Genomic DNA, 144,179 nt, shown 5'->3' with positions numbered 1-144,179 from the left:
CTAATTTAAGGTACATTATGAGATGTCAATATTCTACAAGTAGATTCTTTGACAACACTGTTTACTAGTTTGGTTTATTTTACCAAATATTAAATGAAGGAGTTTGAAGCATCACATGTATTTTCCATCAAAGCAAAAGTCTTCAGCTTCCAACCTTCTGTACTATCTCCTTTTGCAATGTTCAACCCTGCTCCACACCCGTGGCAACAGGAGAGATCCTGCAGCTGAAGGCTGTAGAACTTTAATATGCAGGCCTTTAATATTTTTTAATAGATTTGTGAGTTTTTTGATGTTTGAAAATATTCCTGTAGTTCTTGAGCTGCTAAGTTTTATTTCCACAACAAACTTGGATTTTTTAAATCAAATACTCAACATGTAGGACTTTGATAACTTCTAGTAGAGCCTGGCCTTTTCCTTTCAAACTCTTCAGGAGGAATTCCTGGTCTCTGGGACATCATGACACAGTTACTTTATCTTGCACCAGTTTGTTTTGTCATTCTCTGCCTTGTTTGAGCAACAGCATCAGTCCAAAGCAGATCTGCCAGCTGGTCCAGCTGAACCCCACCTGTTTTCCCATGTCCTGGTCACCTCCTTTGGCTAATACAGAAGAGCTGTTTTCAGCCAAAGGTCACCTGTAAACACAATGGAGGGAGCAGCTGTAAGAAGTGTCGCTCTGGCTCACGTGGGACAATCTCACGTGGTAAGCCCTGCTTTCCCACAGCAGAGCAGCCAGGAGCAGGGCCTCAGCCCTGCTAGCTTCCCAGTCCTGTTCTGCTGTCACATCACCTGGGTTTCATTACTCTGTCACAGGTCCTTGCATGTTCCTTACTGAATCTCTTAATTCTCCGCCCTCCTGCAACTACAGCTTTCCCATTTTCCCCTTTTTCCCACTTCTTTACACTGTTCCCTCTTGTATCTATAAACTGCCACTCTACCAGAGGCTGCATTTTCGAATGTTTCATGTTGCTAAGTGATATTTTTCCTCTCTTCTCAACAGCCTGGTTTGCTTAGAAGTGTTTAGCACCTGCAGTTCCCACTTAGTTGCCCTAAATTCAGATGCATTTTTGTCTTTATCTCCTATAGCTAAACAATTCACCTTGCCACATTCACCCTTGTGAAAGCTTGTAGTCATTACTAAAACTGTTTTCTTGGGCAATACTGTTTCAGAATTGGTTATATTTCATAAAGTATTTGTTGACTGTGTTGTGTGTTGTTACAAGAGACTTGCAACCTGCTCATAAAGGCTTATCCAACCTGGACCAGGCTCTGGAGCCTGTGTCTTGATGCCCATCATGCTGCTGCCATCACCAATGCCCCAAAGTATTGTGAAGCAAAGGACAGGCTGATTATTTGGCCAATTTGCTCATTGTGCTCCACTGATTAAAGGTCTGGAAACACTAAATTACTTATGGATTTTCAGCTACTAATGGTACAGCAAGTAATCAAGATGAAAAGACACTGTTTTCACCGGCTATTGGAGTCAAACTATCCATAAAAATTCCACTTACCCCTTGTGAAACTGTGGGTCAGAGGTACCTATGTCAGTGCTCTTTCAACTTAATTCAAAGTTAAATAGGTGTGAGAAAAAACCCAAGAAAACAAGCATCATGAGCTTAGATGAATGCAATAGGAAATACACAGCAGATGCAGCCAGAGTTCATCCCCAGGTGATGTACAGGCCTGTACTGCTGCTGGGACTGTGTGGGAGAGGTGTCAGTGCCACCATGGCACCACGGAGGCTTTTCTAGCCTGGCACTGATACACTGGGCATTCAGATGGCTTAGAAGTGCCCAGCACCTTTAGAGACACTGTAAGGACAAATTTAAATGTACTTTTTCAGACCACGATGAGTAATCTGTGCACAGAGAATCCCAGCCTGTAGGAATTTCTTACTGTCATTTTCTCTGAACTAAGAAGTATTTTTAGCTTCTTTCTTCCCCAGCAGATAATTTTCCATTTGAAATAATGTTAAACCAGTGGGATGCTGTTCCTCTGCCCCTGCTGTGACCTGCACACAGCCTGGTGTGAAGTGGCAGGGTCTGCCTTAACATGTCATTGTAGCACTTGCTGGGTGTATTTCCCCACCTGAAAAGGATCAGTTCTGGCACCACTGATTGCTGTGCTGATGGATCCTGGCTCTACACCAGTGAACTATTGTGTCAGCAGAGTGTTGTAAGGCTCCCTGTGTCTGCACTTACAGAGAAACTGTAAAACAGCAGGTTTTAATTCCTGGTGGCAACAAAATCTGAAATTAATAATGATGAACAATTTTGTGCTAAATAGTAAATCAATGATATTTTAAACTGGGGTACATAACTTTGAAGAATAAAGCTTCTATCAATTTTAATTCCTCAGAATAAAATAGAAATAACAAGTTTCTTCCCAAATACCAAACTGGTGAAATAAGAATTCTTCACTTAAATTGTCCAAAATGTTAGTTTCTAAAAATGTGTGGCACACCTGTAGTGACTAAATTTTCATAAGAATTTAGAAAAATGCTTGTAAGTACATACCTGTGAGCATCTTTGTTACCAGCTAGAGGTGCTTTTAATCCAGTTTCCCTCTGGTCTTCACCTGGGATCATCACCTCATGGAAATGTGTGGGTTAGAAAAACATTTTTGCCCAGCTTTGGCAGAGGGAGCTTAGGCTGACTCTTTTGCAAAGATTTGAGGTGTTCCAATGGCGCTCTAGATGAATGAAGATGGATGAAAAAACCAAACCTTTTGGAATTGTGTCTCTGAGGGGACAGCCCTAAAGCCATCTTGAAACACCAACCCACCTCATGGGCCTGGGTGTATTTTTTGTAGATGCTAAGTAGGCATTTTCTGCCCCCCTATTCAACACTGTGACTGCTGTGGCAGTCATTAGTACTACAAATAACAGTTTCAAACCTAATACTCAGTGTTTTTCAGTGGGAACAAACTCAGTGGAAAATTGATAATTAAACTATTTAGGAAGAATTAGCCCAGCTGATACCAGGATGGGTCTTGGTATTTTTTCTAAAAATTATTATGGTTAGTGTTGTAAAGTAGTGGCTTCAAATTATTTTAGTATATTTTCTAATGGAAAACATATTAATATAATAATTAGGTAAAAATAACTTTACATTCTTTAAAAAAACCCCACTTCTAATTCTTAAAAATTCAGGTTTAGATTTATTAAATATTTCAGCTGGCCTTATTGAAAGGTGTTACTTAAGACAGAGGGAGATTCTCTTTTGTTTCTGTGAAAAAAAAGCTGTTGAAATAAAAAAGTACACTTTTCATTCAAGCACTTCAAACTTCAAAGCTTCAAAACTTGGAGCTAAAATGAGCAGGTTACATGCCATCCTCATTTCAGTTAATGATCTCTTGCCACTTGTTTCTGTCAGACTTGAATTGCACTCAAAATGCTAAATCAAACCTATAATTTTCCTGTTGTTCTGCTTTGCTGGAGGACAGTTCAGACTTCTAATTCAGGTCTTTGTATCTCTCATTGGCTCTCATACAGCTGACCCCGAGAAATGTAATAGTCAAACAAGAATTATAATACAAAATCCATTTTTGTTTAAAATAACTATGTGGATACATTGTTCCTCTTGAACAATTTCCTAATTAAAATTTAAAAAAAAAACCAACAAAAACAACAACAACAAAAAAATCAAACCCACAAAAACTCTCTCCACAAAAAACCACAAAACCCACAAACAAGCTAAGAAGCAAAAAAACCCAAAACTAACAAACCCACAAGTGGTCCTCCACAACAATGAAATTCAAGTTTCAGAAGATAGTTATGAATTTTTCACAACAACCTAAGTGGATCAGCTGCTTTACAGAGCTATTTTTTGATGTAATTCCTAACACCTTGTCTTATCTTAAGCAAATATTGGCAAAGGACAGTATCTAAAAGCAATACATTTTGAAGTAGCCAACTTTTTGCATAACATGGCAAGGGAACCAGGATGTGAAACATTTCCTGCAAAAGAATGGGAGGAGCAGGGTTGGCAAACAGAAGGCAGCTTAACCAAAGTGTGAAATTCAGCCCTAAACAGTAAAAAGGGTGATGTCTGCATGTAAGCTGGCTGGCTCAGCTCTCTCCATACACAGCCTGGGGAGCAGTTTGTCAGTGCTGTGTGAGCAGGGGGGGGCAGCGCTGTTTCAAACACCTGAGATCTGCTGGTAGAATCACTGAATTGTTTAGGTTAGAAAAGACCTTTAAGGTCATCAAAAGTAGGATGATAGGTAAGACGTGGGGCCAGTGGGAGGCCCACACCCACCTGGATCCTACCTGGATCATGAAATGCTTTGCTTGTCTGCCTGAATCCCCTCTGGCTGAGCAGCTGAGCTCTGTTCCTTAGATCCCCATGGACTGTAGTGGGCCATAGACAGGGTTACATGTCTTCATCTCATGCTGAATCCCAAGGGCTTCATTTCCACACTCTGATGTCTCCAACCTCCTCAAGCTGCAGTTCTTCCTGAAACAAAGGGGCTGCCAAGTGTGAAGCCAGCCAAGCATTGAGTGCACTGGGATTGTATCAGTGATCCAGCTGTGGTCAGACACAGCAGCTTCAGGCTGTGGCTCAGTCTCAGCCATCAGGTGTGCAAAGAACAAACACTTGGTGCCCTCCCAGCAGCTGCTCCCCTCTGGGGCCAGCTGACTCAGGCTGCTCTGCTTGCACAAGTGCAGCACAATGCAGCCACAGCACACAGCAGGGGCAGAGTGAAGCAGAATGAACACCTGGGCACTGAAAGGATGTCATGGATAGACTGAATGGGCAAAGAGATGATACCCTCCAGCAGTGTTTTGGTCCACAGAACAGCTCCTCCTGAAAAGAGCAGCTGGATGAATCAAACATTCAGATAAATGTTCTGAGCCTAAATGAGCCCATGTCTCCTCAAAAGCAGCTGGGATACTCCTCAAATCTTCCTGAGGGACCTCTGCTTTTATACATATGTCCTAGTTAGTGTACTGGCATGGTATCCCGTACAATGTGTTCACTTATTTTGCCAGCAAACAAGGCCTGGGATATTCTCTTTTTGCAGGTTTGTAAGTGAAGGAGAGAGCTAAACTTCTAAATCTCCACATTTGTTCAGGTTTGCAAATCCATCCAATCTCAATTAAATTTAAGCCCAAATATTCAATGACACTTAAAAGTTATCTAGTCATGTTGAGACACAAAACATGCCAGACAGAGAACCATGAAATTCAAAATTTAGTAGAATTCCTCAAATAAATAGAAATGCATTTAGTTATTTACTGTCATCACCAGGTGCTTCCACAAGACTGAGGTAGTATCTTACCACAGGAGAATAACTAACTTTTTAATAGAAGACTATCTTAGTTTTCTTTTCCTGAATCAATGGACTTCCCACTGCAGTTTGTTTGACTATGGAGTCAAAAAGTGTAACAATTTTAGACTGAGGCAAATGAATCTGTGTAAGTCAAGCAGCCCTTGAGTTGTCACCATTTTCAGACACCGTTTACAGACTGTCACATCACAGCAAGCTGAGATCAGTGCTACCTTACAGTAATTCACAGATGAATCAACTCTTTAAGATAGAAGTTAATGGAACTGATCTTCAGAGAGCAAGAAAAGTCTTAGCTGAAGAGGGAAACCTCCATCATAGGAAAAAGGCTTGGTCATTCATTGGAGAGGCAGCCCTTGCCAGCATTTCTTCTCCATCTGTATGTGACACCTTCTGGCAAACTGAGCTCAACAGGCAGGAGCAGCCTCCAGCCCTGCTCTGCTTCCGAGAGGAAAACGCAGCCGCGCTGTCGTCATTCAGAGAAGGAGTGGAAGGAAGAAATAAGTAATCTGCTGAGACGGGAATGGTAATGGAGATATATTTTGAAACTGATGTAAATCCTGTTTGGTGACGTGCTGGTGAGTCACCAGGGTGGGTGGAAGTGATTTTGCATAATAACAGTATCATCTGCTTTCTGCAACAGCAAACACAGGCTCTGTGCAGCAGCCAGTGAGTCATACGCTGTGTACCGACCTAAAAGGGGGGAAACCTCAAAATATTTACAGTTGCATTTTACATCTCAGTGCTAAAAGGTATTGGGAGTGGGCACGGGTGGTGCACAGCTATTCTGGTTTCCCCTGGACTGATCACATCCAACCCAGGAGTCAAAACTTAGGAGGAATCTTAGGGAGATGCTGCTCTAGGTTCCACAGTGTTTAGACAGAATACAAGAGGACAGACAGCGGGACAGGATCTTTCAGAATTAACATTTATAAAGAGTGAGGCTGAATTCAGAATAATTGCACTGAGGCAAATTGCACTTTCAGTGCACTTTCAAATAAGCTCAGCAGAAGCAGTGGAGCTCAAAGGAAGACACATGTACAAAAGGTCGTGCTGAAGCTTAGAAATACTCATGAGTACTTATTGAATGGAGATGATTTTTTTCTCCTTTTTTTGGAACATTTTATTTTTTAGATGACAAAATATGGTTTAAAATTCAGCATGATTGCTCTTAATTGGACTCTTACACACTTATAACACAAATGTAATTAAGTCCTGCCAGTTTCCATCTCCTTTTTCCTGTCCTCCTGTAGGGAACAGAAAAAAAGCCTAGGAAAGGAAGACAGCAAAAAATTGTATTTGTCAGGTTTATAGTTGACTGAGTAGGCCCTGTATATGTAGAACTAGAAACTTCTCAGATTACACAGCTTTTCTAATGTAGAACACAACTAATGGCGTGTCTGACTACTTCCTTTTTAATTGCATTTAGATTTTCCTGCACTGTTGCGTTAGGCTGATAGTCAATTTCAAAACAAATGAATTACCTGTAAATAATTCAAATGTGTCAGTACATGCTTAATTTTGTAATACCCACAGAGAGAAGAATGCATCCAAAGGAAAAAGTCAAAAATATTTTAATTAAGGCTCGGGTATTAGGGCCATAAAATTTCAGGCTTGCTCTGCCAGGAACAACTGAAGTGCTAAATGTTTACCCAGTATGATACTTAGTTACATAAAATACTGCTTTCATAACTAGGTTTTATGATTTACCTTCTTAATTAGGAACAAAGTGTAGTCTTGGAACAGAGTACAAGGTAAACAGATTTTATGTGGAGGAGCTCAGCAGAGACTTGGGTAAATGAGAATAAATCCATCACTGCTCTGTGCTACAGCTCTGTCGGCAGTCTGAGTTTTCCAGGGACATCACGGTTGGTGCCCATGTCGGCTTCTGCAAGGCAGCAGTGACTGATTTGCACCCTTTTAGGGACAAACTCAATGGCTCTTTCTGCTGGGGAGCACCACCCGGGTGCTTTGAGCTTCTCTCTGCATTATCCTTTCCTACTTACACTTAATGTCCTTGCTGGATATTACACTCGATGTCCTTCATTCAGGAGCCTTAATCAGTAGATATTTAAAGACTCTCAAATGAGGCCTGGTGCACAGCTGACAATTGGTTTTTCCCAGAAAATAATTTTATTTCACTGGCTACCTGTTTATCTGAACAAGTCTGGGACACCCAAAGGGACTGGTGGGAGACCTTAGACCTTCTTTAAGAAAGAGATCTCAGCTGGGCTGTCACAGGCTGGCAATACTTTGTAGGATGTGTTTCCATAGGTGCTCATTGCACCCTCCAAACAGCCCGCTGAAGGCAATGGCTGTTTAGAACGACCAGCAGCTCTTGATGTGACAAAGTAATACAGCCAAAACTTCTCTATTATGACCTTTTTTCTACCTCCTTTTCTTTTGATCCCTTTGAACTATTTGAACTCACAGGAAAGTAGGAGATATTTTCCATGAGGACAAATACAGCTAGCCATCAGCAAGCATGCTATCCCCCAAGCATCCCACTTTTCCATCACCATCACCCAGTCTCTGCTTCTGTGCAGTTGTTGCAATCTACTTTCTATCCTAGACTGCAAATGGGGTAACTCTGCATTCCAAGAGCAGCAAAGGGCACTGCTGCTCAATTCACAAATGGAGCAAATATCCTCATGCAGCCTTGGAATGTTTGAACTTCCAATGGGTCAGAAGTTAGATGAGGCAAACCTAGAGGTTTTGTCTTTCCCCATGCTGATTTTGAAGATTTCTGTTCACACAGCACACAGGAAAGGCATGATGCACATTGTACAAACACACACATCTGCCCCAATTTTCATAAGGTATCAGTGAGATGCCATGCAGTGAGGACACTTTGATGCTTCTTATGTGTTGGTTTTTCTTTGACTATTTGCTGGGAAAGTGAATATGATTATACTGATCCTAAACTTCCCACTTATGCAAAGCTTCTCGTTTGTTCACTGGGAAACATTCACTATTCACAAGGGAAGGAGACTGGACTCTGGCAAGTTCAGGTCAGCATTAGGGTCCAGCTCTGGTTCAAAGGCTGAGAAAGCTGAAAAGAAATGACCACAAAATTTCCTTGGTAGTACTCCATCACAGGAAACTTCTGTGCTGCCAGGCTACAGTTATTCACAGCTGAGAATCTAGTAAATTATTATTTTGAAACGAAATTGAAAGTTTCAAATGGGGGAATTCAAGGCCTTCCTCTCTGACTCTGTGAAATTGGAATTTGAAGTTCTGTTTCAGAGTCATTTTCAAACATGAAAAAGAGGCAGTGGACGAGTGAGTTAATTCACTTCTCTCCATTTATGAGCTGTTTGGAGATATCTTACCAAACCTTAGCTACAAATATTAGCTACGTGTAGCTAATATTGAGTATCACCAACACATGTTCAGGAAGCTGTGAATACTAAACTGAAAACTTTCCTTGTTTGAATGGCTGAATCAGATAAACTAAGGCTACTATTTCCTTGTTGAAAGAAATGCATAATTAATACAGAGCTATGTGGAAATTATATGGTATAAATTTAAAAACTTTTAAAGACAATTATTTGAGAAATCAAGGCAAGCAAATTATATCTTTCAAGTGTTCACAGCAGTAAAGAGGAATGTTTAATCATTTACTCATATAAACTGTGTGAAAGCTGCAGAGGCAATCTTACTTCCAATCCTGTTGCAAGCTTGGAGTGATGATGTCAAATGGGTATAACACAGCTAAATAATTCTATTTCTCCTCAGATTCACAGAATGCATTATTGGAAGAAAAAGTTTTAAATTCAAATTCTTCTCCCTCCTCTAATAATGTTTTTAAAGGATCCTGGGCAGGTCAGTAAATTGATCTGCTGTCTACTTACTAGACTCAAGAGAACAGATTTGTGAGAAAAACTGGGGTCTGAAACCAGATTTAACACCATCTAATAAAATAAGCAGAGGGGCTACACAAAAAACTGAAGAGAGGCAGGACACCTCCTAAATGTCCTGTTGCATCTTCAGCACCTAATACTGAAATGGTCATTGGGATGCAAAAGAATTGACTGACCCAGTAGCACCAAAAGGGAAAATTAATAATGGGTCCTACAACAATTACACAGGGATTTCATGAGTTAGAGTTTGTTTTCATTATTTTAAACCTATTTTAGAAGTAAATGTAAATTCCCTGAAATCCCCTTCCCTTGTTCATCCCCTGCCCACCCTGTCCTTTTACTTCCTACTCCCATTATTTCAAGCAGCATATTTTGAAACCAGCATACACAGAGCAGACATCAGTGACAGCACGAGGAGGAAAATCATCACTGCAGTGTGCACCAGGCAGCACAAAACCAGAGCACTAAAACACAGTCCAAGCTCCACTAACAGGTTCTGTGGGAGACCACCCTTTTTTAGCAGTTAATGAAGAGAGGTCAGATTTTAATGCCTTAATCATCTCCCAGCGTGAGGATAGCAGCATGACAAATTAAACTTGATCCAAAAAATTGCATTTTTAATCCCTCTCCTGCCAGGCTGCACCACCTCAGGTGCTGAAGTAACGGAAGAAAAACAAATTGTAAAGTTTTTTCTCTTAAGTTCTGTAGATTTCAATTCTTCACTTGCACATTGCCATCAACCTCTTCCTGCCCTGCATCAATTGATCTCCCCCCAGCTTCACAGGGGTAGTGAGCAGTTGAGTAGTTCCCATATTTCCCTACTGGAAGAGATGGAATCAGGCTAAGGATTCAACTGATCCTGGCTATTTTTTGTTTCTGGAGGCAGGTTTCCTCGTCTGCCCCCTTTCTTTCCCAATACAATTCTGAGTACAAAACTGACATTATTGAACTCATACCCTTGTACAGTTACCTTTCTGTATTAAAGATGCCATCACTGTTTCATGCCAGCCAACATGCACTTCCCTGCCATAGCTGTGGTATTTTACAGCTACAGCACACACCCTCTGCCAGTGGCTGTGTGCCTCTGTGCCTCACAGTTTGCTCTTTAGCTCAGGAGGGAGTCAGAATGGGGCAGATCCATCAATATTGTGCCCTGCACACCTGGCAGTGAGGAGTAATTTTCAATAATTCAGAATGAATTATGATAAAAGGGCACCCACAATTGTATTTGGCATTTTAATAAAACAATGCAAACATTTTTTTTTCTCCTGGTCTCTTAAATTTATTTTAAACACACGAAAGAATAAAACATCCTTTAGCTATGGGAAGAAAATTGCAGTTTCAAAAAGTAGTTCTCAGTTCCACTAGGAGCTTATGAAAATAAAAAAAATCATTTACTTACTAGAGTTAACAAACATTTTATTCTAGTCATACAAAAAAAATGTTATTCGAAAGTATGTTTTTAAATTCAAAATCAAAATGACACCAGAAATTTAAACGTGAAATCTGTAATAGTTACATTATTATTTTTCTGCAGTAATTTTCTCAATGTTCCACCAAAAGTGGAATTTTGAAAGGTGATGTGAAATACTAGTGCAAGGAAAATGAACATGGTTCAATATAATGCTTTAAGACCCCACTTCACATTTGTGGTCTAATTCCTCTCTAGTGGTGGTAGTAATAACAGGAAAGAAAGAGAAGCCTTTTTTTGCTCTCTTGCCATTGGTTTTTCAAGGGTTTGAAAACTGCTGGGGAAAATAAATGTCAGAAGATAGAGTTCCTGCAAATAGAGCTAGAACTGAAATCAAAGTGATGTGAAAGCGCACATGCCAGCAGGGAGCAGCCTGCCAGAGCCCCTTAAATTTTCAAGTTAAAATGAAACAAAATACAAAGGTTCCCCCAAGGTTCTGCTCCAGTGTGTTCTTCATTTAGAGCTCTTGGTCTAGGAAGTTTTGCACAATTGCAGTGTGAGACACTGATGTGTTGGTCATGTTTTCATTTGAAGACCCAGGGATGTCTGGCAGTTTTTCCTGGGCCATGCCCTGTGCTCACCCAGGGCACACACAGCCCCTGGGAAGGGGTTAGGAGCTGTGTTAGGCTTCTTTATTGGCTTCAGACACCACTATATCCCATTGCTGGGGGGCAGCCTGATTGAAATGCAATCTCTTTCAAAACTCTCTTTTGATAAAAGTGAAGTATTTTTAATCTACCTAAACATTGCCACAGCAATGAAAAAGTAGCTCAGAGCACTGCCCCAGACACCCTGGGACCTTGGTAGCACAACTATGGGGACAAGAGCTGCTGGCAGCACCCACGTGGGTAAGGGATCTCAGCAGATCTCAGTCAGAAAGTGAGATTGCTGGGAGTCAGTATTTGGCTGGGAAGCTGCTTAGAAGTACCTCAGTGGTCATCTGTTTTGGGAAGCACAGGGGGTGGTTTGGCAGCTTGTTCAGCAGTGTCTGACCCGAGTCCTTTCAGAACAAGAACACAGGACCTACTGCCTGGGATGCAAAGCTAAGGCCTGTGGGATCCTCATAAAGATCTTGAGCCAGCCTTAGGGACAAGAGCTTTCACTGCAGAGACTTTGTGTTCCTACTTGCAGCTCCCATAACACTGGACAGCTTGATTTTGGATTTCAGAGGATGAATTCTTTATAGCTGGCAGCCATGCTGGGTGATGGCATCAAGTGCAGAACATGACTTCTATATTGCTCTGTAAGTTCTCATAGGGGAAAGAGTCATTCCTGCTGCTCTACTGCAAAATTATTCCAGGAGAGAAACCTTTACCTGGGATAAAGTCTCCCCCTCAGGATATGATCCCACAGTACCTAGTGTTCATGGGTCTGGCTCCAACCCTGCAGGGACCTTGTGAAGCAGCTCTTGCAATACAAACTGCAACCACCATCAATACGACTCAGCGCAGAATCTCTGCCTGTCACTTAGATTACCCGAGCATCAGTTTAAATTATAGTCTGTTTCGCAGCAGTCTCCTGTTCTTGGTTTTTTCCCAGAGTGAGTATGAGTGCTCCGGAGTTGAGCACTCAGTATTGCACCTTCAGTTCCCAATAATACAGCAGCAAACTGCAACACCAAAGTGGGAGCAAGGCTCTCCCAGCTAAAACCGGGAAGGGACGGATGGTTTAGTGGAACGGAGCACAGGACCCAGTCAGGGCACAGGAGCTGGGTGCAGTACCAGGCCTGGGTGCTGCTGTGCGGCGCTAGCTGTGGCACGCTGGCATGTCCGTGTAAATCCTTTCTATCCAGACCCTAACCCGGGGAGGAGAGAGCCGCTGCCCGCCCGCGGCGTGTCTGCCCCGGCCGCGGGCAGCCGGAGGGGCTCGGCAGGGCAGAGGCAGCGCCGCCGCTTCTGCGAGAACCCGCGGATGGGGAAAGATCGGGGACGAGCCGGGAGGCGGTGGGATGGGAGAGCGGAGAGAAGCGGGAGGGGAGGGTTGCGGGAGGAGAAGGGGAGGGGACAGCCAGGAGTCGGGGTGGGGTGCGGGGGGGGAGACAGCGGAGATAATAAAGCCGGGGAGAAGGGGTAGAAGGGCGAGCGGAGCCGGGGAGAGCTGGACGAGCGGGGATGGGGCTGAGGGCGTGAGCGGGGCCGGCGGGGCGGCCGCGCCCGGCGGGGCGATGGTGCCCGGGCGGCGACGGCGGCTGTGAGCGGGGCGTCGCCATGGGCTGCGGGGGCAGCCGGGCCGACGCGATCGAGCCCCGCTACTACGAGAGCTGGACGCGGGAGACCGAGTCCACCTGGCTGACCAACACGGACTCCGAGAGCCCGCCGCAGGAGGGCGGCAGCGCCGAGGGCCCCGGCCGGGAGCAGGGCGGCCCGCGCCCCGGTGAGTGCGGGAGACGAGCGGGCGCCGCGGGGAGGGGAACGGCGGCGACACCCTGTGCGTGCACCTACACCTACACCTACACACCCTGTGCGTGCACCTATACATCGTGTGTGTGCACCTATTCACCCTGTGAGTGCACCTACACACCGTGTGTGTGCACCTATACACCCTGTGCGTGCACCTACACACCCTGTGCGTGCACGTATGCATCCTGTGTGTGCACCTACACACTCTGTGAGTGCACCTATACATCCTGTGTGTGCACCTACACACCCTGTGAGTGCACCTATACATCCTGTGTGTGCACCTACACACCCTGTGCGTGCACCTACACACCGTGTGCGTACACCTATACATCCTGTGCGTGCACTTACACACCGTGTGTGTGTACCGATACCGGCTGTGTGTGCACCGACACCCGCTGTATATACACGTACACACACACGGTGTGTGTGCATAGAGCGGGGTGTACCCGTGTTCCTGCTGTGAGAAGAGCGTACCCCGCCACTCCAGCCCCCCCCGCTAAGAAATGCAGGCTCCCGAGTCTGCTCGGAAGCCGCGGCCGCCCGGAGCGCCCAGAGCATCTGCCCTGCCCGGCCAGCCCCGCCGAGAGCGGCCCCGGGACCGGGCAGCGCCAGGAGCTGCCCCCGGGACCGGGCAGAGTTGGGACCGGGCAGCGCCAGGGGCGGCCCCGCCGCGCTCCGGGCTCTGGGCTACCGGAGCCGGCTCGGGCTCTAGAGACCCTCTCACGGCGGTGCTCGGCTGCGAGCGAGAGCGTACAGACGCCGTCAACTGTGGAACAATGTTATCAGGAGGGAAGAGAACTCGGTCCTTGAGGCTCTTGCTGTGGAATATATGGCTTTTGCTTTTACAAGACAAGTCACTTAGGAAATAAATTGAAATTAGGGAAGAGACAGCTTTCTTCCGCACTACCTCTGATGTCTTCTGATACACAGAAAGTTGACCAGAGGGTGGGTGGGACAAAAGCAGACCTGCAAGTTTGAATTTCCCAGTTCCTGACAGTTTGCTACATCCCCAGTTGTGCACCTGTGGTGTTACGGATATGGGAAAGGGAGTGAGGAATTCTGATCTGATGTGCAGTTTAAATTGATTTAAGAATCATTGTGTACTGCAGCAGTATCTAGAAATCTCAGCTTAAGTCCAAAAATTCATTATGCTAGATAATGTACAAATGGTTGCTGCCCAGAATAATTACAAATTCCATGTAAAGCAGTAAATGCCTATAGGCAGGTTTAGATGTAAATAAGTAGCTTTACAGATTTTGTATAAAGTAACAAAGCACCAAGAAGAAATAATGAAAATGCAGGAGTGAAAATTCACAAAGGTGGGCATCACAGGCCAGCTGGAATAGGGAGACCAAAGCTCTCTGCTGACCAAAATATGATAGGGAGGGAGAAGTCACAAAGGGTCTATGTTGTACTCCTAAAGGCTCAAGAAAGACTCTGCAGTAGTCACATGGGAAACAATGAGAATTTGAAGGTGAATGGGTCTATGAAATACCATATTAAAGAAGATTAGATAAGGAATTTAAAGAGGCTCAAGTTGATGCTGACCAGTAAGTTCAAATTGTAGGTAACAGTGTTGTCTCCAGCAGTGGAAGCTTAACAGAGATGTTAGCTCCTTGCCCACACTTACCATTATCTTAGCTGTGTTTACTTTGAATTGATGCCTAATCATAAACAGAAGCTAGACAGTCCAAGATCTGACTCTGGAGGAGGTAATAAAGAGGTAGATTAGTAAGTATTCTTATAGAAACATGGGGTAATTGACTTTGTGTTTGGAGATGAGAATACCAGAGATAAGGAGAACAACACTCCAGACCAATAGTGACTGATGAGGACATGAAAAGCTTTACAAGACAACCTTGCAGAAGAAATTAGAGGCAAGGTGATGAGGAAAGGACAGAGTAGAAGCAAAAATGATGAGTAGGACTTCAGTTAGGGCAAGACTCTCTCTTCAATAGAGCTGTGGTGGCAGCAGTTTAAGGAGCCTGAGGAACACACCCTGCTCCCAATTAGTGCCTCAAAAGTCATAAAGTACTTCAGGGAGAGCTGTTGTAGGGTAAGGTATGAGGTAGGGAAGGAATAGGGATAAGGAGAGGTACTCCAGGGACAATAACAGTACTTTAAGTGAATTTACAGATGAAAGGGAGAGGAAGGAGAAATTGGAGGGGCAAATGAGGTCAAACACGGGTTTAAAACATGAAGAGGAATACATGACTTTATTGTGAGAACTGAAAACTGCCTTAGAGACAAAAAGGAAGGGTAAGGGAGGGGACAAGAGCAGGATGGGAGAGATGGGGAAATGGGAGATGGCATTGGCACAAGGCAAGGTGGGAAGGAGCTGTAGCTGGGACACAGAAAGGGAGGAGGCAGCCAGGGAAGCGGGCACCAGCCAAACGAGGTTGGGGAAAGAGGAGGATGAAGTTCTTCCCTGTCATTTTTCATTTGGAATAAACTGGTGAAATTCTGTGAAGAGAGAGACATAGAAATATCTAGGATTTCTTTCATCTTAGGATGAAAGAAATATTTTGGGGAAAAATATTTTTTTGGGAAAAGACAAAAGCAGTAAGAGGTGGTTGTGATTGCCGACATGTCTCAGTTGTAGAAAAAACAGCAGAATTGGCTGAAAATCACTCAGGGACGAAAGAATGTCGTGTATACAGAATCAGAGTGTGTCTCAGTCAGGAAAGGGTTAGTAACTCCCATACATTAATCTTAGTAATTTCATACCACCACAAATTTCATCATATGCTTCTCATTTTTCATCCAGTACATTCAGCTTTCTGTGCCTGCTCTCATTGGAATTATGTGTATTTCTGTAGCCAAATGTTTGTACCTTTACCAAAGCATTTTGAAAGCTTAAATATTATTAAATTAATAGGAAAGTATTGAGGTTTTTAATATGCTAATTTGCTTTTCTATTTTCCCAATTTCAATTCATCCCTTCTTGACTATTTGTTAATTTCCCTACTGGTTTTTTACATCCATTTTTATAAAGTGTATTGTAATCTCCCTGTTTTTTACAGGAAGACACAGAGGCCAGTATTAGTTGCTTTAACATACCTAAAATAAGAGAGATGGTCTTAGGTTCATGAGAAGTCTTAGGTGATGAGAAGTCACCAACAGACACAAATAGAGGTGGTTGTAACTTCTGTAGTAATGTACATTATGTAACTTGATAGCGTTGCAGCACACTGCTGAGGCTTTGGCAATGAGGAACAGGGCAAACAGGTGTGGATGAAGAGGGATAGAGAAGTAATAACTTCATGAAGCACTGCAGGTGCTGGAATTGAAAGGCGTTTTCTGGAAAATAAGTGTACGTACTGTTCATAGGATGAATGGCTTCTGTGAGGGAGAAAAAAGGGAAAGAATCACAATGAGCCCTTGCAATAAAGCCATTTCTTGGAAGAACATCCATTGCTATGTGAGCAAAGAACTTTTCACAGGACTGAGCTACTGCGTAGGCTATAGCTGGGGGAAATAATAGACTGCATTTCTGCTTAGTAACCGTTCCTTGATCCTTGCAACTCTTTGCACAAATTGCTTTCTCTTTAGAGGGTCTGATTCAGCTAAGTGGAGCTGTTAGCAAAGTAATGACTTTCAGAGGAAGCAATAATCTCTGGGTACAGAGTCCCCAGGGCAGCCACCATGGGTTGCACGCAAACCACGGCAAAAAGGTTGATTTCACAAAAAGCACAAAAAAACTCTCAAGTATTTTGGAACATGCTTGCAAAACCTGTTATGTTATATTGGGAGTACTTGCTGAAGTCTATATGTATATGTATATGTATATGTATATACATATGTATATCCTAGAGATTTAAGATGTACAATTTACTGCCAGAAACCAGAAACATACACGTACTCTATAAACACATTCAATATAAACAAAACAAAACAAAATTTTGTTTGTTTTAAAGCAGGTTTAAAGCCATCTGATTTCTACTTCTTTTTATTTTCATTGACGAGGTTAGCTGCTGTATTCAATTATTTTTTCTTTATTATACCTGAAAGCACCTCAGAGTGTTTATGGCTTGTTGTCTTGTGATGAGAGACTTTACCCCATAGGCTGCAAGTGCCTTAAGACGGGATCTCTCCTTACACCACAGCAACCAGCACAGTAAGACCCCAGTCCTTAATAGGGATTGTTATTGAAATGCAAATAAAAGTAATTAATTTTTAAATGATGTAGCAACCAAGTAAAAAATAATTCTCTTGTCTCAGAATGGGAAAGTTGAATACGGATTGCCTCAGGGCTGACTTGTTTCTCAGCTATTAAATTATTTGTTGGTTTTTAATCATGATGTCACTCACAGTAGCAGCTAAAAAAAAGTGCTTTTTATTCTTTGAACTTTACACTTTTTCCTTGGTGAAGTAGATTTTGGGGTTTTTTCCCCCTGAAGCATATTAAAGAAAAAATTATCCATATTTCACACAGACTCATCTGATGTATTCAGAAGGAAAACTTGCCCATGGCATCAGCAAACAGAACTGCAGTAAGTGGTCTGCCAGGAATGAAACCTGCACTTTAGGATCAGTGAAGACATTTGCAAAATAGCTATGAAACGGGAAGGCAATGGAGTCCTTCATGAAATGAATAGAGAGAATCAGAGGAATGCAGGAGAAATGTTATCACTGTCGAGCAATCTGGCTGGCTAACAGTTTATCTTGCATAATTGTCCTAATATGCTTGTGTGATCGTGAGCGATTCTTGCCCTGCTCTCCGGGGCTGAATGCCCGGCTCACGCTCCTGCTCCGCTGCTCCCTGGTCGCTGACAGCTCCGGGGCGTTTTACGGACCAGGCTCATCATTTGCAGCTAGGCTTTGGTCCGGCCTCAGGATGCCAAATGCGGCGTTTCAGAGGTAACCTGTGGCGGGGAAGGGGAAGTTCTGGCCAGCCCGTGTCGCAGGGTGTGCGGCAGGGCTGCGAGCGGGGCCGGGCTGCGCGGGCTCCGGTTGCCGAGACAACGGGGCTGCGCTGGCTCGGACCGCGCTGCCGTCATCCGCTCCCTCCCTCGCCAGGTGTACGCAAAGTCAAGGGCTCAGCGGACATAAATAAGCAAACATCAGGTTGTAAATTAAGAAGCCGGTGCAGCAGAGTGTTTTTCGTGAATTGGGCTGCAGAGAAATATTTAATAAGCCATCTGTTTTAGGTCAAGAGGGAAAGATGGATCAGTGCATTACATGGGTATATCAGGATCTCTTTGTGCTCTTGTGCCCTTTTGTTCTTTTATTAATGGGCTGTTTCAAAATCTGGTATGTTTAATAAATAACTATAGCAGTGATTCAGATGTGATATTTTCAGGAGATAGCCTTATTACAGTTCAGAATTACAGTAAAAGTGAATAAATGCAGCTCTTCTGGACTGGAGACATATTGCAGCAATTCCCTTTCCATGTTAGCCCAGACCTTGGGTATAATAATGTATTGTGTTTGTGTGGCAATGTTTTGTAGTGGGGAGCAGGGAACAGGCTTGGTTTCTAGCTTCTGCTAGAAGCTTTCCCCATGACTCGAGGAGCCAGGCAGCTCCAAGATGGGCCCACCATTGGCCAAGGCTTAGCTCATCAGCAATAGTGGTGTCACCTTTGGGATAACATATTTCAGAAGTAAGGGAGGGGAAGAACCTGCAGAAGAGCAGCTGGAGAGAGGAGTGAGAATACGTGAGAGCAGTGCCTTTGCCATTTCCCGTTCAACACACTGCCGTGGGTTGACCTGGGTCAGATGTCAGGCACCTACCAAAGCACTCACTCCCTCCTCTCACAGCTGGACAGAGGAGAGAAAATTGAATAAAGGGTTCATGGGTTGAAATAAGGACTGGGAGAGAGATACTGGCAAAACAGGCTCAACTTAGCGATATGAAATTAATTTACTGCACTAACAAAATCAGAGCAGGATAATGAGAAGTAAAATAAGCCCTCCTTCCCAGCTCTACCTCCTCCCCCCGTGTCTCAAGGAGGCAGGGAATGGGGGTTATGGTCAGTTCATCACCCAAGGCTTCTCCTGCTGCACAGGGAGAGGAATCCTTCCTTCCCCTGCTGCACTGTGGGGTCCCTCCCACAGGAGACTGTTCTCCATGACCTTCTCCGATGTGAGTCCATCTCACGAGCAGCAGCTCTCTGTGAACAGCTGCAACATGAGCCCATCCCATGGGCAGTTGTCCTCCCACAGCTGCTGCAGTGTGGGTCACTCTTCCACGGGTGCAGTGCTTCAAGGACAGGCTGCTCCAGCCTGGGGGCAGGGCCCTCTCTCCTCTGGCTCTTCCACAGGGGCACAGCCTCCTCCAGGCACCCACAGCTCCAGTGTGGGTCTCATCTACAGGTGTGGGTGAATCTCTGCATCCCTTTGGACCTCAACAGGCTGCAGGGCACAGCTGCTGCACCACGGGCTGCACCAAGGGCTGCAGAGGAATCTCAGCTCTGGTGCCCAGAGCACCTCCTTCCCCTCCTTCTCTGCTGACCTTGGTGTCTGCAGGGTTGTTCCTCACACAAATTCTCACTCTGCTCTTCTCTGGCAGGAAAATTACCGCTACACTACAACCTTGGTTTGGGTTTTCTTGTACAGTATATCATATACTTGGGGTTTGCTCGGTGCAGAAGCCGATCAAGGATTACAGTATTGGCCTAAACCACTATTTGTTGCTCCACAAGAGTGCACTGAAATTATTGGAAAAAAATCAGACTCAGATGATAAATACAACTTTTTGCAATGACCATATTTTTCAGCCCAACTCTAGCTGTTAATGCTTCCATTCCATACATTTTCACCTTTGCTGTCATTTGATAGTGCATTAATAGTTTAATTTTACATTTCAGTTAAAAAATGGCACAAATACTTATTTGGCCCATCAGATCATGCTAAGCAATCTACCCCACCACCTGGAGAAGTATTTTTAAATTAATTGGTTTTCAATAAATATCCACTGCCATAAAAAAAAGGAAGCATCCATAGACAGCAGAACTTAAGTAAAAGTGTCAAAGGTAATTGAGAGATGAGAAATTTTTTTCTATTATGACCCTTCAGCTTGCTATTCTGTGAGATGTATAGACTCAATTGCTGGGAAAACTTCAATCTGGTTTGAGAGTAGGTGTTTCTGAAACTGCATGAAGCCTCCTGACTGGTCCTTGTGTCTCAGGTGGGAGCAGCCACCTCCCAGCCCTGTGACAGGAAGGGAGGGAAGGGGCTGGGCAGGGGTCTCCAGATGCTTCCTCCTTCCCAGCAGCCTCTTCACTGCACTGTCTGCCTCTGTGATTTTCTCAAAATACTGCAGAAGTTGTAATGCCAGCCAACCCAAACTGTGATAATTTTTCCACAAAACCCCTCAGGCTTTGATTAGTATCCATTTAGTTGGTGGCCAGCAGCCTTGATAAACCCTCCCTAGAGTTTAAAGCAGACCTGCTAGGACTGATCACCCACAGTTTACCCCACAATAATTTATCCACTGATAAAGTAAATTTACTAAAATCATCACATACAGGAGCACTTGAATTATATGAAAGGCTTTCCCAGCTGTCACAGTACCAGAAAGCAGAAAGGTTGCTGAGCACCAATAGAGATGATTTGCAGGAAGATGAACTGGAACCATCTCTCCAAATGACTTCCCTGTGAAAAAAACCCTGTTTTTTGCAGCACTGAAATCTTTAAAGGCAAAAAAATTCCTATAGTTATTGAGAGCCAAAGGTCTGTCATTAACTAAAGGAAGAGGTTTTTCACTATCTCTGCAGCAGGTGGTGGGGAGGAGGGATGGTGAGAGAGGGAGAGTGCCTGAAAGGGTTTGAGCAGGAAACCTGAGTCGTGGTTTTGTCAATGGCAGATCCTGCCTGCAAAATGCTGAGAAGGAAATTGCTCTGCAAAATTACTCTTTTTGTGGAGATAGCACTTTTTGCCCCGTCCCAGCCTTTATATCCTGATTCAGGACATTTTAAAATTGTTTTTTCTTTTCCTTCAGAATGTATTTACACTTTCTAGACAGTTCTAATTCTGCATTTTCCAGTTTAGGAATGTAGAATTCACAGCAAAAAATTAAAAATTTAATTACATTTAAGCGAAGATTCCTGCCAATCTCAAAGCAGAAGAGCAATGTTTTGCATACAGGAAACACAGTTCAGAGTGCAGTTTGCCTTGTAGTTCATTGATTAAAATTTCCAAAATTTCCACATAAAGCACAAATTTCAGCAATTCAGCATTGAAGTGGCCAAAATCTCTCTTTTGTTTAACTGTAATCAGTTCTAGAAATATATCTTATCATAAAAATTATATTGTTAGTTCCATCTTTTTTCCCCTCAGATGTCCCTGCAGTTTAAAACAGATTGCAGTTAAAAGAAATCTGGGATTGAAAGTTGGGTTTTACCTTCAATTGAATCTGTAATATTTAAGACCCAGGAACAGAATGATCAAAGCCAGCAGTTTATTGCGAGGCTTTCTCTCTGACCTGCACCCAGCATCCCTCTTTTCTGGAGTACAGGACCAGATCTCTCTGTGTGGTGAGTGGGTACATTTTTCAGCAGCTGTCTCACATGAAACAAGTGCCTTGGTCCTTTGCTGTGCACAAAGAAATAATTCAATAAGGCAATTTTATCTTCTGATGAAAACGTTAGAAAACAAAACACCAGTCTGCTTCCCTAGACTGCCACAATGCCTTTTCTGTTCTGTTTAGGAAAAAAACCAGGTTAAAAGTAAGTTAAAGACGTAGATGAAGGAGTGGTGTTTTGCCAATTAACATGGGCAACTGGAGGCTGTGAGCCAGGACTTTACATTTTAAGTTTTTCCTGAGTTCACTGAGCCCCTCTGCATTGCTGTTTGCCTAACGGAGCCTCACATTTTCAGCAGCTGATTAAATCAAAGCAATGTTGAGCCTCCTCCTGGCTCCATCTCCTCTTGAGAGATGGAAGATTAAGGCTAGCTGGTCCAGATGCAAGCTAGCTACTGAAGAGAAAAATAACCAGCCCATTCTTTATAGGCTGAAATATTTTGATTGTGGGTTTTTTTGCCAGTTTCCAAACACTGCATATAGTTGTGTTTCTGTCTCCGTACATTTTGTCTGGATATTGTCCTCATGTTGCATTTTTCATTTTTGTAGACTGCTAGCATTTCCCACGTGGGGCATCAGAATTGTTTCAAGCACTTGCAGTACTAAAAGCATGAATATCTGACATTTGCACAATGGTGATGCCTGAGTGCTTTCTGAATGTTTATGCTGTGTGTGGAAAAGATGGAAAATGCAATGGATTTATCTAGAAGATGGTTGATGGTTGATGGCTGATGGCATAAAGTTTTATTGTAGTTACTGCCTTCATTTTAGAGTGAACATGAATATGAGTGATGACTTTTTGACATGCTTTAAAGCCAAAGCACCTCATGTCATAGTTACACTGGTTAAATCAACCAGTTAAATCAGTATCCTTCTGAATGTTCATACTGTTGGGCTGGGAATGCCACCAGGCCATACAGTCCACTGGACTTTCCTGAATTCATTCCCACAAGGAACATACCTTTGGGACATTGAGACTGAATTTACAGCTTTCCAGGGGTTGACATTTTGCCTAAGCCTTTGTAAATTATCCCAGTAGTCAATCACTATTTTTTAAAATAAATGTGCAATGTACTACTTGGAATGGTTAACTTCAATTCCAGCTACTGAACCTTTGTAAGCAAAAGTGAGGAGTTATTTCAGCTCACGTTTCATGTGCCTTTAAATGCTTTTCATGAGAATTTATATTTAGTCTGCCCAAATATTTTTGCTGCTCCTCAGTGTGATTAAGTGAAATGATGCATTTTGCTCATCATAAAACTCCACCTGTGGTTAGCTAGGTAATGAGACTGATAATGTTTTCCATGTCTATGTTGGAAATTAGTCTAGATCATAATGAAAGATGTTTTATCACCACATCCCAAAGGAGAAGGAAAGCCCAGGTAAAGGAGAGGGAGGAAGGAGCATGTGAACACCTCCAGCTGTAAGGCACTGCTCAGAACAGGGTGGGTACTGCTGTGCAGAGGGGGACTGAGAGAGGGCCAGCAGCCCGCTGCTTGTTTTCCATCTCACACAGTGCTCTCCTGTAAGGAAAACTTCTTTCTTGGCATTTTAAGGACAGGTTTAGACAGGAACTGAGCCAAAAGCCAGCACTTTGGGAAAACAGGCTGATTTGTCATAATTTGGACCCATGATATAAGGTAGTGTGCATGGAGTGCTTAATTTTTAACATGCACTTTTCTCAGGCTTTACTGAAACACAGCCAGTGTATTTGCATGTGGAAAAACAAATGCCCCCACTCTCTATCCTTCTAAAATACAATACCAAGAAAAGCACTTCAGAGCTTTGCTATTTTGTGTTAGTTTTTTAGGTTGGAGGAAGGAGTGATCTGTTTCTGGCACATCATGTGGCACTAGTTAGTTGCTTAATCCATTCTATGTTATTTTCCCAGGCAAAAGATGTACTCAGCTGTCAAGGTCTTCTAAAATGTTGCTGATGCTTATTCCAAAATATAGTGAAAATTTGGTTCTTCTATTTTGTTCCAGTTATCAAAATTTGTGCCTTCATGCATTAAACTCTGTTGTCTTTCTGACGTTAAGTCCTTGCCTAGCACCATGATTACAATTCTCTCAAGTTTACCTTTTGTATCTTCCCTTGATGGTCAGGCCATTTCCCTTTAATTCATCTTCTGGACTCTATTTGCCATGAAGAACCCTTTGTCTGGAGCTTTGAAATGATCACACATTTGTTAAAGAGTGTTTCCTACTTGGGATAAACATAAATTTTATATTCGCCTTTATTTCACAGATGTGGTTGCAACACTGTTAAATTTGTTTGCAAGATAGTTATTCTGTGATTCTGTATCCCCATTTGAAATTGAAATATACCAATATGCAAAGATTTAGCATGTACTTGTGAGTTTAGGCCATGCAAGAGATATCAGTGTTTGCAGCCTGAGTGTTTGTGCTGTAGGATGAGCTCACTCGAAATGAGCATCCCCCTGTGAGTATGGAGGAAGGCACAGAGCTCCTGGCTGCCTCCCCACAGCAGTGGTGTGCCTGGGCATGGCTCAGCCCTGCCTGCCTGGAGACAGCTGTGGAGAGACCTCCAAAGCATGTGGAAAGTGAAAATGTGTTTGTTGTATTTTGCTTTGCTGTCTAAAATTCATATCACATTAGAGTTCAGAGAAATCGTTCTGGATTTTCTGGATGTCTGGGAAGCAGATTTATTGCATTATTGTATTTACTGATACAAAACATTGTTTCTGATAATAGTTTCCTGCTTCAGTAGGTCATCTTTCTGTAAATCTGGATCCTTCATCCTAGCTCACAAACCCATTCTCTGCTATGCCTCAACGTTTCTAAATTGTTTGTTGTTAGGTAAAAGAGCTATTGCATATTTCCTGAGCATCTGGCCTTATCCCTGAGGCTACTGCTTTGGAGGAAATGACTTAAACCTGACTTTTGTCACAGCCTCCACTCCATTTTTTATTGGATCCTTGCTATGTCTTGTTTTTGCAGTCAAAGCATGCACCAGCTCTCAGGCCTGCAGTTGTGTGGCTTTCCCAAAAATATATAGTTTCAAATCAGGAAAATAGGTAGAGAAAACAGATGTTTCAGTGCTTTCTGTGCTTATTATCACTCTAGCATTAAATGCAAGAAACTTGGTGATGATTGCAAACACATATTTCCTCTGGAAGCACCTGTACGTGGTGATAACACTTTCCACTTGTCTTCCCTGTGAGCTTTCTCAGAGTCCATCTTTATAGAGTAGCATCTTTTTAGGCAGGCACTTTCTAAAGCAGCATCTTATGCATTGTACATGAGATAATAGTCAAATAAAAAAGGGCTCTGATGAACCAGAAAATGGAACCCTACTGGTTTGTTCATAGTCAGTTCCAAAGGTATAAATTTAGCTAATCAACAGCTCCCTGCTTTAAACAAATGCATGCTTGTTATTCCATAAGAGAACACCTGGCAGCACAGGGTCCCGTGGGTGCTGGGTCAGACCTAGAGCACGTTTGGGTCAGAATTCATGTCCTGTTTTGGTCACTACCTGTTGCTTTAAAATGAAGTGGGAGAATACCGTGGCAAACACACATGGAATAATTTCCTCCACAAATAGTTGATTCTTTTGGCTAAGATTAACTTTGTCTCCTTTCTACAAGGCTTCGTACCCTGCCCAAACTCCTGGACAGTATTTGCTACTGCAGCATTGCTGATTTTCTTAGTCACAGAAATTTTCAGGTCACCCTGAACCTTGCTAAGATTTACTCTTTGGATTGAGCCAGTGCAGGAGATCCAGGCAGACCTACCTATGTGTTATTTGTGGTTTGAGAAGTTTCCTGTGATATTTAAGGGCTGCAAAATTGTCCTCCCTGGATCTCTTTTCTGTCTCTCTGTGCCAGATGTCAATCCATGACACTACTTTGCTTTTCAGACCAGTTTTACATTCAAAACCTGAATAAATTAGGTGATTTCCCCCTTTTCACATCATCTTTATACAAAGGTGATACAAAAATCTTCATACAAAACTGGTTAGAAAGAGTTAAGAGTAAAAATTTCCTCTCATCCTTATGAAATACTGTTATTAAGAATAATTTGAATTCTTAGGTGTAACTAGGCTGTATGAAGAACTAGAGCAGATGTTTCTCTTTGGTTTTTACTTGTGTTGTCATTATAATAAAAGAAACCAGAAAAAAATAAGAAATATAGGTCTAATGTCCTAAATTTTCATTCTGTATTTTACATTTTCACTGACTTCTCTGTGATGAGCACCCTATTTACTAAAATAATTATTTTCAAAGCTTTCTTAGACAGCTCCTCCCCAGCTAAATGTGGGGGGAGAAGTTTAGAGCTGTGTGATTTAAGCGTTTTGAATGGACATAAGCTCGCAAATCTGTGAGCAATTTTTTAGACTGCAATTTTAAATATCTATCACCTAAACCACAAAATTGGGATGATGCTGTCTGACAATTTATGAAAACTCATCCAAAATTCTAAAATTATCATGTTTGTTTCATTTTATTGGAGAGCACACCAAGCTAAGCTGCTTTCAGCTGCCTGTTCTGATTCCTGTGCTACCTCCCAAGTTGTGCCAGTCTGACTGCTTGCGTCATTGGGGGAAGAATAAAGTCTAGGATTGATTTCAGTTTAAAATAACCCTTTTTTCCCCTGATGCTGCTGAAAAAAGCATTTGTCAAGCTCCAGCCTAAGGGATTTCTATTGGCATGGTAAGAAAGGCAAGACTTAGTGTGCCTGTGCAGGCCAGCAAGCAAAGAGGAAGGTGGTAAACGTTGCCATGGGAGGACAAGTTCTTTTAGGCACACTTTGTGCTGGAAAGATAGACTTGGATTTATGAATTTATGAGCAATGGGGCTGCTGCAGAGCTGTTCTCCCTGCGGCCATTGACACAGAACTCGTGTGTGTTCCTTACAAATAAACCTGACTACTTGCAGTGAAATCCCTGCCACTTGTCATCCGTTCCTCCCCACAGAGGGAGCAGCCTGGCAGTGCCAAACCCCCCCCCCCCCAGCCACTCCTGAGAAGGGTCCCCATCACATTGGTGGGCATTTATTAATCACCCAGAAACTCAGGTTTTGGGAACGAAGCCTTGAGAATATTGCAGCCTTGCCAGTTCATTTGACAGTAAAACATGTATTTGACAGAGCATTGAGGTGGGATCTGCTGTTTCCCCTGGCCTAAAGAGGCCCACAGAGTTTTGGCAGGGGTGCCATGAATGAGAAGATGACAATGAAAACAGCATCACTGAACCCGTTCATTTAAATGCTTACAGTGATTTAACAACAGTGATGTAAACTGAAGATCTACCATGAAAGACCAAGAAGATTATTTACCAAACCCCTGCTGTGAGGATGGCATAAACATCTCAACAGTTTGCTTGCTTTAAACCACAATGAGGCAAGACCCTTACTATTGCCACCCTGCTGGCTTTTAAATTCCAATAGTACATAAGAGAGTTAACTCTTCATTTTTGTGTACTGCGGCAAATCCTAAATAGCAATGCAAAACTATTTGCTATTTTAAAAGCAACTGTGTGTTCCTAACCCTTTTTAAACATCATCTACGTTTTGCAATCATAATTTTGTGTTATCTATCTAGTCTATAAAATAGGTATTGCTTTATGGATTGCCAACAAATCTTGTGCTCTTAACAGCACTGCTTATGTATTCTCACTGTAATTTCTTCTTGGTGTTCATACATAATGAGCAAGTCACTGAAGCCTCTAAGCTGTTGCCCATTATCTAAATCATCTATTTGCTAATGAAAATGAATTCTAAAATAGTTTCTTAACTTCAGAGTAGCAAACATATTACAGGATAAAATAATAAATCTTTTTGCCTAGTATTGGTGACCACTAGGTCATCCATATAAAAGTATAGTAGTGATAGTGGAAAGCTCAATACTGACACTTGGTTTATATTTTGACAAGTACTGCAAAAAAAGTCACACCCCTGCAATGCAGGATGCAGCAAGTATGCTCAGGCTGCAAACTAACAGAGACCAAAAATGATCCAGATATACTGTGGGAACTCAGCACATCGCTCCTGATGTCCAGAGCGACTGAGAGAACCCTTGGGGGGCTCAGAGGTCTTGGAATGTTGCCAAAAGTGCCTGGTGGCTTGACTTTGATCCTTCTAGAGATGTGCCACCTGTATATGGGGATATGAGAATCACTGGGGTTTAAAGGATATAGAAATAGCACAATTACAGGTCAAAACACAGGTTTTAAGATTTTGGTACAGGGGGGTTATGGAGACAAGATGGAGGAATTTGGGCCTGCCTCGGGGTTCTTCTTCCTTCTTCATGTCTTCCATTTTCTGTGTGACGCAGATATTTTTGATAGGTTCTTGGTGAAGGTACACTTGCTAATAAGAATGATAAGTATTGGGGACAAAAGGTAAATAAGATTTACGTAGTTTTTGTTATAAAAAGACACGACTGCCCTGTGGGCAGTCAGAGTGCCTTTGGCTGCCTTGCTGGTCAGATCCCGGCTGGGCAGAGAGAAAACTTTGTAGATCAGAAATAATAAACAACCTTGAAGACCAAAAACCTGAGAGTCCAGCCTCGTCCTTTGAAGCCCGATAGGAGCGAACCCATCTCACCCTTGTCTGGGCAGAGACAGACAACAGCCAACCCGGACCATATACCATTTTCAGGACTGAGATTTTCCATCTGCCTCTGGAAATGGATTCATGTAAGAAAAATTTTACTGTGCAAGACCAAAAGATGCAACACAGTCTGACAAATGAACAATTGGACTTAATAACGAAATGGCTTTTTGGCTGACAGATGTTTCACCAGACAATTTAGTCAGAGGCCAGATGGCCAAAGAGATACATGGTGGAAAGTAATTTCATAGGATGACTCCAAAGAAGGAAAAACTCATCCTTTGGAAATTTGAAATGTCAAAGACTCAATTAATGGAATTAGTGTGCAATTCCTAGTGCAGTTTGCCTGTTGAACACTGTGCTCAAGCTTGTTCTCAGAGCTCCACTGCAAGGTGAAGCTGTGGACTCCTGGCTGGAGCTCTGACTCACACGTGGCTCATTGCCTCTCCATCTCCCTTCCTGAGAGCTGCTTTTGTCTATAGCCTCAGCCTGTGCCACTTACTGCTCTGCACCAAGGCATCATTTGCCTCTCCTCTGCTCCTATGGAGTGATAGGGAAAGGTAAGACCTAAAACAAAACTAAGAGGGGAATTTTGGGAGAGGTGAAGTTTCCTATTGCCTTACTGAAGTTGCATCTAAACTTAAACACAAGAAAAACACCAGTTATTCTTTTACATCTAGCAGAAAAGGCAGTTTCCAAAGACAGAAGTTTTTTTTTAAATAAATTATAATATAATATTTTCAAGTTTCAGCTCAATTTTTTTCTATCAAAAACTGCATGACAGCATTATTAGTTACCGTCACTACAAGTTAAAGTGCCTTTGGAATACTCTGCCTCCATCTTCTGACTGCTCAGGGAAATGCAGAGACTAGTTTGGATTCAGACTTCTTAACTCCCAGAATCATAGAATGGCTTGAGTCAGAAGAGATCTTAAAGACCTTTCAATTTCACAAAACTTTATATGTTTTCAAGACCAAGGTTTTGAATATTTGGGTGAAATTTTACTGAATTCAGTCATTGCCTTTGCTAGTTAATGCTGACAAATGTTGCTTTCTACTGATAAATCATCTTTTCTTACAGATTTCTGAAAAAGAATTCAGGACTTTGCTTCATTTTTAATGTCTTTAACACAGCACTTGAATTCCTACCTGATTAATGTAGAAGGTTTTGATGACACAATGTCACTTCATACAGCCATGGCTTGTCACTGTTTTTCCACATACTTTTTTCTCATTTAGTGTCTGTGACTCCTTAATTTTTCTAGGTTTGATACCTGCATTGCCGGTTAGTAAATTTGCCTTTTTTGTTTCTCTTTTAACAAAAAGATCTTAATAAAGAAACTTTGACAAAAACTAAATTGAGAGCAACAGTCTTCCCACTTACTCCTTGTATTTGGATTTCAGACCCATTGTTGCAACCAGATGTTGAGTGCCCTGCACCCACCATAAATCACAACTGATTTTTGTTAATGCAGTAAGATGGGAAAATTTATCTATGCTGTCCTATATCATATTGTACCATTCATGTGTATCCACACAGCTAGGGCAGAAAGCAAATTACTCATTTATTTGATTGCTGATTGGCAAAACAACAGAAAATAAATTTTTTCTAAATTTCTCAACTTCAAATCAAAAAAATCATTGAAGGCAAGGCCATGCATAGAGCAGCCTTTCATCCATATTGGTCTCATCTGTCATGCTCACATCTAACCCCTTCATTTCCCAGAGCTGGAACAGATTTAAGGGGGCCTCCTCTAGGTCTTAAGTTCAACTCTTGGTCATGCAAGGAGGTGTGTGTAGAGAAGTCAGGGGAGACCTGCAGGTGACAAAAATCCACTGACACACTGCACTCATTGACTGTTTCCCCAAGATTTCCTGAGCCAATGTTTCTCAGAGCAGTGGACCGTAGGAAAAAGGCTGAATGATGTCAAATGTGAGGATGAAGATGCCACAGGGAGGTGGACTGCTCTCACTGTGCTACTGCAGCACACCTTGCATCACTGACACCATCACAAAATGAGGCAGAATAGAGGCACGCCAGAGCCAGCTGCAAATTGCTCCTCAGTATTAACTGCCCAATTAATTCCATGTGTCCCTACTAGGTCCTCTGGAGGATGGGAAATTGGCTCACACAGGTGTATCTACAGCATCAGGCGCAGCTGGAATGCTGAACGCTGAGAAGAGGAGCAACTGTGGCTCTCAGTGTGCAAACCCCACAGTCCATGGCATGGGAACTACAACACAGAGGCAGAATGGCTTCAGGACCACAGAGGTATGAGTAGAATTATGTTCCCTATTGCCCAGCACTAGCTTCAACCAGATCTAAGTTACTTTTGTGACAGCCTTTCCCTTTGTATTGAAACTGAGTTCAGTGTCTTGAGATATGAGAAAATGGTGCCAGGCTGCACTACAGGCATGGCATGATTGAGCTGAGCACCTCTGGCAATGCTTCATGCCTGAACAGCCACAGAATTGGTGTTTTATTTGTCAATCAGAGTAACACACACTTGCTACAGTAAAAAAAAGCCTAATTTCTTTCCAACTCAGTCCAGCTGTGGCATGTATCTTGCAAACTACCTAGATTAATTATCTGAAAAACAATGTGTTTTCCCTTAATTGCCGTTCTGCTTAAAATATGCACACTGCATGAACCCTGGTTCATTCAGAGCTGGACATGAAGCTTGAAAAAGTCAATGAGTGTCTTTTCAATACCTTCAGTAGGCTTTGGATCAGATCCTCCCCCCTTTTCCCCCTCACTTACGTGTTGTGTATATTGTGTACATTGTAAGAACAAGGCTTCGGGGCTATGCCAAAGACCAGCCTTCTCCTGCCACAGCTGCCTACCCACCCCTCTGCCTCCTACAGCCTTCCACTTGCTGCCCTGTTTGCATAGCAGCTGCTGAGCTGCTGCAGATTAAAGAAAGCCAAAATCCATGGCTGGTTTACTGCTTCTTTGGTTTCTCATATGGGAAGGTGTTACCTAAAAATTTGGGGAAGGAAGACTTCCCTGTCTTCTGGGTTATTTGCAGATGTAGCAGATAAAGTCCTTTACATGGTCCTTGGCATTTCTGGGGGAATCTCAATTTCTACTTTGAGAAGTGTTTGCCAGGCTATTATTGCTGCTTCCCCTACTTTCTCAGGGGGGTCTCCTCTTGCTACAATATCATCTAATTTCACATCTGGGGAGAGTGAGGCTGTAAAAATTTGGCAGTCTCAGAATGGGCAGTCATGGGTGAATGTTTACATGGCTGTGGGAATCTGTCAAAGGTACACTGCACTTCCTTCTGGGTGAGCATGAATTGAGCCTTGAGGTATTTCCAGAGTGGAATCATAAATAACATCTTTTATGTCTAGTTTTGCCCACTGGGAAGAGGATGCTGCCTGAATTTGCACTATAGTTCCACAAAATTTGGCACAGCAGTAGTTAAAGGTGTAATTTTGGCATTCAGTCTGCTGCAGACAATGGTGAGTGGCCACTGTCCCCTCAGCTTTTTCACCATTCTCCAAGGGATAGAATAGTTTTTCTTATCTGTACAATGCTGGCTGGATTGGCAGCCCTCTTAAGCATAATTTTTACCTTTTCTTCCAGTTTTTTCTTTATCTCCTTTTCTTTCTGCAACTGTTTGTGCAGCTGCTCAGTTTCCAAAGATAGTAACAATTCAGTTGTTTTCCTGCTCTCTATTTCCTCTCTCAGATTTAGTTTCACACTGCTGTGGTTTTTTCCTACCTAATTTCTACAATAATTGTCTTTCCCTATGCTCTGTTGAAGCGAGTAGAACCTTAAAATTATCTTTCTCAGTTATAAGCTTGTTATTGGGCTTCCAATCTTTCTTTTATTTCCGTCTCAAAAGCCAGTGATGACTTTAATACTCCATTTTCTGATTTCAAAGCAGCATGTTCTATATATAATACATTTGAGGGAAGGACTCTTTGATTCCCTTTTGCATATAAGATAAATGAGCCTCCAATACTGCACAAATAATTTCTTTGTCTTTCCAGAATTTTTGGGCCCATTCCTTGACTGCTTGGGAAGGAGCATATTCATACTCATTCTGCTGACTACACCAATTCTTCTGTCACATAAAAAATTAGGGAAGGGAGACCCCCCCACACTTGCTTTCTGTGTTGTTTGCAGATGTTGTGGGCCTGGGGGCCTTCCCTTTGTCACTCAGTATTATCTGCCTGTCTGAGATCCTGGGAGACCTTCACAGCCAGTATTTCAGAGTAAGCACTCTGGCACTCTGAGTCTGGGGAGGTGCCAGAGGCACAGGGTGGTGGCACAGTAATTCTGGTCAGGACTGCAATCCCTGATGCAGAACTGACTTGCATTGCACTGTAAGTCTGGGCAAACTCAGTAAGACTCCACATTCACAAATAGGGCAATTTCTTGCCTCTTGGACAGAGTAAGGCCCACAAACTGCTGTTGATAAATGCACTGATATCAGAATGCATAAGCAATAGTGTTACTGTGGAATAAAGCTTACCTGACATGAGTCCCCATGGGGGAGGAGAGAGAGCCTGTTGAGCATCCCAGGACACAAAGGAAGAGTCTCCTCTGACCTCCCTCCTCTATTAAGTCATATTTATATTGTTCTCTTCGAGGATGGGGAAAAAGTTTCAGTTGACATAATTTCACACTTAAATGGAATTTGAGTGGCTTTATATACATGTAAAGATTGTACAGGTTTTACTTTGTTTGCATACTACATGGAGCATGGAAAGGAATATGTGTTTTCAAGTTCAAGAAAATTTCAGCTTTTGGTCACCATTTGGGTAATTCCTTTGGCTTAATTCCTGTAAGGTGCATTGTTTTAAACAGAGAATGACTGCACCACCTCTGAGCAATTCCATCCTTTGTTTCTTGCTTCTCTCAGATGTGAAACAAGCTCCCCTGGTGTCCCTGCTCCTCAGGCATGCACAGTTTGTTGAATTACTGCCAGCGTGGGCACTCCTGCTTGCTGAGCTTTGTCTTTTGACATTTTTGCACAGAAAGTGCCTCAGCACAGCATGTGGCAGAACAGCTACACCCACCCCATCAGAAGTTGTTTCATCTTGAGAGTCACATCCTTAAACCGAGGGGTCTGGGCAAATGAAAAAGGGAATTTGGATTGAATTCACCTTGCATTCGCCAGCACACAACACATCAGTACATGTCTATTAATTTTATACCTCCCCTGTATCATTATCTTTTGTATTGCTATAGTACAAAGATATTCCCAGGTGACATTAAAGATGCTGCTGTATCTTTCCATGAGACTGCACCTCCAGATGGACAGGGACACATTCCACAGCAGTATGACATCTAGAGCCATGGGATTTCTGTAAATGAAAAGCCCAAATGCCTGTCATAGCCACTAGCTCACAGAGAAATTTTAATTGGTGAGGTTGGATATGGTCAAACAGAACTACATAATTATTAATCCCATTTGAAAAAGACTTGGTCACAATTTATAATTACAGTATGTACCTGTCCTACTGTTAGAGAAAATTGTCTAATTTTGTAATTGAATGGAAAATTACTTCTGTATTGCACTTAGTAGGAAGTATGGGCAAATTCCCACAACATTAATCATGTGAGTGTTGACTGTATGCTACTACTCAGTGAAGTGTGGGTTCCTGCCCTGAGGCCCCACGACCTTGAAAATACCCTCCTGCATTTTCTAGCTGAGATACATTCAGTAACATGTATCTGTGCTGTTGCAGCTCAGTGCAAAAAAATGTCTGATGATAGTTAAAGCATTTACATTATTCTCCACATGCAGGTACATAAGAAATTGTCTAGACTTCTTATAGTCAAAAAAGAAATATATATGCCTAGAGAGAAAGTGTAGTATCTATTTTAGGCTCCAGATGTGGTCTGCCATTCTGCATCTATATTTTTCCACTGCTTAGGAAACCAAAAGGTGAGCATATAATGTGAACACCTTAAGTTTAGATGCCTAGAGTTGAAAAGGAGATTATCCCCAGCAGCTCAAAATGTACCCATTTTATCTACTGAGCATTCACATTGACTAGAGCTTTTCTTTTTCTTGACATGCTGTGGAATACAGTGCAGTGCAGCACATGGTGCCCTTGGAAGGCTTGGGTTGGGCCATTGTCCTGTGGGCTAGCAGGGGACAAATCATGTCACCTCTCTGCTTCTCACTTTCTCCTGCATCAGGCTCTAAAGCAGCCATCTGCCTTGTCTCTTGATACCTGGTTATGACAAGGTACAGCTTGTGCTGCTCAAAAAGAAAAGGTTTGACACTGACTGCGTCTGGGAAATGTTATTATCCTCTCATGACCATAATGTCAGAACAATTTAGAAGTAAAAGATGATGATGATGATGACGGTGGTGATGAAGATGGTAGTAAAGAAAGGAGTGCTAATTCCAGTGAAGGTAACAGGTTGGTCAGATACCCCTCCAAAGAAAAGGTGGTATCCAGATTATGTCCCTGACTGACAATAATCTGGTTTGATTCTCATTGTAGTCTTTGGCAAGGACTTGCATGAGCCGTAGCACTGGGGGAGCAAATAGCAAAGGAGCTGGTGTATTCAGGCTGCAGAAATGTGAAATAACACACAGCAACAAATTAACTCCAGGTGTTTCTCTGTGATATATATGAACCTTCCACTTATGTCAGTGTCTGAACTTCAGAATTATTTTACCTGGCACTCTTACCATGTAAATAATGCCTAATTTACCTGGCATTCCTCACACTGACAAATAGTCTCATGGAACACTGGCAATGCGATAATCAAACCCACCTAACCCAGCTGTGTGTCTCTGTCACCCAGATCTGGGTACACTTTATTAGACCTATCCAGTTTCCTGTGCATTATGGTGCGTTGCTTATGGCAACAAGCAGACAGTCTGGGAGATGGAAAAGTATAAATTTAGATTAGGGATGCACTTGCATGCCTCAGACAGACTGACTTTTTTGAATATTGAAAATAAACAGATGAATCTCTGAAAGTTATATATGGTGCTTGTATCTTGCATGCAGGCAGAAGTAAGTGTTACTTTAAAACTATATTTTCACATCAGAAACATAAAATCAAGTACAGAATATTGCAGCTCAGGCTAGAGGTGCTCTATTCACAGTGACATGAAAACCTCTAATTTTCACTTCTGGACTGAAACCAGATTTATTTGCGCTGCCTTTACAGTACAGACATGCAGAGATGATAATTATAGGCAAGAAGGCTGATCCAAAGCCTACTGAGATCCTCTGCCTTTGCAGCAGATACAAGCTTGTGTCCACGCTGAATGAGACAGCTGCTCTGCATCACAGTGCTGTGGGAAGGATGCTGGAGACATTCTGTTTATTACATAGAACTGTTTTTGTAAATTAGGGGTTAATCATCAGTGATTCTTTCTGTTGTCATTGTGGAACTCACTGTACTGTTTAAAACTCTCACAGAGTAAATGGGACACACAGAAAACGTCCACACAAGAAGTCGCCATTAATGTTACAAAAAGCATCAGACAAAGTGACAGAAGAAAAACAAAGAATTGTGCCAATTAATGAAGAAAATTGCAGATGAAGATGGACTTAACAAAGCTTCACTGCACTTTAAATGCCACTCACTGAAGACATGAAGATCTCTAGGTGTTCCAGGTTGAACACAGCAGGCAGCTGCTACTGAGTGCCTCCAGAAGCAGGTCTTGTGGAAACCAGCTGCAAGCACTGTAGATGTTATAGTGTTTGTCTAAAGACAGACACAGTCGTTTGTCTAAAGCAGTGGCACTGCACAGACATACACAGAAATTCATGGTACTTGTTTTTTACTGACTACCATGTTATCCCTTGTGTATGTCCTGTTCCACAATGCTATTAAGATGAGGCTGGATAATAAGGGGTACGGCTCATCACAATTAAAACTAGGAAATGAACAAATGAATCTGCATTTTTAGTCATAAAGTGGTTTTGGGTGTGGATATTCAAACCCAGAGTTCATTTAAAGCACTCATATATTTTAAAACATAAACCCAGACATCTCAAGAAAGTGAGACTAAAGTCTAGTCTTCCACTAAATCTCTCTTCAACTATATATATAGGTTATATATAGTTAAGTCATACAGTAATGTTTTCATACATTAAATATTCAATTACTTCATTTTAATTTATTGTTCGTATTGACATAATTTCAGTCTTAAAAATAGTAACTTTCATATTGATCAGCCTTACTTGAAGGTCCTAGTCTCAACTAGTAAGAAGAGCTGTGGCTGCTTGGTTGTTTTATAAATGCCCCTTCGATTGGGTTGAAGCCCAGTCTGACTAGGAAAAAAGTTACCATTAACATTACAAGAAAATAACCAATTTTAAAAGTAATATTCTAACATCAGTTCAAAAGCTAACTTTCTTTGATAAGATATAATTAATTCACTGTGCTGAACCTATTTAATGCATTGTGAGCATCCTGTACCACAGTACTCCATGATTATAATAAATATATATCTAAAAGGAATATAAATGTTCAGTATAGTGAAGCTTAGGTATTAATTCAACATATTACTTCTTAATATGGAAGTAATAATATATATTCTCTGTGAGTTTGCATGTTTATGAAGATAAAAGAGGTAAATTTATTTGCCTCCCCTATCAGACAAATATCCATAATATACATCCATATATATATATATATATATATATATATATATATATATGGATGTATATTAGTATCCTTAAAGGGCCATTTAAAAGAACTACTCAAAACAAGCATACAAGAATAGGATTGTGAACTGAGCCCTAGTTTATTCTGTATTAGGATCATTTCAATAACTTGCTGCTTAGGTGTGTGAGCAACTTTCCTTGTTGTACAACAAGCCTATGCAATAGGAATTGTTTATTAATTACTCCAACAAAAAGGCAAACTGGAATCTAGAGTTAGAGCCAGAATTTTGCATACCCTAGCATATTCTAAAAGGATTTACTGGCAGAGAGAGTGCAGTATAAACTTGTATGATACAAGAAAGCTACAGAAAGTGAATAATGACCCTGATGTGTTTAAGGATAAACAGGATTTTGAAGGAAGGCAAAAGGGAAGGTTTGTTGTGTAAGAAGCTGTTCCAGAGATTGTGGCCTTGGGTGGATACCACATTAGAGCGAGTAGATGCAAGAACAAAGGAGTCCTGAACAAAGGAGTCCTGGCAGTGAGAGTATTTATTAGCTAAGAAATTATTTAGTGATGATGTGCTGACCAGATGTGTCAGATGATGTGGTCACACCACAGAAGGAAGCCCATGAGCTGCATGGCACATGAAGCAGCCCTGGCTCATGCCAGCAGCCATCAGGAAGACAGCTCTTGAGTCTTGTATTCCCAGCATGAGCTGTGACAGGATGGTTTGCAGGAGATGGCCTTGGTACACAATTATCTGGGCAACAGCACAGACTTTGCTCATGCTGACCACCTCCCCCATCAGGGTGGCAGCTGCAGAGTGCTGGTTGCTGCCTGCCCTGACTGCTCATGATAATGTTCCTGAGCTACTCCAAGATCCCCTAAACCTGTTTATATCCTGAAACTTAACTTTAAGACATTCAAAGATTGGATCCAACTTCTGTGGTAAAAGCCATGTTTGGTAACAAGCAATTTTATACACACTCCTCATGTAATACATTACTGCTCTTATTCATTAGGCATCAGTAACTGAAAAGAAATTACATTCTGTCCTAGGTTGCTTCTTAGTGTTTGATGTGCAAACTTCCAAAGACCTTAATAAAACTAAGAACATGTTGTGGATATGTAGATCTTGCTTCTGTACACAGATCAGGATGTACTTATGTCTACTTTCCTTCTACCAGAGATAATCACAAGTAGAAACAACCAATTTATAAAATAATACCCCACTCTGTATAATTAGGGTGTCAGAATCTAGTCTATACCACTTTAGATGATTTAAAGTCCTCATAATAGATTCCCATGTTAGTTTTAGTGGAAGAAACAAGCCCAAGGAATCATCTGGACATTTTCCACTCCAGGTGGCCTTCCTAGAAATGAGGAGTCTTATTTACAGGGTCTGTTCTTTGAGCATCATCTTTCAAATATAAATGGCTCAAAGACATCAAATAAAATAACCATGTTAAAAGACATGGACTTGACCTGTGGGCATCTCTGTCTTATATGTCATGATTTTAAAAAAAATTTAAATTTTTTCATTTTCCCCAAAATGACATTATTGCCAAATGTCTAACTGACAGATGCCACATAATTTGTTTGATGTCCCTTGGCTGCATGTGAAGATTTCTACAGGTACACTGAAACAACACCCTTTCTGCTGGAGTGATTTGCCAACAGATGGTGAGTTCTAATGATTTATCTAAGTTCAGATTTTAAACAGAAAGGAACATTGTCACATTTCCACAATTCCAACACCATATACACATAGGATTTTCCTATATATCTTGAAATATCTTCTTCCACTATGTGAGAAATGGAATCATTCAAAAGAAAGAGGATATTGTCTAAAGAGGAGAGAGGATTTACAGTTACCAGTTCATCATGAGGCAAATTAATCTTCTCAAAGACTCAGTGCAGCTTTATCTTGCACTATTCCTTCATCTTCTCCCTTATGATTCCTTAATGTATTTCTTCATTTCAGCATTACTGTAGGACATTGGCTGGAAGACGCACAATTTTAATGTGTGACTGAAATTATTTTGTACTGACATAAACAGAAAACTATAATTATTGTGTAAGCAATATATAAGTACTGCATTAAACATGCATTCCTGTCAGCTGAATTACTGAAATTTCATAAAAACCAGGGCACAGGTAGTTTTGATCATCCTAGTATGCTCATATACATATTTATTTGTGCATGTCTCTGCATGTGTATATTGTAATGTCTTTAGTGTGTACTTCTATAGTTCAGGCACTTTTTTTTTTGAGAACCTTTAATTTCTGTTTGTAATTCTGATACCCAAGTGTAAAATATTTTAATGTTTGAACTGAAATTTGTTTTACATGCTTTATGAAAAGAATGAAATATATAATTTGTGCACAGAAATGGTATTTGAAAAAGCAGGCTTAGTTTTATTTACAAATACATCTAAGTTCAAACTAGACTAACGGGAACATTTTTGTACTTTCTGCAAATTAATGAAAATTGACCTTAAATTTGAAAATAAAAATAGAGAACATTTTTAAAGTGTCTGTTTATTACTCCACTTATTTCACATTTCTGTGTTTGTGGTTGGGTTAGCTTTTAAAGCTGAGATCAAAGAGGGCAAAGGTGTAATGAATAGTTCCCACATCTGCTATTCATGGAATCAGAATATTTCTGTATCTGATGTCCTCAGGTTGTGGCTCCTGGACTGTTTGGTCATGTGAAAGAATATATATATTCCCATAAAAAATCAGTGTATTTGCCAAAGAGGGATTATGAGGTCAAAATACACTTGCAACTCTGTAATTATAAATGGGAGAGCTTGTGGTTGCTATCATGGCTAAAGTGGAAGACAGTGAGAATCTGAGACATCTTCTCTGCTAAGATGCCATGATGCAACTATGAGGCAACTAGAATGCATAGCTAAAAAAAGCTCTTATTCCTGCCTGAACTGGAGAGCACAGGATGGAAAAGTAGTTGTGGTGTTGTTTGACCTCTGCCATAGAAATAAACTCATAACTTTTACAGATGATGCTTCTTTTTTTTTTTCCAAAATTGCATGAAATTTTCATTATATTTTTCCTTAATACCAGAAAGGCTATTGCTGAAATATCATCCCCATCCTAATTGTCTGTGCCCTGGGTGTTGCCTGACAAGTTGCTTGTTCTCTTTGATTCCTGGCCAGGATGCTGACATAACAACTGGTTTGTTTCCTGTGGAAAAGGAAGAATAATATCAAAGGAATGGCTTTCAGATGTGCCAAAAAAGGATTTTGGAACACAAGGAAGCCATAGTCCAGCAGTCAGCCCAAGGGAACCCAACAAATAGGATGCTGCAAAATCTGGGATCAGATGGTACCCTGCAAGTGGAGCCTTTGAACTCAATACACTGTTTAGTTTTGAAACACTAAACCTTCATTGACCTCAGGCCAAGCATCCCTCATTGCACCAGTGCCTTCTCAGGTGCCTCTTTTCCAGATTGGCTCAGTGAAGCATGTGGAAAAGGTCCTAGCAAGAAATAAGATGTACTCTAAGATGCAGGGATGCAAGATCTCATTCTGTCCTCTTACCACCCTCCAGTTTTCAAATCTTTCCTTCTGATTTTCTTTTCTTTTTTTTTCCGGTAGCCTGTGCATACTATCCACAGTTAAAAGCCATTCTTCTCTCCTTTGGCAAACTAATGGCAAAGCTTATCTTTAATATAAGATAAAAGGTGAGCTGGTCCACCAGAAATTACATTTGTTGACCTATGTCACTTAATCAAAATAAAATTCAAGTTTATTTGCAACAGCTCCTTGCACAGAAAAACTCAGCAACCACTAAAATCTAGAAAATACTGTAATCCTAATGGTAGAGCTAGGATGTTGAGAATCAAGAAGGAAGAAGGGAGAACATAATAGCTTTTCATTTCTTTCTGGAGGATTGAATATCATTTAAGTCTTGAGTGCAAAAAGTGGGATGCTGCTGTATATCTGTCTATTCAAGACTGTATAAAACAAGTAGCTTTAGGTTGCTGTGGGTCCCTGCTTAGAAAAAAAATGGGATTGAGGGAGAAAGAGAGAGAGAGACAGGAGTCACAGCGCAAGACTGAGCCATGCTGCCAGTTGTATTAATTAGCTTTGCTTGCACACTTTTGCATTATAATTAGTATTATTCAGCTTTGATTTAATTTCCATTAACCTCTGCAAAACACCCACATGTTTGGATACAGGGAAACGTGTCTGGGGTACTACTGCGTGGATAGAAAAAACAGTTTGCTCGCAGTCAAAAAGCAGCTTAAGAAAAGGCATCATAGCTAAGCAGAAGCCTATTCTTTATCAGCTATGAAGAGCTGTCAAATACAAAAGGCATGAAATTATTCATGTTCATCTGTATCTGGTTTTACCAGGAAATGAATTATTGGGGTTGTTCGTGTAAGGGAGGGAGAACTTTCTAGGTCACACTTGTAAGTGGCTTAATGTTCAGTTTGCCTGACTCAAGGACTGATTTCATAAAAGTCCAAATCCCTAAACCAGCACTTCTGCAGTGCAGTAGCATTTCCTTTGCCCTCAAATTAATTCCCTCATAGAAAATTTTTTCCACCTTATTATTTTCCTCTTTACTATTAATATGACATACTTTTTGCAGCACATTATTAGACACATTATTATATTACTGAGAGCATAAATTTACCAATACACACATGGGTCTGAAAACTAAAGCTCATGATCACAACTGCCAAGCACAGGGGCAAAATTAATTCTCATTAACTCACTGAACAGCCACAACCCTACCCAAGCAGTATCATCACCTCTGGGAACTGTTGGAATGTAGGGAGCTCAATATTAATGTACATGTATAAGGTCCTATGCAAAGGATATTCATTATTCATATTTCTGACTCAAAACTATCTTTCAGATGAACTAACAAGTTTAAAATCATTGAGGAAGCCAACACTTTATACCCATTCCTGCTCTAGCTTGGATTTCATATCTGATGAGGATTTTCTGTCCCTGGTCTGAGCCTGATATCTTTTGACAATTAAGAGGAATAATTAGCAAGTATAACAGAATAACTTCCAGAATATATACTGGTATATATATATTTTTTTTCCAGCACAAAATTGCTGTCATCATCACTTCTCATCTGCCTGCATGCTGTTCTTTTCTTACAATGTATTGATTACTTGCATCCATGGTGAGAAACAATTTCTTATGCCTTCACCATCTAGGTATTTTTAATTTCTGTCTAATAAGCTCTTGCTGGTATTTCATATTATGTGGAGAGATGAATATAAGAAAATAGTGCAGAGGGTAGTCTCACATCTGAGGAGTTGCAGCTGTACTAATCACCAAAGATTAGGAACAGGCCTGCCCTTAATAGGCCACAGCTGTATCCAATAAGAAGAGTGCCACAGAAGAGTGGTTTAGCTAGCTGAGAAGAGAGTTGGGGTTTGTCGGCTGTGCTGTGAAGAGAGATGGATTTGTTGGCTGTGAAGAAGAAGGAGTCAGTGCTGTAAGGATCTGCCCGTGAGAAATCACCGAGAAAACATGAACCATGCAATAAGATGACAACAATATTAGAGATGCATTTTTATTACAGGGTGAATTTATGCTACCAAACTTCTTAGCTCCAATACCTGCTCCTGGATCCTAGTCCCAGACCATCTGCACTGCACATGTGGCACATGTACAAGTCCACCTCTGGTGAACACGCAGGAACAAAGCAACCAGTTCCCTCTGCAATAAAACTGAGCTAGGCCAGGATATCTTCAGTTGCAAATTTATGATCCTATTAGCTCAGGATATCCTCACTTAGGTCTGCTCAGTTCTTTGGACTGTTTCTCTTCAAATTCATGTGGGGTTTATCCCACATACTTGAAGAGTCAGTGCCACTCAGATATATTTCTGTGCTCTCAAGAACCTGTTGGAGATTTGCTTGAGCAAGTCCAGGTGACCACTTTTTTGACATGCGTATTATAATAAAATATATCTTGACAATGCTCTCACACTGCCTGCTGTACTCTTAGAAAAGTAATAGCACCTTCCACCTCTGCTGGGTATTTGTGATGTCTTTGACATGAAAAGAAATAATGATTTCTGTCTTCACATGACAGACAAGTTTAAGCTTTGTGTACACCAGAGCAATTTAGTATAAATTTTTCTACTCTATGGTTTTCTTCCATATATCTAAAGCTCTGTGGCAATAGGTCTATGTGATGTCTTTCTCCTTCCAGTAACTGACCATTTGGGTGGCATTTAGCAAAGGTAAGTTCTGATTCAAGAGACCCTGATTTTCACTACTACTAAGGCCATTGCATACCCCATTGTCTACTTTGTTAGCATAAAAACTTCAAAGTGAGTATGGCTTGCACAGTCCATACAGTTTGTATTGGCATTGTGATAGAAAGTGACCTAACTGTGGGCTGAAATCAGTGCATTTGGAGTTTTTCCTATATAGTTTTGCTTATATAATTTTATACAACATAAAAATAACTTTTCTATAATTGCAGACAATATTTTAGAAACATTTTTTGTACCAAAAAAATACTTTGTGTGTTCATTAGCGAGCCTCTGGCTTCATTCATTCAACATGGATTATGCTGCTGCTGTTCTCCTACAGTAGTCCACAATCTAGAAGAAAGCATGTTACTTTACTACAAATTAGTATGAAAGTAGAAAGCTCTAGTAATGCAGGTTTGATTTTCTTCCCTTTTTATACAGGTTAAAACCAGCACTTCATCTGACACAGCTAGACCTCCTGAATATAAAGCAACTTTAGATTCTTCCAAATTGGTAGAGATTTGAGCACTTGTTCCTGGCATTCAACAGTTTCACTCACACAGTTCTTGTAGAGCTCAAACAAAAGCTTAGCTAAATTATTCACTTTACTCACAGGAGTGTAGAAACCTTGTATTTGCTAGTGGCTGAGGAAAAGACACAATGCAATTGGCAGAGATGCAGAAACATGTACATCTTGCCAGAAAAGGCACAGAGAGAACAGAGCAAGGGAAACATAAAAATTATAAAATAAAGGGAATGTCAGTCTATTGGATAAAATTGTTGTTTTAGTTATACCTGTGTAAATTAATAAATACCTTAAAATTTTTGATATGATAACAGAACTTAAAACTGTTAATTTCTATTTTTAGAATAAATTACTCCACAACACTTGCTTAAACAGCTTCATCTGAGTTTTTCTATGGAAGTTCAATCTATTTGGTGCAAAATATAATGAGGCATTTGTTCATATAATGCAAGTGCAAAGAGGAGAATAGAAAAAAATGCTGTCTTAGTCTGTTATTTAATTTCAGTCCCGTTGTTCAAGAGCAAATAACTGCTTGAGTGGTGATGCAGAAAGAAGAGACAGGACAATTGAATTTATGAAGGATTTATGACTCCAAGGGCCAGACTGACAGATTCTAGTAACATTAGTCCAATTGCATCTCCATCAGAAATTGAATTGGGTGAGTTCAACTGATTTTTTACTTGTCTATTGATTTTGCTCTACTGACATTTTGAAAGGGTCCCAGGAGGTGTATTACACTACTTTTGGTATGGAATGGCTTTCTCTTTCTGACCTCTGTAAACAGGGTTGCCACCTCTAGAGATCCATGCTCCTCTTTACATGGATTGGCCTGTATCCTTAAGTGTTGTCAGTATCCTCAGGTCTGGAGTGGCTCCCAGCCATGATCAACTTTTTTATCTTGCTGTTCAGCAGACCTATGGCCGCTGCTACTACACTGGGATTGTTCTGCCTTTCTTTACTTTCCACCATGAAAGTATCAGCTCTACAGAATGATACCACTCTGAAATTAGACCAGACATAGAACATAGTTCCAAACTTACCCCTAAATGCAACCATAAAAAACAATGCTCCAGAAGAATGTGTACTTCCAACATATTGTGATCAAATTGAACCTTTTGGATGGTTCTTAAACTGCGTAAAAGTTTGAGCAAAGGATCATCAGTGCATGAGGTGACAACTGGCTGCACAGGGTGACTCACTGTGGTCTTTTGTGCCCATATGGCCCAGCACAGGTAGAAATGCAACTTATTGCAGTGCAGGGCGAAAATTAAAGCCCTGAGTCAGACTTGGAAAACAGTTAAATGCAACAATGAGCAGTTATCCATTGCTAAGTCATTGTCCTCTGCTACTGGAAGGCTCTGAATTGTGTTCTGTTGCAGGACAAGGGCATCACCTCATGCTCCATGGAAGAGGATATAGACATCTCTCTCATTCAGGGGCAGTTTGGGTCCTCAGAGGAGAAAGATAACAATGATGATTAGGCTGCCATTGGCAAGGAAGGCCTGAGAAATTTCCCATGAATCCAAAGTGTCTCTTCTTCTCAGTAGGTCTCTAGGATCCAGGAGCTGATGGCATGATCACTTTCTGTTCGTAATAGTGAATGCTTTATGGATATATACCCTGCTTGAAAACAAGACCATAGGCCTTTATGACCCAGTGCTCTGAGGAGGGTGGATTAGGATTCCTGTGTCACAAAGAGGCATAAATCCCAGCTGGTACCTCAGGCTTCCCTTTTTTTCTTGCTTATATGCCAGATTTCTGCTTTGCTTTGCCACTTTGGATGCTTTGTAAGATCCTTGGCAATTGGCCTCAGCTGAGCTTTACAATTTCCATCCCCATCCAGCATGTAAACTCTCACCCAGCATCCGGTATACTCTTCTCAGAGAAGCAAAGAACCTCTTGGCCTTCTTCCCCTGCTTCTGATATTTATACTTTGGAGAATCCTGCCCCTCTGTTCCTGTTGACTCCTGGCCTTCCTTCTCTATCTGATGCTTTAATTTCTGACTTTTGGCCTCTTCTTTCACCTTCAAGTTGAACACACTCAGTTATATGCCAGAAAATCCAAGAAGGGAAATAAAGGCATAAACATGAAATCAGTACACTTTGTACAAAAGTCATGTAAAAATACAGGAGAGTAGTGGTTAGCCCCCTGTCTGCCTCCTTGTGTCCCAAATTGTCAGCTGTCATAGTTGATGATATCTGTGAATTACTGAAACTCTGGCATACCAGGTGAGAAGACAAATTTGAATGTTAACTAGATGTAGTCACAAAAAAACATTTTTATGGTTAGACTCAATCCCTTGCTAAGGAAGTTTTTTTTTTCTGTTTATGACCTACTGTGATTAAAACCAATGCATACTAATATCTTTCCTATCTCATTCACTATTGGCTTTGTCTATTAATTTTTTTGCCTGACAATATTCCATGTTCCACTTGCCCCACCCCTGCAGGTGTTCAAGGCCAGGTGGGATGAGTCTCTAAGCAACCTGATCTTTATGTAGATGTCCCTGCCCACAGCAGGGAAATTGAAATGAGATGATCTTTAAGATCCACTTACAACCCAAACCATTCTATATTTCCATGATTTTATTTTCTGCTACAATTTGTATTCGATATACTTTCACACTCACACAGTTGTCTCCATCGTCTTGACTACAAATGCCTGGATGGAAAGGCTTAGTTTCCAGACATTGACTGGTTATACGACGGTTGATCTTAAACATCAAGGATGAAAAAATGTGGAAGGAAGGTAAGAAAATTAGGTTTATATAATTTGGAAGCATTAAAAGTGGTCAGCACTATCTCCCAGGACATGGTATAACTGGTTTCAGAACCCTGTTTTGCAAATCCTTATTTAAAACAGTTATGCTGACACAAGTCCTGGGGTGTAGCAGGTTTTATTAACCTGAGAAATTAGTTCTTACATGCTTATACTTACTATAAGAACTAAAGTGTGACTCATTTTTTTATTGTGCATTGATCTCTGGCAAAACTGTATGTCTCAGCTGAAAACATACTTAGTATTCTGCATGATGCTTCTATTTATAATAGCTTAGGAGCACCTGCCAACAAGCTTAGGAAAAGCATTATTTTGGAGCATTAAAACCATTATTAAAATAAGTTTTTGTCATCATAAAGAGTGACCAAAACAAGACAGAAAATTACTTGCTGTTCTGTTCATAAGGGTAATGCATACAATGATCATGACACTTTCTAATAAATTTTCCACACATTAACACTAACTTTATTCTGCAGGATTTAAAAGAAATTCTATTAAAGAAATTGAGAAGCAATAGTAATGAAAGATTTGTACTTCTTATCTGAACTTCTTCCTTCATGTTTTAGCAAATAGTGAATCTGCTACTCCAGAATTCCCACTGGGAGGAGGTGTTGAGAGGATATATTTACAGGCAGATCTGGTTTTTTTTTACAAGGTACTCTGTTATGTAGTTCACCAGAACCTGGTAAATCCCTGCAGCACAGGATTGGTATGATGAGGAGAGATGATACAGTAGCTGGTTAAGGGATGGATATAATTATCCTTGTCCTAAAACTCTGCGGGGAATGCTCATTAGTCTGCCCTTAACAGGCTGACATGAATCACCTTGTAGTAGGTGCCTCTGAACTTCCAAAGCTATTGTTTTCTTGTATCTCTAGCATGCTCACATTTCAATAAATATCTTGAACTACCAACTTAAAGAACAGCATTTGAAATATGTGTAAAGTCACTCCTGTGTCGCTGTGAGGATAAAGACGGACATGACACTTTCAAAGTCAAAGAGCAAAAGCTGCACTTTAATGTTCACAGCCTATTTTTATACAGTTTTCAAAAGCCTTGTGTTTAATTGGTTAGTAACTTTCTTGCCACTCAATTCATTGGTTCATAGGTGCTCGTGTGTGTATGTGCTAAGGCCCTCTTCTTCAACAGATGTTCATGTTTATTCTTCACAGATTCTCACAGGATAGACTTCTTATTTTCACAGATGTCAGACGGCTTTCGTGAGCAATGGCTGATGTGCTTGCAGGTTCTCATGGGACAGGCTAGCTGTTAGCTATACTTAGCTGAAGTAACAAGGCCTGAACCATGGTTTTACAAGGCCTTTTTTTGTAAGGTTTTACCTATGTGTGACACTCCTGCTTTGATAATTGCACATTGTATTGAAATGGACAGTTCACCTCAAATTAATGGGTCAGTGCTTTGGAGGGAGTAAAACCCAAAGCTACCATACACCTCATTAAGCCAGGATTTTCTGCTTTGCTGTCAGAATCACCTATACCTTGCATGTCTGCTCTATCTAACAGATCGCTTGGTTTGTATCAGTCTTTTCCATAGAAAATGACTCATGCTCTGAAACACAGATTTCTTTTTCCCCAGCCTGTGTGACATTGCTAAGGTGAGTTCCACTCCAGCCACAGAAACAATGGGACAAGAGGAGCTCTGCCAAGAAAAACGCTCACTGCTGCTGCTACCGTTACTGTAACCCACCCAGACAGGCTGCAGATTTATCAGGAGTGAAGGCAGCTGCTAAAGGTGCACAAGGAATGAAGTGTCCTTGGCCTTAAACTGTTAGGACAGCTTACTCTTTACAAGCATACTTCCTGTTTAGTTTGCATTGTGCTTAATATCCGAGGCTAGGTGAGGTAACCTGTTTGGAAAGAAATACTATTAGCATAATCACTGTTTTATTAAAGCAATGCTGTGAAGGCATGGTGTTGTCATTTACAGACAAATGAAAGATGAGATCTTTCTTGAGATCCTTCTTACATCAAAGAAATCTACATTTTCTTGTGTGTAGGTGCCACAACCCACACAGCTGTAATATTTTGAAGGACTAAAGTCTAAATAACATACTTCGTTCAGGGAGGAACTTGACATGGTTTCCAAGTACCCAGTAATGAGGTTAATACACAGCAATGCATCAACATTCTGGCTTTCTCTATATGATTCCTTCTCTAGTCCTCATTGCTGTAGTGGGTTGAAGGGGGTGACTTACAGTTTAAAGGCTTTATGGAAGAAAATGTTATAAACAAGGTTTAAGATGACACAGCTGCATGAGACTGCAGAAGTACTCAGAAGGCACTAACTCATCAATGACTGGATTTTCTAAATAAGAGGGAAATTACTGTAAGACATTTTTGCATTCTTCCTCACAAGTTTACGTGTTCAATAACACGGCAGAGTTTTGACTTCAGACAAACATTCTGTTCAAAAACTATTACTGTAAACTAAAAGGTAAAATTTTTTCAGTAATGCTGTCTTGTCTAGTTTTTTTCATTTCCAAAATGCATTTGAGGAAAAGACGGAACTACACCTTGCCATTCTAAGTCTCACAACAGGATTTATTGGTGCCATCTACTGGCTATGTAGTCCTTTTAAATTCCAACAAATTATGAATAATGTGTTTTAAATGCAGAATAATAAGAACATTATGAGCCTTATAACTGAATCAGCCAACATCAAGCTATGTAATTGGCAAATCTGTAACATTTAAATTATATTAGGTCAAACTTTGATACAATGTTCCTTCAGTGCAATTCAATTATGAAGCTTTTAGATGTGTCAAGAGGAGAAAGTTCATGTACAAGTACTCCTGTGCAGACTCCAAGCATTACCACCACACACATCCTCCTGGTGTGTGAGAGCAAGGCTTCTTCCTGACAACTGCCACCACTTGAGATCCCTCCTCCACAAAGCATGAGCACGTATTCATGCAGCAGGTAAACATGGTCCCCTTGCTGTTTGCCTTTGCTGGAGGGATGTCACCACAAAAAATTGGATGGAGAAAATGGTGCTTTAGCTCATAGCCCAGGCAAGTTGTGAATGTTTCTGCTGAGGGTGGGTTTAAGCAAGATGGAGGGAACATGGGCATGGAGGGGATGGCACAAAACCTGTTCCAGAACATCCGTTGCAAAGATGGTGGGAGCAAGCAGAGCTTGGAAGGGACCTGCTGTGCGTGACTGCTGAATTCCCTTCTGCTAAATTTGTTGAAAGACATCTGAAGATGACCTAGGATTCAAATAAGGCTTTAAATAACTTATACTCTTTGCAGTAAAAATTGCTAAACTATAATTATTTGAGGCAGTGCCAGGGAAGATCAGCAAATCAATATTAACTGGAATGTTAACAATATCTCTAGTGCCAGGTAAGAAAAGTATTTACACATCTGAGTAGCTGCATCCCTAATCAGCAATACAGCTGAGCACATGCTTAAAATACTTAATCATACTTAAAGGTGCTTTGCTAGATACCAAAGAGAGTGCTCACATTCCCCCCTCTGGTTAGTCAAGACTTTAATAGAACCAGAAACAAATATATTTAGATCACACTCTGAGAACCAACCTCTGGAATAACTTGCTTAACAACTAGGTTATGAGCAAAGAAAGTATATTAATAGAGTGACTGAAGAAAGGGTTCATGCTTCCTCTTCTCTGCCTTTTCCTGTCATCTAATGAAAACATGAAAGTCTTTAGGGAAGGAAAAGAATGTTACTTTACCATATCTGTTTTTGAGAGATTTATGTTAAAAAATGCATTCTGATGGAACAAACTAAGCCACAACTTTTAAATATAATGCCTTAGTCAATGGAACTAGAAAGGAAAGAGAGTTCATTAGAAATCTGGTGGAGTGTGAATCTGCACTGAACATGCTTTGTCTCTTCAAGGTTTCAGTGTGTCTGATGGTGTTCCCCGAGCTGAGAGCAACTTTGCAACTTCAGCAAGGGCTGATCAAGAACTTCCCAAGAAGAACTTCTGCAGAAATGGAGTGGGGAAACTGTTCCTTGCATGGTCCTGAGGCTCTCACTTCCAGACCCCTAGAGTATGTGGCCTCTCAGAGCTCATGGAAAGAAAAATGTAGTCTTTCTAGGATATGAAGAGCTACTGAGAGAGACTAGGACAGAAGACAGCTGGAAGATGAGAAATGGAGCAATGACAAAGGATAATGTAGAGGGGGGGGGTTATCATATAGTAAAGTACATTAACTTCCACAACCTGCAAATAACATTTAATTTAGCATCATTTGCTTGTTTGTACAGCAAATTTAATTCCAGCTATCAAGTTACTCCATGTGCTCAAGTGCTAGGACTATGTGGATATGCAGCAGGTAGGTATAATCCTCCTCATGATTCATAGAGGTGCTAAAATGGTTTGGTGTAAGGGAATCTGAAGGAGTTTTATGTTTCCTTAGGGTGACACAGGCAATGACACAAAAAATATTCGCATGAATGAGAGCTTCTAGAGAGCTTCTAGCTTCTTCTACTTATTGTCTTCTGAATAACCACATTCAGGTTTCATGCTCTCCACACACAGTCCATGGAAGGATTCTCTGGATGAATTTGCCAGACTGCACAGACTATCTAGAGGCTCATTAGAAGAGAGGCAGTGCTGCCTGAACATCATCAAACCATTCCTAAATCTGGTTTGCATGTCTCGGCATCTGGTGTTTCCTGTTCCAGTCCTGGAGCATGGAGCAACTTGCATGGCTGAACAACAGCCTGATGAGACCTTGGATGGCTCCATGCTGAGAAATTTGGTCACCTCTGCTTAGTAACATTCCGAATTTCTGTAGTTAGGTCTCATTAGCTCAGGCCTGTATTTGTGAACACAGTTGAGCACTACTGGCCAGTACTTGTCTGGTATGTGTGGTCTCAGCCAGCAGCAGGTGAGGGAGCAGTGGGAGGACAGTTCACACATCCTCGAGCTGCATTTCTGGAAGACAGCAGTAGTCTGAGCACCAAAGCCACCACAATGCTCCTCCTTCACTTGAACAGTCATTTCCCTTTGTTCTCACCACAGCGTCCCCTTCCTCAGCAATATTTCTGATTACTTCCCTTTCCTTCATTAAATTCAATTGCCGAACATCGACTTCTAATATCAATCTTTTCCTCAGCTGTGCTTCATCTACTGAGTGTCTGCACCCATCATCTCCTGAGCATTCGGGCCTTTTGAAGGATGGGGCAGCTTGAGCGCCAGCAAAAGTGGCAGTGAAGGTCGCAGCACGGGGGGCAGCGAGAGTGACAGTGAAGGTGACAGCAAGGGTCGCAGTGAAGGTGGCAGTGAAGGTGGCAGCGCGGGCCCCGCCGCCCTCTGCCGCGGAGCCCTCCCGCCTGGCAGAGGCCGAGGCGCGTTTGGAAACAATTCTCGAGATCGCTTCCAAAGGCGGGACAGGTTCTGGCCCGACACTCGAATGTCTGTAAATTGTCTTCAGAATTTATACAGTGCATTACAGAGATGTTTAGGAAAACCCCAGTGCTGAGTTAGTTTGAAGGGATTTTCACGCCGTTTTCGTCTGTGCTGCAGTCCCGGAGCCCTTCTCAGCCGGGGCTCCCCCGGCACGCGAGGCGCGCTGGGACAACACGGACGAGTTCGGGGCCGTGACTGCACGGCCGGGCCACTGCTCCTCACTGCTCCTCACAGCCCCGGCCGGGGCCCCGCCCGCCGCCACCGGCCCGCAGCCCCGCCGGGGCGGGAAGGTGCAGCCGCCCCGCCCCGCCCGCCAGACGCCACATCCTGCAGGTGCCGCGGGGCGGCCATCGCGGAGGGGCCGGCACCGGTGAGTGCGGCGGGCAGCGGGTCAGGGCCCCGTCTCGTCTCGTCCCGGGGAGCAGCGACTCCAACTCGGAGCGTTGCCGCGGGGTGACCGCCGGGAGGCGGGTCCCGGTGCGGGGGCGGCGGGGGCGCGGCCCGGGCGTGGCGGGGATGCGGCGCCGGGGCCGCGCCCGGCGAGCCCCGGGTCCTGGGCCGACTGCACTGCCGAGCCCGCGGGCGCCGCTTCCCAGGGCGGGGCTGGGAACGGGGCGTTGGGAGCGGCGGCGGCTCCGGGGCCCGGGCGGGAGCGGGGGACGGACGCGCCGCTCCCGGAGCGCGGCTACGCCGAGCCGCGGCCCCGCGGGGTGTGTGGGGTCGGGGAGGCGCCGCGGGGGCACCCGGCCCGGCCGGAGCCGCCCTCTCGCCTCAGACCGGCCGGGAGCTGAGCTCGGCCTTGGGACGGGTGGTCGCGGTCGGGTTGTTTCTGCTGTTCACTTCTCTGTCCCGTCTTTGCACGTACAGGCTCGAAGAAGAAGGGATTTAGTAAAGTAGCGCTCAGCTAAAATGGGGCAATAGCTAAAGCAGCTCTGAGGAGTCTGATTGTGTGCCGTACTGCCTTGCGCTGGAGCTAGCAGAGGAAGATGCATATTTTTATCCTTGTGCAACGCCGGTCTGTCTAACTACTGAGCAGAGCGATGTGCTGAAGTTGGAGATCCTGACAAAATGGGAGCACTTGTGTTGTCTGCGACCTGCAGTTTACTTCTAGCTCTGGTGCAAGGGCACAGCTTATTCACATGTGAGCCAATTACTATTTCCAGATGTTCAGGAATGCCTTACAATATGACTTTTTTCCCAAACCTCATGGGACACTATGATCAGGACACGGCTGCTCGCAAAATGGACGTAAGTTTCTCACCCCCGTCTCCCCCCCCTAAATTGTATGTAACAAATTTGTCATTAAGAAGTTATTTGGGATACCTGTTGCACTGAATGACAAGACTGGTAATGTTTAGTGCATACATGTGTCTTCAAACAGTGTTCTAGTTGTAAAGCCCTATATAAGGGAGCTACCGACTTCCTCCCTCCACCCTGCCTTGGATCCTGTATTAGAGTGGAAGAGGAATGGGTGTAGCACAGCAATGTGGCTATTCAGAGCATTTTGGCAGAGCTGATTACATGTAGCTCAGGCACGTTACTGTTATACAGAACAATTGTTTAAATTCTCAGGAGAAATAGTTTATGATATCCTGGCCTGCCTGAACTCAGTGCAAAAATCATATTTAGAAGATGCTCTTTGCTCCTCTGTCGCCTTACATCTACAAAGGAGGATCACCTGGAGCTATTCTTAGCCCTGTTCTCCATAGTGGCTTTTGCATTCTGTTGTCTTCTGACTGGATGCTGAAACTTCTGACTGAAAGAGCAACTTTACTCTTTTAAACTGAAAATAAGCACTTTTCTTACCTGAACTGACTGTAAGTGTGGCTCCCCTGAGAATATGCCACGCTGTGGAAAGGCTTTGCCCGTAGCCATACCTGTGGAGGGCGAGAGCCTCTCTGGGTGAGAGGCTTGTAAAACAAGTTTTAAACCTGTTTTAATAATGGCTTTTCGGTGGTAAGAGGAGGGGGGAAATCTTAGCACAGGTCTTGTAAAGCTCAGTGTCTTGTACTATGCAGAGAGTGCAACAGAAGTGAGGTGAATATTAAGTTGCTGTTTTAAAAAAAAATTATATGTGGTGTTGGAGGTACTGCTACTAAAATTGTATTTGCATAATGTTTACTGTGCTTGGAGGAGGAGCTTGGTTCAGTTGCCTAAACATGTTTTTATTGTTGCTTGGGTTAATCACGATTCCCTGCCAGTTGCCAGCCTGGAATACACAGGCTTTGGTCTCACATTGGTTTTGTCAGCCCAGTGTAGATGTGTGGGAAATTCTGGTATCAAATGTTAAGCCATCTGTATGCAGGCAACTGAATTTGCTGCAGATCTCTGACAAATTGAGGGCTTTTTAGTTGGAAGGCAGGCTGTAGCCTTCAGCTGTGAGCTGTGCAGTGCTTCTCTGGCCATCACTTCTCAGGAATGCTTCCTGCAGTGTCTGCCACTTTATCTCCTCAGGTACGCTGCTGCTTCTGACTTGGTGTGTGTTAACTGCAGCCGTTGAGCCAGCACTTGTCAGTATTTGTGCCTTCCAGTCATGCTGCTGTTAGGGCAGAGAGACCACAGAGCCATTTTTATTAGGTTGCTATGACTGACTTTTCTCAACTGTCAGTAACTTGTGCCTAGTGCATGTGTGGAGGGAGTTCCTCCTGGAAAGTATTCACGGTTTGCCTTACATGTAGCTACCTACCTTCTTGTATAGCTGTTTCATTAAAAATTGTGTAGTATTGAGAAATTTTCTTGTTTTCTCTCTTTTTCCATTCTGTCACCCTTATAACCTGACTACTAGTGTTGGATTACTACTCAGCCAACTGGCTGGGTGGCTGCAGGGAACAACAGTGTCTATTAGGATTTAATTTGCCTACCCTCTTTGACTTGCTTCCTAGCCTCCCGTCATTCCCACTGCCTGGCCTCTAATTTGGTATTCCTAGCTACTGTGGTGCTGTGCAGACATTTCTGAACTGCCTCTTGTGTGGTGGTCTGCCTGCCTTTACTGTGGTCCAGCAGTGATGATGGATTGTTTGGTCAAAGTGAATTTTTAAGACAGCTGCTTTACAGGTGAAAGGGTCTTTGCTCCCATTCTGTATGAAGTTCATGTTGAATTCACTGCTAGTGGTTAGATTTGGAATTAATATGGTAAAAGCTTACCATGGTTCATTGCTGGGCCTTCTTTCTGAGAGGGACCAGTGTGTACCAGTGTCACATATTTTGATGTCACTCTTCATGTCATTCAGTAACGGCACCAGTTTGTCCATAGTTGATTGCAACAGAGAACCTTCTCAGGATTGTCAAAGGGTTCTGCTTTTCAGGGGATTTTCAGTGTTGCAGCAGGGGAGGAGGAGTCACTCACTTCTGGAATAGTGTTTAATTTCAGTTTGCAGCCATCACAAGGCAGTGTGTTAGGAGGTGGAGGAGACTTCTGTTGTTTTAAGAGCTTAATTTTTTTGTAATTTTCAGTCCAAACTTCATTCATACCAAAGAAAGAATTTTAATGGCATGTTTTCACTCTATAGAAGTGCTTTCCTTTGATCCTCAGTAGGAATGCTTAAAGGCTTTCTTTTTTAATTCTGTCTTGCTCTTCCCCCTCCCTTCCCCCTGCCTGTTCTTAAAACTGGGCATGAGATTTACATATTTGCGTGTAAGGGCTCACAGGGTTTTGAGGTTGAGGCCTGCAGTATTTTGCTCCCTACATTATAACTGACTTTTAGCAGGATCATGGAATCCTATGGAACAAGGTAGGGTCTTCTTCCAGAAGTCAAAAATATTTTGTGCAGAGAGCCCTAGTGTTAATGCAGGTTTATGTTTCTATTCCCTCTAAGAATTTTTGGGAAGTGTTTACTCCCCAAAAGGACCAAGATTTGTCAAGGGGGCAAGTCTCACCTCAGGGTAAAGTTCACTTTCCAAACCAGTGGTAACTCACAATGCCCTGCTCTGAAGGCTCTACAGGTGTGTTCTTCTGCAAGGGAGTGTTCTATAGCAAGAAGGGCTGTGCTGGGAATGTGTTAAATTGATATTTCTTGATGGTGTCTTCACAGTAATCCTCCAGAGAGGATGATGTGGAGCTGCTGTCTCAGGTAGTGGTTGTCTTCGAGGAAAGCAGCTGATACATGATTTTACAATTCTGCCTCATATATCAGCTGTTCATAATGATGTGCTATAAATCAGAACACTGAAGCACTAGAGCAGGATGATGACTTACTCAGTCCTAGGGCCTGTTATGGATGTTCTGGCTAGTGAGGATCTTCTGGCTAGTGAGGATAGTCCTTCTGGGATCTTGTTTTCTGCAATAAAAAAATGTGTAATTTGCAGTTGCTCCCTCCATTTACATGTTTATTTATTTAGTTTAATTTTGAGCTTTCAACTTGACAGGCTGAATTTTGGCTTCTTGAGTTTTACTTTATATTTGGATTCATTTTGTTTACACAACAAATGGTGGCTTTAGGAAAGTAAAACCACATGGTTTTGTGGTGTGAAGTTTTGTGTATGTTTGCTAAACAGCTGCATGACTGTGGAATCTGATTATTTGCAGATTCCTACCATCTCTGTATCTCAAAGCAGTTTATCAGTAACTGTTCTTGTTACTACTAGCTCAGATTGGGAGGTGGAAGATCTAGGGTTTGTCTGATGAGGAAAATAAGTGGACATAACAGATGATCTGGTTCATTACAGCTGTACTTAAATAGGTGTAACTCCCCCTCGTGGTCATCCACAAAAACAAGTCACTTCTAATTCCAAAGTAATTCCTTCTTTAACTATCCTGGTATAGGTTGTCAACTGAAGGTGTTATTCCTTCAAGGCAGAGGGTTACTGTGTTGTAACTTACATCCATATCTCTTAATCTGTTCTGCTGCAGTTCTGGAATGTGTCCACAGGAGACAAGCCCTTAAGACTTCCTGATGTGGGCAAGATCCACAGGTCTGTAGAAGTACGAAGGGAAACGGCTTGCCAGTGAGCTTTTAGAGCAGACTATAGAAAACACTGGAAAATGTTGCACAGAGAACAATTAAGTACTTCAGAGAGACTGAAAAAATGATTCAGTAGTGAGTTTTCCATTCACTTCTGAGTTCATGGCCATGTGCCAGAATGTGCATGTGCATGTCTATGGAGGTTTAAATGCAGCTGGCTGCAGCAGTGGCAGAAATTGTGTGAGAACTGGGGTCAGTTTAAACAAAGCCATTTAGAGGGGATTAAAAAGTACATTCCAAAGCTTAATGCTGAAGTTGCACGAGTTAAAATTTGTAATGTGATGGCTTCACTTGCTTCCACTAAATCCAAATTTACAGGTAATTTAATATAACAATACTTATTAAAAGCTGCAAACCTGGTGTCTGCAAGCTTAAATTGGTACATGTCTGTATACACACAGAAAGGAAAAAGCTGTCTACCCCTGTAGGTTGGGAGTTTAGGGGAAATAAGTGCTGTTTTGTGAAAAGGTTATTATTGGGATAGCCTGCAAAGTAGCACAGGTGTGAATTTACTTAATCTTTAGAGTCTTTGCTTCTCAATTGTGCTCCACATGAGCAGTGCTTGGTGTAATACATGAAACACTAGTACTGGAAACTTGAAGCTTAAATCTCAGCATTTTTTAGGAAAACAGCCAGTATTCTTGATCTGTTTGGAGTTATGTTTTGTCCCTGGTGCTGCCTCAGACCCTGAAGTGGAGAAATGTGTGCAGAAGTGTGGACATTGACCCAATGGAAGAAGCACAAAGGAGTCTTTAATTCATATTTTGGTTGTAACATTTTTGTTGTCTCTTTTCCATGGTACTAAAGAGCAGGGAAGGCTTTTGTAAAAAAGTGGTAAATTTACAATGTCATGTGTTACTGTTTACAAACTAAGGTAACTTTTCTAACTTCTCAGAATGTAGTGCATGTCACAAAAGATTGTGGTGATGAAACAGCTAAATTGATGCTTCTTAAATGGAAGTTGGCAGATGCCAAAGTATTTTTTATACATGCTTCATATGGATCAAAGGAAATACAAGACAGTACAACTGAATTCTCTGTTGGTTATGTCTCAAGAAATATGGAATAGTTGGACATGGGTAATTCTTTTGAGCATCACCATAGAAGTTGCAGGAAAGCGTTGACTAAGGGTTTGAAAACATGTGGATTATCTGTGTAATTTTGTAAAATAAAATACAAATTTGGGATGTGTGTTCATTTTTTGTGCTCTCTTGCTCTCAGGGATTCCAAAGAAACATACATCATGTTTAGTTCTTAGAATGGTGCTTATAGCAACATTCATAAACCATTTTTGCTGATTCCTATGGGTATAGTAAATTACAGCCACTAAAAAAGTATTTGTTACCTGTAGTACTGAGCCCTAGGAGTGCAATTGGCTTGTGCAGGTTGACTGAAAGCAGACAGGCAAATGTGTGTAATCCCATTACCCTGGCTCTGAGTATACCAGTCATCTGCAAAATCTGCTGCTGCTTTCTCTGAGCAGCAGGACTTGCCCACTTGATAGCACTTGCCCAGTGAGTAGCACTGCCTTGCTCTTTGTTCTGAAAGGATGCTGTTTAGAATGCATGGGGGTCCAAAGTACTGCTTGCTTGGCAAAGAGATGCTGGCTGGGGTTCTTGGAGATGATGTTGACAATGTGATTCCAAGAGCCTCCTCTCTATCCATATTCAGAGGTTATGCCTGTTCTAGCAAGTAATTTGGTGTTACAGGAGTGGATAACTATGTGAAGTTGTCAGCGCACTTCTTACCTGTCTGCCGCTGGGAGACAGAGGACTTCTACTCTGGGTTAGATTTTGGCCAGTCTCACTGTGCATGAAGTCTGAAGCTGGCCTATGGAAGGCTGTCTTGCAGATCTTTGTCAACAGCAGACTTCTGAGAAATACCATGGTATCTTGTTGTTTGTCTCCTGCAGATGTCTGTCCCTTCTGCAGTGCCCTGGTTAATGTTCAAGCGTAACTGCAAGCTGTTGGTATTGTAAAACACAGGTTTCTTAGTCCTGCTGTGCAGCCTTGTCTCTAATTCCCTCTTCTCCACACTCAAATCTGCAATTACTGGCTAAATCAAGGCAGGGATGGACTTAGTCCTGTGGCCATCACCTACTCCTAGAGGACACCTGTGGATGAACTAACAGCTTCCCTGAAACTATTTGTATAGACAACAAAAACAGGAACAGAGCTACTGAGTTTGTAACTACTTTGCCTTCACTGATAGGAGGCAGTTAGGGCTTGGGAGCTGAGCTGTCTGCTGAGATCACATCATCCTTGGAGCTGGGGACAGCAGTGGGTACAAAGCTTTGACACAGGTGCAATTTCCCTATTGTCTTAGTGTTTTTATTGAAATGGCTGCTGCTCAGTGGAACATTGTGAACTTCCCCTAGTCATTAGTAAAACCTAGCATTAGATTAGGTAGGATAGGTCTGCTGAGGGTGATGTGGTCACCATGATTTTGAAGGTCGTCTTCACATATCTTTCTTTGAATAGTAGGCAAGTAGGACAAAATTGTATATTGCTGTGTGCTGGTGGTCCACACTGTTTGCCCTCTGCTGTTTGTGAGCTGTCAAACTGTGTGGGATCAACAACTGGGTAACAACTCACACCCAGTGCATTGGCCCACAGCAGCTCTGGCGACAGCAACTGGGTTGTCTTGAAGGATTTGGTGAACCAAGGTACGTTGTGGGACATCTTTGCAAGGCTCCTGATGTTTGTCATCTACAAATCTAGCCTAAGAATGGCAGAGGATCCTGATGTCTTTCTGAAGCAAGCTTTGTGATGTTCAGGTGTGAGATGCTCTTTGCCCACAGTGCTGCATGGGTCAGGAGGCTGGATGGAGCTCAGGCCCTTGTTGTGTTCTGGCGGAGGTGGAATGCAGGCTTAGTTTTCCATTTGCAGGATGGATGTTTAGGGTGACAGCTTTGGCTACAAGATGTACCTATGCCTTCATTGATAAAGACCATAAAAAGCAAATGGTCCGGAAAATAACCACATTGGATGGGAAATGTGGTCACATGTCCATGGTTTCTTTTCTAGTTTGATAGTGCAGTGATTAAAGCTGACAATTCTAAAACTACTATTGTGTCATCTCTTTAGTTCTTTACTGTGTTCCAGAGGAGGGGGTGGGAGTAGCTGCGCCACAAAATTTGCTGTCTTTTTCTCTCTCTGTGTTGACTGTTGATTCACCAGCCCTTAGGGGCAAACGTAGTTCCTTTGTCACCTGGTTGCCTTTTTGGGTCTTTTCTGTGTATTTGTGTGCATCTGTGATTGCTGTAACATGTTGGTAATTTGCCTGCCAGAGTGAAAGATCCATATGTCTACCCTCTTCTTATGAGTGTAGACAAGTGGAGACTCGCTAGATTTCTGCTTAGCTATTGGGAGAGGTGTGCAAGGGTTTTTAGAGCTGTGTAAGTAGCTACTGTATATGGGGAGAGAGAGGCCTGGATGATCAGTCTTTGTAGGACAGTAAGGATGTCCTCTTACTGAAGATACCTCTCTAGACAAGAGCTTCCTGGGAAGAAAAAAAAAAAATCACCTTTCCTGTACTTAAACTTCTGGTAGATCGAGTTATTTCAGAGAATAATCACATCCTTCCAAGTTTGGCTCATGCTGTATTCCCCAGAGGGCCTGCATATCCAGATTTCTTTCGACTCAGTAGCTACTGCCACAAAACACTTAGTGGCCAAACTCTCCACACAGTTGCCCTGCACAGAAAATTAAAAGCATTACTGTTCTGGAGAGGGACTGTAGCCATCCAACCTCATGGTATGATGACCTAGCAATACCTGTTTGCTAGGATGCAATGTCCCATCTGCATACTGTTTCACATGAGCTAATGCTCTTGCAAGGAAGGTACAAGGTGCACCATTCTAAGAATCGAGTTGGGTGAGGATCTCACTGGGGTTTATACATGGAGCTACAAACAGAACATTGAATGTCAAAGGTTATTATGGCCCACAAATCATAACATGACAGGGAGAAAGAAAAGGTGGCCTTAAGTTTTTAGAACAGGAGAAATAAGGAGGAAAATGAGGGAAATGTCACCAAGATGAGCACTGTGGGCTAACAATAAGGAAACAGTGTCTAATGCAGGCATTCAAAACTGGGGAGTGTCTCAAAGTATGACCAACTGGAAGCAGTGAAAGCAGAAGACAAGAGGTAATGATCTCAGATGCTGGAGGTAGGTGACTGCAGCTTCATGGGCTTCACTTGTGCATGCCTGACTGAAATCTCCTACATCATAACAAAGTTGTTTTTTTTAAGACTACTAAAGTTTTCATTTAAGACTGCTTAAAAATGCATTAAGTAGGCAAGAAAGAAATGGTGCAGGTTTACTACTCTGGTAACTTGGGCAGTGCTGTTGTGCTGAAGTGTGTGTCTCCACACTCTCAGAGAGAGAGGGAAGCATAAATCTGGCTGAGTTTTGGAACCAGAGCAGTAATGACTTCTGCTGGAATTTCTTAGAAATAAGACTGTCTATCAACATTTTTACAGGTAATCCTTTACATTGAATGCTGCGCAAAAGTTTAGCAATAAATCCATGTACTCTTGTAACACATGGCAAATACAAGGAGAATTTGAGATTCTTATAGCTACTACAGTCCAGATGTAATGAAGCTCTGTCTAGAATTCAGATGTCTGAGAGCCTGCAGTATACCTTCCTTCAGTTAACTTGTAGTTTTCTGTCTTTTATGCTGTCTAGTTTACACAGAACCTAAACCAGATACAATGTGTAACTGAAAATCTTTGTAAAAATACCTCAGTTCTGTAACACATGGGAAAAAGCTCTCATTTTTGTTAAGGACTGTAGATTGCAGAGGCTGGAATATCTATAATTTAGTTCAAGCTATAATTTAGGTTAAAACAAAAAAATGCAGTGGATTTTGGTCATAAGCTATTTTGAAAAGTATTTGAAATACTTGTACTTTAGTTTGCTTCAGATAGTGAGATGTAATATTCCTGTTTATATTGTTTATAACCTTTGCTGTAGTTAAAAAATATAGATATCTATGTATTTTTATTTTGCATGTGAAAATACTTAAAGAGAAAATATGGAATCAAGTTGTGTAACTACAGAAAGAAATTCTGTTGCTAAGTCCCTGCGTGGGCCATTCTCTTGAGTTGGACTTGGTCCTAGTGAGTCCCTTCCAACTCAGAATATCTTGCAGCTCTGTCTAGTTAATACAAAACCATTCAGAGTGTATAAAAGTAAAAAAGCTGAATAGCCTGCTTTATCCTTCTGTGTCTGTGCCCATTTTTAGTGTCAATGGCAACCTTAGTGCCAAGGAGTGGTATTGGAGTAGTTTTATGGAGTTTGTTTTACCTTTTTTTGAAAGTGCATGAGCGCCTTGCTGTCCTATTGACCTTTGAAAACATTCCCCCATGTGCTTTATCCTTACCCTGGTAGGATTTTTGATTAATATTCCCATAACCTTTGAATAGCTAATATGAAAGTTCAGACCAGAATGTAAATGCAGACACATATGTGTGTGTGTATGTATGTATGTGTGTTGCATGTGTTGGGGGAGCGATGGTGAAGAGGTTGCAGACAGTCTCTGTTGTTGCGGATACATTGACATTTGGCTGCTGAGCGATTGAGCTCCTTGAGCCGTGGCCCAGCCCGGCATCTGACCTCTTGCCTGGAGGGGTCATGAAGCTCAGTCCCGCCGGCCCGCCCCCACGGGCACCTGGCTGCCTGCCGGCCGGTCCCTGGGCACTTGACAGCACAGGGGTTTTTAGGATCAGCTGCCATCCTTTGCCCTCTAAACGCTGATCTTCAGGCGCTGAGCGGCGGGCAGCTCCTGGCCCGTCCGGCTGTGGGAGGCACGCTGCTGGGCACAGTCCAGCTTATCAGCCACTGCACGCTGGGCTGTGCCCAGGCTTTGTTCACAGCCCTTTGACAGTCTAAGTGCATGTGTTGCCTTTGGTGTTCGGTTGGAGGACAAAAATAAGCTTATATCTTTGCAAACATCTTTCTGCAGAACAGCATCGTTTGTCCCGCTGCTTTTTTACTTGTTTACTACCCATTTCTTTCTCTGCACCACCCCTAGCCTCTACCAGGTCTTTGAACTTCAGATTTCCTGAAGTAGGAAACTTAAGCTATTGTCTTTTAAACTACGGGGGCAACCTACTTTGTGCTCTGACAAAATACTTCATTCTTATCTATGTAAATGTTAAGTTGATTACATTTTAAAAATGTTTGAAAAGCTTTTAGATTAAACACAACTTCATGTGCTTTTAGTTTATTGTGGAAGCTGCTGAAAGTAATGCTGTTTTTTTTAAAGCAGCTTATTAAAATAGAAATCAAATTCATGTATGTTTGATGGTTTTCTTTTTACCTATGTCAAATCAAGATGCACTAATAATGCATATTAAACTTTAAAGTATTCAGATTTATAATATACATCTTATATACATTTATAGCTAAAATACAAATGGTGACTTTTAGTCCTGAAAAACTTTTGTTGGTTTACCCATGTAATTTTAACTGAATTGAGAAAATACAGATTACAGCTGATCCTTGCTGCTGGCAGCAGTAGTTGATTATTACTCACAGCTCAGGTAGAGACATTGTGTTTTGGCTCTCAAATGAGCTCATACCATGTTCCTTGCTGTTTTAAAGGATGTTTGTCATTACACTAATGTTTCTGGGCATTCCCATGTTCCTGTTTTGCAGTTCTGTTAAGTAGCAACTTTTAGCAGGCATGTAGCAACAAGACACTGACACTTTTGCAGCTTCCTGCAAAATCCTTACGTATCAAATTAAGTGTATTTAACTTGCCTTTGATCTAAATTCATCAATGTAACTTCCAATGGGAAAAACCTAGTCTTTTCTCAACCTTGCTTTGAACCTATTGAACTTGTAAATTTCACGCTTCATTAGTTTCATGTGCTGGGACATTTATTTATCATGACTTAGTTGTGCATGAACTAGAAGTCAGAGGTTTTTGGCAGCTGATTCACTATGGCCATCAGCAAATTGCCACCCTTGCCAGCCTGTCTAGGAATTGCATGAAGGCATTAATCTCTCTGGGTGTGATGCTAATCTTGTTTGCATCCAGTTGAGACTAACTCCGTTGTAACAATAGTGTAGGATTAAATCAGCCGTGCGATACTTGCTCACTGTTTTTAATTGAAACAGATTATCATTGTAAAAGTGGCTAAAGATACTGTGAAGATTGTTAGTGTAACTCTGTGAGTATGAAGAGTAATTACTGTCTCCTCTTCTGAGAGTTTATATGCACTGTGATTGACAGTGGCTGTATTTCCTGACTATCACATCTGAAAACTTACATGTTTATAAATATATTTGGTTTAGGGTTTGGGGCTATACTTCAGTTCTGTACTGGATAGTAGGTTTGTTTGTATGGTACTGTAAATTATTAACAATTAATTTTTAGTTATTAATCATGAAGGGCCCCTGCAAGAAGCAAGGGAGTTGGTGATCCTTCTGGGCCCCTTCCAATCTGAGATATTCTATTACTCTAATTATTCATGATTTAGGTGGGTGTTATTTCCTGTAAAGCAGATACATAGTTACATGAATAGCAATGTGTGTCTTAAATATAGGTAGGAATCTGAGGTACACAGTGGAGTACAATTGTAGAAATACAGATGTAAGCCTGCCTTTGCTTCAGTGACTGAAATACAGCTCTCTAAGCAACAAGGTTGTAGTGTTGTTCCTTTAGTCACAAGATATGTATCAAAGAGGTGATATGGCTTACCACTGAGACAGTTAGTGTCTGTCTTAACTCAGTTAACCTCAGTGTTAACTAGATTAATGAAGCTAAATGCTTTCACGTGGTAGGTAGAGCCCAGTGGTTAGGAGAGCAGGTTGTTAGTGTCTTAGGTATCTGACTCCAGTGGCCTAACAAAGGCTCAAGTCCTCTGTGTGTCTCAGCAATTGAAGGTATTTCCTGTCTCTTACAGTAAAGGTTTGCCATAGATGATTGTAACAAAGACCTTGATATTTCAGTCCACCATTTTTTATGTTATGAAAGCATCTCTAACACTAATCAGCAGAGTACAGGAGAGTATTTTCACTAATTTGTTTTGGTATGTGTTGGTAGTTATCATACATCAGAACCCCAGAGACTTATCATCTCATGTAATGCTTCTCTCTAGGATCAGACTGTGGTGAGGTACAACAGAACATTTCAAATGTTTGCATGGAATAATGAACTTGTTTCTCTTGTGTCTTGCAGTTGTAAGCCTGCTAAGCACAAAACAGAGAAGCATGGTGAACACAGGATCCATATATAGTTCTAGGTTGCAATTTACTTGTTGGCAAAGCACATTTAAGAACATGTTTGCGCTTAGACGTTTTTTCTGCGTTTTGCAACATTTGTTTTCATTTGTCTCTGTTGTGTTGCTGTTTGTAGAACCACACCATAACTGGCTTTCTGAGGTAGCTTGTCTTTGCTGCTGGAGAAATACCTTAGACACACCTTGTAAGGAATCTAGAACTTCATAAGGTGTTCATGTTAGTGGAAAGTTTGCATCCCACAGTCCTACAGTGGTTCTTCACTGATAGTGCTTGAGGCATGCCCCTCTTGCTGTTACAAGCTACATCATCTTCAACTTTACAGTTGCTGTTAGTTTGTTGGTTTGGGGTTTTTTGTGTTGTTTGTTTTTAAAGATTGTTAAAGTATTCTAGCTTGCCTTATATTTACCGAGTTTTGTTTCCCATTGTCAAGAAGATAAGAATTTATATTTTAGAACTTACATTGGCTGTGTGAGGCTCCCTGTCTGTTTTTTAAAGAGTGTGGTTTCACTCTATTTTTAACATTCTCATTACCCAGTGTGCAGATTTTCATCTCTTCTTCATATGACAGGGCAGTGGTTGCTAATGCTTGAAATGCCCAGTGCCTTAGTTTCCTGGAAGAGTGAATTTCGTTTGTTTTTGCCACGTGCAGACACTGAACTTCCTGAAGAGAGGAGGATTGTGGTATAAGATTGTGAGTTTAATCCCAGACTCGCATGCTTAGGACATCAGCATATGCATGCATGCAGCTTACCCAGCTGACCACGTGGGTAAAATGTGGTTTGTGGTTGGGACATCCACGGTTCAGATAAAGTGTCCTTGGAGGAACTGAGTTTTACTGTCAGTGAGTTTGTGATCTTGGCTTTACTTTGTGCTTCCAGACTATGAAGCTGGAGGAGCAAATACTTTGGTTTTGGTAAGATTTTGCTTTTAGGGTCCATCAGGTAACACAGACATACTATTTTCTGTGAGCAAACTTTTCCATTTTGGCTAGCTGGAAGTGAAGCCCACATTTAAATATGCCTCATTTTAGCAGAGTTCCAGGAACAATTCACTAACACTTCTGATGTTCTTAAATGGTAAAAGTAGGCAGTTGCTGAAAATATATCTGTATTTTACAAATCCCATTTGTGTGTGCTTGAGGCAAAGTTTTACATTTTATAGAGTTTTTTTTTGGTTGAGAAAACTCATTGGCTGTAAAATCTATTAGTTTTTTGAGGGACTCGATACTTCTGTTGAAAGGGAAAATTCAGATTATATATACTTCAGTTTCCAAAAACATGGTCACAGCCTATATTTTTTAAAGAAACTATGTTGGTAACCCATTGTAGAATTTGTTTTCCAATACTTGCCTAAAGAACAAGAAGAAAAGTAGGTATAAATAAATAGATGAATGGTTTTTTCCCAATAAGAGGTATTAAAACCTGAGCTGACAGTTTCATGCTATACCAAATAAATCATTAGAGCGGTTTCCCCTTAGTTACTTGTACTGAAACCTCTGATAAACAAACTAATTCATAAATGGACCTAGAAGAGGGATGGGTACTAAATTTGCCAAGAAAACAAAATGGGATGAAAGAATTGCCGAGAGATCATGTGCTAGAAGAAACTGGACAATAAAATGGTAGGTGTGATTTAGGATAGGGAAATGCAGAGTATATGTGGGGGAAAATAACTCCCAGAGTAATAAATATGGGGGAAGAGTACCACCCACTATCTGTACTAGTGGCTGGCACAGTGTTTTACCAGTTACTGTCATTCAGAAAGTCTTTGTTGTCACTGGACATGGGATGTCAGTCTTCAGATTTAGTCAAGGCAAATGGAAGGCAAAGTATATTATGAAAGAAGCAGAAATCAAAATTCAAAGCGTTAATATGCTAATATATAAATATAAAAATTATAAGAGGAAGACAAAATGACATGGAAAAAGTATAGTGCAATATGTTACCATATGGGTGTCAAAATACACATTAGGCTGCAAAACCAGGAGTTACAATAAACAGGTAAAATGCAGTATTTTCTAGCCCATGTCTGCTTAAATTGTGCAGGACAACTTACTGCTGTAGTATTTTACAAAGGGTTCAAACATAAATGATTGAAAAAGGGATAAGATACATTTTAGGAAGAAAGGTTTGTCACTGTCTTCTCAACACAGTGGTTGTGTGACAATGTGCAGCATATTTCCTAAACCCTTGATAGTAGGAAACTGGAAGAGATGTCAGCTTGTCTTATTACAGACCCCTTGCTACCAGCCAGGGTGGAATGAGGTGTCCAGCTGAATGGTCTGATTCAGGAGGTCAGCTTGTGTTTTCAGAACATCAAACTTCTTGCTCTTGTGCTCATACTTTCAGGTGTCGAAGGTAAATATTTTTAGCAAGCTGAAAGAAATAAAAGAAATATTGTAAGGACAGTTACTCTTGGGAGCCAATCCTTGGAATACTACTCTGATTACATTATAGGCTAAACATAGCATTCTTCCTAAAAATTTTTAAATGTATGTGTTAGGGTGGTTTTGCATTTAAGTAAAATATGCTCTTTAAATGAGTGATTAGACAATGACAGCATGCTTTAGTAAAACCTTTGCAAACATTTTATTTTTGCTTGTCATTTGTTATCTTCCTCTAATATACAATATCAATATACCTATTGTGATTTTTGTGCCATATTAGCTTTTAGGTAGCTTCAGATGACAGAAACTCTGTTAGACTGGTAGAGGTTGGTTTTATGTCCTGACTTTCATCTCTGGATGTTTTCTTTATGCTCATTTTCTGTACCAAAGGGGCAGACTTAAAATATGTAAGCTTATTATCTGTATTGGAAAATGCTATTTAAAAACTGTCAAGTTGCTTATAAAAATAGTTGGTAAAATATCTCTGTAGGTAAAGTCAGTTTCATTGATATAAATACTGAGATTTTAAAAAATCTTTTCTAGATAAGATTGATGAAAAAGTTTTTGGCTGGTAGTCCAAAACTTGCTCTAGAAAATTAATTTTACTTTTTATTGAATGAGATGAACTATGGGTGACAAAGAGGAAGAATTCAGAACAATCAAGACAATTCAGAACAAATTTTGCAAGACAATGTCAAAAATAAACTCAACTTCTGTAACAATTGAATGTGACTACCCAGGCTATTTTGTTTATCCTATGTTCCGGGAAGAACAGAGCAAATACAAATTAACAATTGAGAAGAAAAGAAATATCATAATTATGCAAAGGGAATTTAATTCATTTAAGGTAATCTCCTGAGTACTTTTTTCATCTGAAGCTGTGCAGCCTTTAGGAAATAATCCAACTTATGAAACTGGAACACTATACCAGAACTGCATTTCTGTCCTTGTCACAAAATACTCAAATCTTAGGTTCCAAAGGTTCCAACCAAGGCAGTTCAAGAGGAGACATTCAGAGAGGGGGTCAAACTAATGTGTGCCTGTTGTAATGGCATGTGCAGAGCAGCACACAGCTGGAGTGCTCTGAAGGGTACTGCCAGCATTATTTTAGTTTGTCATGAAGCACTTGTATGTTATTCTTGCTCTTCTTCCTTCCTCCCCACACATTTCTGTATTTATTACAAGGTCCTTTAAGGACTTGTAGATAGTCCATTTTATAAGGGAAATTTATTTAGCACTGTCTTTTCTTTTAAACTGCATGTTCAGTAGTAAAACTTGCTTCTTGGGTAAGGAGATATAGGTAGGTGGATGGATGGATAGATAGACAGACAGTCAGACATGGGATACTTGAAAGCTGAAAAAAGTACTGTTCTGGACTCAGAATCCAATCTTTCTTTTTTACAGCCATTGGTTGAATGTTTGAGAGATGTAGATATTGATGGCAAATAATTAAATAAAATTCTTACTAAATAAAAATCTTGCTAAAAGATTGCTTTGAAAATTGCATGCGCTGTCCCTGTTTAACATTGCACATAACATTTGTACATACAATAGTATTTTGGGCAAAATAATTTGCCCTAACAATAAAGCTGAGGAAATGTAGAACAGAAAGGCTGGGTTTTTTTACTTAAAAGCCTGTGTGACTGTGAATAAGAATTGAATGCATTGAGCAGAAAAAGTTACACTTCATTCTATGAATTCTCTAGTAAGAACAGTCACCAGTTACTCACTGCCTGATACTTGGTAATCCAGGCAAAGAAATTCTCGATCGTGTTGAGAGACATTTTAAATGAGATGTTTAAAAATGAGAAATAATGTTTAGACCTCATTAACAAAAAAAAAAGCAAGCCCTAAATTTCATTAGTGCGAGAGATGAGTTCATCACACCACTTAGGACTGAAAATGTAATCTAACAGGAACTACAGGAACAGACACGCCTTGGAAAACCTCAGGGCATTTGTTGAGAAGCTGATTGGTGTACAGAGGAACTCAATGTTTTACTTTATTTTTAAATATCTTGGGCATTCATAATACTTTTCAGATTTCTAACACTGTCAGATAGGAAAAATGAGGTTTGGATAGCCAAACGTTGTCCAAGATCCTGGGACAAGGGCTGGGCTGGAAGTCCCAACAGAACCTCTTACCACTCAGGCCAGTGGGTTTTGCTTTTTCAGAACTGAACAAACTATTTTCTAGTATCTTTTCAAACCTACATAGGATTAAAAGCCCTAGTGATGAAAGTTAGTTTTGGTGCTTTGAATTATCTTTTAAAAATTGCTAACCAAAGTCTTTTTCTCCCCTGTAGCCTTTCCTTATTCTTATGAATCTTCACTGTTCACCAGACGTCCACACATTTCTGTGCAGAGCCTTTGTCCCAGCCTGCCTAGATCAGATTCACGTGATTCACCCCTGTCGAAGCCTCTGTGAAAAAGTGTATTCTGACTGTAAGCAGCTGATGGACACTTTTGGAATTGCATGGCCTGAAGAGCTGGAATGTAACAGGTATTTTTCATATTGACAGGTGCTGGGAGTGGTATTTTCATGTTTGACACAGACTGAGTTGAAAATCTGAAGCAGACTGTAAATATCACCTCGCAGTAATTTCCTTAGTATGCTGACCCTGCAGTGCTTGTGTACAGGACCATTTCTTTATTAAAACTTTTTTGTTATTCAAACTATCACCTGCGTTTTCTGCCTGTGACAGTTTTTGCAACAAAGCTCTGCAGCAGTTCTTTTCAATAATCACATCCTTGCAAGAGGTAGCTTTTTCACTTACATTTCTGAAAGTTTAAAATATTATATGTTACAGCATAGATTTTGCTTTGTTTTCTGATCTCTAAACTAGGGATGATCATGCTTAATTTATTAGGGGTTTCAGAAGTAACTGCTCATAAGATACTGAAATATAGAATATTCTGTATTTCAACAGACCCAGAACATTGCACAGCAGAAGCCTTACATTGCTCTTAACTGTTTGAATGTGCCAACCTAGTCTTGTGTTGCTTTTCCTCTACTGCCTGCAAAAACTCCCTTTTTTGAAGTGTCACCTTTTCCTCAAAGGTGTTCACATGTCTGTTTCAGATGGAGGACAGTTAATACTTCATTTGGGGAAAAGATGTCTATATATTTTAAAGGGAAACCACTGGAAACACTCCCGTGCGATCTTTTTGACATTATGACCTCCAGCTGTGGATATTTATAAATTATTAAGGCCAGATATTTTTTTGTTTTTTAACACACATTAGGTCAAGAGGTGCAGGAAAGGAGCAGAGACTGGAAACTCAATTTTTCTACCCCACATGTGTTTGCTAATCTTTGATGGGGCTGAGGGAGACCTGGGACAGTTGTCCTGTGGATGACTTCTGGTAGAAATCAGTACTGGAGTCAATATGACATGTGACATTAATGCCATTTCCCATAGTTCTGCAGAAAAATACAAGTTGTGGTTTTAAGTCAAGAAGGCATTGACTTCTCCCATCTTTTGTGGGGTTCTGTGTGACAATAGTGCCCCTCAGCCAGCAGATATCTTCAAGGATTGTTTTGAAAATGTAGGACAATTACAAGTGAATCCAATTATACAATATATCTTTAAAATGACATTTTAAATCAAATTATGTTTTTTGCAGGATTTAGTACAGCTTTAAATTACTTTAAAACTGTTAGCATTTACTGAAAATGAACCTTTCCTGTTCATGTGTCAAGTGATACCTCCCTGGTAGCCAATACTGAAAAGTCCATCTCCCTGTTCTGAGAATGTTCTTTGAGCAGGATGTTCTTTGAGCAGCAGAGATCCTGCTGCTGCAGCCCATGGAAGAGGAGCTGGTATGAGCATGGGCACTAACTGGAATACTGAGGTTCACCTTCTGTATTCTTACAGATGAACATGAAACTGATTAAGACAATGAATGAATGAAGTTCACTCTGTTTCCAGATGTACTGCTCCAGCCTGTGGTTAATGAAAGAATCTGCCATAGAATCAGTTTTCTTAACAATTAGTCTAGATTTAGTTGGACAGCATGAAAGTGCAGTAAAACAAAGAACTGAAGGAGTTTTTAGCTGGAGCTGAGCTTGGATACTGAATTGAGAGGCTCTTGTAATAGTGTTTGACAAACAATGTCAAGGTAACAGAATTTTACTTTAAAAGCTAGAATGGGAAACTTGTTCCTTTTAATGTACACTTAAACTTGGAATGCATGTGACCATAAATCCCATTTTGGGTAAATGCTTACCTGCTTGAGTTCTATAATCTTATTTGAAGATACATGCAGCACTACTAATATGGTATTATCCTTATAAAAAATCACATCTTGTGTCCAGTTAAACCCTGGAGCAGTTGAATCTTGAGCAGTTTTTAAATTAAGATCACAGAGCTAGAAAATTGCTACAATACTAATAATTTTGACAGTGCTTGCATTTTCTACTTAGGTTTTTTTTTTTCAGTTAGGTTGTTTACTGTTGGTAATAACATAGCAGTACAACACAAAAAATTCTAATAATCATGTACTAGTCATCAAGTATGATGTCAGTCTTCTTCCTTAATTGAAAGCTTGTATTTTCACGAGATTTTTTGCTGTCACAAACAGTCTGTTATCAAAAAGAAAAATAAATATGTACTGTAAATATTATGTACTGTACATATGTAAAAGTTTAGTATAATTCTAAAGTGTAGAATGATTGCAATTTGAGTAGTGTTTCATAAACTATAAAACAACAGCTAGAGAGCAACAATTAAATAAATATTGAAATCTTCTGAAATAAAGATACTTGAAGTTTGGTTTTTGTAATGCCATCTGATTTTTTTTTTTCATATAATTTCACATTTGCAACATCTATGAAATTTAATAGTGCTTAGGATCAGATTTTTCTCATATTTCTAAGAAGTGATTCTGATGCCTTATCAAGGCTGACCTAGAACAGAGGCTAGACAGAGTTAAAGAATAAAGCAGGTATTTATTACAAGGCCTCAGTGGACACACCTTGAGCGGCACAAGAGGCCAGCCAAGATGAACCCAAAATGGTCACAAAACGACGATTGGTCACAAGGTCTCACACTTTTATGAGTTCTTTAGCATATTGGAGTTAATTGTCCAATTATAGCTTTAGGTTATGAAGTCCCATCCTTCTTGTTTTTCTGTCCTCAGTCCACGTTGTTTATGCTCTTGGGCCTAAAAGGTGGTTGTCCTTGGTTCCAAGCTAGGAAAGGAATTGTTTTGTCTAGCTGCTCTGTGAAGAGAGCTTGCTATCCCCTAATATGAAGCTCAGAACTACACACTAAGCAGTACAGAGTCTGAAAAATATAAAAGCTAAAGCCTAAGGCATCAATTCTAGTTGAGAATGAAGGCTATTGATATATTTCCTCTTCTCTTTACTTATTCAGGTTAATCAATTGTGATGAGACTGCTCCTGCCACTGCTGCTGTAACCACAAACATACATGGAACTCAGAAGACCCCAAGCCAGATCCGAAGGGATTATGGATTCTGGTGTCCCCGACACCTACACACTACCAATGGACAAGGCTACAAGTTTCTAGGAATTGATCAGTGTGCACCCCCATGTCCCAATATGTACTTCAAAAATTATGAATTGGATGTGGCAAAAAGCTTCATTGGAATAGTTTCGATCTTTTGTCTTTGTGCTACGCTTTTCACGTTCCTAACTTTTCTGATTGATGTTAAAAGGTTTAGATACCCAGAGAGACCAATCATCTATTATTCTGTCTGTTACAGCATAGTCTCTTTAATGTACTTTATTGGATTTTTACTTGGGAACAGAACTGCCTGTAATGAGGCAGATGAGAAGTTAGAAATTGGTGAAACGGTTGTTCTTGGCTCCCAAAACAAAGCCTGCACTGTCCTTTTCATGGTTTTGTACTTTTTCACTATGGCAGGAACTATATGGTGGGTGATTCTGACCATCACTTGGTTCCTTGCGGCGGGAAGGAAATGGAGCTGTGAAGCTATTGCGCAAAAGGCCATGTGGTTCCATGCAGTTGCCTGGGGAATACCTGGTTTTCTAACCATTATGCTCCTTGCAATGAACAAAGTCGAAGGGGACAATATCAGTGGAGTTTGTTTTGTGGGTCTCTATGACCTGGACGCCTCTCTGTACTTCGTGCTTTTGCCGCTGTGCCTTTGTGTCTTTTTCGGTCTCTCTCTCCTTTTAGCCGGCATCATTTCTCTGAACCACGTGCGCCAGGTCATTCAGCACGACGGCCGGAACCAGGAGAAGCTCAAGAAGTTCATGATCCGCATTGGAGTTTTCAGCGGGCTGTACTTGGTGCCTCTTGTTGCACTTCTTGGATGTTATGTTTATGAACTGGTGAACCGGAAAATCTGGGAAACTACCTGGGTGTTTGACCACTGTGACCAGTACCATATTCCTTGCCCTTATCAGGCAAGTAATGTTTTCCTTTAAGAATAGTACTGTAAAGGTAATTAGCAAAAACCGTTATGCGTATCTGCCATGCAATGTGTCAATTATTTTTACATTAAGTAATTAGTTCAAAAATGTGGAGTGTTTAGTTCCTCTTTAAGTCAAAAAATAATGGAATATTACTTTTTCTATGAAAATTTTAATCTAATTGGTGGCATTCAGCAGTTAAATTCAACTTGTATCTCTAACAGAATATATAGCGTTTTTATGATCTTTGAACTTCATGTTACAAATTGTGATAGAGGAGGGTCGTTCTTCACAATATTTGTTTCTAAAAGTATTTGCTGAGTACTTTGGTGCCAAGCTCAGTATCAAAGTACATAAGTTGAATATTCATCAATTTCAGTTGAAGCTGAAATAATGATTCTTAAAAATTTAGACTAAATTAGATTTTAAATGCTGCTTATAACCACAGATTTCAAATCACTTTTTTCTTTTTTTTTCTTTAAAGTGTAGAAGTGTAAACCAAATGAAATTACAGAACAAATTTCCCATATATTTTTTTCCACAACAGCTGTCATTTGCAGGCTGATTTTCAGAAATGTGAAGAATTCTTTATTAGAAAATCAACCAAAAAAAAGCAAATAAAGAAAAAAATCTCAACTTAAAATTGTGAAGGCAGTTGTGTTTAACATTTGCCTCTTAAAATCCAGCTTCCTTGGAAAGACTTTTAAATTAAATCTGCCTATGTTCAGTAGATTAAATCTGCTGCAGTTGCAGAGAGTTTTATAAACTGACAAGTATTGTTTCTTTCCATTTAAGAACAAATATATAAGAAGACAGCATCACTAAGAAATCCAAGTGTCTTGTGTCATCTTTTGTTGCATTATACTTCCCATCTACATTTTTGCTGCAATAAACTGTCATTAAAAATGAGGAATAAAAACACAGGTATTATGGAATGATCAGGATTGACCTTTTTTTCATTCTTAAACATCCTTTAGTATTCTCTGGATTTAAGTCAGTTTGGCTTCCAGTACTGTTTCTTAACAAGTGTATTTTGACTTCAGTGGGTTTTATCCTGAGCTCTGTGTAAACCTAAATGCTTCAGAATATACAGGTTTGAAAACAAGACTTTTATGCTTTAAAATAATCAATAAATTTGTTTTGTAGTGTTTAAATATAACAGCTTGGCATAATAACACAGGGCATGTATTTTTAGCCTTTAATTAACCCATTGGAAGGATGAAATATCAACAGTAAATATTACACAAAGATCTACTTTATAGGATCTGTCCCTATGATAGACAGTGTGTGCTAATTGTGGAATAGCTCAAAGTGGTGTGCTTGGCCTTGGCTTACCTGAGCTGGCTTGTAGACTTTTGCTACGTTTGCCAGATGAAAACCAAATAAAAACAAACTGAAGCAGCTAATGTTACCTGGCTAACAAAAATAGTGACTTCCATAGACGGGTGTTGCAGATAAGACAAGTGGCATAAATTAAATTTGCAACATGAGAGCTGAAGATAATGATCTCTCACTGGGTTAAATGTGTAGCTTCTATGATACAGCTCTGCAAATAGGTGGATTAATTTTGCAATAAACAGAAAGCTACTGTGTAGTTCCCTGCAGCTCCTTGAAGATGCTGTCTAATCAGATTGACTCCTCACTAATCCTTCCAGTACCTGAAGGGAACCTACAAGAAAGAGGAAGAGAGATTTTTTACAAGGGCATGTAGTGACAGGACAAGGGGGAATAGCTTTGAACTGAAAAGAGACTAAGTTTAGATTAGGAAGATATTAGGAAGAAATCCTTTACTTTGAAGTTGGAGAGGCACTGAAATGGGTTTGCCAGAGAAGTTCTGGATGCCTCATCCCTGAAGTGTTCAAGGCCAGGCTGGAATGGGCCTTTGATCAACCTGGTCTAGTGGGAGGTGCCTGTGGCAGCTGGAGTGGAAGTTGATGATCTTTAAGGGCCCCACCAACCCAAACCATTCTGTGATCCACTTGCTATTTCTTTAAAGTTGAAGGGATAAATCTTTCGCACTTACTCTGGAGAACATTTTTACTAATACTGTTACTCCCAAAGTTAACTTCCTTTCAAAGAAAAACAATTCCATCTGACAGATCTCTTCTGTGTGTATATTCAGCTGAACCACATCTGACTTGTCTGTACATGTCTGATGTTTGTCCACAGTACAAGCCTCAACAAAGAACAACAGTCATAAGGAGAAAGTCTCTCACTTAAGAAATTTCTTTGTTTTCTTCATTTAAAAAAATAAATCAATGGGTATATTTTCTTCTTTGCATTTATTAAATTTTGTTATCTTCTAGGCAAAGGCACTAGCAAGACCAGAAATATTTTTGTTTCTGATGAAATATTTGCTGACATTAATTGTTGGCATATCTCCAGTGTTCTGGGTGGGAAGTAAAAAGACCTGCTCCGAATGGGCCAATTTCTTCAACAGAAACCGCAAGAGAGAGTAAGAAATTTTTTTTCCCTCTGTTTTTTAAAGTGTATACTTATATTTGGCTTTCAGACATGTTTTTTTATATATAGCTCAGATAATCAAAATGTTGTCCTAAGACTATAAATGCTGCTTTGGGCATCAGCAGAATTCCTACTGGAGTCTGGGGAAGTTTTAAATATGCAGTGACTTTTTAACAACAGTCTCAAGAAGACAGAAAATATTTTCCTCTGCTGATTTCTCTTTTGTAGAGCAAAAGGTGTGTTGCTGTGTTTAACATTGGCTAATACATCTCTGGTTCACAGTCAAAGGAGGAAAGATAGTTTCAGCCATCAGTTTAGTTCTTTTCATGTGTTGTGACCATTTCATTTGACACAGTACTTAGTGCTACGTTTACTAATTTAAGCAAATTTATATCTATGGATTTAAATAGCTTATAAATTTTGTCTCCATTTCTTGTAGTTGTTGATTTTTTTCAAATCTTTTTTATGTCTTGATTATTTCTTTTCAGATTATCTGTTACTTATAAATGATATTGTGGCTTTACATAATTTTGTTTTTTTGGATTTCCCAAGGCAGTAGTCTCTAAGCTCTTTTTATTTTACATCTCCATTCCTCAGTGGTGAATTTATAGCTTCCTTTGCCTCTCCCCTCTTTTTCCATTTCCTGTATAATTTTTGCTTGTGTTTCAGATGTTAATTGCTTTTAGCTACAAGGATTTAAAAATAAGGAAGTAATTTTTACAATGCTTATAGTTTTTCATTTGGAGGAGGTTGACTCTATATAAAGTTGGTAATGCAGCTGCTTATGAGCTCTAATTCTTCTTTTCTCTCTAGTAGATCATTCATTCACAGTAGTTATTGGACCTATTTGCAGAAGTAAGAAATGTAGAAATCTGCTCTATTTATTTGTTCCACAGACAGTTACTTTGGGGCTGTTATGATTTTTCCTTCTCTTTTCACATACAATTTTTTCCTCTCTGTTCATTAACATCCAGCTCAGGTTGCTGTTCTCTCAAGGTTTTGTGTACTACTCTTTATTATATTATTGCTAAGATTATCCTCTTTGTTCAGTGATGTGCTTGTACTCTCTTCCAGTCCAATCAGCGAGAGTCGAAGAGTGCTGCAAGAATCATGTGAATTTTTCTTGAGGCACAATTCCAAAGTTAAACATAAAAAGAAGCACTACAAGTCAACTTCACACAGACTGAAAGTCATTTCAAAGTCAATGGGGACCAGTACAGGTGGCACAACAAATCATGGAACTTCTGCAGTAGCAATCACTAATCATGATTACTTGAGCCAGGAAACTGTGGCAGAAATTAAAAGCTCTCCAGAGACATCTGAGAAGGAGATGGAGGCAGATGGAGCATCCGCCCGAAGAGTGGAGGAAGGTGAAAACGGAGATCAGATGTTACCCAGTGCTAAACTGGCCGTGGATCAGGTGGAAAGGAGAAACAAAGCAGACAGCACCTGCCATATGAGTACTTTGGCTGAGAGTATTAAGAGAGTAGCTGAAGGAAGGTAAGGCTCCCGAAGTCAGTATTTTCTTTGTTTCTACATATTACCACTGTTTTTGTAAGTGTTGTTTCTTCTCTCTGAAGAATCAGGGTGCTCTCAGGATGCACCTGACCTTCAGTAGCTGTCAAGAGAACTTGCAGACTGTGGCCGTGTATGTTTAGCTTCTGGACTGTTTTGCATTTTTGTAGGGTTCTTCTTTTTCTTTTAAGCATTGTGTGTTGGAGCTTCAGCTTGTAGGATATTCTTGCCTTGCTGAACAGTGACCCTCAAGAAACCTGTGTCTGCACTGCAATCATTTTGAGAGGTGATGGGTCTGAAAAAGAACAATGTGACTGTAGGCTTGGAAAAGTGTACAGAACTGTACTGCATTCTTTTGAAAAGAATACAGCTGAAAATATATTATGATTTCACTACTCAGTTTGTTTCCAGTGTAATGAAAATTAAACTGTGCTTAAAATTTACTGTCTGTGTTTTATTTTTCATTACTTACAGAATGACTCCTAAAAATGATTTTAGTGAATCCCCTTCACTGCAAAGGAGCTGTTCCCAAATACCTGATGTCCCACAGTCACCTTCTGTATCACTACTCGTCTACTCAGCTTCAGACGCCAGAAGAGAGTTGGATTCAGGAAACAGTTCTAATCCTTGAAAGACTGAGAATGTATATGAACATTTGTATTGCATAAAACTGAAAGATTGAAAATTTGTATAAACATTTGCATTGTATAAAACTGACATGAGTTCTTTGTTACACTGGAAATAATGGATATTCTGTGCCTTATTAAAAAACACATATATCCTGCTTTGCACTTAAAAAAATGTATGTTTTGTTGTGGGGACAGATAGCAATAATGTACTGTATTTAATCCTGTCCAGGACTAAAGGAAATTGAAGTTCTGTAGGACATGGCAATAATGTAAGAAAAAGATGAGAGACAAATATTATTCATTATATAAAGAACACTTTCTAATGAATTGCTTTAAAATAATGCTTTGAAAGCACTGTTACTTCTCAAAGTATAAAATTCCATCTGCCTCTTCAATATTTTTCAAAACTTGTTATTTTTTTTCCTCTTTTTTACTGTCTCTTAAACAACAGTATCACTTAAGTAAGTGATGCACAAATTCCTAAATACTCTAAATTATGCATCATGGTGTATCAGTTATAGCACTGGTTTATGGTAGCTTGTACACTGAATATGAAAGGGAATCTGAAACTACAGCAGTTTATTTTGTACATAAAAATGAATTTTCTAAATACGTGACTGCATAAGGTCAGTCTTTAGAGCTAGTGTTTTGTATGTATTGTACAAACTTGGGAAAGTTCCCGTGCTCCCCTTAGGGTGTTGCTGAAGCCAGCAGTCCCTGGTGATCAGCCAACAAGACAGAGTTCTGAGAAAAGCAGGTTGGACCTTTATCCATAGCATGCACTGATGTTTGGGGTAAGGTGGGTCCTGCCACAGGGATGCTACAGAAGGTGCAGCACTGTCTCAGCAAAATTCCTCTTGGAGCCTCTCCTGGCTTGGTGTTCCAGGGCATGGTGACAAAGGGGACACCTCAGACTCCTGGGCTCGGTGGGCACAGCCTGACGTGCAGGCTCGGGGCTTTTGTCCTGAGCTGCAGCAACTGCTCATTTCGTGCTGTTTCTATGTGAGTAACTTCAATTTTTAAAAAATACTATAAAGAAATACCTTGCAGATAACTGCTGCAAACAACTGGTGAATTATTAATATGCAGGCTTCTTTGACAATCTATTTACCAAGAAGACAGCCTTAGTACTTTTCCTACAAAGCCTAATTTTCTACAAAGCCTAATTTTCTATTATGCTACAACAATATATTTTCTTTAAATCAAAAAGGATTTAATACAAATAGCCTTTCTTATGCTAGGTGGTTCTCAGGAGCAAGTACTGCTGATGTGGATAACAATTTCATTGTCTGACTTCATTTGAGTCAATATTTTTTTAAGAGCCAATGGGATTTATTACTTGAGATAATTTGGAGACAGATTTTGCTGTTTTCTAAACATAAATGTCAGTGCATTTTGTAAAACTGTCCAGCATCTTGCATTTGACCACTAATAAGATTATGTCTCAATGTAATGAGACATAATATGCAGAGAATTTACTGTGAGTTGGGGCAGTTTTCATGGTGATGCATTGAACAATGAAAATTGCATGGTACAAAGGACATGTAAATGCTGGAACAACAGGAACTAGGGTTCTGATAAACCAAAGTTATTTGTTTTATCCATCATGCATTAAAAATGAAATTTCTTTATATTACAGTATCTGCATTTTAGCATTTGCAATTTATTGCCTTCAATGGGATATGCTCTTTCTTTTACAATTTTCCCATTAAAAGTACATGGAATTCTTGCTACTGAGTGGACAGTAAGAAAGATAAGAAAAACCTCCTGTGAAAAGGTGCACTAAATACCCTTCATTTTTCTAGTTCTGTTTGTAACCAGGTAACTTTATACACATGTTCAGTAGTTTTGTTATTACTGTATTTGTTAGTAATAAAATATGCTGTTGTATAGTAAGAGCTTCTGAGTGGCTATTTCTCAGTAACCTGGCATGTTTGTTGCTCTACCCACTACTGTAGTATTTTTGCACCTAAAACACAAGTTTTAGTAGGGCTGTGTGAGTTAGTAAGTATTGCAATGTTTTTATTTCTCCTGTGTGAGAAACTGAGACTGAACAATGCTGGGAATTGTTCACATGAACACAGACTTATGCAGGAGTGAGGAACTTGAACTAGTTCTTTCATCCTAATGTTTACAGCATCTTTTTTTTCATGACCTTTAAAGACCTCCTTTAGATTGTGTAGAATGTGTATTTCCAGACTGTTCATACTGCCACCTTCTTAAAATACTGATTTTTAATTATTTAGTGCTATTCCCCCTTTTTAGGAAGCTCTGGAAAAAAATGCTTTTGTAGTAACTGCTCTACAAAAGATAAAGTAATTTCGAAGTTATAGCAATACTGTGGGCTTAAAAATAGGTAAATTATCAAAGAAGTGTGAAATACAAAGCAATAATCAAAACATTGACTGGCAGTGAAACACATCAGTGGTGGATTGAGACTGCAGCACTCTGTGTGTTCCAGGGCAGCTGCACCAGAAAAAACACACTCAGAATTCCCAGGGTGATCCTTGCAGGCAAAGAGGCTGTAACCTCTCTGGGTGCTTTAACCACCAAGTACCCAAGCAGTGAATGGGAAGCTAAAGTGCTGTTTGGATGCTCACAGCAGTGATGAGGAGAAGGAAACTGAGAGAAAACGGGCACAGAGATGAATCAGGGCCTGGAAGACTGACTGCATTATGGGAAGGGGCAGTGCACAATCTCCTAAGCAGCTTCTCTAACAAAAGGTATTTATTTATTTGCTTTCCTCTTGTTATCTGAATGAAGTTAAACCATTCATGTTCAAAGGGTGTTTGTGAACCTGTGAGAATAACTTCTCCCTGGGAAGAAGGGAACTGATCTCCATTAGCTGAAGTTGTTTAATGGAGGCTGGCAATCTTCTGGAAGATGTACTGTAAATCCAGCTATTTACAGTGATACAGCCATTTTTTTAGTCTTGTTTGCTGCCACTGTTTACAAGAAGCTAGACTATAGGATACTGACAGCTTCTCCAAACCTGGAATTGTGTGTGCCAAATAGTTTTCTCTGAATGAAGATGTCATAAATCAGTTCAAATTATGCATTGCACTGAGTTTTCAGGTTGCATAGAAAATCTTGTAAAGGACAAGATAAATTTAGCATATCAAATAATATTTGATTTGTGAAATAAACAGCACCTGAAATTTCCAATATGGTACTTTTATGGTACATGTTGTTTATACTGTATCTTACTGCTCTACTTTGCTAAATGTATTTAGTGAAAACCAGGGTAGACTTTACCTAGAGTGTAAATCTATGCACATAGTTGAAAAAAGTCTAATTTTGAAAATATAAATAATGTTTGTAATATTTAAAATGTGCTATTACCAGAGAAGAAAAAAAAAATACAAAACCAACCTACAGTATTTAAAACATGTTTAAATCCTTCTGGTTTTTTAAAGTAAAAACCCCAGCAATTCAGTGATGGAGCACTAACAAGCTGAAGTATCACACTATTTTCTTTGACAACTGTTCAGCTGATTTACAGAGAACTGAAGCTCCTTTTTCCTTACAGGATACAGAATATATCTGGTTTAAACCGTCAAATCCAGTTGAAATTCAGAAGCAAAATAGAAAAAAAATTAGTATGAAAAGCTGAACTTCTTTAATAAAAATAAGTTTAGCTTTCTGCAAAACACTGAAAAATGCAGTAGCTGAAGAGGATGAGGACTCCTGTTTTGCTGTGGAGTTTGACCACCCAGTCTCAACGTGCTGCTTCAGATGGCTGCACATCACAGGACAGATTCTGATCCTTCCCTTCACACTGGCCGCTTGTTGGATCAGTCTTTGAAGGCCTCTGGCTGCATTCACTGGTAAAGCTCACTGCCAGTATTAACCAGTGGTATTTGCAGTAATTGAGATGGCTGGCACCAAAGGTATTTCAGAGCCTCATGGGTATAGATGTTATTTCCTGCACGTTACCTTTTTTTTGCACTTATTCTTTCACACCTTTACACTTATCATACTTGTATTTTTTAATGGACTGGAGTTTAATTAAAGCAACTTATACCACTCATTCATGAGCTTTCTGCTTTAGATACCTAGAAGTGGAGCTCAGAATGTATTTCTGATGTATGTCTATTAAATCTGCTTCTGTTTATTAACTGGATTTTAGTTCCTATTAAAAAGCACTTGAGATTAAAAGTATAATTACTCTTAAGACTGCAAAAAAAAAAATTTAAATTATAATTAAAAGCATGCCAGTACATTTATATCCAAGCTCTTTGTTAATGTTTATTTCAAACTTTGATCAATGAAACAAAATGTAAAATAAAAGTTTGCTTTCTTTCAGGTTTTACTAGTCAAAATGAAGTAATGGCCAATGAGCTCTTTAAACAAATAATGATCTACCTTCATTAAATGAGTCAGAGCTGGTTTCTTAGCCCAGACAGGAGCTGGAGAGGGGAGTAGTTCCTGCTGTTTGGAAGTGTCCTGGATTGAAGCACTTCTTGTGGAAAAGCAGTGCTAAACAGGGACTCAGTACTGGGTGGAAGTGATGTGAAGGGACATTGACTCCCTCCCAGACACTCAGGTACAGCAGGACAGTCATGAGAGAACATCAGGTATTTTAAGGGCAAAGGTATTTTAGGACTCATTTTTGCCATACAAGGTGAAGAGAAACAGCAAGAAGACGTTTTGTTGCCATTTAATAGGTTTGTCAAAGAGGTGAGGGGGGGATGGTTAGACATGGCCACCAAAGGGATCTTAACAGGATAAAGGATGTGTATGAAGGACTAAGAAGAGAATGTGTGTCCCAGTTTATCTTCCTGATGTTCTACCTTACCACATGAAACTGGATCACAAGAAATTAATAGTAAATTATTTATTAGTTAACAGCTTAAGCTATCTGGGAAGCATTCCCTCCAGACCCAAATCTAGTAGGATCATGCCTTCTATCCAGGAGTGCAGGTAAGTCTTGAATGACCAAGATGGAGGCTTTGAGGAAGCTGAAGCAGTTGAGCACTGGGTTTGAGTCCCTGGTGTTGCCCACTGGACACAGTCTTATCTGAGACTTGCTCTCCTCCTTCCAGATTCCTACAGACATGGTTGTGATCCAGACTTCCAAGTCAAGAACAAGAGGAGGCACTGCAGGGATAAATGATCTAGACACGTGAAACTGTGAAATGTGGAGGTGTGGCACTGATAGGTGTGATGTGCCAGTGGGTGGATGAGATGCAAATGTTTTGGGCTGGCTGAAGTCAGGGCTCACCATGCAAATTAATTTATTTTTCCTAAAATTATTCTTTAAAATTTTCTTAAAATTTTAGTAGGCGAGATTATCCTGAGAAAGACACCTAAAGATGCTATTAGCTGTGATGATGTTCTCTATGGGGAGTAATGGACAGTCACCAAACCAGAAGGAAATACCAAGAAAGCACACATGCATCCACATACACAGACACACACATACAAAAGGAAAAAAAAAAAAAAAAAAAAAAAAGGAGTAATTTGCCTTTTAAATTAATATTACTTCAACAGCTTTTTAGGGCACACATCCTGAAAGTTTTTCTATTTAACAATGGGGAATTATGAACTCATAAATAAGATCTATAATCAACCAGGAGGTGCTGTAATTACAGCAAAGTTACAAGGATAGAAGCAAGTTATGCCTCACAAAAGCATAGTTAGATGAGCATCTGCTGTAAAAATATAACTTAAAGAAGGGCTCAAAATTACCATTTTCTTCACAGGAGCCTGGCAGGTCTTTTGCTGTTCTGGCCAAACACAATTTCATCTCCTCATGAGCCAGGGATTCAGGTGCTTGATCCTTTCCAATGCCTTTGTCCCAGCCATTTGTTGATGCAAGTCAAATATTATTCCTATATTAGCACACAAAACAACTTCAATGCAAGGGTTTACCTGTTTCAGTATCCTCAGGGCTGAAGGATGACCCTGCTGAGCCTCTTGTGGTGAACCTCGCTGTGCCTGACCCAGCAGCCCCTGTCCCTGCATTGCCCTTTCAGTGGCAGTGGGTCACGTGTGAGCAGATGCTGGGGGTGGTGCCCAGAAGCTCCACAGTCCTGCTTGCCTCAAGCCACGGCACTTTTTCACTGAGGTCAGTGTGGGCATGGGGAGCCAGGTGACAGGAATGCCACAGGCTTCAAGCTCCACCACTATATCCAAGAAGCAGAGCTGCAGTGATCAAGTGTGTTCCCATCTGCCATTGCTGTTTGGCTCTGCCCATCTGTCTCTCTTCTGAGTTTTGTGCAAATGGGCCAAGTAGTTTGTTTCTTTGACCAAATCATTCATATATAGGCTTCTGTGCATTTTGTGTGTGTCTGTTATGGTGGCTATAGACCTCTGGTTGCTGTAAGCCACCTTGAAGGGCTGCAGAGCCCTGCCTCAGCCCTGCTTATAGCTTGCTTATCCTGAGGAACTCCTTTTCAAAGGGCTTACTGGACACAAATAAAATAAAACAAAACCTTTAAAGTTCAAGTCCATTCCTTTAATCTCAGGATTATCACTAATTTGATCTGCTACCTTCCAAAACTGGAAGGACAGACTTCTGGCAGTGTATTTGATGAATGGTGTAGAAGATTGTGCCCTTCATTTGAAGAAGCCTTCCTGTCTGACTGGAGCACTGTATTTCACATCCTAATAACCATTTATTAGCACAGGATTTAAGGAAAGTTAGCTTTTCAGTTCTGTGTAAGCCTTTCTATTCATTGTGGTTTCATGAGGTAGCCAAGTGATTTCTCTACCACTGACTGATTCCCAGCTGCTCTAATGAGCAAATGCTCCTCCTGAGACTCAGCTCTCCCCTTGCACGTGATGAGTCACTGGACACCCAGTGAATTTAATTTTAAACTGGACTGAAATAATTTTACCATTCTGCAAGTCCTTAAACAACCCAATCTAAGTGGGTCTGCTTCAACCAGATGTGCTCCTGATGCCCCAGCAGACCCAAATGTTTCCGTGACTGCAGCTGGGATTGCGCCAGCTGCTCTTGGGAGCAGACTTGCAGAGGCACAGACCAGACCCCTTCAGGGTCTGAAATCCGCAACCAGCAGTTAATGGAAACAGTCTGGGCTTTTCATCATAAAGTTTGCACTATGGAAACATCTGGATGTCCTGATTTATCCTTTATCCTTTATCAGTTCTCCCAAAGTTTATCTCTCTCTGACTGTTTGTGAATAGTGTTTGGTTTAAAATATTCAATGCATCCATTATTACTGTAGTAACACAGCTTTAAGCAAATGCAACTATAAATCAACTGATGACTTGGACAGAAAAAGCCAGATTTGCCTGGAACCCCAGCAGGCAATAGAAGGAACTGTTTCCTTAAGTTTTCACTGGTATCTGACCTATGTCCTGGTCTTGACTTGTCAATGTTAAATATTTCCCTCCATAGAAAACATAATTAATATGAATAAAAAAGGTGTTGATTCTCTCATGTTTTCTATTGTGTAAAAATACATTTCCTATAGTAACATTAAGAACTGCCATGTGCTTATTCAGAAATAAATAATTAACATTTACCATCAGGATTTTTTTTCTCACACTCAAAATATGCTGTCCTCATGTATGTGAGCACAGGAATTCTCTTCTGCAGATAAGCCTCTGAAGGGTGAGCACATGCCCCAAATCAGCTTTTAAGATTCAAATGTTAATATATGTACCTGCAAAGCACTGCTGGGGCTATAATGCTTTCATTATTTTATGCAGAAGCTACTGGAAGTTTTTTTAAAATAGGTCTATCTGTGCTAGTAAAGTAATAAAATAGAGGGAGAGATGTTTCGGATTTTAAAAAAAAATCTTACTCATGCTATATCAATCATATATTTAAATTAAGAGGTGTTAGAAGGGACTAAGACTACAATCCCATTGATTTTTATGCAGTTCCAAAGGCTTTTTTGGTGGAAGAAGTTGGAATCCATTTCTTAAATCTGTAATAAATTACCCGAGAGCTCTTACTTTGGTTTTCTTCCACAGCAGTACAGACAGCTCTTTGTCTCCTTGATCAGACAGGCAGCCTGCAAAGTGCCATTTGAAAAATTCAGCAGTTTCCCCTGATCTCAGCCTTTTACACCAACTCACAGCTCACCCTAAAATGTCAGTAATAAAGTGAACAAGATCTAAAATGAACTCCACAGTTAAAAGCACCAAGGACAGGTTGGCAAGGATGCTGAGTGTTGTGATGCTGAGCACTGCAGTGCTAACCTCAAGTGCTCTGCTGTTACCCAGGCTAAAACAACACTCTCCCCAGAGTGATGCAGAGATCAGGCTGCCAGCCAAAGTCAAAATCCCCAGACATCCTCAGAACAGGGAAATGAGAGTTAAAGGCAGATGAAAAGTCCCAGTCTTGGCACTTACCTTACTGGGCTCTTTTGTCTCAGGATCCTCAGCCTTGAACTTTCTGTAATGTTTAGACACCTAAGTCTGGTGCTCCTGGTTCCCTGCAGCTATTTCACACTGTAAAGACTGAGGACTGAATAACAATTGAATTGAATCACAAATACTCACAGGTTGAATTCAAACCAGTGTGCTAACAAACAGGATTCATAAACTGAAATAGCTTGGCCAGGAAAAGCAAAGACACCCAGGGACCCCATGGGCAGTCCCTTGAATTTGAATATGTTACAGCTGAGGTGAATGGAAACACATGTGTGTAAGGGAACATCCTCCTCTCCAGACTTGTGTGTCTGGATTTTTGGGATGCTGAGAGGCTGTGTGAGGGGGAAAGCAGCTCAAGCTGTAGCAGAGACACTGCACTCATGGCATCAGCCTCATCTGTGAGCATCTGTGGTGCAAGATGCATCGACTGTGCCACATTGACCTTGTGTGAGCCTGCCTAGGCTGTGCAGGAGCAGACTGGGAGATTTTAGTGGCATTAATAACAACTCATAATATGTGCTGATATGTTTGTGGGGCCACATATAAAAGATAAAGCCTATATCATATGGCAGGATGGATAAAATGAAAGAATCACTAGTTGATGTAATATGGATCATGGTCAGAGGATGCCCAGGCAAGTTTATTATCACTCCTTTGAGCTGCAAAGTATTTAAGGCAAAGTAGATCTGTAGTTCTGATTCAACCTGAGTATAGCACCAGCATTTGGCAGTGGTTGGTGCCCTCAGAAGTATTTAAATCTATCAGAAGACCACAAAACATAAGCCTAACAGATGGCAAGGCTTGCTTGGGCTCAAGAAGGCTAAGGAGGATGTTGACATTTCTGTTTTCCAGATGGAAATGCACACTGCAAGTCAAACGAGGGCTAGGAGCTGCACAATGCACTCACCAGAGCTCAAAGCAGATGTCCCACTGCTGTTTGCTAAGACCTTCTCTCACAGTGCTCCTGAGTTTGCTTCCTCTGGCAAAGCCATTTGGATTTTCAAAGCTTCAAATCCACACTCAAACATACGGTGAGCAAACCCAGGTGGGGAAATAATTATGAACGTCCATGCAAATTTTATTCTCTAAAACCCTGAGTGATCGCCTTAGGAAGGCATGCAGTGCTGCTGCACTGTGTACTTCAGCTGCTGCACTTTGCCTGAAGAAATTAATTCTGTAATGCAGAAGTTTGGCACCCTGTGAAGCGACACACCTTAGCAACAGCCTGTGTTGATGCTGAGGATCCCCAGCCCTTGGTGAGGACGCTTGTGTGAACATGCAGGTGACAGAGAAATCAAACATCACCGCCCTCACAGCGCTGCCACCAGCCCCGAGGCTGCAGGGTTTGCTGACAGCGCTGAGCAATTGCTCAGTGCAGCCTCTGCCTCTGTGTGTTTGTGGATGCTGACTGAGGCTGTCACCAAAGCAATTGTTACAATTAAGGATTTACATAATTCCATAAAATTTCCCAGCTGGTTTAGGGAACCATTATTATTTACCAGCTGTTTTTTGTAGTTGACAGGGTGGAATGCTGCCCTTCTTCACAAGGTAGGAGCCCTCACCTCAGCAATGTGGCTGACGCCAGTCCCAGCTCTCAGGACAGCGTGTGACGGGGTTGATGGCAGCAGTGTGACTGACCTGTGGGGTACCTCTCTGCTATTCACTGCTACTGTTCCACAGGCGCAGACTTGGAAAGGGGAGAAAGGCAGAAGTGGTTTTAAGTGCAGAGCCACATTAAGGGGTTCAGTCCACACAAAAATGTGGTTCCATGCAGCCTGTTTGAATGACTCAACTTGTAGCATTCTTTCCTGCAGGAGAAATGTGTGGTTTTGTTAAATACTTCAGGAAAAAAAAGTGTTGAAGCTTATCTCCCCCTTCTGGAAACTCTACCTCTACAAATACCACGAAGTTTGCAGTACACAGGACCTACCTCTCAAACATTTGTTATCTCTATTTTGAATTCTTGAGGACATATCATATCCTTTATTTTACACTGCTTTCAATTCTAGAATGATGAAAAGCAAAGTATGATTTCGAATGAAAGCAGTATGGGATGGTTTACACTGGGTAGCCAAAAACTTTCCTTTTGTTACTAAATTGCCAATATTCAGTCTGGCAATACCAGGTTTTTCGAAAAAAGGTTTTTTGAAAAAGTCCAAAATCCTCTATTGTTCAGGAGGATTTTGCGTCCTTATCTTGAATTCTGTTAAAGTGAAACCTGTGGCTGATGCCCAGCTGGTACTTGGTCACATTTTCCCCTCGCGGTGCATCAGGATCCCGCTGTGGCGTTAGGCGGTTTCTTGCAGACACAGCTCCTTCGTCGGAAAGGAGCTACCGGGCGCCGAGCAAACACCTGAAGGCGTGGAAGGGAACTGCCTGGGGCTCCGGGAGCGCCGAGAGGAGAGCCGGGGGGGGCTCCGGGAGCGCCGAGAGGAGAGCCAGGGGGGCTCCGGGAGCGCCGAGAGGAGAGCCGGGGGAGGCTCCGGGAGCGCCGAGAGGAGAGCCGGGGGGGCTCCGGGAGCGCCGAGAGGAGAGCCGGGAGGGGCTCCGCGAGCGCCGGGCACGGCCCCGCAGCGCTGCCGCCGCCCGGCTCGGCTCGGCTCGGCGCGGCTCGGCCGGGGGCTCCGGCACGGCTCGGGGAAAGCTCGGCGGGGCCGGCCCGAGGGGGCGGGAGCCCCCGGCCCGTGCCAATGGCTGCGGGGGGGTGGCTCTGCCCGGCCGTCTCGCTCGGTTACAGGATGGAAATTCCCGGCCTCCCCGGGGAGGGAGCTCGGGCTGCGCGCTCTGAAAGGCTCATTTATCGCCGCGCTGCCGCCCCGAGCGGGACCCGCGCCCCGCTGCAGCCGGCCCGGCGCATCCCCGCCCCGCACGATGCCCCGCGGCCCGGCCGCCGCCGCCGCCCCGCTGCTGCTGCTGCTGGCGCTGCTGCTGGCGGCGGCCCCGCCGCACGGCGGCTCCGAGAGCCCCAAGGGGAAGCAGAAGGCGCTGCGCCAGCGGGAGGTGGTGGACGTGGTGAGAGCGGGGGGCCGGGGGCCGGGAGCGGGGCGGGCGGAGGAGCTGGGGGAGCCGTGCGGGAGGGGGGTGGCTGGAGGAGCCACGCAGCCGCTTTGTTATTGCAAAGATACGAAGAAAGCGATAGATCAGAGGCTTTCGAAAAACCTGGCGGCCGCTCCAGGCAGGGCAGCGCCGGTCCCGCGGCGCTGGGCATCTCTCGGTTCAGTTAATTAAGCCCTTGTTGAGCTGAATCAGGAAAATGCGGAGAAGGCGCCGGACGGGCTTTGGCGCAAACCGCGGGGTTTCGGCGGCCCGGTGTGGGTTTGAGCGCTCTCCCACCGGGCCGGGTCCGGGATGGCGGCTGGAGCCGGCGGAGCCCGCACTCCCCGCCGTGCCCGGTGTGGGTTTGAGCGCTCTCCCACCGGGCCGGGTCCGGGATGGCGGCTGGAGCCGGCGGAGCCCGCACTCCCCGCCGTGCCCGGTGCCGGGGGCTGGGTCTGCGCTCAGCGCTCCGCAGGGACAACGCCGGAATCGGACAGCCCTTCCAACAGAAGTAGTAAATGCTGCTTAGTTCCTTCCAACATAAGCAGTTAGCTGCTGTTTAGCTCCTAAAATGCTAGTGGATAAATAGTGATGAACAAAACTATCTGCATGCTCTGAAAACTGCCTGCATGCCCACCGAACACACCTTTCCTTGGAGCTGCACGAATTCATTATTTCCTTTGGCGGCAGGGACTGCACACCATTGTTTGCAATTCCATTGCTACCAGAAACCTGAATGCATTGGGACTATCCCATCTCAGGGACAGATGACAGGAGGGAAGTTTTCCAGTCCTTGGAATGTAGAAAGCAGATGTGAAGGTATTTCTGTGAGTTGCTGGACTGCTGTTCACTTTCTATAGAACATCAATGGTATGACCATTCCTTCCATGATCTCCAGAGAGATCCCCTGAGGTGATGTGCTGGAAGCACCACTGCTGGCAAAGCTCCTTCCCTTCCACACTACTTCATTGCCTCTTCACTTCTATTGTGGAAATTGAATTGCATTGAGAATAAGGAGTCTGTGCACATGGATGAGCTAACACCGTTGAGAATAAGGAGTCTGTGCACATTTTCTGAGCAGTGTTTCAGGGTCCCTCATTCCTTTGAAATTGCTCAGTGCTTTTTGGGTGCAGCAGAGCGAGCAGCCAAGTGTGGGTACATCAATGGCAGCTGACTCATGCACAGCCCAGCTGGACAGACTGCTGCAGCAGAAGCCCTGCCAGGCCAGAGTGGAGGCAGGACCGAGGGGGGATGCTGCCTTCAGTGGATGTTTAAAGTATGCTTTATGCATTTCCAGCTTAAGAAAACATGGAAAAGACTTGACTTGGCAAGACAGACAATTTTAGTTGGAGTGGAGCCCAAAGCCCAGGTGATTCTTGTGCTCCCGTTTGTTTTTTGGTATGTGCCCTGTCTGGCTGTGGGTGGCAGCTCCTGTGTGAGGGCAGGCCAGCCCCTCTTGGTGGCTCTGGGGGTGGGGACAACAGGCCAGAGATTTGGCCTGACCCAGCTCTTGCCTATTTCCACATGCAGGATTTCTGTGGTGAGTAACCACATGCGGAAGCCAGAGCCAGTCACTGTTACAAACAGAGTCCAGTGGGAAAGCATCAGCAAAACCAGATAGCTGTTGCTGTGTGAAATAGAAATCTCCTTGCATTGTTCTCCTGGGTTGGTGTGTGCTTTGCCAACCAGGCTTCTCTCAGCTAACTTTTCTAAAACATGGCTTTCTTAATGAAAATATTCCAAAATTTCCACTGGCTTTAGCCAGCAGAGTTTTCTTTGGTGAAGGTACTAAGGGAAAGCTAGCAACCATTAGTCAAACCCTCATCTGACTTCTTACTAGACCTCTCCATGTAGTCACTGATTTTTTTTTTGGTGTGGCTCCAGCCAAGCCTGTGATGGCTCTGCTGGTTTTTGCACCAGAGCCTGTGAAAAGGCACAGCCTCAGTGAAGAAAATTCACCAGTTTGACAAAGGAAAGAGGGTGGGGGCTGTAGTTCACGGCTCCTGCAGTGCAGACAGGGGCATGGCTGGCATGAGGGGGAATAGCTGCAGCACTGTTTCTTTTTGAAACAGGTGGGGATTAGGTGGTTTAAACTAGATGAAGACAAATAAATGTGAGAAAGTGGAAGAGCAGAATACAGCTATCTGTGAGGATTTGGGATGAAGACTGCAGGAAGCAGTCAGTCACCAGATAGGACAGAGCACATGAAGTAAAAGCCATGGCCAGCCCCTGCCGGTTCCTGCTCAGCATTCCCATGCCCAGTGCTCCTCCCACATCCCAGCACTCAGGCTGCTGGGGAAAGGAGCTCTGGGCTTCACAAACCTACTCTCCAATGTGGGCAAAAGGTGTGAAGGCAAGGTGTGTTAACATGGAGTTTGGGAGGGCAGCATTTGCCCTTTCCTAATACTGTGATGTTAGGAAGGATGTGAGTGTGCCCTCCTCCCATGTCTGCCTTCCCACTGTTACAGACCAGCTTCCTGAGTTCAGCTTTATTCCAGGGTGCAGCTTCCCACATCCATATCACCATCCATTTGTGTGCCTGTTGGAGACTGAATTGTGGGGCTTCATTATCACAATGTGGTTGTCACCTCCTCACCAGAGGAGCAGTGACAGAAGAAAAATGGCATTAACCTTTGTGCTCCATGAAATGGAAAATTTTCTTTGAAAAAAAAGAAAAGAAAAATAATACTCAACACGTATTAGCACAGACAGTTATACAAGTAATGGTGGGTTAAGAAGAAGTAACTATTAACATGTGACTTCTTTTTTTGTTTCTGTATTGAAATGTTTTGACTCTTGTGAACTTTTCCAACAGGTGTTAATTCTTGGACTAGGTAAATTTTTAATGCTAGGATTTATGCATCTTTTCATTAAAAAAAAGGCATCTTATTTTACAGCAAATTCTACTGGCACTGCTTATCTTTGAAAATTTATTCTTCCTTTGTTTTTTCCTTCTTGTGGAACCATTTTTTGGGAGATGCAGAAATAGCCCCTTGTGGCACAGCAGGGTTTTGTTGTTATTCACTTGCGTTTGACTTGGTTAGCCTCGGAGTTGAGGGATGGAAGCAGCGAGATCTGTTCTCTCTTCCAGTATAATGGCATGTGCTTGCAAGGCCCCAGCGGCGTTCCCGGACGGGATGGAAACCCAGGAGCCAACGGGATCCCTGGGACACCTGGGATCCCGGGCCGGGACGGGCTGAAGGGGGAGAAGGGCGAGTGCATGCGCGAGAGCGTCGAGGAGTCCTGGACCCCCAACTTCAAGCAGTGCTCGTGGAGCGCGCTCAACTACGGCATCGACCTGGGCAAGATCGCGGTAAGCTGGCTCTGCGCTGGGGCTGCGCCGGCCACCGCGGCTCCAGGGCTGCCTCGGGCACCACCGGCCGCGCAGAGTTCCTGCTGGGGCCTTCTTCTGCACGCAGGGGTGAACTTCTCAAAGGCTCAGCTCCTTCGGATTGCTCTCAGCTGTGTTTCAGCTACGTGCCTGGAATAGGGTTTCGGAAGAATTTTGTAGCTGGTGTAAGAGTATGTTCAGTAGACCAGATCTGTAACTGTAAAGCTGAAAGTCCCAGTACCAAAAAAGTACCACTAGCTTGCCCAAAACAGGGCAAGGTTTTCACCATTTTAATCCCAAAAAGGGATGAACATTTTTAATCTGTTAATTATACCCATCTTTATAAATCCTGCTTCATGGTGGTTATTCACTGAAACTCAGCTGCAGGACGCCTCTGCAAAGGATCAGCATTGCTCAGGAGCAGAGTTGCCAGTGTCACCTGGACTGACACAAACAGTCTGTCCTCCACTGCAGCCCTGGGTGTAAAACTTTTAGAAAAAATCCCTGGTCAATCCCAACTATGAAGCAAAGCCCAGAGTGATTACAGCAGTTTAACTGCTGTGCTGTGGCTAGAGGGAGAATAGACTTTTTCAGTAGAATTTTCTTACTGCCTGCTTTGTACTTGCAGAACCATCCCTAGCTTTTTTCTTTTTCTCTTTTGGGTCTTTTTTGGGGGTCTTTTTTTTTGGTCTATTTTGGTTATTTTTCTTTTTTTTGTCTTTCTTTTAATCTTTTTTTTTTTTGTCTTTTTTTTTCTTTTTTTGTCTTTTTTTCCCCCCTATGAAATCCAGCATTTTGAAGACAGGTTAACAACCACTTAAAAACCTGAAAGTATTTATTTTTCAGTTGTGGAGCTTTTATTGGGTATAAACTGCTCAGAAGCCTTGTGATAATCTTTAAGTCCAGGATTTCTGTTAGCAGAGACAGAAACTGTGCTGTCTTGTCATGCAAGGACTTGGGGGTTGGACTAGATGATCTTCAGAGGTCCCTTCCAATCCTTATGATTGCGTGATCCTGTGGCTTGAGTGCAGCTTTCAGAGAGCTTATATCCCTTTACATAAATCCCAGAAGGTAACTAGGCTAGCAACTTAACAGCAGCTGTTACCTAAATAAAGTTAAGAATTTCCATAGTCCGTTTCTCCTTTACCATCTATGGGGTGCTGTTCTGATTTGCATCTTTGCACTGCAAGGCATCTCCCGGGCTGCAATTTTAATTTTTTTCCCAGAGGAGCCTAAAGAGAATAGCCAAAACATTTTGAAATTAACATATTCCTAAATCAGCGTCCTAAATATGAATATATAGAAAATAAATGGGCTCAATGTCTCCTGTCAGGAATGCACGTTCACCAAGATGCGCTCCAACAGCGCGCTCCGCGTGCTCTTCAGCGGCTCGCTGCGGCTCAAGTGCAGGAGCGCCTGCTGCCAGCGCTGGTACTTCACCTTCAACGGGGCAGAGTGTGCTGGCCCACTGCCCATTGAAGCCATCATATACTTGGATCAAGGAAGCCCAGAGCTGAATTCTACTATTAACATACACAGGACTTCCTCAGGTATGTGTGCCGGGAGAGCAGAGATGGAGCAGAAGGCAGCAGCGGTTGCCAAAAGCAGAGAGTGGCCAACTCACACTTGTTGCTCTTGCTCTGCTGTCTCAGAGCTGGTCACTGATAAGTAACAGTGTTATAATTATTTACTAGGCGGTACTTTCTAGCTGTGGTACTTTTCATGGTACTTATGTCCGGAGATGTAGAAATGGAAGAGATTTCTGTCCAGGCAGGTCTACTGATCTCTGCCACAACATGACTACAGAGACATTCTGTGCTGTATTAACCTTATGGAGGAACAGCCTTACTGCCAAGCAGTGTCATCCTGGCTTGAAATACTGCTATTTGCACATTATCTGTGCAAAAATGAGACTTTTCTACTCTGATTTCAGGTGGGGCGCAAAAGTACCTCCAAAGTGAAATATCTGGGAGCAATTATTCATTTGCTTAGCAGAGGCAAATTAGTGAATTCATTCAGCATAAAAGGATGTGATACTACGAAAAAGGAACGTAAAGTCTGTGTCCTTCCTCCATTTTCCTCCCTGTACTGCATGACTACATGAAATCTAATGCCTAGAGCTGTTATAGGATGTTTTCAGCATAGGGGTAGAGCTGACTCGTCTTCATTACCCCACCTCCATCTAGTGGTGCTGCTGGGGTATCAGAAGTGCAACTTCATGCAGAAGCAGAGACTGAAGTGTGGAAAGCTTACAGGGTGGCAATCACCTTTACAAAGCTGAGCTGTAAACCAGGCATGGCTGTGCCCCCACCCCCTCCCATCACTGTTAGAAAGATGTCTGGAAGCCATATTCCAGCTCCCAGTGTGTAAATCTGGGTATTTAAAGCAGCAGCTGTACCTCTCATTTAGCCATCCTGGTGATGGTGATCTGTTTCAGGTACTGCAATGAGTGTTAAACAGCAGCACAGACAGAGGCACTGCATGCCTGTAACTGATGATGCCACAACTCTACATAATAGTCTTTATTTCTGAAATTGTTTTAAAATTCTAAAAACTTTTTACATTTAACTAAGTAGCAAAAGCTTGCAACAAGCTGCTGTTCTTAAGCACTTGAGTGAGCCCACCTTCAGTTGTGAAATACAAAGGGATTGTGCCTGCTGAGGTAACCTGATTTTTGTCTTTAACCAGTGGAAGGTCTGTGTGAAGGGATCAATGCTGGCTTGGTGGATATTGCCATCTGGGTTGGGACGTGCTCAGATTATCCACGGGGAGATGCTTCTACTGGATGGAATTCAGTCTCCCGAATCATCATTGAAGAACTGCCAAAATAACTTCCCTCCCTTTTTATAGTATCCTTTTTTTTTTTTTTTAAATTTTCTACTATTTTTTCCAGAATTTATTTCAATGGAGTTGGATGCAAGTACTGGACTGAAAGGCACCAAAGCCTTGCATCTGTAGTCTTTGTCTTGTTTTCCACATGGCAGAGGCTTTTTATAATAATCTTTTTAGAATACAAATATCAAAACCAAGTTCATTAACATTTTAAATTTCTTTTTTGATGTAATACCACCACTGTTTTTACAATTAACCATAACTTTTTGTATCAAATAAATAAGACCTTTTACAAAAAAGAAATCCGGGTTATTTTATTGAAAATTAATCTGTTTAAGGTATTTTACATGGTGTTGTGATACATGATTTCTTTAGAAGGCTTTATAGATAAAGTTGTAAGAAAGTAAAATCAGGTGTTGGCTTTAGCCTTCAGAAAACATACATAAAATGTACTCCTGTAAACCTGACTGCAGAATAGGATGCTCTGCTGTTATAGTCTTGTCTCAACAAACTCCAGGTGACTTAAGTGTGACCTAGGCAATGTGGTAAGTGTTAAATACCTCATCATGAATAACTGAGCAAAACCAGACTATTTAAGCTCGTCCTCTCTCTCTTGCTTCTTGATAGACTGGATTTCAGTGTAATACCTATGACTGGTCTCCACTACTAAGATGCAGACACTAAATAACTTTACAGTTACGACAATTTCATTGCTCCAATAAAATCATTCTCCTGGATTTAGCCTTTCAGTTATACACAACCCCTTTGGTGTGGGTTAAAAGCTAGATATATTAAACAGTTTAGAAGATACAGACATAAGACAGGCTGAAATGGCTAGGCTTTCCAAAATTGAGCTGGTAAAGTGAAACAATGATGTCACAGCTGTTTGACAAGTGACAACAGCGATCACACCAACAGACCATAAGCTTCAGTGTTTTAAGTACTTTCTTCCAAATGCTGCAAGTGGCATACTCAAATATTTTTAATAATTGTACACATTCTAAAGAGAAACAAGTCATGTTTGTATTACAAAACCAATTTTACATTAACGAAATAAAAAAACTCATGAAAAGCATGTACAACATGCAAAAATCTCCACTCTTCCCAGAAATTAAAAGGAAAAAAACCCATTAAATCTGAGATAATGAATTTATTTCAGCTATTTAGAATTAAATCTCATTTTCTTTTCTGAACAAGCTGTAAGATAGAAATCTTACAGGCCTCTCTCGGGTGGGCAGCTCTTGCCTGTAGCTGTTGTTGCAGATACCAGGAGAGGACACCTGCAAGAAGGGAGCACTTGGGCTTACCCAGCCACAAGATGGTGTGTGAGATTTGCTGCAAGCCAGCAAGTTACACAGCTGGTATTTTGTCTCTGAAGAACTGCAGTGTTTTCACTGGCTTGGACGATGGTTTTAAGGTACCTGAACACAAACAAGTTACTATGAGCTGAGCTGTGGTGTGAACTTACAGAACGTCAGCTAACACACAGTGAGTGATTGTGCACATGCTCACAGCCTGCCCCTGCATTTATCCTGAAGCACCAGTGAGCTGTTCTGGCCCAGAGCACACTAATCCAGGCTAGTACGTGCACAGCTTTTTCTCTTTTATCATGTTTTCATATATGTCTTCACAATATATTTTGGACCTGGGTGGTAGAGTTAACTCAGTGTTCCATTAAATTCATTCTGTGTACCACAAAACACACAAAACCCAGCAAGCACCCTCCAAAGGCAGAAGCTGCTGTTTTGGATCTACATTATTTACACGGTAAACTTCCAGTAAATTTATCTTCCACTAAATACACACAGAACCTTTTGTAATAACAACCAAAGCCAGCCATGCTGGCCCCAGATGAGATTATTCTTTCCAATGAGATTATCAACTCTGTCAGTAGAGGGGATGGGATTGTGGAAGAGAAAGTGTAAATTATGAATAAATTTAGTTATACACAAAATGTGGTACATGGCAACAGTATCTACAAAAACAAGCAAGTGGATCACTGAATGAAGATTCAAAATACTGAGTAGTTTCTGTAGCTTTCTAGATTTTAACTTAAAATTTAAACCAAGTCCCTAATATATTAAATTTTTATTAACAATTGTTCTTTCTGCTTTAGGTTAGTCTGGTCAACAGGAAACTTCTCTAAGTGATTACTCTGCTCTCTAGGAAACTGATGATTTTCCCCTACCTGTTGGATAACCTTTGCTAACTTATTTCCTAGTTAAATGATACTTACTAGATACTGAATATCTTCTTACCAACAGCAGGAGGCAGATGTTAGGGCCAGTAATGTCTTTTCTTACAGAAGTAAAAAACCCCAAACCACCAAACCCAGAAGTCTAAAAAGTACATATCCTTGATGGCAATTATTGGTGTGGAAAAAGCCCCATAATTATTATACAAATATACTGATATGTACTATAATTTATCAGTAAATTAGCAATCAATATATCAACAATCTTTTCCTTAAACCAAATCGGAAGACATAAAGATATTGTTCTGTTTTTTTTTAAGAAAGTCCTGTGCACAGGATTTTTTTAGACTAGAAACATTTTTTTTCCCAGAGAATATTACTGAAAGTAAGTATTGTCCTATTTTTTGCTACACTGGCTTGAACACTGCATCACTATGGGATTACTAGAAAAAACTCCTCATCTTTAAAATGTAAGCCCACTTTCAAATATGCATTTACTTAGTAATATTTGGCCAGCTGTATCATTAATGGAGACAGACTCTGGCACAGAGAGAGATGGAGAGAGAATGAGAGATAACGAATTAATTGTCCAGCAATGCATGCACTTTCAGCACGTTGGTCTGCTGCTAAAACCAAGCCAAAAACCACAGTGCAAGTCTGACCTGGTATGAGACAAGAACTGAGCTTCAGACTTGCAATTATTCAAACCCAAGAATGGACAGCTGTTTTAAAAAAACAATTTCAGTTTCCAAAGTGCACCCCACTGAGGAAGCATTTTTGTGTTGGAGGAACAATGGAGTCTGGAGTTCCATATCCTAAAATCTGATGAATTACACAGAGGTGGATTCAGATGACATTCCTTGTTTTAATGAGACTCAGAGATTTAAGAAAGTTTTGACAAGTCCCAGGGTTGCTTTCATATGAATTTTTCCACTTGTGCAGGAGCAGAATTTCACCAACTGTTATCTTGAGACTTGTTGAAACTGCTTAGTGGGTTATTCCAGGCAGGCCAGGATGAATGGAATTGCTGTGCAGCTGCCTTCACTCAGTCACAGCACTCTTATTTCACAGTTGCAGACACAGCTGATTCAGAGAGGAAGGCAGCAGTGCAGGAACGTTCAACAGGAGAGATGTTGGCAGGGTTTATTGTCTCTACATTCTTTCCTCAAAATACCAGATCAATTCACAGTGTCAAAGAAGACTGCTGAACTAAATTTCTCCCAGATGAATATAAAAAATGAAGGATAGATTCCTTCCTAGGAACACAAGTTCATACCTTTAATTATTGTCTTTCCTAAAACCAAGTAAAAAGCCAGACACATTTTCATAAACTACAAAGGTAATACAGCAGGCAGGCGTCACTCTGATTACATTAGCTATAATTCCTTTGTAAAATCCATGAACACCTTCTTTCCTTTAAAGACAAAAAAAAAGGTTTTAATTAATGTCTTTTAACAGAAAAAATCAGACATAAAACAAAGCCTGGCATTTTATTTCTCACACTCCCACTGGGAGATGTACTTCAGGTTAGAAATAACAATTTCAGACAGTGTTTAAAGTGCATCAAGTATTAACCTACTGGTTTTTCTTCTGAACATAACAATACCATGATGTAGATCAGTTATTTAGATCAGCTTACGCTTTGAGTGGTTTCTGTGGGTATTGTCTAAGTAAGCCAATTTACCATCTTTCTTCATGCTACAAGCACTGGCAAAAACAACTAAGAAAAGTCAGCATTCATTTTTTTGAGACTTTAGGCACCCTTCCAGAATTTTGATTCTACTGGCCAATAAAGGAGAATCTAGTTTCATCCAATTTGAATCAGTGTGTCATGCTAGGGCCATTAGAAAGTTTTAGAGACATTAAATCTCATCTCTTTAGGTGCAGGCCTTACAGGCATAGGACACCTGGAAGGAGGAGTTAACAGAGATCCTGAGAAATGCTTGGGTGTGGTTTACGTAACCCTCCTTAAGTCCCATTTGTTTCATCATGAGCTCAGCAGTGGCTCCAGAATGGCTGTACTACACTTCACCAGAACAAAAAAGCCTTCCTGTAGCCTGCAGCACTGAAGGGCCCAGCACTGACACACCAGAGCTACTTTTGCTCTGAATTGCCTCCAGTCAAAACGGCTGCACAGCCTCTGAACCGGGGGTGCTCCTGGAGCAACAGAGCCTCAGGCACTTACTGAGCTGGCCCCTCTGCACAGCCCAGGAGCCCACTCCCACCTCTCCAGCAATATGGCCCAAGCCAGAAGCACTGCCCAAAGCCATGGATGCACATGCAGAGGTGGCCACCCTTAGTAACTACACAGGTCTGTGTGAAAACTCCCCCCTGCACTGTGCAGCTCAGGGAAGAGCTCAGGGAAGGTTTGTGAGAAGATAAGAATAGGTGTGAGGTCACACAGACACACCTCTAAAGGTCCTAGAGGAAGCTGGACCAGACTACAAATGCAGTCAAGCCCCAGGGTAACCCAGGGACATCAGTATAATCAGCTCTGGCTAGCTCACTTCATCTTGCCAGGAATTTAGATTAGCACAGCTCCCAGCTCCTGTCCTATGTGATAAGCCAAAGCAGTTCAAGTGAGACTTCATTTAGTGTCCCAAACCAGCCATGATAATATTATTTTTTAGCCTGTGAAATTTGCTGGAGAAGAGAGAAGGAAGACAGAATAAACAACAGAAACCTGAGGGGGCATTCACTCTCTCCAGTCTCCTCCTCTCTCCTTAGCTTACTGCTGATGGTGGCATCTTGCACAATATGACTTTGTACAACTAACACTTTGTTTGCTCTGAACTGTACTGGTCCTGCAAGTCAGCACAGAAGCCAGTAAAGGTAGCTCTGATTCTGTAAAACTCAGTTTGCAACATGCAGGCTTTTAATTTAGCACACCTACCTCCAGGTCCTGCGGATCACATCAAACACCCCAGAATATGTGTTGTGCTGGTCTTGAAGACGAGCTCGCACAACTTGATAGGGATACGTTGCTACCACAGCAAATATTTTGGATACAGCTGCCATCATTATGTATTCCACAGTGTTCTAAAAGCAATAAAAATTGTCAGGCTTGCCTTAGGTATGGTTTAAATTAGCCAGTTCCCAAAATCTTATTTGATTTTTAAATGTACAACCAAATAATACTCTAGATTTTCCCCCTTATAATACAACACATTAAAAGAAATGTCAGTTTTTACTGCACGCAGTGCTACAAGTAATTGACTGTAAAACATGTGTTGTGTCTTCTCATTCCCATTAAGAGAAACACTTCTTCCAAAAGTAGCTACCTTTGCCCACCTTGCATCCGAACAGTTTTCCAGGGTTTAATACCACGCCCTCTGATTCTACAATGTAAGAAAAAAACCCTCATTCCTTCCTCTAAAAGTCTCAAAACACTTGCCAAAATAAGAAGCTGGTTTTCAAAACCAGTTGCTTGTTCCTAAAAAGTGAGAAAGTATTACTTCCTTCTATATATTCTGCACTTCAATTAATGTACCAATACTTTGTACTGCTGCTGTATAACCTGACTAATGGAATCCACTTCTATTTATTTACAACACAATTTTATTCTCAAGCATCCTACCAATTTTGTCTCTGATACTCTGTTTCTATACTTGTTGTATCTCTCTTTCAAATCCTCATAGGCCATGAACTGAAGTGCTCCATGTGATGTTCCGAACAGACCAGGCACAAATCCCTAAAAAAAGGATAAAACAAGGTTAAAGGGTAATGTACAAAACCTGACAGAGCACAGCTCACACCCCTACATTTGCCCTCCCTGAATGTACAGACTGTGCCTGCACAGCAGTTGCAGTCTGACTCAGGGATCCTTAAGGGCAGGTATCACACCAACACTCAATAAATGCTCCTTTTCTAACATACAGCCCAAAGTCACCTACTGAGTCACTGAGATAAAACAAGTGGCCCAGGGACTCCAACTCACAGAGCACAAGTTGGTAACACAGATCAGGATTGCAAAATGACAAATCAAGCTCAGTGCACATTTCCAGAGACTGGTACTGAGGGGTCTGGCTCCCACCTGAGACTGGTAAAACAATGACAGATGCCGGCAACTCAGAGAAGAGCCACCAGGAGCAGAGGTACAAAACATTATTGTGGTTGAGCCTGGGAAATAGATTCTGTTTATATAGAATCATAGAATCACTTTGTTTGGAAAAGATCGGTAGGATTATCAAATCTAACCATAAACCTGACACTGCCATGTCCACTACCATAACATGTCCCTCTGGGAGAAGAGAGTGAGCTGCTCCAGCACTGTCTTTCTTACACACACAAACACATGAAAATACACATCAACGTTTGGGTTCAAAAAAGTTGAAATGAAATGGGAAAACAGGTACTTTCTGAACTGCCTCCAGAGGAAAGAGAAGACAGGAGTTCTCCCAGGAGCAGGACTAGCTCCATTAAAATGAGCTGCCAGCTGCAGGGGTTCTGAAAAGCACTACAGCACGAAAAGCACTCTCCTTTCTGAAGAGTTGGTCACTTGCATTGAAAAACACAAATAAATGGAGGATTAATCATCTTGGTCAGAAAGGGACTCAAAAGCTTAGTGCAAACTTTTGGGGTACAATTATAACAGAGTAAGTGATCAAAATGTGGTTAAAAGGACTAAAAGAACCAAATTAAAAAAAAAAAAGAACAGTTTTATTTCCCATGATCCATTCAGGCAAGAAAAAGGAATTTAAAAATGTGCTCAGATGCCAAACTCTGTGTTAGACTAAAAGGGAAGCCCAAAACGTTGAAGACTTATCAGAATATCATTAAAAGCCCAGAGAAGCTGAAAAGGAGAAGGGATCCCTGAAGGAGTCCACTGAATTAGACAAAATAAAAGACAAAATAATAAATAAAACTCCTAAATAGGAAACAAAATAATAAAATTGCAGAAAAAACGCCAACAACTAAAACTACAGCAGGCATAAAAATTGCACGGATAATACACAAAATACCACTTCAGGGATCAGCTTTCCAAATGCTACATACAGATTTCTAAAGTTTTTCAGTCTTTCAGGAGATGATTTTTTAGAATTTCTTCTTCTCACAGTAAGAAATAATGGTCATGAACTTGATATCAGTGAGCACAAACTAATGAAATGCATTAAAGGCTAGTGAAAGTCCCAGAAAAAAAAATTTCCCCAAATGAGAACAAGTGGAATTAAACCACGTATCTGTATTTTGTCAGCTGTAAGCACAAAGTGAAGTTTGAAGTCAAAGGACCCCAACCAAAGGAAAAGGGCAACTTTGGTTTTCAGAAATCCTGGATCAGAGAAGAAAATAAAAGCAATATAAAAACAGAAGAAGAAAAAAAAAAAACCTATGAAAAAATTATCTGGGTCAGCAAAAAAAAAACCACCCAAAAAACAAACCAGTATGAAACTTATGGACAGTGATAGCAGGGGAAAATCTTCACAAACATTTAACAGTGATTAATGAGTAAAAAACCTAAAAGACAGTGGAAGTAATTGTTCTCCAGTTGGAAAGAATTAGAACAATGTATTAATATCATAGAAAAATGAGGTAATACTTTCCCTGCCAACAAAATAAGAACGTTAAACAACCTTTAAGAGAGTTCAACTCTTAAACTTAAGCCAGAAGATTTGGATAACTCAAACCCTTGAGTCCCAAAGCATCTACTGGTAGTACTTCATACACAAATACCAGCGTGCTTGAAGTCTTGTGCTGAGCTTCCAAAGACTGAGGGACTTTTAATGTTGGGCCAATATTAAAATATGCAAGAAGGGAGTGAGGCAACTGTCAGCCAAAGTGCCTCAGTAAAACAGGAGTTGACCCAGACTGTTACTGATCATAGAAAACAATGTATTCTTATGGAAAAATGTTTCATAGCAAAACTGATTTCTTCACATAAATATCTTGGCTGGGGAAGTTTTTGAAACATATTCTCTTTCTTATTCTTAGAAGAATTTAATTCAAAATTCTTTCTTGCCACAAAGTTTGATAGCGCTTAATGTTTATTTTTATACATAATATGGCTGTAAAGAGAAATTTTATAATAACTGCATGTATTTCTTGTTATTTTTTAAATTAATATTTGAAATATATCTTTAGAAGATTTTTGCCATGGAAGCATGACAAGATGAATGGTTCCTCAAACAAATCCTGCTTGAATTCTCTTCCAAAGGATCAGAACAATAGACAGAATTAAATATAATTCTGGATTTATATTCTATAATTAGAAATTTAAATGGCATATAATTCTGAGCAGCAGACAGTGGGAATAAAGAAATATTTTAAAGTTGGCTTAAAGCGATTTAAGTGCTGAAAATCCAGACAAGAAGAAAATGTCCTGTTGGTTGGTGTTTCAAAGGTTATCCATCACAATAAAAAGAAACACAGGCAAATGTACACACTGGAAAACCTGTGCTTCTTAGTAAAGAAAGGAACAAAGATCATTTGGTGATGTGGTACTCACATCACTGCCCTAGGTGCTTGACAGCACTCAAGCCAGAACAGCCTCTGCTATCTATTTCAAAAGAATGCAGCAAATACCCCCTGTAATCTCTCCAGTGCTGCCCTCATTTGGGCTCTCAGTGTGTCAGAGATCTGCAGCATCTGAGTGCCCTGCTCTGACAACTTGTGCAGACAAGACACTGAAGTCGCCATCATCATCTTGATTCCCTCATGGTGAAAAATGTTACCACCAAAGCCACTTATGCTTATGTCTCTGTGTAGAACCTGCAAATTAAGTTGAAATCTTAAATTAAGATGGCCAAATCTCAATGGATTTTGCTATGTGTAAGTACAAAGGTATAGAAAGCTTACAAGCTTCATATTTACGAGAAGAAAAATAACAGAAACAAAAGCATTGCAAAATAAAGACAGCTAAGTGCCTCAGCCATTGAGGGACCAGGAAAAGTACTTTATCCTCAGGGCATAGAATCTTGCCTACCAAAAGTGAAATGCCAACACAGAAGTGTCCAAATGTATTTCACTTGGTAACGAGCACACATTACCATTATGACTTTTGTTGTTGTCGGCATGCTACATTATTATTCTCAGTCTTGATGAACCTGGATTTTACTTTAACCTCCTTAAATTTTATACATTTCCTGTGTATTTTACTCTTGTTTATTAAGCATTGCTCTCTTTCCAACTGCTGCTTCTATATCATCAATAAAAGAGAATAAAAAATGCACATACAGAAATACAGAGGCCATGAAGGATGCTAGTTGCATTCCTGATTGATGTCTTAGTAGTCAGTTACCCTAGACTATACATCGAACAGCTTCTCAACAGCTCAGAGATAGTTTATGTTAACCTAAAAGCACCAATCCTACAATCTTACAAGTATTTTACCATGTTTGGGCACTGTGTTGAAAAGAACAACACAGCACTCGTAACATGGAGATGGTTGCATGACATTCATTAATGCCACAGTAATTTTGAGAGCTCAGATTTCCAGCAGATTCATGGGTGTGTTCAAAGTACATAACCCCAAGCTGTTTTTTAATTCACCCTGGTGTGCAGCAGCAGAGCAGCTCTGTCCCCAGCCATCATGGGGATAGAGGCCAAAAGACAAAACCCAGTGGATGGAGGGTGGGGATGGAGGCCAAAAGACAAAGCCCAGAGGATGGAGGGTGTGGAAGATCACTGGATTACTGGGATGATGAGCAAAGGAGACTCCTCCTGCCTTTTCAGAACTAGTTGTAGTACACACAAGTTCAAGAGGAAAAACTTACTGAGAAACCCAGATTCTGAAAAAACTGTATTTGATGAACAATTAATACCCAGCAGAGCTAATAAAGACAGCTTTGATCCCTGCTAGAAAGATTGATGTAGCCTGACATTACCAGTTTGTACCTCAAAGGACTGAAAGGATTTGCTCAGATCAGTAACAGCATCTGTGCAATAACGAGCAATATTGAATTGCTTGGTCAGAAATACCATTCTTTATTGTCTAAGGAGACAAATCTCCAACAGAAAGAAACTGCTTCCAGATTTTATTTCTAATTCTATCTGAGACAGTTGCTCTATTTGAGATCCCTTCACTTACTGTAAGGTGGTACTACATGAGATCCCCTTATCTGCTACAAGGAATGCTATCTGAAATTAAAATTATGGGGAAAAAGAAGACAATTGTGTGTACTACAACTCCTGACTCAGGGCAATTAACAAAGCTTTAGCTGTACAATTTCAAACAGAGCAAGAAAAATAAAAACTCCCCCAAACACTGAAATGGAGGAAGCTGAAGCATGTACAGTCAAAGAGCCACCTGAAGAAGTGCCTTTTTCCCCAGTACAGACAAGGTTGAGAGAGTCCTGACATCAAATGGAAGTTGCTCAGTGTGCATACTTATGTAGGTCATTCAGGACCTATTTAGGTCACCTTCTTTGCAGATTTAAGCAAGTAATTTGCTCTTTCAAAGGAAGTAGCTGCTTTAGTCCCACACTTGCAGATTAACACTACAAAGAAGTGTCTAGTGCCAAAGGCGACACATGCTACTTGCACAAATAATCTGAAAAGAAGGTTGGAAGGACATCTTAAAACCTAACAGATCCAAGAAATCAGAACTTATCTACATGGAACAGAGCACACATCCAGGCAGGCAAACCAGAAATCCTGACAATTTCAATTTAAGAATAAGTAAGGTGCCCTGTTCCTGGTGTTAGAATTTGGCATTCATTGCCATGAAGCATACAAGTCTTACAGAATAGGAAGGATCACATTTTTCACTGAAAATAAAATAAGCAACCGTTCAGTAATCAGGATAATTTCTACAAGAAATTGGTCTTGTTCCCTATTCCTAGCAGCGTTCAAGGCCAGGCTGGATGGGCTCTGAGCAGCCTGGGCTAATGGAAGGTACACCTGCCCATCACAGGGGTGTTGGAACAAGAATATCTTTAAGAACCCTTTCAACCCAAGCCATTCTATGATTCTATGATTCTGCAGCATTACTTGCAGGAGAAGAGCCAGAATGAACTAAAATAGGTTTCTTCACAACTTCCAGGCACTGAAGAATGCATCTTGATGTCATGACCTGATGAGAGGAGGAGGCAAAAAGTCCAAATCTTGCTGCCATCTGTTTCCCTAAATTAAAGGGAACAAAAACCCCACACATATGCAAGCTATATTTAGAAGTCTGCAAATTTAATGTATCTAGAGCTGAAACGTTACAGACATCAATAACCAGAGGGAAAATAAGCAGTTGTGAAACTATCCATTGTGGAAGAAAAAATTAGCAAGTACTTTAGTTATCTTCCAGAAGATGTTAGAAATACAGAGATAAGGGATAAAATGGAGGGAAGTACTACCAGCAACAGAGGTTACATTGTTGCTGTCCTGCTTATCCAAATTCTAATTATAGGAAGATTCAAAAAAATTACAAAGCAGTTTATCACCAGTATAATGGCCTTTCTTCTGACTAAGCCTTTTTGCTGCAGTTCTTCAGTGGGGAAGACTCACAGAATGTAAGCGAGCTATTGCAATTTTTTTTTTTTTTTTTTTTTTTTTTTTTTTTTTTTTTTTTTTGTGGACAAATATTTTTACAAGTCTCACCATGCTACTGGGTGGTGCAAGGCAATCATGGAATTTTTCTGAAATGTGATTACCTTATATAAGCCACGTATGCCCTCTGTCTTGTATATCTTTATGAGAGCATCAAACATTCCTCTGTACTGCCGCTTGGATGGATCCACGCCAGCGTTGTACTGTAGCACAAGTCGAGTCTTGGTCACCCATATTGGGTTTGTAATGCAGAGGGTCATGGCTCCTGAGAACAGACAGAAGTTACTCTCTTTGTTATGCCAACTCCACAGATTGTCCCAGTTTGTTCAGTCCAATATAACACAGGCTTCTACAAGACAAAACTACTACTCCTACCAGAGTACTCATATGGTTCAAAACAGGTGAAGTTTATGCCCTCCATTGCTCCCTCTCTCTCCCTTCAAAGCTCACAGTCAAGTCCAATTCACTCCTGCTGCGGTACTTTTGCAGGGCACTTGTGATTTTGCCCCTTTTTTGCAGAGCATGTGTTTTTGCATATTCCTAGTACAGCCCCTTTTTTGCTTCACCTTTCCACAGCTAGTAGTATAATCCGAAGTAGACAGCAAATGTAGTTTCTTAATGTACCACTGATTATCCGAGTTATTCTTCAGTATACAATAATTCAAAATTTAACGAACACCTCAGTGATGTGAGATTTGCTTAATAATTTTGACAGTTAATACCAAGAACCCATTATAGCTTTATAGGTTATTGAAAATACCATTATAACAGAATCCATTATGACATTTCATTCAAACAATATGCCTTATATTTCAACGTTAAATGAATGCTTCAAAATCCTAATGAAGTCTTCCAAATTGCCTGCACAGCATGTAGTGACAGGACAAGGGGGAATGATTCAAACTGAAAGAGAGTAGGTTTAGATTAAGTATGAGGCAGAAATTCTTTACTGTGACAGTGGTGAGGCACTGGAACAGATTGCCCAGAGATGTTGTGGATGCTCCACTTCTGGAAGTGCTCAAGACCAAGCTGGATGGGGCTTTGAGCAGCCTGGTCTAGTGGGAGGTGTCCCAGCCAAAGACAGGGGGTTGGAACTAGATTATTTTTAAGGTCCCTTCCAACCCAAACTATTCCATGATTCAACAGGCCACCTCCTTTCCAGGCCCAAGTACTAAATATTTAACAAGTTAACAATCTGAGAGCAGCAGATTTCTATAGTTACATTTTGGGACCCAGTACAGTACTAAATATGGAAAGTGCTTCCACAGAATGAAAACTAGGACAAAAGACATTTTGACAGCTGCTAATTCTGCACAAAACTGAAGCACCACAGTGACCCACCTATTTGTGCTAGACATCTTTGTTTCATTTACAGACAACAAACTATTGCATCTGGGCTGGAACACTTACGCTTGCCACCTGTAAGAAAAAGCTGCACTGACACAGAAAGGCAGGTAGCAGCACATGGAAAGGCTACAAATGAACATTAATTTTTGCATTTAACCTCACCAGCCTCTGCAGCTGACACTAGGTGTTCGCTCGCACTGAGACTTTCCATCTTCCCTTCCTTCTTGTAAGCTTTGATGGCATTGTAACTGGAAAATGTACAACACAGTTTAGTGAAGGTGAACACAGACCTGCATCACAAAAAACCCAATCCAGAGTGACACACCTGACTAAAGATCATGGTAGTACACAGCCTTTGAAGAAAAGGCATTCAAACTACTGTTATTTAATTGATTAATTGTCTCTGAGCAGTTAGCTCTTTAAAGTGAACTATGGAAATATATACTTAAATTATATAATCAAACTGACAGTATCAATGGGTCTGTATTTTGAAAATTATCAGATATCCAGAATTAACTTCTAAAAGAAGTTTATTGGGACCCACAGTGCTAGGTATCTACCCTCTAGCTCAGAAATACACTGAGCGTTCTTCTCTTGATCCAGTTTGCAATTTTTGTGAACTAAGGAATTGTTAACAAAAGAGGAAGTGTCAATAGCAATCTACAGCAAAGCTTAAGGACTCAAGAACAACAACAACAGAGCCTAGACAACTGACAAGTGAGCTTTGCATAGGCATGCCAGCTAACTAGTTCCTAAAATGTTTCAATTAATAGGGATAAGCACTAACAGAGTTAATAAAGTAGAATATTAAAAAATGGGCTTTAAAAGCAAAGCCCATGAACTGACAAAAACAATGAAAAAACTGTCACCAAAATGATTAAAAATTATCAAATATTTAGTTTTAGTAGAAAACTTTTTGCTCTTTATTTTCAAGAAATCGATTTAGATTCTTGTTTTTCATGAGGTTTTAAGAACATTGTATTGGCACTTTTAGAGAATTCTTTATGAATAGTATTACCATGTCTCAAATTCCTTAGTATTTTCACAGCATCAAGGGAATGCACTGTACCTGACAAAGGAACAGGTCTCTGACTCAAATTGCTTAAGTTCTAGAACAGCAAAGCATAATAAACATTAACAAATCTGGACTAGCTAAGGGAATGACAAATTTTTAAGTCCCTTAGCACATTTTTATACCTCACAAAGATGCAACGTATATCTGAACACTACATTGTGCAGGCAGTGACACATTTTACAGCTCTACTTACAAGAAGAAGTAAAGTCCCCAGGAGGCCCCTGCTCCCACCATGTTTGGAGTCACCCCTTGGTACAAGCCTCGAAGCCCCTCATGCTTCCAGACTGTGCTCATGCAGTGAAGAATTCCATGGTACTTTGGCCTCAGCTCCAACCCATCACTTACTACAAAAGAGAGAAATTATACTGGTAAACATTTCAGGAAGCACAAAGTTCAGCTGCCTCCAAGCCCACACAGGAGTCCACAGCCTCTAAAGCAAGCAATAAAAAACATGAAACATAACTGATCAACTATATTACACGAGTATTACTTCACAAGTATGCAAGAGTTAGGCTTTACAGCTTTATAAGCTTAGAATTAAAGAACTTAGGGAAAAAAGGGGGGAAAAAGAAATAAAAAAGAGAGATAACTACTTAGCTCAGTAAGAGGAAAGCTCCTATTAATCTGACAAGGCTAAATAAATGCACTTTCATACATTTTTGATGAGCAGCACATCTGAAGTTTTCTGTCTCTTCTTTTTAGCACTCCAGCAATTTTGCATCATATTTCAAGTGATATGGATGGCATCCTTGACATGTTTCTCTAAGTTGTTTAGACAAGTCCTAATAACAACTCTTAAATTCAAATTTTCTCTTTCAAATGTTCTATAAAGTAATGGGTCATGTCTTACTGATTCCCAAGTCAGTTTTTACCAGAATACTCAAAGGTTTCCTCTCCCACCTAATAACCTAACAGCTAGTTGTCCAAATGTTCAGAAAATACCACTTCAAAAATACAGAAAGCACACAAGTTTTTGTCTGACAGATCATGTAGAACATGGATGACCACAAAACTTGGAGTGGTAACTACTATTGCTCCTACCAAAACAACAAAGGAGTAAGTTGATTACTGATGAGGCATGTGATGCAGTCCATGGTGAGATGACAAGAGGTAACAGACACAAGCTGAAAAACAAGGAATTTTGACCAGAACTTTTTATCCAGCAGAATGACCAAATACTTGAACAAGTTGCCTGAAGAGCATCTTTGGAGCTACTCAAAACTTCAGTACACTGACTGAACAAACTGATCTAAGCAGAGTTTTATCTGAGTAGGGGTGAACTCCTTAGCTCTCTTCTAAATTTCTGTGATGCCAACATAGCAGCAGCTTTCATTCTTACTACAGATGTTGGCTAGACTGCAACTGTACTGAAAACTGATCTCAAAGTTTTACAAGTGTAGTTTTTGTGTCCCCATCAAAATTAATCCTGGTAAACAGGCATTTTCTGTTCAGTGCCACATTTATTATTAATTCCTCTTGAACTCCGTGTCCCATACACATTGTGACAGACTTCAGCATTAAAGACAAAATGCTTTTGCTGAGCACAGTGTGACAATGCCTCAACACCTTGACAACCACTCAAAACTAGAACACCAACACCTCTTTTCTCCTTCCTAAGTGTTGCTATAGTTTTCCCAAAAACATTTGTGAATTTTTTTACCATGCAGACACTAGAGCAAGTTTATAAACATAATAAACAACATCGCAAATCACAGACATGAATGCAAGGCTTTCTGTCAATGATGCTGCCAAGAATCTTCACAGCATTCATTTCTGATATCAGCTCCTGCTCCCTCATTGAAGACAAAACATAGGAATTATTATTTTCAACCCAAAGAAGCATGTGAAAGTACGTGACCTCCAAAAGCCACCTAATCCAAACCTGTATTCAAACCAGATCTAATTAGACCTGGTTACTTAGGGACATGACCAGTTGACTCCTGAATGTTTCCATGGCTGAAGAGATTACAGCCTGTCTGGGTAACCTTTTCCAGTATTTGACCATCCTCACAGTAAAATAACTGGAATTCTCCACGCCTGTGTCTGTTCCTTTTCAGCCTAGTAACTATCTCCAAGAATCTGTCTTTACCTTCTCTGTGTCTTCCAATAACACTGTCATAGATTGCAATTTTAGCTCCAAAGTGATCCTGTTCTGTCAGCCTGTTCTATGCCATGTGCTCCAGCCCCTTCACCAGTCTGGTGACTTCCACTGGAATCACACCAGTATGTCACTGTCTTCCTTCCGTGTCCTGGAGAGCCCCAAAGCAAACACAGTACTTCTGACATAGTCTTACAAAGGGAAAACAGAAAGGAAAGAGCCCTTCTGCTGGCTGTGCCTGTCATAACGCAGCTCAGGATGTGCCCAACTAGGGCATGCAACGTTTTGAATTTTGAAAAATGTCTCTCTGATAGTTTGGTTTTGAGATCTTAAAACATCAATTTTTTAGAATAAGCATCCATATTTAAGAAAACAATCCAAAGATACAGTAAAATGTTTCAACCTCTCTGAAAGAAAATATGATAAATGGTAGACAAGTTTCTCAAATCAGCAGAAAAGTCAAGAGAAATTGCCGTGTTTCCCTGTGGAAAAACAAACTAATTACAGAGTTTTCCGTAAAACAATACCACTATTGTTAACAACCAAGTTATTCCAAAACCACCGCTACGCTCTGAGTGCTGAAAATGTTTGGCATAAAGGTGAACTTTGTACGTGGGTTTGGGCAGCCCGCCCGCTAAAAGCGGGCAGCGCTCCGCTGTCTGCGGCACTGGCGGCCACGGCGGGGGCGCAGAGGCTGGCAGCTCTCCGACCTGCCCGAGGACAGCTCGGGGCGCACCGCACCCGCCACGGTCCCTACACGGGACGAGAACCGGCTTTGGGACAGCAGGGATAGCAGGGAAGAGAACGGGAGACCGCCCCTTTCGGCTCACGGCGGGTTTATTCCAAGCCGCGGGGCTGCCCCTGGCACGGGGCGGGCCGAGCAGCGCGGGCGTTGGGCAGGAAGCCCGGCGGGTCCCGGGCCGGGCTCGGCGAGCTCGGGCACGGCGGTGCGTCCTCAGCGCGGGACGGGGGGGGGACGAACGGTCCGGCCTCACCTGCGAAGCGGATCTTGACGAGGTCCAGCGGGTGCAGCGCCAGGGTGGACAGGACGCCGCCGCTCATTCCCGCCGCCAGGTTCTCCAGCCGCACGTGCCGCAGCACGGAACGCAGCGCCGGCTCCCGCGACAGCGGCTCCCGCGACAGCGGCTCACGCGCCGCGCACGCGGGGCCCGCGGCGCCCATCGCCGGCCGCGCGCGCGCAGGGGCGGAGGCGGGGCTGAGGCCGCGGCGGGGCTCGCGGCCTCGCGCGAGAACGGCCCGCGCGAGAACGGCCCGCGCGGCGCATCCGGTCACGTGCGCGCGCGGTGCCGGGGCGGCGGGATGCGGGTGAAGGTGCTGAGCCGCAACCCCGATGACTACGTGCGGGAGACCAAGCTGGACCTGCAGCGCGGTAAGCGGGGCTCCGGTACCGGCCCTCGGCCCGGCACGGCACGGCACAGCCCGCCCGGAAAGGATGAGGCCGGCGGCCCAGGAAGGCGTTCACCGCCCGTCGTCCGCGCCGCGTTCCGCTCTGGTCCTCTCCCCTCCGCCGCTGCCCGCTAGCAGCGAGAATGAGAGAGCTCGGGCAGTGGGCTTTGGGCTTCTCCTTGCGGGCGCCGGGAGTTTTCCCCGCGGGTGCCGCTCCCGGGCGGGATTGGCGTGCGGCGCCTCTGCGGAGCAGGACTTGCCTGGCCTCGGCCCGGGGCCGGCGCTGCCCGAGCTCACATCGGGGTGGCAGAGCCTGGAGCTTCCAGGGCCTGGTCTGGAAGCGGCGTCAGAGCAGGAGTGCGAGGCTGGGGATTTAATCACTGTTCTGGTACCCCGAGATTGCGCTTAGTATTTCCTAGGTTACCCTTTGCAGTTTTTTTGCAGTTAATGCTGTTCCGTTCCTGGTACGTCGAGTTCTGCTTCTTGGACATTTATTATTAAAACTGCCAAAAATTGCGTTGATTTTACGCACAGAATAATAGAGTTTTGTGGGTTTAAAGGTTGGACTTATCTAGTCCAACCCCCCACACCCTGTCCTGTGGTGAACAGGGACATCTTCAGCTACCTCAGGCTGCTCAGAACCTTGATGGGGCTTGTTCCATCTCGTTGTAAAAAATTTCTTACTACTATCTAGTCTAAATTTACCCTCTTTAAGTTTAAAACTGTTACTCATTGTCATATCATACCAGACCATCTAAAAAGTCTGTCCCCATCTTTCTCATAGCCCCCTTTAAGTACTGAAAGGCCGTGGTGGGGTCTGCCCAGAGCTGTCTCTTCTCCAAGCTGCACCAAAGCTCTTACAGCCTTTCCTCAAGGGAGAGGTAGTCCATGCCTGTGCTCATATCTCCTCTGGGCCTGCTCCAGCATGGTTTTCTATGTGTGTTTTTTTCTATGTGTGTTTTCTTTCTGCTGCAGTTCCAAGGAACTATGACCCTGCATTGCATCCATTTGAGGTTGCACGAGAGTACACAAGAGCTCTGAATGCCACAAAGCTAGAACGTGTGTTTGCAAAACCCTTTCTTAGCTCACTTGATGGCCACAGAGATGGAGTTAACTGCATGGCCAAACATCCAAAAAGTTTGTCTACTGTGCTGTCTGGAGCCTGTGATGGAGAGGTAAGCTTTCAAACCACAACGAACACACATCTTTTTTCTCTTTTGTGTTTTGTTGCGTTGTTTGGTTGGTTTTGTCACACCTTACTTTTCTGTCTCTGTTCAGCATGTTACCTTCATCCTCACGCAGAAGGATGCTGCTCTACAACTGCCACTGTACAGGGGAGACAAACTGGGTAGACAAATTGTAGTGAAAGGTTTGTGGGTTGAGATAAGGACAGGGAGAGATCACTCACCTATTACCACCAGGGAGAAAACTGAACTTGGGGTTAATAATTTAATTTATTATTAACAAACTCAGAACAGAATCATGAGAAGTAAAATAAGACCTTAAAAATACCTTCCCCCCACCCCTCCCTCCTTCCTTCCCAGGCTCTCCCTTCTCCTCCCCAGCAGCACAAGGAAATGGGGGAAGGGGGTTACAGTCAGTTCATTACAAGTTGTTCCTGCCTCTTCTCAGGGAGAGGAGGTGCTCTGCTGCTCCACCGTGGGTCCCTCCCATGGGAGACAGTTCTCCATGACTTCTCCAGTGTGAGTCCTTTCCACAGGTTGCAGCTTTTCATGAGTTGCTGCTGTGTGGGTGACTTTCCACATTGTGCAGTCCTTCAAGAAGAGGCTGCTCCAGGGTGGGTCCCCCACAGGGTCACAAGTCCGAGGAAACCTGCTCCAGTGTGGGCTCCTCTCTCCATGGGTCCCGAGGTCCCTGCCAGGAGACGGCTCCAGCAAGGGCTTGCCATGGATCACAGCCTGCTTTGGGTGCATCTGGCCTTGTTCTTCTCCACAGTGCAGGTGGTCTCTGCACTCCCATTAACCTCCTCCGTGGGCACCAGGGGCACTGCTGCCTCACCAGGGTCTTCACAACAGGCTCAGAGGAACCTCAGTTCTTCCTCCTCCTTCTTCCCTCACCTTGGTGTCTGCAGAGTTAATCCTCTCATGTATTCTTGCTCCTCTCTTCTCTGAGGGCAGTTACACTTGCCCACTAACTTTTATTCCTTTTTGAATGTGTTATCACAGAGTTGTTACCACCATTTCCTATTAGCTTGGCCTTGGCCAGGGGTGGGTCTATGTGGGAGCTGGCTGGCATTGGCTCTGCTGGACGTGGAGGAAGATTCCAGCATCTTCTCACAGAAGCCACCCCTGTAGGTTCCCACTACCAAAACCTGGCCATGCAAAGTCAATACATGTTGGGATTCCTTTTTCTGCCCACATGACACCCCCCTACTCCTCCCCCTAAAGAAGTTAAACTGCCAGATTAGCCAGTGAAAGGGCATACAACCAAAAATTTTTTTTAATAACAGGGTTTCATACTGCCTAAAAAAGGCTAACCCTGTATTTATTTTACATAACAATTATAAATAGCAATCATGGACACCTTAATTGGAACTAGCAGAAAAACCTGTCTTTTCTGAATTACCTGTCTTTTTTCACCCTTACATTGCTCATTTGACAGCACTTGAATACTTTAGAGGTGTTTAAAGGTCTTCTAGGGAGTTGGTTGCTTTCTGCTTTTTATAGAAAGTGCTCATGTCATGCAGTAGTATAATGGAGGTTAACCTTTTCAGAGAGTAGCGGAACAAATTTCTGTTTAAGTTCTTATCCAAATTTCTTATCCACTGATAGAGCAAGTAAAGTTTTGGGTACTGTAAATACATAAAAATATAAAAAGTGAACTCCATTTCTTTGTTATTGGTTTTTAAATGAGCCCAAAAGCTTTTAAACAGAAACCTCTGTATGAGGTGGACATCTGTAGACAATGTAGTACAGCAGCTGGACAGAAAAAATTCTGTGGGTTTCAAATTTCTTTGTGTTTTTGTCTTTAAAGGGGTATTATTTTGATAAATTTATGACTGCTGCTGTTTTTTAGCAAGAATTCTAGTTCAAAAACATGGGAGTGCAAAAGGCAGGGAAGTGTACAGCTTAGGTCAGGGGGGAAGGTAGGAATGAAAGAGCCTCGCTTTTAAAATTAGTTTTCAAGAAAGAAATAATTAGTTTTTAACAAGATAAAATCTGACCGGTGTCCAAGCCAGCTCTGCCATTTCATTACAACATGTGTGGTCTCTTGTACTTGAAATGTGAACTGCAGCTGTGGGCTGTAGAAAGCTTACAGAATATTTGCTTTTTGTTTTTATCAGGTTAAGATTTGGAACTTGACCAAACGACAGTGTATCCGCACGATACAAGCTCACGAAGGCTTTGTGCGAGGCATGTGTGCCCGTTTCTGTGGCACATCATTCTTCACTGTGAGTATTGTGTGGCTCCTTAGCAGTGCAGTAGCACAGAGTACTTGCTCACCATCTGTTTCCCACTGAGAAGCTTGCTCTCTGCCACAGAATATTTAAATATTGTATGAATACACTTATTAAATGTGTCGGTGGACCTGACAGTTCTATTTAGGATGAAGTTTTTTCTGATGCTGTGATATGGATATCATTCAAGGGACAAATCGAGCAAAGGGACAAGTACCAGCAAAGAGCTTACAGATGGTCATGTAATTAAAACTCCAGTAAACTAGTTTTTGTTAAAGTAGTAAATGGATTATGTTCATTGCAAGATGTAAAAAAGTTACAAAGTAACCATTTGCATATACATATACCATGTTAAAAAGTAACCATTTGCATTACTATGATTAAGAATTATCTGATTAAGTTAAGATCATTCCAGGTGAATAAAGCTTTATTAATTCATGAAAAACTACCACAGATTCAGTTGCATGTCAACTGCTTGGAAATAGTATGTCTTCCTGTTGGCATTAAAACAGTTCCAAGATAACACAACAGGAAGAACTGTTTTTGAAAACAGGAAGTGTCCTGAGGTTGTGCTTTGTTTGAACTGGTCATAGAAGTGCCATTTTCACTACAGTATATGTATTTTTTCTAAGATATATACCAGGTCACAGGGACAGTAGTTAGGATGTAGGAAAAGTCTCAGTAAAAAATCCTAAGTGACTCCAAATTAGTTACTCCACTTTTGACAATGTCTGCTTGAAAATTGAGAGAGCGAGAGAAACAGTAATAGTGCAGTCAGGGAGGGGAGGATAAACTTGTAAAGCTACCATTTTTTAGGCCTGTTTTCCTGATCCAGGTCACTGCACAGCCCTGCAAAAGCTTGTGCTGGCATTAGTGCAAGAGGTAGAACAAAATTTGGAGCAGGCAACCAGAGCAACTGAGGTGGAAAGTGCCTTTTAACTGATTACAGGCTCACCAAAGTGAGTTCCAGAAGATAATTTGCAGTTTAGGGTGCCAGTTGATTAAAAACCACAAAATGTAGCCTTACAAAATAGCTGTCATTCCCAGCTTACCTTTTTCCTATTCAGCTATCTATATTGGAAACTGAAAAAGCCTTGTGGATTAAGATGGCCAGTGGAATAGGTGAATGAAAGGTGGTGGTGGGAAACAAGTGACAAGCTGGGAATCCATCACGTGCTCTCAGAAGCTGTCAGATCCCCAGGCAATCTGAGCAGCAGCCACTGTGGAGCCAGCCTCCACCTGCTCTTTCTGCTGCCAGTACTGCAGCTTTTATTGCAGAGCATTGTTCTGTGGTATGGAATACTCCTTTGGCAAGTTCAGGACATCTGTCAAGCCCGTGTTCCCTTGCAGTCTGCTGCCCACCCCAGCAGGTGGGTGAGGCAGGGATGATGGAGACAGAGTGGGAGCAGGGGGAAATGCACAGCCAAGGCTTGGGTGCTGTATCAGGGCTGTTTCAGCCACACATCAAAAACACAGTGCCAGGTGGGCTGCTACGAAGAATGTTCACTCCAGCCAGACCATGTACATGTTTTAATGAGATGTTATGACCAGGAGAGCTAAAATGTAGCTTGGAGGTATAAAATGGAACAATGAACAGGCAGGAGGAAACATTTGTGTATATCCCAGAATATTTTTTTTAAAGGGTGCCTGTATTTAATTGCAAAACTTATCTAGCAAAATAAAAGGGAATATATTTGCATAAAACTGTACATAATTTCTCCAATATTTCCAGGTTGGTGATGACAAAACTGTAAAACAGTGGAAAATGGAGAGCCCAGAATACGGAGAAGAAGAAGAACCTATTCATACAATTCTTGGAAAGGTAGTAAATCTGAGTTTTGATTTCCCACACCTTTTCTTTTGAATTAAGTTTGAATCATTTCTTATCTAGCTTTTGAAGGAGAGAGAAATAATTTGATATCACCTGTTATCATAATGGGTTGTAATTTGCTGGCATCAAATTTTATTATGGCATTTTTAAAGTATTTTCATGTTTTTATTACACTTACTTTACATGTAACCAGAAAGGATTCCTCGGATGCCACCAGAGACTGCTTAGCTCTGTGTGTACTAATTATCCCTTTCCTGCAAACTGGTCACATTTCTCTGGAGTCTCTTCAGATGTGTATTGTCAGTGCTTAGTCTGCATTAAATAACTTACTTACTTTTCATACCAATATCTCACAGCTATTCAATACAAAATACTGACTTTACATCTTCCTTATTGACAAAAGCAGTCTAAAAATAGATATTTTGGCACTTTGAATTTGTGATACGCTTGTGTTAAGAAAAACATTAAATGCTTTTTTCAAGTAGATGGTTTGAAACTCTTTAGTTATTGCAATGTCTCTGAAATCCATTCAAGTCCCCACTGAAAATACAGTTTCACTCTTAAAATTTTCATTTGCTTTAAAATTAGCCAGGATTTTGTAAATATGCCTTTAGTGCCAACTCCATTGTAAATTAACAAGAAATGCATACTTACACCTTAAATGGAAAAGAAAGCTTGCCTACTGGAAGGGGTACATCTCATAAGGCTTAATTTCTAGTAGCAGTGGTGACTTAATTTTCAGTAATATAAATGAGAAAAACCATGTGAGACTCCACATGCAAAGATTTGTTGATTTTTTTTCCTAACAGAACATAATTGAGTATTTATTCATACAATTGGGTTTTAAAATTTTTGCTTTGTTTTTTGTTCTTTTTCCTTAAAGACAGTGTATACAGGAATTGATCACCACTGGAAGGAACCTGTTTTTGCTACCTGTGGCCATCAAGTGGACATTTGGGATGAACAAAGGACAAGCCCCAAGTGTTCTCTGACTTGGGGTTTTGATAGCATAAGCAGTGTAAAATTTAATCCCATTGAGGTAATGATTGTGTAATATATTGGAAATCAGTATTTTTCTTGAGCAGTATGAGATCTAAACTCTGTTTACACCATCTTGATTTTTTTCTTCCAAATTTAGATTTTATGTTTTAATGGAATATGTCTACATAGATTTTGATGATTATATTATTTTGGAATATAGTACTATGTAATTTTATCTTCCTGTCTTTTGTCTCTGTTAGTGTGGGAGAGGAGAAACAAAAGCAGAGTAGTCTCCATTCTGCCTACAATAATACATACCTCGTACCTCAGTCATACAGTGTAGCAGCTAAGTGGCTGTGGAGCTGCCTGTTCATCTGTTCCAGTATTCCCTGTGACTTAGACTTCTCACTCTCCTCATGGCAAAACAATTGCATTTCATCTTTTACAACACTTCTGTTATACCCCTTGACTGGGCTGTGCTCATAGAAAATGTGTTTATGAGGAATTGTCTGTTAGTTTTAAAGTAGAGGGCACTGCATGGATTCTGGATCTTACAGGGAAAGCTATTTAAAATGTTTGTGCTGGGTAATTAGCTGCACAGAAAAATTGATGAATGTATTTCCTTGACTGAAAAAGAAACTCATGACCAGCTTTGTGAAATAGCTTAGGTATCTCATGTAAGCTGTTCACCACACTCTAGACGTATTCAGAAGGCCATACGCACTGGTTTTGTTTTTTTTTTTTTCTAGACTTACCTTTTGGGAAGTTGTGCTTCTGACAGAAATATTGTGCTATATGACATGAGAAAATCAACTCCATTAAAGAAGGTAATATTTTTCTTTTTAAGATTAATTACTAGTGCTAATAATCATGCTGAATATATTATAGCATGCAGTTGTTGGTGACAGTAGGGAATGGGAATGTCTGAAATCTGAGTTAACTGAGTTTTCATTGTCTGAGTCTTCTGAGTTTGAATTAACGTTGGGATTTAAACAATGCAGAGTTAGAAGGGCCTTTTTCTGCATTCAGACAGGCTGTCATGCTCACTCTGTTGTAATTCTTGATCAAGTGCCTGACCTGACAGCAATTTTACAATAAGAACTTTATGTTCCTCTATTGCATTCTGTCTATGTATGTGTGATTTTCATTTTTTTAAATTTTTTTTTTCCTTTCCGTACCAGAAGGAAACAAGGTAACTTCACTACTGGGGAGCCTTGCTCTGTATTTGAAAAGGTGTTTTTCCTTCGAAGGGAGATAAACCCTTCCCTATACACCTACTATAAATATTCAGAAATCCTTTGCAGTGTAATCAAAATAATATTTATGTGTGGAACATACTGATGACCTAAAGATTCCTATTTAACAGAATATTTGTATTTCTTTAGATAAGAGGATGGTAATTCATACACACCTATCAAATCTCAATCAATTTCAGTAGTTCTAAGCCCCAGATCTATCTTATCAATATTCTTGAAATACAATATTCTGGCTTGTGAGTATGCACTCAGTGTTCTCCTGTGTTACATACTATCTGCAGTGTCATTGAGCTGATACGCACTACAACATTAAAATGGTACTTAGTTATAAAAAGGAATGTTGTTGGCATAGCAGGGTTTCTTTCTCTCCCTGTGCCCCAACAAATTTTAAGTTTCATTTGGGCCACCGAGGCAGTGCTTATAGAAACTTGTCAGCAATGCCAGCTAAAGACCTGAATGTTGAAATGAGCCCAACCAGTGCTGTAGAGCTGCAGCATCTGGTCAAAGGATGCATTTTGATCCTTTGTGAACCAAGTTTGAATCTAACAGAATTTTACATATGTATATATGCTAAATATATGACTGTACATACATGTGTATATAGAATTATTGTAGACTGTGTGCACGTTTGTGTATGTGTATCTCATGTAAGCAGCTTGCTGAGGTGCATTTCCTGCTGTAGGAATAAACACTGGTTAGTACTTCCTTGCTTCCATGGGCACAGTACTGGGTTTCCTCCTGGGATAGGGATAATTCTGTGGAGAGGAGGGGAAATGTCCATTTCCGCATTGAGAGCTAAGAGCTCTGGAACTCCTAAGAGATTGGTTTTGCTTATTAGTGTTACCTCACTATGTATGGGCACTGGTTTCTGGCACTGCTGCATTCCTGGGATTTGATCAGCAGAGCAGCTGGAACTCAGTGGGAGTCCCTTCATGAATGGAAATAGGAGTACATCACACATGCATTCCTATTCACACATTTCTCACATCGTGTAGCTCTGTTGCCCGTTTGTCCTGAGTGTGGGTTTCAAAGCCTTAAGTTTTAAAAAGGGAGGGATGAGATAGTGAGATGCTACCTATGTTCAAAACAGGAACTAGTCTAAAAAAAGCTGGGAAAGATGAATGAAAGCAATTTTGTTGAAAGACAAGAGGAAAATGATTTGATAGGAATTGGTACACTTTAAAAGTCATTCTTGTGCAACCTGTGGGATCAGGAAAGCTTAGGGTGTTGTAAAGATAGACGTTAGGATTTTAACAGCTGACAGGAACTGTGTTTTTCTTGTTACATTCTTAGGTGTTCATCTCAACCTTGTAGGTAGTAAAGGAAGACAGGTTAATCATTTGGGTAATGTTTCTATATTAAAGTAATCTCAACATTTCCAGGCTGACATTCTTTGCAAGTAAGTGCTCACAGTTGAAATAATTAAACCCAGAGAACCAAGTCTTCAGGGACTTGAAAATTTTGACTTGTCTTAGTGGGGTCTTAAACTTACCCATTTTCTAAGATGTACTATATAATTTCTTAAGCACCATTCTAATTCCAAAAGCCACTGCTAAAATCAACTGAAGGCTTGTAAATTTTGGTTAAAAAATAGAGATTCGGAGCATGACAGGACTTGACTCCATTTGAAAGAGCTGGGTTTTTAGCAATATTGAACTTATTTGTAACATGGCTTAAAGTACTAATTATAGATATGGTAGGTTAACATTAATTGTGTGCTCATTTTGCAGTGGCTGGTAAACTTGTAGCAGGAAGGAATAAAGAACAGTCCTTGATTATTAACTTTCCAGTTTTGTGCAAGTTTTATAACTAGAACAATATTAAAATCTGAGCAAATTCTAGTTGTCATATTAGTGTAAACAGAGGACATCTCAGTGTCCGCTTTTTAAACTAGAGATCACTTTAGAGATCTGATGATTACATTCCCTTCTGGTAGCATGCAGTTCCTGAAAATAAGCAGTGTTCTGCAGCACAGACTTTATCATGAACAGGATGGTATCACCTAGGAAATGAGGATTTAGGGAGGATGAGAATTACGGGAATGGACACACATTCATTGCAATCTTTTGGAGGGGTGTTCAGTAAAATATCATCATTATTAACTTGTTTTGAGACTGTGTTCATTACTGTAAGGGTTATAATTCTACAATTATATTCTGAAATAGGTGTGTTAATTTATGGCATTCAGTGTAGTAAGCCAAGAATAAAAATGGGACTTGAGTACCATACTGTTAAACACTCAAATTTCAGGATTTTTAAGTAGGATTATAGCTGGCCTGGAGCATTGTAGAAAATCCTGTTTAGAGTTGTTCAGTTTGTTAATCATTTGCTCTGTAATTACACATCCACTTTGTGTCAGGCATACTGTATAGCTCTTATTTTCAAGTGAATGGTTGGAAGTTCTTCTCAGCCTCGGCAGAAGCCAAAGCTGCAGTGTCTGGTGTGTCAGATGACTTTCTCCCTGCCTTGCCTTGTCCCACAGGGGCCCAGCTGTCCTCCAAGGTGGGGACATCCAACATACAGCTTGCTAGTGCCTCTTGTCTAGTCTGCAGTTAGAAAGCAGAAGGGTTTTATTAATCTGTTATCAGCTGCCTTCCTCCCACTTTAGGGCCAGCTGGCCTCTTTGTTGGCCATATGCTTACAAGCAGCAAGCAAATCTTACAAATGTGTGAGGAATGATTCACTGCTGATACAGTGAGAGTGCTGAGTACCTGACAACACAGGAACTTCTGTGTGCATTGCTTGGCACTTCCACAAGAAATGGCAACTGGCCAAGAGAATTGGTGAACTGCAGTTTTAGACATAAAATAATGAAGGGGTAATAACTGGGAGAGCATAAACATGTTACAATTGCTTTGCAAATGCTGGTTCACAGCTTCAATTAATGACTATGTCCCTTGAAATAATCATTTAATTAGGTGTATCCATAGATTACTTAACTAAAGGTTCCTGTAAATGGGTCAGAGAAGTGAAATTTTTCAAAGTTCCAGATTTACTTGTTGACCACTGGAAGGTTGCCATATTAAATGACCACTTAAAAGAATTTTATTCTAAGGTGATATACGGAGGAAAATTAAATTGTTGTGTAGCCCAAAGCAGTAAGCATGTAATGACAGACAGGAGGCTCTTGGATTTCACTTCTAACACTGCTGAGGAAACATTCTGTCATGTGCTGTTCCTCTGCCATAATTCTCTATCTGCTAAGTGCTTGTCTTCAGGGGTATGCAGGAAGTTTTGAACTGCAGTGAGTATTTTACTGCCTTTAACAAGGTAGCAATGTGTAAATATATTTCAGGTTATCTTGAACATGAGGACAAATACGCTGTGTTGGAACCCTATGGAAGCTTTCATTTTTACTGCAGCAAATGAAGATTACAAGTGAGTGTAACTTTGATTTTCGATAATCCTGGACAGGTTATATTTTTCATCTGTATCTTGGTTATTTATGATCGTTCGAAAATGAATTTTTAAAAGACTACTCAAACTCTAAATTTGAGTCACTTTATAACCTGAAGAATTATAGGAATACAGATTTTAAGAAATATGAATTGATAGTAGGCTGCCTCTCTCTGTGTGTCTCAGTACCTAAGGGGTAAAAAGCAGTGTAACTTAGAATAAATGGCAGCTCAACCAATGCAAGTATAGCTTGAGATGGGCCCTGGAAATTAAGTACTATTGGTCCAGTCTGAGGCAATATAAGTGTTTATTTTCTTGCCAGCTCTTGTGAAGCTTGATACATTGTACTGATCAGCTATTTTCATGAGAACATTTCTTAAAAAAAAATAAATCTTTTGTGAGACAGTTCTGGAGACTGCAGTACTTATCCTTTCAATGTCTCGGAGCAGTTTTTTACTTTTGAACAATACTATTCATGTGAACAGCTAATCTGATATTGAAAAAGCTGTCTCTTCAAAACTAGGCCATTGCAAATATGCTCCATATCCTTTTTTCCAGGAAGTCAGTGATCTAACAATAGATCACTGTTTTCTTCTAGAACATAGGAATTTTATCACTTATCTTAAGGCTGTTTTTCTAAGGAAATGGAATCTGGCTCAGACCTTGAAGTGTTATATTCACTGTGCTCTTTTTCTTGTATTTGTTATGGTAAAACTATTAGACTACCTAATCTGTTTGTTTATAAGTTTGGGTTTTTCTTTATGAATTTGCTTTTTGGCTGGTTTGGGTTTTTTAAAATTTTTTTTTCCTCCTCTTGCTAAGCTAAAAACTATAGCTTTTGCTGTCAGGGAAAACTGTCCTCTTGCAGCTTGAAGCATTTAATATGCAAAGGCAAATGTACACATCAACAGTGCATATGCAAGTATTTGCTGGTTATATGGAGTAGCAATTTTGAATAAGATGCTGCATACTTGGGGAATTTAGAAGGAAAAAGCAATAATCACCAGTATAGTATTCAGTAAGATAAATTTAATTTCAGTTATGCATTCATCTGCAGAAAGGAAGGTGAGAAACCTGTTGAATTAAATTTTTTTACATGATAGTTCTACTAAATAGTATATCTTAATCAGGCTTCAATAAATGCATTGTCTTATTTGCTTATTTGCTTATTTGCTTATTTGATGAGCTACATAGTGATTATGTCTAGCTGCTTTATGCAAAGGGAGTAGAGGTAGACCTTATCTGAGCTTTAAAGTCCTTAAGAGCAAACCAGCTGAGGTCCAGCAGCTGGTGTTTACTTTTAACATAATGTTTTTCTATGGATAGTGTGCTCCGCTGAACTAGCATCTCCATGGGTAAGGACCAGGCTTTCCCTCTTTCCCTGCACTCGTAGACTTGCTACACCAAGCTTTCCTTGAACTGAACTTGTCTGCCTAAGATAATTAGGCAGTAACAAGGGGTGCCGAGCAAATGGAACTTTACAGTAGACTCTGAATTACTAAGATTTCACAGCATGGGAATATTAAGAAACCTTTCAGAACTGATAGGCTTGCTGTAATGGTTGGGAGGTGCTTTTACAAGTTCAGGGTGCATACTTACATAGGAAGATGGAGTAAAGACGGCCAGTGTGATGCCTGCAGTCTGACCTGTGGACACATGATGAAGTGGAGCCTATCGTCCTTTGATAGGGAGCAAGAAGCCTGATCCAATAACTAGATTAATAAACTTTCAAACCCTAAACAATGCTGTTTTCTTTCTTTTCATGTATTATGAGCTGTTTTAAGGAGTTCCCTCTGCAATATGGCTCTCTCCTTAAGTGTGCTTTATGTAAAATGTACTGTTTACTTAGGACTTGTTCTGATACTAAGCTACTGATGTATTTATTTTCAAGCTTATATACTTTTGATATGCGCTTTCTTGAATCACCTGTGATGGTGCACATGGATCACGTGTCTGCTGTTCTTGATGTGGATTATTCACCCACTGGGAAAGAATTTGTGTCTGCCAGCTTTGATAAGTCCATCCGCATTTTTCCTGTGGACAAAGGTCACAGCAGGTGAGTTGTTTTACACTTTCTCTCTCTTCATTCCAGTGACTTCCTCCCAAATCCTCGAAATTACTGATTCATTCATTAACATCTTCATTGGGGAATTTGCTTCCTGTGAGTTTTGAAATCTTATTCTGTTGGTAGCTGGAAACTGACAGGCTGTGTAGTTGACTTAATTCTGGAGTATGGATCTACTTAACAAGTAGCAGTAGTTCCACAATATGGAATTAAAATCAGAGTGGATTACTGTGCTCATGTCATTTGTATTTTACCTTGGTGAATCCCATTTGATTTCCTTGTTGATGCATCTTTAATGTTTTTAGGTTGCTTTGTTCTGTTTCTGTCACCACTTAAGTTTGCAGTGTGTTACAGTGTGGTAGCATTTGGTTTCCTAGGGATTGTCTTCATCCTATGTGGATGGTTGCTGAAGACATTATGTAAAATAGATTGTTGTATGAATTCCTGAGGATTACTTTGGGACCCTTTTGTGATCTGTTTCAGTGTACTTACTACCTTTTTTTCATATTTTGTTAACCTGGTTTTGATTTGTAATACAGTGCTTTGAATACAATTCACGTGGAGTTTGTTTTTCATGTAAGGTTTCATAAGTCAGTATATTAAATATTTTGCTGGAGTTCAGATTGAATCTACTGTGTCTCCATTATTTTTTGGTTTTCTTTCAGTTTCATGAAAACTGGAGCAAGTTATCTGATCTTTCTGGTATCATTTGATCTTCATAAACCTGCCTTCATTATTCTTTCTTGTCAGTTCTTCCTCCTTTTTCTTTATTCTTAACTTTATTTTACTTCTGCTTGACTTCCTCTCTCCAACCATGTCCTCCCAGAATGTTGTTACTAAGTCAAGTTCTAGGTGGCTTGAGGATGAAAATGTTGAAATGCTGGCTTGGTGAAGGTGTATATTTTAATTATTAATTGATGAAATTGGGCATGCTGTGTAACAGTTTGTGCTCCTGTGCTGCATTAAAGAGTGGGAGGAGCTATTTACATTCCCTCTATATCTAATCTACAGATAGTTTTCATGTTCTTTTTGTCTTGCAGTAGTGCTTTAAATGTAATTCGATGGTGCAGTTTGTAGGTTTGGGTTTTTTACCTGACTTGCATTACTAAACAATATGGTTAGCAGCTTCTTTGTGGGATTAATAATGTTCACAGAAGTGGTGATATGCAGACTTAACACACATCACTGAGGAGAAGTTTGCAGATCCCATAACACAACAGTAAAAGGCTTTATTTCACATTTTAGCGGATTGTTGCCAAGACCTGTGGAAGGGATTTTTCTCTTTGTCCACACTTTCCCCCCTTTTGTGTTGTAGCCCTAAATCTAGTGAGGAGCAGCTTTACAAATGAAGAATTTTGCCTCTTGTAAGCTGATTAGAGTGTTCTGGTGCACTTAAAATTTTTTTTAGAAGCAGGGCTTCTTTAGAATTGCACAGTTCATATTAATCTCATGGAAAATGGAGAAAAGTCTCTAAATAGAAGATCTGATCCTGCTTGGAAAACTGAGAGGGCACTTAGGAATACCTGTAAATAAAGATCCTGGTGCTATTCTAGTTTTTACTTCTGTTGTCTCGCCAATCTGAAAAACTCCTAACTTCAATTGTTTTCTATTTTATTTTTAAATGAAAATTTAAATAGTGAAATTGTTTAGCCCTAAGAAATAAGTTTTTTAATGCAGTTGATTAAATTTAGTAAATGCTTAGTAAACAGAACTCTACTTCTGTGCAAACTTCTACATGACACATCCAGGTTATTTGGCCATGTTTTCTGTTTTTCCTGTCCCTGAAAAATCACATTTAATACCTTGTGATGACAGCCACAGGATAGGCAAAGGCTGCAAATTCAAAGTGTAAAAAGGAAAATGACTTAGTTCCCCAAAGGTGGGTGAAGAAAAGCTTAGTTACTGAGTCATGTGATAGAAGGAAAGTAAAACATAGAAATTCTTGTGCAAGTGCAGATGTGCACACATGCCATTAAACAGTGAAAAGCTGATATGAGTATTAATGTTTTCTGATGGTAGTTGTGCTCAGTCTTCCACATAGTTGTTCTTGTAGAGTATCGCTTGCTGGTGAATGGAAAGAGGTGATTAAGCTTAATAAAGCTTATTTATTCTGGTATATTGATTACTTTTCTTTTTCTCACAACCACTTCAGCTCTACCCCAGTCTAGTTTCTCCACACCACTTGAAATAGGTGTTGCTTCTATGTTTCTTTTACATTTTTACTTGGGTTTTCCTTGCAAAAATAACTGAGTGGAAGAAGGAGAATAAGCTGTAGTGCATGACTGATGCATCAAAGGAGTGGCTATTGGTAGACAATAAATAGGCCTTATTTCTTCCTTCTTTTCAGAATGCTAATAAATAGCTAAAATTCCCCAGAAAATTTATTTAGTCCTTTATTTTTACAGCAGAAATAAAAGAATAAATTTGTTTGATACATACTTAATGAAAATTAGACAAGAGTTTAACTTAAATATTATTTTAAATGTAGCATGCAGAAACATTTTTCAACAGCACTTGTTGGGCAGGAGTCTGGTCAGCAGAAATTAAAAAAGAAATGGAGTCCATTTTTGAGTAAAGGAGGGAAATCACAATGAAGACTAGGAAATTCATTGCCATATCATAAATGGACAGCTGGGAGGTGTTTTGTTCCTGTTTGGTGTCAGATTCTTTGGTACCTATTTTTCTGCATTCCCATTCTGTAATACTCTCAATGTAAAAGCATATTAATCAAAATTGCTTCAGGAACAGTATGCATTTCATACTGTATACCCTTAGCATGTTTTGCAAAAATAGTTATTATTTAACTCTTTACTATTATTTTTGTGAAAGCACTTTTAAAAAAAGTATCTTATCCTAGGTGGTCCTTTATCAGTCTATCACACTTCCTTTGTATCTCTATAGAAAGATAAGATCAGCAGTGTTTTAAAAAGTCAGATTTTTAAAAAAAGCAACAGCAAGAAAATATGGAAAAATTTTACCTTGAACAGAATGCTTTCTGCTATTTGAAAGGTAATGGTGAGAAAAGTGATGATAGATAATTTAAAAATGTTTCTCTGCTCTAGGGAGGTTTATCATACCAAACGAATGCAGCATGTCATCACTGTAAAATGGACTTCAGATAACAAATACATTCTGTGTGGCTCAGATGAGATGAATATTCGCCTGTGGAAAGCTAATGCCTCTGAAAAACTGGGAGTGGTGAGTTGCATTTTGCTGTTATCACAAGGTGTTTGGGGGTTTTTGTTATTATTACAAACAGTTAGCCTCTTCAACTTTTAAAAACTTATTTATGAAGGGAAGCTGTAAAATTATAGTTTGACATTTGTGTTTAATTTGCAGATTGATATAGCAGTATAGCTCATTGCATTTACTGCAGCTTTGAATAAGAAAATGCCATGCCTCATTATTGCTACACAAGATGACTTCTTTTGGTCTTGTTTATTGTTAACAATAATCATCAGTTCTATCTAAACTAGATTTGAATTTTTTACGTGTGTGCTAATTGTTAGAATTCATCCTTTACCACTGGGAAAAAGGTAATAAATTCTGTTTAGCTATACTTAAGTAATTCTGTTGAAGTTTAGTCACTACTTTTAAAGATTTTGACTGGAATGTGTAGTTCATGACTGGAATGTATTAGTTCATGTTCATTCATGCAGTTTGTTTGTTAAAAAAAAGTTTAAAAAAGAAATTATGCTGTGATAAGCAAATGTATTGTAAAGTAAACTGTTTGCACTGATGTGTAGTTTGACACTGAGATTGTTGTTTACCTTTGTAACTCTCTCTGCCAAGTGGGCAAACTAGGATGGTATCTGAAATCTGCTTAATTCAATGTCAGTCTGTTTGGTCGAGGTGTTCCTAGTGTGAATGATCACCGGTCTCATTAGAGAAGACTTCTCAGTTATACTTGTTCAAATGTTTGTGTACAGACAAAGCCCAAATGTTCCCTTTCAGTTACCAATTGCATAGCTTCATCTGCACAGCTGAGTCAAAGTATTGAGTGACTTTGGAGAATGAATTTGGCACTTTGTCTGCTGGGAGTAATCCCTTTATGTAGCTTTATATTGTTATGGTATTTTGGAGGTGCTTTTCTGAGCCCGTCAGCAGAGCTGTCAGATAATGTCTGGGGGAGTTTCTCTTGATCTTGTGAAAGGTTGTGGGGAAAGGAAAGGGAAGCTGTGATTCAGGGGAGAATGTGGTACAGCTGAGATGCTGGATCTGTTGCATACTAATGTCTCGGACTGCTTGTGATTGATTACCTGAAGCTCCATCAATTTGAAGTATCCGTAGGAGGGAAGTGAAGCAGCTGGGAGAGGTGGCAGGTGGAGGGAGTGGAGGAGTACTTAGGGCTACGCTGGAAACAGGATAATTTGTGGACTGCTGTGTGCTCTGAAGCACTGGATGTGGAGTAGAACAGTAACATGTATATCTTTAGCCATGGCCCACCATAGATATTGGGAAGTCCTGTTAGTATTCTCAGGTTTGCTGTAGAGCAGTAGATAAAAAAGCCCCACAGCTTTGTGGTTTCTGCAGTAATTGGGTTTACAAATTACTGTTTAGGTTGATTTTTTTTTTTTTTTTAAATTTTAGTTTTTTAAAAGATACCTTCCCCCCCCCCCCCCCCCCCCCCCCCCCCCGCTGTTCTGCATTGATTTATTAGTATTTTCCCATGTGGCGGTTTGGTCAAACACTTAAATATCAGTTCCATAGTTGCTAATTTTGGTGATTCCACAAAGCTCATTAGAGACTTTACATTTGGATTTAAGGTTCGTGTTAAATTTGTTTAGATAGTGCAGTGCTGGGTAGAAATATTATCTGTGTTCCTTCTGTTATATCTGCATGCCCATGGCAACACCCTTTTCACCTAATTTTATTATATTAACTGAAGCTTTCTCCATTTGCTCACTATATTTTTAGCAAGAGATCATGATGTTTCTCTCTAAGATGCTGTTCTGTAACAGAATTGTCTGGTATTTTTGACGTTCATCTTTACTCTGAGCCCTTCGTGTGAAGGACAAGTGGGTAAAAAGAAAGTCTCAAATGCCATTTTCGTGTAGAAGGGTTCCTAATATTTTCAGATGTGAACAAAAAGTTCACTGTACTGACTACTAGATGGCATTGGCTCCTTTTCTTATGAAAGAGTAAGGATAATTGACTCTGGGAAGTAATAAGCAAACACAGCTACTCCTACATAGCAGAAATATTGCATACCAAAAGGACAACTTAGCTATGTTTAAGTGTTCAGAACAAAGACTGGTAAATGACATTCTGCTGTTTCTGTAGTATTGGCGTCAGTGAAAAACTGGCCATGGATGGGCCTAAAAAAAGACTCTGCTTAGGTGTGAATACTGGCTATTGGATATGGTCTGCACGTTAATACTCTTGTGTTCCTTGACCTGACAGGAGTCCTACACAAAACAGCCTTTGTTGTCTTTCTTTGTGAGTACAGTGTTGTTGCTTGATGTGCCCCCTGGAGGCTGCGCCCACCATGTGGTTCTGCTCTTGTGGGATCCTTCCAGTGAAGTTTTTGTGACAGTGTGTAAGGGTGTGTATTTCTGTCACAGTACTTGGGCTGTCGGCTCCCAAGAGAACCAAATCAATAACTATCTGTGACACAGGTCAAGGGGACATGTGGTTTATTATTTGATTTTTTTTTTCCCCATGGTTTTTGAATTATTCTTGGGGGGATTTTTTTTCTTTTTTTTTTTTTTTTTTTACTGTCAGAAGTGAAAATCCTCCCATAATTTATCATCCTATCTTAGAGAAAACACCTTGCAACATCAAAAGTCATCTTAAGAGGCAAAATTATTTAGAAATACAGGAAGAACTTAAAAGTGGCACAGAAAATTTGCTCTCACGTCACAGAACAGAGATGAACTTGTGAAGAATTACATTATAATGAGAAAAGAACATTTCACACCCCTGTATCTTATGTGGTAATGTCTTCAAGCCTGGTGTTGTTGAAGCCGTGAATTTAGCAAGACACAGAATTTGAAGCCGTCTGAAGTGGCTATAGTTGTTTAAAATTTTTTTAGAAGCACTATGAAGTTTTATTTTTCAGATGTTTAGAGAGCAATTGTAGCTAATAGGACTCAGGAGTCCTCATGGCTTATCATGCTCTTGGATATATCTTGGGAACGTTGCTTGGATTCAGTGCAAATCCCTGTTTGATCCAGCCTGGTAGTTCCTGGGATTCTTAAGAATGCGGCTGTTAATGGCTATTTAGCAGGTTCCGCTGATGTTTTTTTAGTATCTGCTTCTTTTTTAGAGTGTTGGTGTTCTTATCTTCACAGACATATGCTTGCTTTTTTTGTAAGTGTCCAGTCATTCCACAGTCTGTGGCTATTTTTTGAATGTTTTGAATATTCAAAGCTGAACATTCAGTGATTCTGTCAGAAGTGTCAAAGTATGTCTTAAATGCTTACTTGCTTGGTCTGCTATTTTTCTTTGCTGAGAAGATTCGATTAAATGACTCATCCAAAGGTCACTGTATTTCTGATATAATGCTAAAATCTTGCAATACATTGTATTGCAAGATGGATATTTTTTGTGCTGGGGGTGGGTAGAAATCAACATCCTGAAAGAGAAACAAAAATAGTAATCAAACATTTTTTTTTCCTTTGGTGAGTACTTAGTTGTTTTTTCACATTGCTAAGTTCAAAGGAAGTTATAGTGAATATATAGTACTCGTGGTGTGGCTGGTGAACATTTATCCAGTTGGAAAGTTCTACTTTCTGAGCTGTACCCGAGCAGTCATCACTTCTGACATGCATGTTTCTTTTGGGTTTTAATGTATTTGGCACTGCACTCATTACTCAAAATCAGTGAAACATGAAAGGAAGAAGAAAAGTTTCTGGAGAAGCCAGAGGCATCTTGTGTCTCTACTCCACTGACAATTAAATCTACACAGGTTTTACGTAGGAGTAACAAAACCCAAATATCTGTGTTGGAGCTACTGCAGAGGTTGCTTCAAAATAATTTTCTACATTTGGCCTTTAATAGATTTTCATTAATTGATTAATATGTATTATTAAATAGGATGCAACAGGTGTTATTTTTAAAGCAGTGAACATGTATCTGCATGCCCAGAAGCAAAAGACTCAGTTAAGACTTGAGAAACTCTAGACTGTTCAAATACATAAAATATGTCTTGTTAAGTATGTCTGGTGCTTTTTTACCTGTGCTTTTGAAGATGTTTGGGATTTATGGAAAGGTAAATGATTTTGACTTTTGAGGAGGAAAATAGAGCCTGGTCTGAGTGGAAAGGCTGAAAAGGCAGCAATAATATAGTTGATTTCAGTTAATAGTGCACAATCAATGTAATTGATAGAAGGAAAGGGATAGACTAGGGTTTTCTGAATTTTACTGAAAGTAATTAACTATCAGTAGAACTTGTAAAAGCTGTATTGCTTTTCAGTCTACTGTCACATTAAAAAAGAAAGTATACCTGCACTTCTTAGAGTGTGAATTCTTAGTAACTTTACTTCTGTGAGTAACAGCTGCAAAATTTTGTCTGTTACTTTTATGAATTAGTACAGAGCAGTGGGTTAGGATGCTTAGAATTTTAGTGAAACTACTGATGAGTGAGTGAACAGTAGTGGAGCATAGGTTTACTGCTTTCTTAAAAAATGCAGAAATAGCAGATTTTGAATATGGGCTAGTAGAGAGAGGAGAAAGTACTGTTAGAAATCTTGATTTTGATTTAGCAAAGTGCATTAGCAGGAGCATGTCAAAACTGTTTTAAGCAATTGTTTATCCTTTCAGTCTGTTTCTAGTATGTGGTTCCATTTTCTGAGATAATGCTGATAACAAGCACTACCAGATACTATTGGTCGTGGCATTCTTTTCATAGTGATTTTCAGCTTGTGATTCAGTGCACCTGCAACTTCAGCCCTGTAGCTATGATTTTATGCTCTTAACATCTACATTGCCCTAGATTACCTTTCTGGTTTTTTTGCTTTTGTCATCCCTTTAGATGTAAAGAGATCAAAATTTTGGGTCCAGGAAAGAATGAATAATGAACTTCATGACTATAAATTTAGAAGGTGTTTTCTGTAGAGCACAGAAAAGTAAAGACAAGCTATGGTGTAGAAAATTGCTGGGATATATCTGGATTCTAAAAATATATTGCATCTGTGCTCTTGCCTGCCCTAACATAGAAGGGCAACCTGAAGAGGAAAGATAAACGTTCATTTCATATTCTCATGCTGAATTACAGAAGTCTTAATAGTGTGGAGTTTTAAATACAGCCCTCTTGAAGAGAAGAATTTTTTTAAGGGTGGTTTTAGCTTCTAATCAAGGCTCTGCAAAAATGCTTACTTTTCTTCTGCTTAGATGGAAAAATAAGCGGTCTGTGTCATCAGGAGGGAGGAAAAGAGGCATGGGCAGTTTACTCTAGGAGGCATTTTCCTATTGCGGGCAACATGGTTGCATTTTAAGAGTTCTTTTTCCCTTTTTTCACCCTACGTATTTGCTGTGAAGTCCTCCTGTGTAAGTGACACAAATCAGTTATGTTTCTGCCACATAATCCTCATTTTCCTTGTGTAGGAAATAAATTGCACATTCATTATTTGAACATACAAAAAACCAGTCATATATCACTTTAAGCATGCCTTCCCCTCATGATATCGCATAAATCCTAATTTATTACATATATTAAATTGGAGAGTGTTCTATTCCTTATAAATGAAATCTCTAATCCTGCAAATCGTGCTGTGCATCTTCTCCAGCCCAAAACAGAATGGGAAGTAACACTGTTCTCTTGAGCTGTTCACACTAACCTTTGTAAATGACTTGCAAGAGAGAGCTGGAATTCAGACATTATTGCAGTGTGCCTTCTTAGCTATCTGCTCTCTCTCATGAAGGAAACTTGTCATTAATGCAAAATTTTCTTTTCCCATGGTGTGGATGAGGGTGCACTTGGCACAGCCGCGTGTATTGGCTGCTGGCATCTGGTAGTTGGGTGGAAAGTCAGCAGCTGTGTCCCTTTGTCTCTACCACATTAGCCATAAAAATGGAGTCAGGCTCCACCACCTCTTAATCTCTATTAATTTTTTAAATAAGATGTCCTGGCTGTATCTTTAATTTACAGATTCACCTCTTGTCTGTAGAATCATCGAGGTTATACTAAATCGGCAGCAATTTGCTCTTCTAAAATTAAAGGAAAATCATTGCATTTAATTAAAATAAAGCTCTTTAATTTGGATTATGTTGGCAGTTTTCTGCAAAGTGGGAACACCTGGGATTTACTGAGAGGGAACCAGCTATTCACAGGCTGGCTCACAAGAAGGAATTTCAGTAAAAAGGGGAGGGTAGCTTTAGTGGGCTAAGTCTGTAAAATATACTCAATTTCAATTTCAGAGGCCACAATGAGTGTAAGTAAAGCAGAAGGATTTGGATTTTATGAACAAGATGGTGTGGAGAAACAGGTTAATATCATCATGTATCTCTGATGTCTGAATAAGAATTTTTTGAGCCATGAGTAACTCTGTATCTGGTACCTAGTTTCTTTATTGTCCCAAATCAGAAGCTCCTTTGGGGTAATTTTTATCAATACTTGTTTTCAGACCATTTATGGTATTCTGGACCAAAATCATCTGAGTGTGATATTTATTTATTCAGAAATGATGAAAAATTGTACCAGAAGTCACACACAAAAGTGATCTCCAGAGTGGAGAATTAATAACCAATTGCTGATTTCAAGGGGGGGGAAAGCATATTTCTCATTATATTGTAAGTGAAATTTCCAACTGTGTGTATAATCAAGTCGTTGGTTTTGTTACTGCTTTTTGTTTTTTGTTAGCATCAGTTTCTGTCTTTTCTTGAAAGTGAGAAGTTAGTGACACCGAGTCATTTGCAAAGCTGAATCGTAGAAGTTGCCTGAACTATTGTTTTACTTTTAATGTTTTAGGTGGAAATAGTAGTGTGACATAAATGTAGGATGGTAAAAGACTGGTGCCATGGTTTAATTGAAAATATGAAGGGTTTTTAAGATGTCTGAAATATTGGAGTTACAGAGTTTGGGCAGGAGGGTAGAAAAAAGAGGATGGGATTAAAATCATATCAAATTTATGCTAACAGATTTTATATTTATATTAAAACTCACTAGACTGAAATACAGCTGGAATTTCCAAAGATCCAAATAAATCCAAAATACATTGAGATTGCTCTTCCTCATGAAGCAATGCATGCTTTAAACAAAACAACAGGAAACACATTTTTTTCCATTTGATAAATAGACATTAGGACCAAAGGAAAAAAGCCTAGCTGAAAAAAAAAAATTGTCTGTAGATTGCCTGTCAGGAGAAGGTGTTTTGTTGTTGATGGTGGCTTGGACAGAATTTTAAACATTAATTAAAAATTAGTCTTTTATGGCAATGTCAGCTCACTTGTATTTCATGTGGTTGTGATATTAAGACTTTTTTAGCTGCTTGATGAAAGTTGGAACTCTCTGTGTGGCATATAGTCAAGCTAATACTTGAAATCTGATCCGTGCTTTGTGCTTCCCAAGGGGTCAGGGTGCTGGGTAAGATTTAGGGCACCTGAAGAGCTTTCTGTAAAGCTGTTCATGAAGACAGTTCTTCTACAGCATTTATAATTACACTGGCTAGTGATTAAAATGCCTGAAAATCTTTGTTTTACAGGGAAAACTGGTTATCATCTGAGGTTAAGAAAGACTAAGCAGAGTGTTTGCTGTCAGCTATTTATGTTCTCATTTGTCACTCAACAGCACATTAAAATCTGATTTTCGGGAATTAAATTTGATTACTTCATTCAGCTTTAAAATGATAATGGGTTGTGTTTGAGCATTGGGATATTGTTGGAATTTTAGGTTTTTTAATACTTACCTCCCCCTATTCTGGAGGAATTTACTAGAAGGAAGCCATTTGAATGAAAAGTTAAGATTTTGTTTTGTAGAGAAGATTGACAGTTAAATCCCTGTTCCTTTATAACGTGCTTGTCTGTGTTATTTTCCCTGTAGCTTGCACCCCGAGAGAAGGCAGCTATGAATTACAATCAGAAGCTGAAGGAGAAGTTCCAGTTTCACCCCCAGATCCGGCGCATCGCTCAGCACCGGCACTTGCCCAAGAGCATCTACTGCCAGATCAAGGAGCAGCGCATCATGCGGGAGGCTCGGCGCCGCAGGTGCGTGCTCCTCCTCGCCTTCCTTCCTCTTCCTCTAAATCAAACCCAGCCCTGCCGTCCTGCTGTGGCCTGTGGGAGTGATAGAGCTCCTTTGAGCATTAGGGTCAGGGATCATGAGCTACTGGATTGAGTATAAGGAAAACACAGATGAGTGCCAGTGGCAGTGAGGGCTGGCTGCTTCCCAGATGTGCAGTGAAGGCATGGCAACAGATGCCATGTTGGGAAGAGCCACAGTACTGAGTTGAGCATGACATGATGCCCCATTGCAGTGGAAATAGGATGGGCTGCTATGGGGTGTGCGGAGGGTTTTTTTGGGTTTTGATTGGCTTTTCATGGATTTCTGGTTTTGGTTTTTTTGTTAGTGCCAGATTCCAGGATGAATGTTTTATACCACCTGGATCATTGCCATGTGGAATTTCTAGGAGTAGAAGGTGGCTTACTTTGCTGTAGCCATTGAATTAACAGTAAAGTGGTGGGTCTTAGTCATCCTTATTAGCTAAAAACTCCACAAACTTGAGCAGCTGATCATGTTGACATGAAAACCAAGCGGAGCTCCCAAAGAAAGGCTCGTTTGAAACCTTTCTAAATCAGCCAACTTAAAAGTTACTTTCAAAAGGGATGGTCTTTCTTCCCAAAGGAGTATATGGCTTTTGGTTATTAGAAACAGAGCAATTCTTAACTTTTTTGGCTTTCTTTGTAGGATGACTTCGTTAGTAGCTTGAGGAGGAAGACAGTATTTCTTAAGGATTTGTGCTGACTACTGAGTTTCATTTTTCTGTTTTGTTTCTAGGGAACTGAATCGTCGTAAGCACAGCAAGCCAGGATCTGTGCCATTCGTGCCAGAAAGGAAGAAGCATATTGTGGCAGTAGTGAAATAATTGTCACATGTACAAAATGCCACAATGAAAGAAAAATGTCACTATTAAAATAATACACTGTACAAAATTTGATGGACTTTGGTAAGACAGCACGTGGTTCCAGAAACATGACTTTTCTTCCAAGTTTGTGCATCCTCTGACTTCAAGTCATCATGTTTTGAGTAGTTATGAGAATTTCCCCTGTAATATTTTTCCCATTTGTCTGATGTTACTGGCCCAACACTGCATATTGCAGTGGAGTTTTACCCTTTTGATACAAGCAGATAATTTGGTGGGAAATATCTGTAATTCCAGTTCTATTTCTTGGTAGTATTACTACAAAAAAGGGATAAAATAGGTTAATACTTGTCAAAGCAAAAAAATCTGCTCCATACAGAGTTACAAATATTGTTGTCCTTATGCTGTCCTTTTTAAGAATTTTTATTTAAACAAATTTAATAAAGTGACCTTAAGCAATGGACTAGATTTTGATTATTTCAACTGATTATTCCAAATGTCTGAATTACATTTCTTACTTCTTCAATGTATTATTTTTATTTTATCCAGAAAGAAATTCAACAGAATTTTCAAACATCTGTAAACATTTATAGTTTTGCTCTGTCTTTTAAACTATTTTTATATAAGCTGACCAAACTTTAGACTGTTTACTTGCCAATATTTATAATTACTTAGTTGAATAATTCTTTTCTCTTTAAAACTTGCAAAACCTGGATTAAAAAAATTACATGTATTTTATAAACCACAGAACTCCTTTGGATGAGATTTGTTATAAGCTTTCTATTTTACATTTATAGAAGAAAAATGGAAGTTTCACACCTTACAAGGTATCTGTATCCCAAAGGTCCTTTACAGTTTGCCTGGGAAACACCCTGTTTCTCTTCCCATGCAATAAACAGCCTTTTACTGAAGTTACCAAGGAGATGAGAAAACTCTGCTGGAATTAAACTAGGCTGTCTAGACTGAAGAGAGATACAAGATATGTAATAACTGTAATGTTGCTTAACATCATTGTACAAAAAGCTCTTTAAAGCTCTTTTTAAGTCTTAACACTACAGTGTGTAATGACACTCCTCTTGCCCTTAGCTTGTGCACAACAAAAAAAAAAAAAAAAAGGAAAGGTGAACTCAATTAGAGTAAACTTAATACTTATTTTTTTTAATCTGGAAATTGAGCACTTTGAGCACTTGGCTTCATATAGTATCCTGTTTAATGTTTCTGCTGACACTAATCCATATGCATTTCTGGTTCTTACTCTTTAACTTGTCTCTTGCAGTACTGTTTGGGCAAGATTCCTGAATCATCATGGCAAAATTATGGCTCTTTAGTGATAAGAGGCCATAATGTATCTTTGACTCTCTGGATCACTTACCTTTATGGGGTGATGCAGGAAGAGAAGCAGATCTGAAGAGCTATAAGTAGGATGATGAAAAGAAGTGGAACAGATCAGGAAATAGGCTGATGCTGGCTGTGTGCCTGTTGTACTAATACGGTGCACTCTGTGCCAAATACAGTTTATTTTCTTCCTGAAATACTGAAAAAATTGAGGGAGAATATGCAGTCCAAAATATGGCTTGTGACACAGCTGTAGTCAAGTCTTGCACGATTTGCAAAACCAGACTAATCTCCTGAAATGTGATTAAAAATTTTCAGCCTTGTCAGTTTTGCGTGAGTTGAAGTTGTTGATTATTGATTTGTTGAGTCATGGTAACCTCTGGTGTGAACAAGCCCTGCTGCTTGGAATTTATTAGCTTTGGTGCAGAACTCTGAATGTAAAGAGAGCTTTCAGTTGTGAGGTTGGTTAGGTTGTGGTGTGGCATTGGTGTGGAGTAATGGGTGTGAGCCATGTCTGAAGGATCTCCTCATCTTCTAACACCTTTGTGAACTGTTGCTTTCAGAGGGAATCTGAGTGGTGCAACTCAAAGCATCAGGGTTGGCTAAAAATTGCTAGAAGGATTGGAACTATGCTGAAAAAAGGAATTTTAATGTTAGGAGAGTATTCAGAGTCTGTGCATTCGGTTATGAATTCCTTCTCCAAAATCTGTGGATGTAGTTTTACGCAGAGATTTGTCTTGGCATCAAGTGGGGCACCCTCTTACCATTCCAGGAAAAAGTCTGTTTTCCAGAGTCAAGTCTTGCTATGACTTCTAGAAACATGCTAGATGCAAAATCAGTGTAGGTCTGAGCTGGAACTTTCTGCTTGGAAATCAGTTATTTGGAATTTTGCATGGATCCTCTGTGAGTTCAGAGGATCCATGGCCATGGATTTGTATGCTGTTGGGCTAGCTGCTGTTGATTTATCCCTTTTGGAAGCCCTTACAGTTTGTCTCTGGTGCTTTTTGCGGTCATCCACCTGAAGTACATAATGCCACAACACTCAAAGACATTTATTTAAATTTAGTAGCTGCCTGGTGGTAGCTGTGCTTGCAAGAAGTGCTCATGTAAGTCTGTTACAGGCCATTGCTGAAAAGGTTTAGAAATTAAAATAAAGGAACTGGAGCCCTTAATCAGTTTTTATTTGGCTGGGGTTTTTATTATTTTTTCCCCTCAGTGATTTGAGGGGTGTAATCAGACTTCATCTTAATCACCTTAATGGAGTTACCTAGATTTATCAAAATGATTATATGTAAAAAGACTATGGATACATGCATCTGCATGTATGTGTACCCAAGTGTATGCAGAATAAAGTCCTTAGCACCACATAAAGTATTGAAAATCAAAGGAAACTAGTAATGTTTCCCTTCAAATTTTTGGGGTTGTTGATTAAAGAAAAAAAAGGAAGATGACATTATTTTCCAAACCAATGCATTGCCTATAGACCTGCTAATTAAAAAAACCCCCAGACTTCTGTGTATGTTCTTTCTTTGGGAAGATATCTAAAGAGTGGTTTGAAAGCAAAATAATTTCTTTATTGCATAAATACTTAGAGCAGTATTCATAGCCTAGGTGAATTTAGCTGTTTCATGATACAGCAGCTATGGAGTCATCAATGTTTTATTTCTATTTCATCATAGCCAAACTATGTAATGAAACAGGTATTTGAATAAAGCAATTTCTTTTACTCTCCATATGTTACAGATACTTAAACTAAATGAGCACTCAGATATGTGGAAATATATAAACCTTTAGACCAACTGAAAATTTCAATAGGAGGGTTTTTGCCTGTGTCTGTGTGACCCCTCTTCACTTTGCTCATGATAGCAATACCTTAGCAGTACCCTGGCTTTTGGGATGAGGGTTGATTTTAGTGTCCCCTCCCAAGCCAAAGGACCCCAGGCCGCTGTGATTCTCTGTCATCAAGCTTGTAACAAAACAAAACAATACCTGTGTGCACACCTACACACAATACAAACAATAAACACTGCCAGGCACAAATCCCAGGGGCAGAGTGCAGTGCCTCTATTGGCACCTGTGTAAACAGAGCCTGGGCTGGGTGTTGCTGCTCCTCCCTCTCCCTTCTCCAGCTGGCCAGGCTGAGCCTCACCTCTGGCTGTGCACACAGCTGCTCTGGGGCTCTGCTGGCTGCTCTGGGAGAGCCTCCAGGAGTCACTGGCACGTTTCCCCTTTGCAGGCCCCTGGACCTTCAAGTGCCTCGGCCGTGTGGTCCTGCCCCAGTGGATCATACTCCTGTTGTCCTGCCTGTGGGCTAGTCTCACTTGAGGTTTGCTGGCCTTGACAGGTGCATGCACACAAGACTAGTCAGAAATAGGGTGCAATAATAATATGGGATGGACTGCAGCAGTGCAGTGTAATCGGTAAGCTGTTTACATGGGACTGGTCCCCTTTATCCTCTTTGTCCTTGGTTTTCCTATGCCTCTTTCTCTCCAGTCTACTTTAGTCACTCCCTTTACACACTTTTGGTGATTACCTTAAACCTTAGAGAAAGTTTGGCACACTGCTGCAATCCACTAAAAAAATAATCCTCTAATAAATTTTACACACTCCCTAAATTCTTATTCCTCTGAAATCTTATAATCTTTAGGTAATCCCTCAGTTTGCAGAGTTTTCTAGGGAGTTTCCTACCCTTGTTTAGTGGATTTTGCACTAGCAGCAGTCATCTCTATTGTTCCCCTTCCATGTTTTTTGCATTGGTGAGTCTGTGCACTTGGTTTTTGCTAGTTGTTCTGATCCTTGCTGTGGCTTTGTGTTTAATTGGTAACCTTTAGTCAGGTAACGTGCTCTGTTATATGGAAGTATCTTTGCAGTATTTTCCCAGTGACTGGACCAAGAATGTGGAGGAGGCAGTAGAATTCATCTTGCTTAACCTTAGATGTCTGCAGTGCAGGCCTAGTGCACAGCTTTGCATACCTGATCTGTGCTCTGTGGGGGTAAATGCTTATTTCAGGAGATGTTTATCCCCATGCTTCAGACATTTTAGTTAAAACATTATTTTTATACTTAACATTATGATGTGAAAGAAATATGACTAGTTAAGTTATGAGTATCTGTCTATGTTTAGACAAAATTGCACACAGAAGCAATGAGGTTCAAGATGAGCAAAACCTTGGACAAACGAACACCTTGTGCGCCTTTTGCAATTCTGCACCTAAAAGTCTAAAAATGTTTGAAGAGAGATGAATGAGGTTTTGTAACTGAAGACAAAGAAACTTCTATGGATAATGGTTTGTGGGAAACAAGCTCGGCGTTAAACTAGAGAAAGATGGAAAGGTGTTTGAAGAAGAGGAACTTTAATTGGAAAGAAAAGACTGTGATGTGCTCACCCAAGACTTCTGGGGCTTTAGAAAGTATATGAAGAATTCTAGCACAAAATCAAAGATCACAGTTCAAATACCACCAACTAAAAACTGCTGAAAGTGTCATTGCTTACTATAATAAATGACAAAAATACACACTTCTCTCAGTTGAAGATCTTGTACTTTATACACAGTTTGAAACAACCTTAAGGACTTATTTTCAAAGGCAGTGAGTAATTACTGTTAGACTAACTTAAGGCAGAGCTGCTGTTTTCCAGTGCCTTCAAAGTTTGATCTCTGAAGTTTTTAGAATATAAAGTGGAATATCTTGAGTTTAAACATTTTTTATATTGATGAATATTAGTATACTTAATGATTTCATTTTGTCCAGGGCTGGAGCGGTTTCAGCAGGTACAAAAAATGTCAGCTTATAGCATGTTGCATCATGTTTTCTACTTTTATGGCTTGTGTGGGCAAAGCCAAAGATCTTTCAGCAGACAAAAGAGCATTGCTGATTATTAAGAAGATAAATGGATGGAGATGGTATTTTGACTGTCATTGTAAAAATGTGATTAAAAACCATTATATGATAGAATCCCACAGATTTAATATAGATTCAGTAGACATATTGTGTTCATGTATTTATTACAATACTGACATCCAAGCCTCTAACTTGTATTCAGTCAGAGTGGAATTATTTGAAGATGTGGCTTTTTTTTCCTAAGAGCCTTATTGTAGAATATTACAATATTTTTTCAGCAACCTGAAAAATGCCAATTACTTACAAAGCAGTATATGAAAACTGTAGTGGCATAAGGTACGAGTGGGCTGTGGGGTGTAGGAAGGGATAGGGGATCTGTTACAGCTGCTAAGAGAGGCCATTGCATCAAACAACTGCCTGAAACAACTCCACTAGTTCATGGCAGAGCCAAGCCTTATCAACAGCTGCAGAGTCCCAGTCTGAGCACTCCTGCTTTTGCTATCTGGGGCAAACATCCCTGGGTAGCTAAGCAGCAGCATTCGTCATTACTCATTTCCCTTTCACTCTGTCCTGTGAGAACAGCTGTTTGCTGTTTTGCTGCACTTTGAGATCT

General features: G+C 40.8%; 5 protein-coding genes across 5 annotated transcripts; 4 read left to right on the top strand and 1 right to left on the bottom strand.

Annotated features, from left to right (window-relative positions):
* Positions 1-12,827: 12,827 nt before the first annotated feature.
* Positions 12,828-35,622, top strand: BAALC (BAALC binder of MAP3K1 and KLF4; the record flags this gene model as incomplete). Its single annotated transcript, XM_084222032.1, has 3 exons — positions 12,828-12,993; positions 30,216-30,385; positions 35,518-35,622. 3 exons carry the CDS (start codon positions 12,828-12,830, stop codon positions 35,620-35,622), a joined length of 441 nt encoding a protein of 146 aa, XP_084078158.1.
* Positions 35,623-52,007: 16,385 nt separating this feature from the next.
* FZD6 (frizzled class receptor 6) lies at positions 52,008-80,108 on the top strand. Its single transcript, XM_084214592.1, has 7 exons — positions 52,008-52,040; positions 52,538-52,918; positions 69,579-69,775; positions 72,651-73,668; positions 75,981-76,129; positions 77,212-77,637; positions 78,127-80,108. Exons 2-7 carry the CDS (start codon positions 52,739-52,741, stop codon positions 78,281-78,283), a joined length of 2,127 nt encoding a protein of 708 aa, XP_084070718.1. The 5' UTR covers positions 52,008-52,040; positions 52,538-52,738; the 3' UTR covers positions 78,284-80,108.
* A 9,260-nt stretch (positions 80,109-89,368) lies between these two features.
* Positions 89,369-95,831, top strand: CTHRC1 (collagen triple helix repeat containing 1; the record flags this gene model as incomplete). The annotated part of the gene is given in 5 exon segments (XM_084202825.1): positions 89,369-89,481; positions 89,483-89,642; positions 92,758-92,979; positions 94,331-94,547; positions 95,686-95,831. Coding segments are annotated over 5 exon segments (855 nt in total). The 3' UTR covers positions 95,829-95,831.
* Positions 95,832-95,852: 21 nt separating this feature from the next.
* On the bottom strand, positions 95,853-113,215 carry SLC25A32 (solute carrier family 25 member 32). Its single transcript, XM_084202812.1, has 7 exons — positions 113,013-113,215; positions 110,113-110,263; positions 109,007-109,092; positions 107,602-107,762; positions 101,601-101,714; positions 100,917-101,062; positions 95,853-99,437 (listed from the first exon to the last, which is right to left on the bottom strand). The coding sequence occupies exons 1-7, from the start codon at positions 113,197-113,199 to the stop codon at positions 99,302-99,304; spliced, it is 981 nt and encodes a 326-aa protein (XP_084058938.1). The 5' UTR covers positions 113,200-113,215; the 3' UTR covers positions 95,853-99,301.
* Positions 113,216-113,288: 73 nt separating this feature from the next.
* On the top strand, positions 113,289-139,038 carry DCAF13 (DDB1 and CUL4 associated factor 13). The gene is made up of 11 exons (XM_084211487.1): positions 113,289-113,407; positions 114,400-114,599; positions 116,729-116,836; positions 118,575-118,664; positions 119,557-119,712; positions 120,404-120,481; positions 124,206-124,288; positions 126,198-126,362; positions 129,434-129,569; positions 137,353-137,516; positions 138,307-139,038. Exons 1-11 carry the CDS (start codon positions 113,338-113,340, stop codon positions 138,392-138,394), a joined length of 1,338 nt encoding a protein of 445 aa, XP_084067613.1. The 5' UTR covers positions 113,289-113,337; the 3' UTR covers positions 138,395-139,038.
* Positions 139,039-144,179: the final 5,141 nt, after the last annotated feature.

The sequence above is a fragment of the Fringilla coelebs genome (assembly GCF_963513975.1).
Source record: "Fringilla coelebs genome assembly, chromosome: 1".
Lineage (NCBI taxonomy): Eukaryota > Metazoa > Chordata > Aves > Passeriformes > Fringillidae > Fringilla > Fringilla coelebs.
The sequence above is the reverse complement of the archived record's forward strand: the minus strand, read 5'-3'. Positions and strand labels throughout refer to the sequence as shown.

Coding starts and splice junctions, on each gene's coding strand:
- FZD6 (XM_084214592.1), top strand. CDS start 52,739: ATGGGAGCACTTGTGTTGTCTGCGACCTGCAGTTTACTTCTAGCTCTG. Junction 76,130..77,211: donor AACAGAAACCGCAAGAGAGA/GTAAGAAATTTT, acceptor ACTCTCTTCCAG/TCCAATCAGCGAGAGTCGAA. Junction 77,638..78,126: donor AAGAGAGTAGCTGAAGGAAG/GTAAGGCTCCCG, acceptor CATTACTTACAG/AATGACTCCTAAAAATGATT.
- SLC25A32 (XM_084202812.1), bottom strand. CDS start 113,199: ATGGGCGCCGCGGGCCCCGCGTGCGCGGCGCGTGAGCCGCTGTCGCGG. Junction 101,715..107,601: donor GCATACGTGGCTTATATAAG/GTAATCACATTT, acceptor TCCTTTTTTTAG/GGATTTGTGCCTGGTCTGTT. Junction 99,438..100,916: donor GTGATCCGCAGGACCTGGAG/GTAGGTGTGCTA, acceptor TTGTCTTTAAAG/GAAAGAAGGTGTTCATGGAT.
- DCAF13 (XM_084211487.1), top strand. CDS start 113,338: ATGCGGGTGAAGGTGCTGAGCCGCAACCCCGATGACTACGTGCGGGAG. Junction 114,600..116,728: donor CTGGAGCCTGTGATGGAGAG/GTAAGCTTTCAA, acceptor TGTTTTTATCAG/GTTAAGATTTGGAACTTGAC. Junction 137,517..138,306: donor CGGGAGGCTCGGCGCCGCAG/GTGCGTGCTCCT, acceptor TTTTGTTTCTAG/GGAACTGAATCGTCGTAAGC.